Source organism: Notechis scutatus, chromosome 14, assembly GCF_049901735.1.
Source record: "Notechis scutatus isolate UNSWTSFEM ecotype Mainland chromosome 14, rNotScu1.2, whole genome shotgun sequence".
Lineage (NCBI taxonomy): Eukaryota > Metazoa > Chordata > Lepidosauria > Squamata > Elapidae > Notechis > Notechis scutatus.
Window position 1 is genome coordinate 6,703,905 of NC_142022.1, and position 135,638 is coordinate 6,839,542.

General features: G+C 47.1%; 10 protein-coding genes and 1 long non-coding RNA gene across 29 annotated transcripts in view; 6 read left to right on the forward strand and 5 right to left on the reverse strand.

The window, feature by feature from the left end:
• Positions 1-13,206, forward strand: part of STIP1 (stress induced phosphoprotein 1) — a 19,944-nt gene extending 6,738 nt beyond the window's left edge. The window contains exons 4-14 of the mRNA XM_087943181.1: positions 503-644; positions 2,218-2,386; positions 2,933-3,059; positions 4,725-4,827; positions 6,949-7,069; positions 7,484-7,580; positions 8,154-8,278; positions 9,543-9,579; positions 9,812-9,915; positions 11,565-11,737; positions 12,630-13,206. Of these exons, the coding sequence (XP_087799307.1) occupies positions 503-644; positions 2,218-2,386; positions 2,933-3,059; positions 4,725-4,827; positions 6,949-7,069; positions 7,484-7,580; positions 8,154-8,278; positions 9,543-9,579; positions 9,812-9,915; positions 11,565-11,737; positions 12,630-12,702 (1,271 nt within the window). The 3' untranslated portion in view covers positions 12,703-13,206. The remainder of the gene's footprint in view (positions 1-502; positions 645-2,217; positions 2,387-2,932; positions 3,060-4,724; positions 4,828-6,948; positions 7,070-7,483; positions 7,581-8,153; positions 8,279-9,542; positions 9,580-9,811; positions 9,916-11,564; positions 11,738-12,629) is intronic.
• Positions 13,207-20,405: 7,199 nt separating this feature from the next.
• LOC148129510 (uncharacterized) lies at positions 20,406-28,059 on the reverse strand. The gene is made up of 2 exons (XR_015745312.1): positions 27,985-28,059; positions 20,406-20,574 (listed from the first exon to the last, which is right to left on the reverse strand). It is a non-coding gene; the product is annotated as an uncharacterized LOC148129510 (long non-coding RNA).
• On the forward strand, positions 20,458-39,396 carry FERMT3 (FERM domain containing kindlin 3). The gene is made up of 14 exons (XM_087943179.1): positions 20,458-20,617; positions 22,751-22,984; positions 24,277-24,402; positions 25,999-26,167; positions 28,033-28,135; positions 30,829-30,936; positions 31,264-31,398; positions 31,786-31,835; positions 32,968-33,092; positions 33,974-34,080; positions 34,340-34,549; positions 35,558-35,682; positions 37,521-37,662; positions 38,649-39,396. Exons 1-14 carry the CDS (start codon positions 20,458-20,460, stop codon positions 38,826-38,828), a joined length of 1,974 nt encoding a protein of 657 aa, XP_087799305.1. The 3' UTR covers positions 38,829-39,396.
• TRPT1 (tRNA phosphotransferase 1) lies at positions 39,157-49,097 on the reverse strand. The gene is made up of 7 exons (XM_087943214.1): positions 48,853-49,097; positions 47,596-47,677; positions 45,917-46,086; positions 44,964-45,138; positions 43,312-43,368; positions 41,247-41,357; positions 39,157-40,131 (listed from the first exon to the last, which is right to left on the reverse strand). The coding sequence occupies exons 1-7, from the start codon at positions 48,946-48,948 to the stop codon at positions 40,109-40,111; spliced, it is 714 nt and encodes a 237-aa protein (XP_087799340.1). The 5' UTR covers positions 48,949-49,097; the 3' UTR covers positions 39,157-40,108.
• A 3,567-nt stretch (positions 49,098-52,664) lies between these two features.
• NUDT22 (nudix hydrolase 22) lies at positions 52,665-66,050 on the reverse strand. Of its 8 annotated transcripts, XM_087943197.1 has the most exons (8): positions 65,776-66,010; positions 64,210-64,264; positions 62,650-62,752; positions 56,657-57,144; positions 55,552-55,665; positions 55,373-55,470; positions 54,281-54,374; positions 52,665-53,426 (listed from the first exon to the last, which is right to left on the reverse strand). In XM_087943197.1, exons 3-8 carry the CDS (start codon positions 62,663-62,665, stop codon positions 53,322-53,324), a joined length of 915 nt encoding a protein of 304 aa, XP_087799323.1. In that variant the 5' UTR covers positions 62,666-62,752; positions 64,210-64,264; positions 65,776-66,010; the 3' UTR covers positions 52,665-53,321. The 8 variants fall into 8 exon arrangements, with proteins under 8 accessions (XP_087799323.1, XP_087799328.1, XP_087799324.1 ...); XM_087943202.1 differs by lacking the exon at positions 64,210-64,264 and having other exon boundaries at positions 54,281-54,368; positions 65,855-66,050; XM_087943198.1 differs by lacking the exon at positions 64,210-64,264 and having other exon boundaries at positions 65,855-66,050.
• Positions 65,730-83,477, forward strand: DNAJC4 (DnaJ heat shock protein family (Hsp40) member C4). 3 transcript variants are annotated; one of them, XM_087943207.1, is made up of 7 exons: positions 65,730-65,781; positions 66,841-66,961; positions 69,610-69,709; positions 74,139-78,143; positions 79,059-79,229; positions 81,866-81,952; positions 83,216-83,477. In XM_087943207.1, the coding sequence occupies exons 4-7, from the start codon at positions 77,833-77,835 to the stop codon at positions 83,352-83,354; spliced, it is 708 nt and encodes a 235-aa protein (XP_087799333.1). In that variant the 5' UTR covers positions 65,730-65,781; positions 66,841-66,961; positions 69,610-69,709; positions 74,139-77,832; the 3' UTR covers positions 83,355-83,477. The 3 variants fall into 3 exon arrangements, with proteins under 3 accessions (XP_087799333.1, XP_087799331.1, XP_087799332.1); XM_087943205.1 differs by having other exon boundaries at positions 77,887-78,143; XM_087943206.1 differs by lacking the exon at positions 81,866-81,952 and having other exon boundaries at positions 77,887-78,143.
• Positions 83,478-84,634: 1,157 nt separating this feature from the next.
• Positions 84,635-94,814, forward strand: VEGFB (vascular endothelial growth factor B). 2 transcript variants are annotated; one of them, XM_087943212.1, is made up of 7 exons: positions 84,635-84,927; positions 89,555-89,615; positions 90,782-90,978; positions 91,359-91,432; positions 92,663-92,698; positions 93,371-93,496; positions 94,196-94,814. In XM_087943212.1, the coding sequence occupies exons 1-7, from the start codon at positions 84,754-84,756 to the stop codon at positions 94,272-94,274; spliced, it is 747 nt and encodes a 248-aa protein (XP_087799338.1). In that variant the 5' UTR covers positions 84,635-84,753; the 3' UTR covers positions 94,275-94,814. The 2 variants fall into 2 exon arrangements, with proteins under 2 accessions (XP_087799338.1, XP_087799339.1); XM_087943213.1 differs by lacking the exon at positions 84,635-84,927 and adding an exon at positions 85,918-86,171.
• Positions 84,908-87,930, reverse strand: LOC113431970 (uncharacterized). 7 transcript variants are annotated; one of them, XM_087943218.1, is made up of 4 exons: positions 87,803-87,924; positions 87,386-87,494; positions 85,757-85,819; positions 84,908-85,564 (listed from the first exon to the last, which is right to left on the reverse strand). In XM_087943218.1, the coding sequence occupies exons 1-4, from the start codon at positions 87,918-87,920 to the stop codon at positions 85,540-85,542; spliced, it is 315 nt and encodes a 104-aa protein (XP_087799344.1). In that variant the 5' UTR covers positions 87,921-87,924; the 3' UTR covers positions 84,908-85,539. The 7 variants fall into 7 exon arrangements, 2 of the variants coding, with proteins under 2 accessions (XP_087799344.1, XP_087799345.1); XM_087943219.1 differs by having other exon boundaries at positions 85,100-85,564; positions 87,386-87,491; XR_015745309.1 differs by having other exon boundaries at positions 85,429-85,564; positions 85,757-85,808; positions 87,386-87,491; positions 87,803-87,930.
• A 2,542-nt stretch (positions 94,815-97,356) lies between the features above and the next one.
• FKBP2 (FKBP prolyl isomerase 2) lies at positions 97,357-106,223 on the forward strand. Of its 3 annotated transcripts, none has more exons than XM_087943216.1 (6): positions 97,357-97,408; positions 100,932-101,110; positions 103,681-103,793; positions 104,606-104,652; positions 104,849-104,884; positions 106,091-106,223. In XM_087943216.1, exons 2-6 carry the CDS (start codon positions 100,943-100,945, stop codon positions 106,150-106,152), a joined length of 426 nt encoding a protein of 141 aa, XP_087799342.1. In that variant the 5' UTR covers positions 97,357-97,408; positions 100,932-100,942; the 3' UTR covers positions 106,153-106,223. The 3 variants fall into 3 exon arrangements, with proteins under 3 accessions (XP_087799342.1, XP_087799341.1, XP_087799343.1); XM_087943215.1 differs by lacking the exon at positions 97,357-97,408 and adding an exon at positions 98,463-99,321; XM_087943217.1 differs by lacking the exon at positions 97,357-97,408 and adding an exon at positions 98,502-98,602.
• A 3,625-nt stretch (positions 106,224-109,848) lies between these two features.
• PPP1R14B (protein phosphatase 1 regulatory inhibitor subunit 14B) lies at positions 109,849-118,975 on the reverse strand. Its single transcript, XM_026691420.2, has 4 exons — positions 118,374-118,975; positions 112,409-112,492; positions 111,867-111,899; positions 109,849-110,393 (listed from the first exon to the last, which is right to left on the reverse strand). Exons 1-4 carry the CDS (start codon positions 118,602-118,604, stop codon positions 110,325-110,327), a joined length of 417 nt encoding a protein of 138 aa, XP_026547205.1. The 5' UTR covers positions 118,605-118,975; the 3' UTR covers positions 109,849-110,324.
• A 13,622-nt stretch (positions 118,976-132,597) lies between these two features.
• PLCB3 (phospholipase C beta 3) overlaps positions 132,598-135,638 on the forward strand; it is a 57,845-nt gene continuing 54,804 nt past the window's right edge. The window contains exon 1 of the mRNA XM_087943177.1: positions 132,598-132,832. Coding sequence (XP_087799303.1) covers positions 132,734-132,832 — 99 coding nt within the window. The 5' untranslated portion in view covers positions 132,598-132,733. The remainder of the gene's footprint in view (positions 132,833-135,638) is intronic.

The following is a 135,638-nucleotide window of genomic DNA, read 5'->3' on the forward strand; positions in this document are numbered from 1 at the left end:
CGTCGTTAAGAGGATCCCCGCCAGTTGTTAAGTTAGCAACACGGTTAAAATGAACCTGGCTTCTTCTTGACTTGTCGGAAAGTTCCCCAAATGGGATCCCACGACTCTGGGGACACTGCAGCCCGTCGTGAATGTGAGCCGGTTGCCGGGCGTCTGAATTTGGATCGCGGGATTACAGGGATCCTGCGTTGGAGTTGTCGATGCGAAAAACGGTCACACATCCACTTCGGTTGCTGTTGTAACTTCGAAGGGCTGCTAAAGGAGCCGTTGGAAGTCGAATACTACCTGCCACGCGGTTGTTGAAAGTGGCTCCCTTGTTCACTTTGCTTGTCAGAAGGTCACCAAAGGAGACCCCTGCGACCGTCATAAATAGGAGTCGGATGAGATGGGTGAGAAGTTAAGGCTGAAAATGGCAGCACACGCACACACACACACACACTCAAAGTAAGGGGCCCTGACTCCTTCCTCTCTCCTCCTCTTCCCCTTGGGGATCCTCTTCCAGAACGGAACCTCATGAACCCCTTCAACATGCCCAACCTCTACCAGAAGCTGGAGAGCGACCCTCGCACCCGGAACCTGCTCAGCGATCCCAGTTACAGAGAGCTGATTGAGCAGCTCCGCAACAAGCCGTCGGAGCTGGGAACGTGAGTGTCCTCAGCGGGGGCTTTGCTTGCGGGAGAGGGCAGGGAAGGGGGGGCTGATCCCTCCCCAGCCAGGGTTGCACCTTCCTCCGTCGGAGCCAGAGTCCCTTCGTGCGGGAATCCGTCTGCTGCTGCTGTTCGGGATCTTCCTTGAGAAGGAAGATTCTGGGACTTCCCTGGAGTTCCATCAAGGAGCTTCAGGGTAGTAACAGAATAACAGGGTTGGAAGGGGGGCCTCGGAGGTCTTCTAGTCCAACCCCCTGCTCAAGCAGGACACCTTGTCCTGTTTCAGACAAATGGCTGTCCAATCTCTTCTTGAAAACTGAGGGAGGGAGGAGGGAAGGAAAGGGAGGGAAGGAAAGAAGGGAAGGGAGGGAGGAAAGAAGGGAGGGAAGGAAAAGGGAAGGGAAGGGAAGGGAGGGAAGAAAGGAAGGAAGGGAAAGGGAAGGAAGGAAAGAAGGGAGGGAAGGAAGGAAGAAAGGAAGGAAGGAAGGAAGGAAGGAAGGAAGGAAAGAAGAAGGGAGGAAAGAAAGGGAAGGAAGCAAGGAAGGAAAGGGAAGGAAGGAAAGAAGGGAAGGGAGGGAGGAAAGGAAGGAAGGAAAGGGAAGGAAGGAAAGAAGGAAGGAAGGAAGGAAAGGGAAAGGAGGGAGGAAGGAAAGAAGAAAGGGAAGGAAGGAAAGAAGGGAAGGGAGGAAGAAGAAAGGGAAGGAAGGAAGAAAGGAGGGAAGGAAGGAAGGAAAGGGAAGGAAGGAAAGAAGGGAAGGAAGAAAGGAAAGGGAAGAGAGGGAGGAAAGAAAGGAGGGAAGGAAAGAAGAAAGGGAAGGAAGGAAGGAAAGAAGGGAAGGGAGGAAGGAAGGAAGAAAGGGAAGGAAGAAAGGAAAGCTAGTAGAATAAGGATAAGTTATTCTACTGGGGATAACTTATCCCTAGCAGGAAGGGACCTCGGAGGTCTTCTAGTCCAACCCCCTGCTCAAGCAGGAAACCCTATCCCGTTCCAGACAAATGGTTCTTCAATCTCTTGTTGAAAACCTCCAGTGGGAGGGAGGGAGGGAGGGAGGAATAAAGGAATAAGGGACTTGGAAGGGACCTTGGAGGACTTCTAGTCGAGCCTCCTGCAGGACACCCTGTATTCAGAGAAATGGCTGTCCAGTCTCTTCTTAAAAGCCTCCAATAATGAACCACCCACAATGCCTGGAGGCATTCTACTGATCAAGCGATAATTTAATTTGAATTAATTATTTTAATACTAATTCTAATTCATCTTCATGCTTTCACACGGCCACTCCGGCTGCTCAGAGGCATAGCTTTGAGGATTATAGTTCCCTAACTCACCTGGTTATAAAAGAGAGAGAGAGAGAGAGAGAGAGAGAAGGCAGCAAAATCAGATTGGGAAGATTGTGTGTGTGCGTGTGTGTCTAAATAAAAGTAGCCCTTGCAGGAATCCAGGCAGGTTTTGCCTGTTCTTCAAACCATGTTAAAGCCTGGCTTCCTGCACTGGGGCAGCCTCCCAAGGGCACGTCCTGAACGGCTCAGGCTGGGCTTCTCGAACCCTCCTTGTCTCCCTGCTGGGTAACAGAAAACTGAAGGACCCCCGGGTGATGACGACGCTCGGAGTGCTGCTTGGCGTGGACTTGGCCAGCGCCGACGATGAAGACGAAGCCATGTCTCCCCCGCCTCCTCCACCCCCCAAGAAAGAGCCCAAAGCAGAACCCATGGAGGAGGATCTGCCGGAAAACAAGAAGCAGGTACTGCTCTCCGGCGATTTGGTGGCAGAAGGAAAGGAAAGGAAAGGAAGAAAATTAGAAAGGAAGGGAAAGGAAAGGAAAGGAAGGAAAGGAAAGGAAAGGAAAGGAAAGGAAAGGAAAGAAAGGAGGGAAAGGAAAGGAAAGGAAGAAAATTAGAAGGAGGGAGGAGGGAAGCAAGGAGGAAAATGGAAGGATAGGAAAGAAATGAAAGAAAAGGGAGGGGGAGAAGGGAAGAAGGAAGAAAACTAGAGGGGAAGGAAAGGAAGAAAATTAGAAAGGGAGGGAGGAAGGAAGCAATGAGGAAAATGGAAGGACAGGAAAGAGAAATGAAAGAAAAGGGAGGGAGAGAAGGGAAGAAGGAAGAAAACTAGAGGGGAAGGGGAAGGAAAGAAGGAAGGCTTTCAGGTATCTCTATTCTGATTCTCAGGTAGTGGGTAGCCAGCAGGGAAAGCTGATAACTCCTTACTAGGACCAATGATTTGTGTTGAATTTTCTGCCAAACCAGTCTAAAATCTCCTTAATCAGGATGCATCTGCTGATTTTCAGGCCCTGAAGGAAAAGGAATTGGGCAACGAGGCCTATAAGAAGAAAGACTTCGAAAAAGCCTTGGAACATTACAACAAAGCAAAAGATTTGGATCCAACCAACATGACTTACATTACTAACCAAGCAGGTGAGGTGGGTGGAAGAACGGGGACAAGCTTGCAGGTTTAAAAAGAGAGCAGACCCCCCTCTCCCTTCTAGCACTGATGACGTTCCCTAGTTGGGTCATGAAATGTCTGCAAGAAAACAGCCAAGTTCAGAGAGCACTGAGGACTCCACAGTTCAGCCCTGAGCTACAAATATTCCGTTCTACGGGTTTAAAACAGCACAACAGGTTGACGCTAGAAAATTCTGCTAAGTCCCTTGAGGAATAACTGCACAATTAAGTAGCTGTTCTTGTTTCCATTACATGTTTTAAACTATTGAAAATCTAGGAAATAAAAAGAGGAGGTGAACCCAGGAATTTTATTAAAATAGAAACAATCTGGGTTTTCTTGTTTCCGGGTAGGTGATTTATTTGCAGAATACTCTGGACAAAACGCTCCCTGGGCACCAAGTTTTTAGGCATCAGGCAGGCCTGTGGGTGGTGGGCATGATGGAGTTCAGGTAGTCCTCGACTTACAACCACGATTGAGCCCAAGATTTCTGCTGCTAAGCAAGACGTTCAGTCAGTTTTGCCCCGTTTGTACGACTTGTCTTGCCACTTTTGCTAAGCAAATCGCCACAAGTTGTTAAATTGGTCACCTGGTTGTGAAGGGAATCTGGTCTCAATCTGGTCAGAAGGCCTCGAGGGGATCACGTGACCCCGGGACGCTGTGACCGTCATAAATGTGAATCAGTTGGCAAGCATCCAGATTTTGATCACTTGACCCTGGGGAAGCTGCAGCGGTCGTACGTGTGAAAAACGGTCGTAAAGTCAGTTTTTTTTCACTGCCATTGTAACTTCAGTCACTAAGCTAATGGCTGTAAGTCGAGGACTGCCCGTACCATCACTGACCAGGCCTTATCTCCCCCCCCGCACCCAGAAGAAGCATCCCAAAGATAAGCGTACGTGGAGGTGTTAGTTTTGTTATACGGGATTGCTATTGCGTGGCCATTCAGGGGTCGGATCCCAAAACCCATCAGCCTCACCCAGCTAGTGGATAGAAAGCAAGACTTTTGTTCTGACCAAGGCTTCCTGAGACCTTAATTAAGCACATGCTTAGTCCAAACAACTCTTGTTTTATTTCAACGCTGGGAATTATGTTCATTTCCAGCCTGTAATGAGTCCCAAACAGTTGCTCGAGATAAGCACCCACCTTTCTCTCCTTTGAATGGCTGCCAACAACTAAAGTGCCAAATGAACAGTAAAAAGCCAACTGAAGTACAAAGTCCACACAGAGCTTCGAGGTTTTAATCGGACCAGAGTGAACAACATTGCTTCCTGCAAAGATTCCTGTCCCTTTGCCTGTCCTTTATACCTTATGGGAGGGGCAATCACTTCCCAGCCTTACTACTTAGTCACCCCTTTCGTCTTAGCTGCTCTTGCCTTCTGGCAGCTCTGCGCACTTGCGCACTGGGAACAGGCTGCCTTTGTTCCTCTGCCTCGCCGCTGTCAGATTCTGGAAGCTCCAGAGTCAGCCCATAACTCCCTGATGGTCCTGGCCCCATCTCTGCCTCGGATGCAGGACCCAACGTCCGAGTCCTCCCCCGACTCCCGGACTGGTCCCTTTTCCTCCCCACTGTCCACCTCTGCTGTAGTTCTCCCGCCTGTTTTCACACCTGTCTGTTTTGTCATTCTCTCCTCGGCTTTCAGCGGTATATTTTGAAAAAGCGGATTACAACCAGTGCCGAGAACTGTGTGAACAAGCCATCGAGGTGGGGCGTGAGAACCGGGAAGATTATCGACAGATTTCCAAGTAGGTGGCCAGCATTCCCGGGATGGTTTTCTCAGAGCGATCCCCGTTTTAATTTGTTGTTATTTTTTAAGTTGCCTCTCGAACATTCCGGTTGCTTGTCAAGCTTTGCTGGAACCTCCCTTGGTTTGGATTGGCACCAGAATTGGCTTAGCTCCCATTTCGGGATGAAAAGATAGACGCGCTTAAATTTTACATCACAATCTGCCTCCATTTACGACCTGGAATTGAGCCTGGAATTACAATCCTAAATTGTGCCAGTCATTAAATGGATGACTCCCACCTGGCTTCATGGTCTTTTATTTTTGCTTTTTTGTTAAGCAAATCAGCTTGGTTCTGAACTGAACGTCATTAAGTGAATCCTTTGCAGTGGGATGTGTTTCCCCCCCCCTCCAAAATCTGGAAATAAATGCTGGTTTCCAATCTAAATCATAGTTGTGTGACCACTGGATGCTGCAAATGGTCTTCAATGCGAGACAATTGCAAGGCACCCGCCCACCCCAAAAAACCCCGATCACGTAACCACAGGGGATCCCAACTCCAAATCCAGGTTGTACATAAGTTTTGTGTGAGTTAGTTGCAACTTGACGCTGTGGCTAAGTGACCGGTCGTAAATCGAGGACTTCCTTAATGAGTTGCAGCCGGGTCTGGACAGGGCATTTCCTCTGCTCAGGCGGATAATAAACACAGCTAGTCCTTGATTTACAACAGTCCATTTAGTGACCGTTTGAGGTTACAACGGCACTGATAAAAGGGACTTAGGACCGTTTTTCACACTTGTGACCATTGCAGCTTCCCCCACGGTCACATGGGCAAAATTGAGACACTTGGCTAATGGACTCGTCTTTATGACCGTTGCAGAGCCCCTGGGTCACGTGATGCCCCTTAAGCCAAGTCAACGGGGAAGCCAGACTCACTTAACGACCGTCTCACTAACTTGACAACATACGGTGGGTCCTCATTTTACCCACCTCGGAAGGATGGAAAGCTGAGTCAGCCTTGAGCCATCAGGATTGAACTGGCAAGAAAGGTCGTAAAAAGGGTGGGAGGGGGAGGAAATTCACTTATTCACTTAGAAGTGAAGGCCTCACCTTAGCCACGGAAATTTGGGGCGCAATTGTGGCTGCAGTTCGCCAGGCTTTCAAACCATGGGAGATCTCTTCCTACTTCAGATCGGATGAAACGCCTCCGAATTAATTGAACTGTCCGTTGAAAGCTGGCAGCCTCCCCGAAGCGCTAGATTGCAGTCCTGCGGCAGCTACTTCTGCTGACTTCCGGCTGCCTGCAATTCGGCACTTTGAATCTCATCAGGCTCAAGGTCGGCTCAGCCTTCCGTCCTTCCGAGGTGGGTCAAATGAGGACCCAGATTATTGGGGGCAAGAGGCTGACTCTGTAAACCGCTTAGAGAGGGTTGTAAAAGCACCGTGAAGCGGTATATAAGTCTTAAGTGCTATTGCTGTTCCTCTTCCTTGTCCTTTCCTTCCTTTCTACCTACCTACGCTGACTCTGTAAACCACTTAGAGAGGGCTGTAAAGGCCTATAAAGCGGTTTATAAGTCTAAGTGCTATTGCTATTTTCCTTCCTTCCTTCCTTCCTCCCTCCCTCCCTCCCCCTTCCAGTGGTTAGAATTGTAGCATTGCTGGCTAACTCTGCTGACTGCCAGCAGTTCGATCCTGACTGGCTCCAGGTTGACTCAGCCTTCCATCCTTCCGAAGTCTGTAAAATGAGGACCCAGATTGTTGGGGGCAAGAGGCTGACTCTGTAAACCGCTTAGAGAGGGCTGTAAAAGCACTGTAAAGCAGGATATAAGTCTTAAGTGCTATTGTTATTCCTTTTCCCTCCCTCCCTTCCTTCTTACCTACCTACCTACACTGACTCTGTAAACCACTTAGAGAGGGCGATAAAGCCCTATAAAGCGACATGTACGTCTAAGGGCTATTGCAATCACCGCCCTGTGATTTAAGCTTCCAAGGACGGAATCGGTCACCCCCGTCCTGCTGCCTTCCAGGCCTGTCCCTCAACAGGTGGGACGAGCGTTTTCGCTGGCCTGAGGACTCTCTCCGCTCTCCGTTCCAGATAGGTGGGTGATGACTATGGTTGTTGTGATTGTCTTTGTGTGTCTAGAGCTTACGCCCGAATTGGGAACTCCTACTTCAAGGAAGAAAAGTACAAGGAAGCCACCCAGTTTTACAACAAGTCTCTGGCTGAACACCGGACTCCAGAGGTTCTGAAGAAATGTCAGCAGGCAAGCAGTTCCCACAGTCAAGTCTGTAACTCTGGCGGTTTCGATAAGGGTTTTACTCGTTATTTTTACTCCCCAGCAGCACCCGCCTCTTCCAGCTCCTCTTTTTAGCTATTTGCAGTATATCCCACCGTTATTATTTCTTAGAAAGGCAGCAAACGGGCCTAGTACTCCTCCCTTCTCTCTTTTCTCCACAATAACAACGACGCTGTGAGGTGAGTTGGGCTGAGAGAGAAAGGAACTGGGCCAGAATGGGCCAAAGTTGGAGCTAGAACTCACTGTTTCCTGGTGATTGGCCCAAAGTCACGCAATTGTCTTTCATGTCTAAGGTGGGACTAGAACTCGCCACCCCGTTGGCTCCTTCCTACCGGATTTTGTTCCTGGGTGGAAAAACATTTCAACTTCTTTTCTCCCCAGGCTGAGAAAATCTTAAAAGAACAAGCAAGGGAGGCATACATCAATCCCGAGCTGGCTTTGGAAGAAAAGAACAAAGGCAACGAATGTTTCCAGAGAGGTGACGAAGTTGCATTGGGTCTCTTTTTGGTCGTTTGCAAGTTGCCCCCGTGTTAAAACCTTCCTGGACTTAATCCACTTCTCCCCCACTGGAGTTAAAATTGCTCCTAACACATCACTAGACCAACCGCAGCAACTTCTAATCTGTGCGGGTGGCAACTCCCACGCCAGCTGGGGAATTCTGGGAGTTGAAGTCCAAACAGCTCCGAAATTTGGTACGCTGGAGAAGCCCTGCGTTAGGCCACGTGTTTTCTTGCCAGCCGCTTAAAACCGCGGCCTAATGCAGAAATGGGCAGAATTTGGCAAGATTGGACTTCCCTCCATGCTGTAGGAAGGTGCAGTTCCTACCAGCGGAATGATGGGATGAATTGCTGGAGAAAAATATATATATGTATTGCTGAATTATGCCCTGAATCCAGTTCATTTCTCCACCTTTAATCCACCTGCTTCCTTTAGGGAAGCCTGCAGGTGCAGCCAGAATTATTTTTCCCCAAAGACTCATTATTCAAAGATATACTGCCTTGGAATCTGGAGGCTCCGTCCACCCAGTGACGGAGTTTTTTTTCTCCTGCAGGCGATTATCCACAAGCCATGAAGCACTACACGGAAGCGATCAAACGTAACCCCAGCGATGCCAAACTGTACAGCAACAGAGCAGCCTGCTACACCAAACTCTTGGAGTTCCAGCTAGCGCTCAAGGTGAGCATCTTGGCCCCACGTGGTTCGGGAGAAGCCGCAATGACCTCTTTTTGGTGTCTTCTGTCAACTCTGCACGCAGAAAGCTAGCATGCCAAAAAGACCCAGGGAGATGTAGAATAGAGCTGGAAGGGACCTTGGAGGTCGTCTATAGCATCTCAGACAATGGACTGTCCAGTCTCTTAAAAGCCTCCAGTGATGGATCACCCACAACTTCTGGTAGCCAGCTGTTCCACTGGTTAATTGTCCTCCCTGATAGAAAGTTTCTCCATAATTCCAGGTCGCTTCTCTCCTGGATTAGTTTCCATCCATTCTTTCTTGTCCTGCCTTCTGGGTGCTTTGGAGAATAATTTGACCCCCCTCCTCTTCTTTGTGGCAGCCCCTCAAATCCTGGAATACTGCCATCCTGTCGCCCCCTAATTCTTCTTTTCTGTAGACTAGCCAGACCCAAATCCTGCAGCCGTTCTTCGTATGTTTTAGTCTCCAGGCCTTTGATCGTCTTAGTTGCGCTTCTCTGAACTTTTTCCAAAGTCTCAACGCCCTTTTTTTTTTTTTTGTAGTGTGACCAAAATTGGCTGACCGAATGTGGTCTTGTTAAAAGAGATTAAAAGACTTAACATGTTAAAAGACTTTTTTCTTTTCAAATCTGAAGCTGAGCGCTAGCCATGTTTCCCGTTTATAATCTGAACGCTGTTTTACCAGATCCGTCCGATTCCAGGTAGTTCTCAATGTGCAACCATTCGTTTAATGACCGCTCAAAAGTTACAACAATGCTCCAAAAAAAAAAGTGACTTTATGACTAGTTCTTCTGCTTACGACCGTCGCAGTGTCTCCACCGTCGTTTGGCAACTGGCATATACAGTATTTATGGCACCTGAATTTTGATCACATGACTCTCGGGGGGAATGACGCTGCAACGGTCGTGGTTAAAAACGGTCCTAAAGACCCTTTTTTCCAGTGCTGTTGTAACTTTGAACGTTCACTAAATGAACTGTTGTAAGTGGAGGGCTACGTGTAAATTCCCCGGGATGCGGAATCACAGGAGTTGGAGTCTGAAATCTGGGAGAAATCAGGTTGCCCATCTCGAATTTAAAATCCTGGAGGCACACACCTGAACTCCCCTCCCTACAAATGCAGAAAAACCATCCAAACGTGCTCTTCTCAAGAGCTGGCTAGCAAGGTCCTATTAGGATGGACAAGAGGAAGGGAAATATATATATATATTTTTCTGAGAAAGTGTCCTTAAAACGCCTTCTTCGTTCCGCAGGATTGCGAGGAGTGCATCCGTTTAGAACCCGCGTTCAGTAAGTAGATGAATTTGAAACTCTGGACTCTCCGGGTATCTGTAGGGGTGTTAGGTGTGGCAGGGGAATTCTGGGAGTTGGAGTCTCCATCTCCAGCCAAGGTTGAGAAGCATTGACTTCATTCTTTTGAGAAAGGCTCTTGAGTGAAGGTGGGGGAGGGGGAAGCGAAATCTGGAGCAAATGGCCGCCCCGCCTTTTCTGAAGCTGACGGCGTTCCTCTTTGCTTTCGCAGTCAAAGGCTACACGCGCAAAGCGGCGGCTTTGGAAGCCATGAAGGATTACACCAAAGCGATGGATGTCTATCAGAAAGCGCTGGAGCTGGACTCAAATTGCAAGGTGAGGACACACTTGTTCTGACCCGGCTCAACAAACTCGACAAATCCTCTTGACGTGAACTCTATAAATAGATTCCTTTATTAGGAGTGCCGGCAGCCCCAGCAAAAAAACTTTCTCTCTCACCACAGGCTAACAAGGCCATCCATCTGGGCGATGAATAGTTGTCTACCACATTTATTCATCTCTTCCCCCTGCCTTTTATCCCCAGAGCCAGGCTGGGGCTTTGCTAGCAGCGGTGCTCTTTTGTCCAGGGGACCGACCCATAGATTTCCACTGCTCTCCTCTCCTCTGCCTTCTGTGCATCTATGCATCAGGCACTGGACCCGGCTGTTCCTCCTCTTCCTCATCAGCCACCTCCAGACCTGGCTCTTCCGTCCCAAGGACCGGCCCATAGATTTCCACTGCTCTCCTCTCTCTCTCTCTGCGTCAGGCACTGGACCCGGCTGTTCCTCCTCTTCCTCATCAGCCACCTCCAGACCTGGGGTCTGTTGACTCTCCATCTGAGGGCTGACGGACGGCTCAGGCTCCGCCTCCATCTCTCTCTCTCTCCCTCTCTCTCTCTCTCTCTCACCACAGGTTAACAAGTCCGTTAACTTATTCATCTCCGCCCCCTGCCTTTTATCCCCAGAGCTAGGGTGGGGCTTTGCTAGCGGCGGCTCTTCCATCTCAAGGACCAGCTCATAGATTTCCACTGCTCTCCTCTCCTCTGCTTTCTGCGCAGCCGTGCGTCAGGCACTGGACCCAGCTGTTCCTCCTCTTCCTCATCAGCCACCTCCAGACCTGGCTCTTCTGTCCCAAGGACCGGCCCATAGATTTCCACTGCTCTCCTCTCCTCTCTCTTTCTGTGCGTCAGGCACTGGACCCGGCTGTTCCTCCTTTTCCTCAGCCACCTCCAGACCTGGGGTCTGTTGACTCTCCATCTGAGGGCTGACGGACAGCCCTGGCTCCGCCTCTGCATCTCTCTCTCTGACAGCTCTATTTCCTCTTCCCCCTCGGAGCTCTCAGGTTGCCCTGACGCTGACTCCCACGCCTCCTCCTCTGATTCGTCTGCTGGAGGAGCTGGAGGCCGAAAGGCCACAACAACACCCCTAGCAGGAAGAAGGGCAGAGGGTGCAGAGGGGTGGCCCGTTTATCCTCTGTAGTCCCAAAGGATAAGCATTTACAGATAGTCCTCGACTTACAGCAGTTCATTTGGTGACCGTTCAAAGTTACCACTGCACTGAAAAAAAGGTGACTTAGGACCGTTTTTCACACTTACAACTGTTTGCAGCATCCCCGTGGTCTAGATTCGGAGGCTTGGCCACTGATTCGTATTTATGACGGTTGCAGCATCCCCGGGGTCACGTGACTCTGGTTTTGCGACCTTCTGACAAGCAAAGTCGCTGGGGGAATCCGGATTTGCTTAACGGCCGTTACTAATTTTAACAACCGCCGTGATTCACCGAACCAACTGGTGGTAAGATAGGTCATAAAACGGGGCAAAATTCCACAAGGCTCTCCCTCAGCCCCAGAAATGTGGTGGTCGTAAGTCGAGGACGACCTGTATGTGCCCTGACATGCAGAAACGGGGAACGTTGCGCGTTGATATGAGCCTTTTACAACGATTGTCCTCATTTTTTTCCCCCTTTATCCCGGATGCAATTCTACAGGAAGCGGCCGAAGGTTACCAGCGCTGCCTGATGTCCCAGTACAATCGCAACGACAACCCCGAGGACGTGAAACGCCGGGCCATGGCCGATCCCGAGGTGCAGCAGATCATGAGCGATCCAGCCATGCGGCTGATCCTGGAACAGATGCAGAAGGATCCCCAGGCGCTAAGCGAGTGAGTCAGAGCTGGGGAAATCCGTAAGAGAAAAGTTCAGTTAGATGATCCTGAGCCTTGGTCTTCACCAAGTGGCTTTGCTAAGGGATGTAGATAGGATTTTTCCTCAGCCGCTGTTAGAATAGGAAGGGAGTAGAGTATAGAGAATAGAATAGAATAGAATAGAATAAGAAATAGAATAGAATAGAATAGAATAGAATAGAATAGAATAGAATAGAATAGAATAGAATAGAATAGGAAAATGGAATGGAGAATAGAATAGAATAAGAATAGAATAAGAATGAATAGAATAGAATAATGGAATGGAAAATAGAATAGAATAAGAATGAATAGAATAGAATAGAATAGAATAGAATAGAATAGAATAATGGAATGGAGAATAGAATAAGAATGAATAGAATAAGAATGAATAGAATAAGAATGAATAGAATAGAATAATGGAATGGAAAATAGAATAGAATAGAATAAGAATGAATAGAGTAGAGTAGAATGGAATAATGGAATGGAGAATAGAATAAGAATAGGAATAGGAATGAATAGAATAGAATAAGAATAAATAGAATAAGGAATAGAATAGAGTAGAATGGAATAATGGAATGGAGAATAGAATAGAATAAGAATAGGAATGAATAGAATAGAATAAGAATGAATAGAATAAGGAATAGAATAGAATAAGGAATAGAATAGAATAGAAGAGTTGGAAGGGACCTTGGAGGTCTTCTAGTCCAACCCCCTGCTTAGGCAGGAAACCCTAGAACATTTCAGACAAATAGTTATCTAATCTCTTCTTTAAAACTTCCAGTGTTGGAAGCGTTCACACCTTCTGGAGGCAGGCAGTTCCACTGATTAATTGTTCTAACTGTCTCTCCTCCCCCCCCCCCCTTCCCCGCAGACACTTGAAAAACCCCGTCATCGCTCAGAAGATCCAGAAGCTCATGGATGTTGGCTTGATCGCCATCCGGTGATGATTCTGACCATCCTTCATCACTTCCCCTCCCCGGTTGGAAAAGAAAAAAGAAAAAAGGGCAGCCTTGATGGACTTCCTCCATGAAATGGGTCCAAGTCTCGGGACCATCGCCTCGGCAAAAGGCAGAGAGACTCACCCATCGGAGACCCACGTGTCCGGCCTTTTGCCTCCCCCACATGCGTGCTCGTACCAACCATCCACCCTATTCGGCACCCGGGGGCGCGGGGAAACCGGCTTTCGTCCATCGTCTCGGCCTGTTGCTCTGTCTCAGTTATACCTCCCTGTTGTGAGCTGCCATTTTCTTTTCTTTTGGGGGGGTTTCCCCCCTCTTCCCCCCCTCTTCCACCACCCCCCCTTTGCAGTTTTCGATTCTCTCGGCCAGCAGCTGTGGCCCCGGCGAGCTTCGTCACTCGTTTTCCCAAGTTTTTCGTTCGGCTGTGAGGCTACGGTTTTATTTTGGTCTCCTGCACATCCAATAAAATAAAATTAAAAAACAGCAAAATGCAGGTCTTTGAGAGTCCCCTCTTTTCCTCCCTTCAATTCGGAATAAAACGCAGATAGCGGAGATAAAGTGGGTCTGTTACAGGTAGTCCTTGACTTACGACTGTAGTTGAGCCCCAACATTTTCTATCACTAAGTGAGACGTTTGAGTTTTTTACGGCTTTTTCCTGCCACAATCGTTCAGGGAGTCCCTTGCGGTTGTTAAGTGAATCACACCGGTTGTTAAGTGAATCAGGCTTCTCCATTGACTTTTTGCAGACGGTTGCAAAAGGGGATCATTGACCCCAGGGTGCTGCGACCGTCGTAAATATGAGCCAGTTGCTAAGCTGTCTGAATTTTAATCACATGGCCACGGGGAGACTGCAACAGTCATAAGTCTGAAAAATGTAAGGTCAGTTTTTTCCCCATGCCATTGAAACTTGGAACAGTTACTAAGCAAGTTGTAAGTCGAGGACTACCTGAGTAGCATCTTGAGAAAGGAAAAGTTTTGGGTGTAATCTAAATGATCCAAATCCTGCTTTGATGGGGTGAAAAATCTCCGTGTTCAGGGAAAAAAAAAGGGTTTATCTCTTCAGAATTGGGCAATCAAGAAACTTTAGAGAGAGACCCATTTTGTTTCCAGCTGTTGCTCATCTCCTATTTGGCACTAAAACTTTATGTTCTGCAATCAGACCTTTTTTCACAGGATTCCTTAATTAGTTTTTTAAAAAATTATTTTCCCCCTTTTTTTTTTTTTCCTAATCTGCTTTCCGTGAGAATAACTGCAGTTACTCCAAAGTATTTCTGTCCTGCTGGACTCCTGGAAGATTGTAATCATCTTTTAAAGTTCCTAAGACTTCCTAAGTCAAGAGGGTGATTAAAAGCGTTTGGGGGCAGAGTTGTGCAATCTGGAAACGTTGCGTCAGCTTTCCGAATTTCTGTGGAATTGCAGCCAGCGAAACGTCTGTGTGGCAAGACGTCACATATTACATTCCTCTCTGCGTTTCTCGACATTTTTAGATATAGGTTGTAGATGCAAATGGCGGCTTGGTTTTCAGGCTACTTAAATCAGATTCTGGGGCCGTGTTTATTTTTATTCCCACTCCCCCCCGTTTGTTTCTCTCACATCCTTTCCTGGAAAAGCTTGATTCAGACTGTTGGAAAATCAATACGTTGGAGATTCGCTTGTTTCTGACAAGGGCTGATAACAGCCACTGGTTTCATTTGCACTGGTCGGAGAGTGAAATAACAGTCCTTGAGTTAGGACCACCATCGAGGCCAACACTTCTGTGGCTAAGTGAAACATGGGTTAAGCGAGGCAGGATTGGAACTCACTGTCACCTGGTGATTGGCCCAAAGTCACCCAGTATAGCTAAGACGGGACTAGAACTCACCATCTCCTGGTGATTGGCTCAAAGTCTCCCAGCGGGCTTTCATGCCTAAGACAGAACTCGAACTCACCGTCACCTGGTAATTGTCCCAAAGTTCCCCACCCAGGGTTTCATGTCTAAGATGGGACTAGAACTCACTGTGACCTGGTGACTGGCCCAAAGTCACCCAGCCGGATTTCATGACTAATGCGGAACTAGAACTCGCCGTCACCCAGTTTCCAACCTGGTGCCTTTTTAACCCCTAGACCAAAACTGGCTGATTTTGCTATCACCTGCCCTCCTCCCCCTTCTTAAAAATTGGTTTTCCTCATACTAGACGCGTGAGGAGGGGGCGTCTCTTGACAGGCACAACCCAAATGCGGCAATCTCGACCCACAAAAGTTCACGCGGTCCACGTCTGCCCACGCTTCCGTCAGCAGCACTTACGGATCCTTTTTTCTTCCCCTTTTTTTGCACCACTTTCTGCGCCCACCCCTTCTATTCAGCTAAAGAAATCCCAGTTGCGACACAGGGTGAAGGCAGGGGCCAGATCCACCCGTCCTGTGAGAGCGAGCACGCAGTAACTGTGTGACCCCTTTCCTTCCCCCCCCTCCAAAAAAAAGAGGAAACGGAAGAAAAACGATCCTGCTTACTACTCACATTATAAACCGGCAGCTTGGCGACCGCGGCTTTAAAAAGTTAATTTCACCAAAATGTTTTAAACCACAATTAGCACAAACCCTTAGAGCCCCCCCCCATTGGGAAAGAGCAAAGAAACGTGTCCAAAATTCGACGGGTGATCTTCATAAAGAGAAGTTTGCTTAACTTAAACCATCTTTGCCCGTGTTTGGTGGGGTGACTAACAATGCTGGCTAAGTTCAAAAGAGATCAGTCGAAAGGCTAAAAGTATCAAGGATAGAGGGCCCAAGGTGCAGGTTTTGGTTTAATTTAAGGAAAAAGACTAGGGCGCTAGAGATAGAAGTAAAATTGGGGTTGGTTTTTTTTGCTTATCCGGCGTCTCAAGGAACGAACTAAGCTTGTAAACAGGCAAATGTTTTTGTGTTTGTAAAGAAGGAAGTCGAGCAAGGGAACACAACCCACACAAAGAACCACGGTGCCAATTCCTACAAGACAGCTTGCTTGCAAAACAATCGCAATTTGCATGAATCTGTCACACACAAGAACCCCATTTTTATATGTGACTTGTTTAGCCTAGGGTGGTTATTTCTCAACCTTGGCCGCTTTAAGAAGGGTGGATTTCAACTCCCAGAATCCCCCAGGCCAGCATGTTTGAAAGAGGGGGTGATGTTCAACTCCATGATAGCTGGGGAATTCTGGGAGTTGAAGTCCACCCTTCTTTAAAGCAGCCAAGTTTGAGGGGGGGAAAAAAGCTGCTCCTTTAAATCTCCATCGACTTGATTCAACTGGAGTTGTATAAAGTCGATGGAAGTTTAAAGCAGGGGTCCCCAACCTTGGCAACTTTCAGACTTGTGGACTTCAACTCCCAGAATTGCTCAGCTAACATGATTGGAGGAAGAAATCTTGGAATTGAAGTCCACCAAGTCTGAAAGTTGTCAAGGTTGGAGACTCCTGGTTTAAAGGACTTTTTAATTGCAAGTTGTCTTTATCTCCAAGAAGCAGTTTTTCTAATATTTTACCACCATTTTTCTCCTGGCCTTTTCGAGCCGATCTTTGTGACGTTGTGTTTTTTTTTCTTTTCGTTTTTTTCCCCAAACCTCGGCATCCTATCAGATGCCCAAAGCTAAACTGGGTTGTGTTTCGCTATTGCTACGTGCAAAAAAGTAGATGAAAAGTTATCTAGATGAAAAAGTCTCGAGAAAGGCTGAGGACGGCTTGCAGAAGGAAAGGCAAGACTACATGTCAGCAGATGTGAAAATCATGAGCTGTTTTGTTTTTTCCTTCTCTCAAACGTGTGAACAAGTTGATATGTTTCTGAAGATCTGGCATCCTGAAAAACTTCCTTCCTTTTCTTTTTAACCTGGTTTCTAGATTGTACATGATACAAAGCAGCACAACTCCTCGACTTGCGACCACAATCGAGCCCAAAATTTACGTGGCTAAGCGAGACATTGGTTAAGTGAGCCCTGCCCCATGTTATGACCTTTCTCGCCACTGTTTGTTAAGTGAATCACTGCCGTTAGCCACGTGGTTAAGTGAATCTGGCTTCCTTGTTGACTCGGCTTGTCAGAAGGTCGCAAAAGGGGATTATGTGCCCCCCAGGGATGCTGCGACCGTCATAAACACGAGTCAGTTGCCAAGGGGCTGAATCTTGATCACGTGACCATGGGGGGATGCAACGGTCGTTAAGTGTGAAAAACTATCATAAGTCACTTGTTTTGCAACGGTCGTTAAGTGTGAAAAGCTATCATGTCACTTTTTTTTGCAACGGCCGTTAACTGTGAAAAACTATCATAAGTCACTTTTTTCCAGTGCCGTTATAACTTTGAACGAAATGAACTGTTGGCCAAGCGCCTGGATTTTGATTGCCTGTGACGGTTGTAAGTGCGAGAACTGGTCATAAGCCCCTTTTTTTTCCCCAGTGCCATTGCAACTTCAAATTGTTACTCCGCAAATGGTTGTAAGTGGAGAACTACCTGTATCCCGGAAGGATAAGCAGGGAAGGAGAACATGGGGGGAAAAAACCATATTCAAAAGCAGAATTTCCTTTCCTAATATTGGAATTCGCACAACCTGGTCCCACGTCATTATAGTTGTGCTTTTAAAGTTGTAGCAACGTTTCGGCAGAATCTCATCTGCCATCATCAGGCTTCTGTATTGTGTTCGTTTATCACATACTTTTATTTCATTATTCAGATGAACACAATACAGAAGCCTGATGGTGGCAGATGAGATTCTGCCGAAATGTTGCTACAACTTTAAAAGCACAACTACAATGACGTGGGAAAATACCCGAACAAAGCTGAATACCATACATGTAAAATAATATATATATTAAAAAGCATTTCTTTGTAACTCGGGCATTTCCCAGGAAATAGCAAGCATAAATCTATCCTTTCGCCTGTGTAAATAGGGCTGGACGGGGGCTTTGCAAGATTTTTACTCATAGCCTCCAGGCGCTGCAAATGTTCTCTGTCACCCTTTCGGGGAGGAAGTTGCAAGGGGGTGGGGTGCGATGAAGACGCCCTTAATTGGGGAAAGACCTACAGGGAGAGGCGGGCTAAGAACAAAAAGCCAGCGGTGGCTCCCCAGGGACGTGTTTTCGAATCCAGCTGGGGATCTGGAAAAACTTCAAGGGGAGACCGAAGCCAAAAAGGTACGTTCTACTTTTTGTTTCCTTTCCAAAAGTTTCTTTCTCTTTTGAAAACAAGGAAGGTGTGTTTTTGTTTTCTTCTCCCGCCAACAAAGCTTCCTTTGTTGTGCCGCTGGCGGTGCTCCTTGCAAACTCAAAAAGAAAAGCCGAGGAAAATTTACCATGCTACATTTCTGGGTTTTTTAATCGGTTCCTTGCTGCTTTACGCACCATCCTTGCCCGTTTGTCCGAAGGTCCTTGGAGGGCGCTGCCAGTGGACCAACTCTTTTTATTTCCAGCCATCTCTGCTGCTGTTGCCTTGTGCAGAGCCTTCAGGAACACGTTACCTTCCAGATGCCCAGTCTTGGAAGGGGGAAAGTGGTCTGGCCAAAAGGAAAGGGGGCTGCTCTCCAAACTTCAGAAGCCTTTGGGAGGGTGGCTGAGCAAGGAAGATGCTCAAAACGCAAGATATTTTTAGACTCTTAGCAAATCGTATTTGGTGTGGCAGCCATCTTGCAAGTTCAATGAACATTTTCTCCGATGTGCGAGGCGGTCCTGTTCAGTGGGCAGTGGTTGCACCTAATCTCAGGGAGTAGAAAGTCTTTCTGGAAGTGGATGAGGTGAGAAGGTATGTAGAAGGTACATAAAGCGAAGTGGGTGTATTTAGTCAGGGGCACACCTAAGCCACATTCAAGTGACTAATACAGAAGACAGACCTCTGAGTCATTTCCCGCAGACGTTTTTTCCTGCATTTTAACTCCTTTATGGGAGAAACGTGGGTCCCATTGGTTAACAGATAACAGATAATCAGAGTTGGAAGGGACCTTGTAGGTCATCTAGTCCAACCCCCCGCCCAAGCGGGAGACCCTACACCATTTCTGACAGATGACAGTCCAGTGTCTTCTTGAAAGCCTCCAGGGATGAAGCTCCCACAACTTCTGAAGGCAACTTCTGTTCCATGGGTTGATTGTTCTCACTGTCAGAAAATTTATCTTTACTTCCAGGTTGAATCTCTCCTTGATCAGTTTCCATCCATTCTTCCTTGTCTGGCCTTCGGGTGCTTTAGAAAATAGCTTGACCCCCTTCCTCCTCTCTGTGGCAGCCCCTCAAATATTGGAAGACTGCTATCAAGAATTTCATTTTGTTAGATACGTGGTGACAAGTTGGTGGTATAGTACGGGGGGGGGGGGGGGGGTTTGTTTTTTTTTTTTTTTTTTTTTTTTTTTTTTGGTTTTTTTTTTTTTTTTTTTTTTTTTTTTTTTTTTTTTTTTTGTTTTTTTTTTTGTTTTTTTTTTTTTTTTTTTTTTTTTTTTTTTTTTTTTTTTTTTTTTTTTCTTTTTTTTTTTTTTTTTTTTTTTTTTTTTTTTTTTTTTGTTTGGTTGGGGATTTTTTTTTATTTATTTTTTTTTTTTTTTTATGTGGGTGAAAGCCAACAGCCCCTAATCGCCAATTTTTAATGGTCCGCGGGAGGAAATCTCCAGGCCAGTTTGACAGAAAGGTTTGGCATTATTTTCAGGGCATCTGAGAGGTAGGTGAGGGCTGGCGGGGTAGCGGTCTGGATGTGCCAACCTGTGGCGAACAGGATTAGCCGCTGGTTGGCTTTTAGACCAGGGATATTTGAGTGAAGCCCCACCTGGAGTGGTTGGGTTGGGAAGCTAAACAAATAATTCCCTCAACACTGTTCAACTATTACAAAGTCGGCACTACTATTACTGTTAATCTTCTCATCACTCCTTATCACCCATCCCCTCCCACTTGTGACTGTAGGACTGTAACTTTGTCCCTTGTATCCTTACGGTTTATATTGACTGTTTCCTAGTATGATTTGATATCTTATTGTATCCTATGACTATTATCAAGTGTTGTACCTGATGATTCTTGACTCATAGGGCCTCCTGCTTGTGCAGGGGGTTGGACTAGAAGACCTCCAAGTTCCCTTCTCATTCTGTTATTCTGAAACGTGGGGTCCTTGGTGCTCTCTGAGCTTCGTGGTTTTATTGAAGATGTTTCATTGCCAAACTAGGTAACATCATCAGTGCTAGAAGGGCAGAGGGGGTTCGCTGATGATTTTACCTCGTTTGGTTCATCCATTTCCTTTAAGTCGGCCACAGCCCATTCTGGCTTGTGCAATGGGGGGAATTTAGCAGAGGAAGGAGGTTATGGACTCTCTTCCTCCTGGAGCTGAAACTTGGGCCACCATGCTAGTGTTTCTCAACCTCTGCAGCTTTAAGATGGGTGGACTTCACCTCCCAGAATCCCCCAGCCAGCATGCTTTAAGATAGGTGGGTTTCAACTCCCAGAATCCCCCAGCCAGCATGCTTTAAGATGGGTGGACTTCAACTCACAGAATCCTCCAGCCAGCATGCTTTAAGATAGGTGGACTTCATCTCCCAGAATCCCCCAGCCAGCATGCTTTAAGATGGGTGGACTTCAACTCCCAGAATCCTCCAGCCAGCATGCTTTAAGATGGGTGGACCAACTCCCAGAATCCCTCAGCCAGCATGCTTGAATTCTGGGAGTTGAAGTCCACCCATCTTAAAGCAGCCAAGATTGGGAAAGACGGCTGCATCAGAGATCTAATTTCCCCCCATTACCTCTTCATCCTTCATTTTCCTCTCCATGAAGGACCACCATGGCTGGCATAAAAACAGCGAGCGGAGAGTATATAGATGACTCCTGGGAACTTAGGGTCTTCGTGGAGGACCTGGGACCTGAAGCGGACCCCATCACGCTCCGAGTCACCGGGAACCTGCATATAGGAGGCATCATGTTACAGATTGCGGACAAATTAAGTAAGTAGCAATAATGGAGAATATTGGTAGTTTAAATAAGGGGTGCTTGGAGGGTCTCTGAGCTTGGTGGTTTTCTTGCAGACGTTTCTTGAGCCAACTAGGTAACATCATCAGTCCTAGAAGGGTGATTTGTAGCAAACCCCTGCTCCCTTCTAGCACTGATGATGTTCTCTAGTTGGGTCAAGGAACATCTGCAAGAAAGCCACCTAGTTCAGAGAGCACTAAGGACCCCTCAAAATTAAGTAAGCCTCTCAGTGTACATACAGATAGTCCTCAACGTACCCACCATCCGTTTAATGACCCTTTGGAGTTACAACAGCACTAACTACTTCCAACGACTGCATCATCCCCGCGGTTACGTGAACAAAATTTTATTTATTATTATTTATTTATTTGTTCGTTTTATTAATTTTATTTATTTGTCAAAAGCTTACACTACAACAGAAACAAGACTAAACATAAATTTAAATACAAGAAATAGGAACTAATAATTGGGGACAATAGAAGAGGGAGGGTAGGCACGGTTGTGCTTGGGCATTTGGCAACTGGATCCTAAGCCCCTTGGGGGATGGCGGGGGTCTGTCGTAACTTTGAACGGCTGTAAGTCGAGGTTTGCCTGTATTACACCATAGGGGTTTTTTCCCATTGACTGAAATCACGCTCCAGTTAGAAGTAGGAATCCAGTTAGAATTCTCAAATTTTCCTTCTGTCAGCCTGAAGGAAAGGAAAATGGCGGACGGCGCTGGAGAAGGGCTGTGACTCAGCCGGAGAGTTGTGGTCTCTTCCTTTCCTCCTTGAGGGACCCCTGCATTATCCAGATAAGCCGTGGAAAATAGTCTCCTGAAACCACAGAGGCAGATCCTATTCGTTTACACCCTGAGAAATGATAACCAGGCCCGGAAGTAAATTATTTCCAGCAGTTCCTTAAATTTTTTTGGCATCTATTTTAACAGTCTTTGAACGGAAAGGGGGGGAAAAAAACCCAACAGGACAACTCTTACAAGTTATTTCTTCCTCTCTCGTGAAGAGGAAAAAAAAAATATTTCTCTCTCATTGTCTTCAGCTAATAAGTGGGTGAACGAACAATCTTGGGAGTTATAGTTCTCGCCCATTGGGAAGGCACATAGCTGAGAAAGGGGGTTAGAAATCACTATGCATTATGTACATGTACAGTGTGTGCATGTTTGTGTGTATGCATGTGTATATATATATATATATATATATATTTGTTTTCTGAGGTTCTCGCGGGTATTTGTATGTGGATCTTTGGTTATTCGGGTTTTCTCCGCGTAAGATTGGAAGTATCTAGGCAACGTTTGATGAAGTCTCATTCATCATCTTCAGGCTTCTGTCTTCAGCTCTGTGCTTCTCAGAGTGAATGAGAAGCACAGAGCTGAAGACAGAAGCCTGAAGATGATGAATGAGACTTCATGTTTGGGTCTTTTCCCGTGTAAGATTGAGAGTAAAAGACCCAAACACGCCAAGACCGCATATGTATATGTATATATGTATGGTATTCAGCTTTGTTCGGGTTTTTCCACGTCATTGTAGTTGTGCTTTTAAAGTGGTAGCAGCGCTTCGGCAGAATCTCATCTGCCATCATCAGGCTTCTGGCAGATGAGATTCTGCCGAAACGTTGCTACAACTTTAAAAGCACAACTATAATGACGGGAAAATACCCGAACAAAGCTGAATGCCATACATGTAAGTACCTGTGAAAACTTAAGAAAACAAATATGTATATATGTATATATATATAAATCAATCTATCACGTGGCCCATTTTGGATCCCAGGTAAGTACAGGGCCCACGAGCAGAGGCTCGGGGAGGGTGAAAAACAGACCTCCAGAAAGTTCCGGAAGGCCAGAAATGGGCCTGTTTCCAACCTCCAGAGCCCATGGAGGCAATTTTCACCCTCCCGGAGTCTCAAGGAAAACCTCGGGAGCCCGGGGGGCGTGGTGCAGGAGGCTGACTAGGTCACGCCCCCACCATGGCCACGCCCACCCAGCAACGGGCCAGAGAACCCGGTGGCTAATATTTTTGGAGCCCGACCCTGATCCAAACGCCTCCTTGACTTGCTCCCTGTTGTTTTCCCAACCCGATGGGTTTTCTCTTTCTGCCTCCTTTCTCCAGAACTTCAGAAGGACTGGTCGGATCACGCCTTGTGGTGGGAGCAGAAGAAACTTTGGCTACTGAAGTCGAACTGGAGCCTGGATAAATACGGGATCCTGGCCGACGCCAAACTCCACTTTACTCCCCAGCACAAACCGGTGATCCTTTTCCTGCCCAACCATTGCACCGTCCGGGTCAGAGCTAATTTCGCCCAGCCCGTCTTCCGCACCGTGTGTGATCTCTGCAGGCTACTCGGTGAGTAGGAACATCGTTTAGAGCTCCAGAATTGGCACTGAAAGGACAGCATGGGGTAGAGACGGGAATCGCACTCCCTGTCAGCAGGTGGCCAGGTAGTCCTCAACTTAAGACCAATTGCTTAACAGCGGTTCGAAGCTATCCCAGATCATAAAAAGGGACTTGATGTTATTACTCACTAGCTGGATGCTACAAAACTATGTGGTCGGGCTTAGTTATTGAGGAGGAAAATAAGGAGAAAAAAAATCCTGCCTCTGCCTCCCAGCATCCATCGGTATTCATCTGGCTAGCATCCTGTCAGTGTGTCAGAGAGTTGTTGAGGGCTGTTTGGAAACTGATGCAGCATTTGCTGTGTGAGCAAGGAGACAGCAAGGAGCCTGGGCGTGGCTTAGCTCAACTGTTCTGTACTAAAGCTGCTTGCTGCTCTGAAACTAAAACTGAAACTCCTCTGCTTGTGTTTTGCATTTGGAGCAGATTTCTTTTCAGGTGGGGAGGGGGAGTAGAACTCCTTAGCATCAGAGCTTGTTAATAATAATAATATAGTAATAATAATAATAATAAAATCTGGCTAGCATCCTGTCAGTGTGTGAGAGAGTTGAGGCTGTTTGGAAACTGAAACAGTATTTGCAGTGTGAGCAAGAAGGAGACAGCAAGGAACTTGGGCGTGGCTTAGCTCAATAGTTCTGTACTAAAGCTGCTTGGTGTTCTGAAACTCCTCTGCTTGTGTTTTGTATTTGGAAGAGGTTTCTTTTCAGGTGAGGACTAGAACTCCTTAGCATCAGAGCATGTTAATAATAATAATAATATAGGAAATACTCTAAATGCTCTGAGGGTCATTTGGAAAAATCCTTTCTTAGTGAGCCCCTAGGAGCCAAGAGGAACATAGGGGCCAAATTTCAAGTTTGTAGGCTTGACGGTTCTAGAGATTTTGCCATGATGCAAGCGAGAGGTCACCCGGAAGAGGCCCACTGCACATGCATGCACACCCACTCCAGCCAGCTTGTTGCAGATTTGCAGTGCACACACAGAGGGTCAAATGTGCATGCGCAGGGGGCGGGGGAGTCACGCATGCACATTGCACTATGGGTGCAGGCATGCGCACGCCCTTTTGGCACGCAAATGTGGAATAGTTTTGCCATCACGGGTCTAGGAAATAGACGAAGCAGCCATTTCCCTTCAGATTCCAACCCTGCCTGTCTCCAACCAGGATTAGTTTGGGGTCTGGGAACAGACCTGAGGGGGTTTTTTGGCGGGGCGGGGTGAGCTAACTTCTCGCTAACTTCCCGTTGTAGCCATCCGTCACCCAGAAGAGCTGTCCCTGCTGCGGGCGCCGGAAGAGAAGGACAAACGGAAGCAGAAGGAGAAAGAGGAGACCACGGCTCGGAGTTATGACCTCACCAGCGTCCGGCTGCCAGCAAGTGAGGCCGTCACAACTTTCGTGTGCACACATATAGAGTTACAACAGTTCGTTTAGTGACCTAAGTTGTAACAGCACTGAAAAAAAAGGGGGGGACATGACCGTTTTTCACACTTACAACTGTTGCGGCCTTCCCCCGTGGTCACAATTCCGACGCTTGGCCACTGGCTCGTACTTAGGATGGTCACCGTATCCCAAGGTCAAGTGATCCCCTTTTGTGACCTTCCGATGAGCAAAGTCAATGGGGAAGCAGGATTCACTTAACGACTGTATTACAGGTAGTCCTCGGCTTACAACAACTCATTTGGTGACCATTTGGGGTTACAACGGCACTGAAAAAAAGGGATTTAGGACCATGTTTCATACTGACTCATATTTATGACAGTCGCCATGTCCCGGGGTCACATGATCCCCCTTTTATGACCTTCTGAAGCAGTGGGGATGCCAGATTCACTTAACAGCCGTGTGACTGATTGAAGGACTGCAGGGATTCCCTTAACAAACGTGGTGAGAAAAGTCGTAAAACGGGACAAAGCTCACTTAATGAATTTCTCACTTAACTACATAAACGTTGGGCTCAATTGTGGTCGTAGGTTGAGGACTACCTGTACTAACTTAACACCTGAAGTGCATCCAAACCATCCAAATGTTGATCACGTGACAATGGGGATACTCCAACAGTCATAAATGTGAAAAAGGATTGTGATGGGGCGTGGCACAAAGGCAACACAGTCAGATAATCATGAAGAGTCCCTTTATTGGCTCCAACTTTGCCCCCAATGTCCTGGTTGCCTTCTGGGCTAGAGAGAAACTCTCCCAGGAACAACCTTTGGCTGCAGGGAATCAAGTCCAAAACATGGTCAACACAAACTATAAGTGCAATCAAGGCGAAATGAGGTAATTAATCTGGCAGGGCAGGAGCAAGAATTACAGACATGAAGGAACAGCAATAACTCACACCGTTGGGAGGATGCCAGGAACACAGATAAGCAAAATCAACACAAGATAAAGTCACGTTTGCTCCCAGCAGCTGCCGTATTCAGCATGCATTTCTTTTAAACTCTCTTCCCAGATGTGGCTAATGAAGGGAATCAGGGCTCTTTCCTCCCCCGTAAGCCACGCAACCCACGTTGCTCCATTCTTCCCTGTGTGCCCTAGGAGGAAGAGGGGATGGGCTTGGCTCTTCCTCTGAACTCCCTCTCCCTTGTTCTACCTCTCCCCTGCTCTGCCCAGTCGGACTTTGCCCTTCCCCGGTTTCCTCCACAGCCAATGGAGCCACACTCGCACTCCCTGTCCGCTGTTCGCCTTCCTCCTCAGATTCAGACTCCGAAGGGGTCATGACAGGATCATAAGCAGGGGTGGGATTCAGCTGGTTTGGGCAAAGTGCGCACTCAACAAACTGATTGAATCCCACCTCTGATCGTAAGTCCCCCTTTTCAGTGCTGTTGTAACTTGGAACGGTCACGAAATGAACTGTTGTAAATCGAGTTAGCTCACCTGTATTCACCTGAACCAAGGATTACCTGGGGCTGGACACTGACCCCTGATCCTTTCTCTCTCTCTCTCTCTCTTTCTCTCTCTCCTCTTGTAATCCCAGGTGCAGAGCAACAGACTTTCCGTGGGATGCCTGCTCACTTTTCGGACAGCGCCGAAACCGAGACTTGCTACCGGATGCTGTCGGTCAGCCAGACTAGCCTGACTCCCGAGCAGATCGTCCGAATGCACCGGCCGGGATCCCTTGTGGAAAAAACCAAGATCAACGGCAGGTAAGCAAGGGCCTTTGTGGAGGAGTTTCTTGGCAAAGGCGATTTAGGAAAAAGCTGTTTTGTTTTTTTTTGCTTTCGCGCTAAATCCCCGATTCCTGGCATTGCAATTCTCGTCGCATCTTGAGGAGCGTGGAATGGATTTTGCTTCGCAGTCCATCTCCCGGCCCCCCCTGAGTTGCCATTTGTTCCCCCTGGCTGACGGTAAGGAAAGCTACCTTGCTCTGAAGGTGGAGGTTCTGTTGTTTTAAAAAGGTTCCTTTTCATAACCTGATAGGGTCTGCCTTACTCCATGCTGGAATTACAGCAAAATGTTTGCAGGAGGACAGTTGAATTAAATCCAAAAGGATTCACCTCTAAACACATCCCAATTTAGCCAAATCTCCCCCCTCCCCCTTGATAATTTTCTAACAATAGTGTCTAAGAGATTCTTAAATCACATCCTGGACATAAACTGTTTCAACTCCCACCCTCAAAACGACACTATAGGGCACTGCACACCAGAACAACTAGACACAAGGACAGTTTTTTCCCCAAACGCCATCACTCTGCTAAACAAGTAATTCCCTCAACACTGTAAACTTCTTTATTAAGACTGTATTACTATTATTCCTCTACTACTAGATTATAATAACACTTCCTAGTTTCTATCTCTTCCCACTTATGACTGTAACCGTATTGTATCTTTACAATTTATATTGTTTTATTTGTTCTCTAGCATGATTTGATTGCTTATTAGTAACCTATGAGTATTATTAAGTATTGTATCTTTTGAGTCTTGATGAATATATTTTATTTTCCTTATGTACACTGAGAGCATATGCACCAAAGACAAATTCCTTGTGTGTCCAATCACACTTGGCCAATAAAGAATTCTATTCTATTCCCTATTTTATTCTATTCTATTCTTTTTTTATCCTATTCTATTCCTTATTCTATTCTGTTCTATTCCTTATTCTATTCTATTCTATTCTATTCTATTCCCTATTCTATTCTATTCCTTATTCTATTCTACTCTACTCTACTCTACTCTACTCTACTCTACTCTACTCTACTCTACTCTACTCTACTCTATTCCTTGTTCTATTCTCTTTTCTATTCCTATTCTATTCTATTCTATTCTATTCTATTCTATTCTATTCTATTCTATTCTATTCTATTCTATTCTACTCTACTCTACTCTACTCTACTCTACTCTACTCTACTCTACTCTACTCTACCCTACCCTACCCTACCCTACTCTAGTCTATTCTTAAAATATAAGTAGGGAAAATGAGAAAAAAAATCTGGTAATTATTTCAGCACTGGACCTGTCCGTGTATTTACACCTAACTGTATTTTCATGATTATCTTATAAAGCCTTAGATCATACATGGGGCTAGGTATAAATTTATGAATCTAGAAATTGAATAAATACAGATAGATCATGACTTAAAACCATTCGTTCAGAGACTGCCTGAAGTTACAACAGTACTGAAAAAAAGTAACTTGTGACAGCTTTTCAGGCTTACCACCATTGCAAGATTCCCTAAGGTCACGTGATCTAAATTTGGACATTTGGCAACGGGCCCCTATTTATGACGGTTGCAGTGTCCTGGGGGTCACGCGATCCCCTCTTGCGACCTTCTGACAAGCGATGGGGAAGCCAGATTCGCTTAACGACCGTGTTACTAACTTAACAACTGCAGGGATTCCCCTCAGCAATTGTGGGGGGGAAAGGTCGTAAAACGGGGTGAAGCGCTCAGCATACAATGGCCTTGCTTAGCGACAGAAATGTTGAGCTCAATTGTAGTTGTAAGTCAAGAAGTGTCTGTACTTACAGTACTTAACAGTAGCCAATTCTTGATTTTTCCTCCTCCTTTTTTTAGGTGGCTGGATTCGTCCCGCACTTTGCTACAACAAGAAGTAAAGGAACACGAGTGTTTATGGCTGCGCTTCAAGTATTACAGCTTTTTTGATCTGGAGCCAAAGGTGAACATACATACATACATACATACATACATACATACATACATACATACATAGTACTTATTTTAGGGAACATCAAATGTATATTTCTCCACTTGTTCCTTTTATTTAAGGCAGAGGTGGGCATCTGTGGCTCCTTTATGACTTGTGGACTTCCAACTCCCAGATTTTCTTTAGCCAGCATGGTCGTAAAGGGGCCATAACTGCCCACCCTTTATCTAAGGTATAATTGTTGTTGCAACAATCCAGGATCAATCAATCCCCGCTCAAGTCAACGATCAGATGACCCAACAAGGGGATATTTTGCAAGCCAAAGCTTCTAGTCCTCATGGCCAGGCGGGAAAGCATTCAAATATATTCATACATTTTGTTCTGGATTTCAGCATTGACGATAGGGAAAAGGCCCACCTGTGTGGCAATTTGGTGGGGGTTTTGTGTGTGTGTTTGTGTACTTTGAAAACAGCACTTTCAAAATTTCCTTCCCATTTCTAAGATTATTTCCCACAGTCAACTTAAGATGTGATTTGTCAACATTTCTCTCGGTTGCCAGGGAAGGGCGTGAGGCATATCTGAAAGGGGGAATATATATATATATATATACACAGTATATTTAGCACATAGCATCCTTTTGAAAGGGAACAGAAAGCACGTGGTTTCAACAGCGTTGGGTAATACAAGCTGGTTTTTTTACAGAACTGCAAATCTTTTTATTTCCTGCCCATGTGGGAAGTGTGTTTCTTCTCCTTTTGTGCGAGAGAAAAAAAGGACAATCTTCCCCGTTCACAACGAGGCTGTGTTTGGAAAAGAAGATTTGGGGTCTTGACTTCATAGTTGTCATATTTTAAAGGGTGGGGGAATCTCTGAACTTGGTGTTTTCCTTGCAGGCGTTTTGTGACCCAACTAGATAACATCATCAGGGCAAGAAAAGAGTGGGACTTGCTCTCTGTTTTTATATATGTGGCCTGTCCTGTCAGTCTTGGTGGGAATGGACTTTGTGATTCCTTGATTGGGCTGCTGTTTACTGTTAGTTCCTTTGTCTGAGTTGGTAGTTGCTTGATTGGGGTATTGTTTGATTCTTGATTGTGAGAGCAAACCCCACTGCCTAGTAGCACTGATATTGTTATTTAGTTTGATAATGAAATATTTGTAAGAAATCAGCCAAAGTCAGAGACCACCAGGCACCCTACAGTCCTCCTCCTCCTCTTCCACCTTCCCCCACTGCGCTCCCTACTAGCACTGATGACGTTAATTAGCTTGGTAATGCAAAGTCTTCAAGAAAAGAACCGAGCTCAGAGAGCACCTGGGTCCTACAGTCCTCCTCCTTCTCTTTCTCTTCCACTCCACAATCCCCACTCCCTTCTAGCACTGATGAGGTTACCTAGTTGGTTCCTAAAACCTCGAAAGTCATCAAGCTCAGAGGACTCCACCTTCTTCTTCTTCTTCTTCTTCTTCTTCTTCTTCTTCTTCTTCTTCTTCTTCTTCTTCTTCTTCTTCTTCTCCTCCTCCTCCTCCTCCTCCTCCTCCTCCTCCTCCTCCTCCTTCTTCCTGCTCCTCCTCCTCCTCCTCCTTTTCTTCTTCTTCTTCTTCCTCCTCCTCCTCCTTCTTCTCCTCCTCCTCCTCCTCCTCCTCCTCCTCCTCCTCCTCCTCCTCCTCCTCCTCCCCTCCTCCTCCTCCTCTCTTCTTCTTCTTCTTCTTCTTCTTCTTCTTCTCCTCCTCCTCCTCCTCCTCCTCCTTCTTCCTGCTCCTGCTTCTCCTCCTCCTCCTCTTCTTCTTCTTCTTCTTCTTCTTCTTCTTCTTCTTCTTCTTCTTCCTCTTCTTCCTCTTCTCCTCCTGGCCTAGAGATGGAGCTCTCACCTCACAATCAGGAGGCGATCCTAGGTAAAGGCTAATATTTGGAACAGACTCTCCTGCTCAAGCAGGGGGTTAGACTAGATGACCTCCAATGTCCCTTCCAACTCTGTTATTCTATGACAACCCCATGTCTTTAATGTTTCCTCCTCCTCCTCCTCGCCACAATCCCCATTCCCTTCTAGGACTGATGAGGTTACCTAGTTTGGTAACGAAACGTCTCCAAGAAAGCCACCCAGCTCAGAGACCACCAAGGACCCCACAGTTCAACCCTGAGCTATTTATTTATTTATTTATTTATTTTTGTCAATCGCTTGCAAGATAATAGGTATAAGTATATACATAGTTATGAATACATGAAATGACTACATATAAGAAAAATAAAAAGAAACAATAGGACAGGGACGGTAGGCACATCGGTGCGCTTATGCACAGCCCCTACAGACCTCTTAGGAAAGGGGTGAGGTCAATAGTAGACAGTCTAAGGTTAAAGTTTTTGGGGTTTGGGGAAGAAACTACAGAGTCAGGTAGAGTATTCCAGACCTTGACCACTCTGTTGCTGAAGTCGTATTTCCTGCAATCAAGTTTGGTGCGGTTAACCTTGAGTTTGTATCTATTGTGTGCTCTTGTGTTGTTATGGTTGAAGCTGAAGTATTCATTGACAGGTAGGACATTGCAAAGTCCAAAGCTACAAATACGCTCTTCTATCCCTCCCGTATTTTTTAATACGTACTTCATTCTGCCCTAGCGTTCAGGGTGCTCCCTTGAGAGAAAGCCTTCGCCAACGAGGCGAATCTTAAAACCTGACACCGCTGCTTGGCCTCACCTCTCTCTTCCCTGCCTTGCAGTACGACGCGGTCAGAATCAACCAGCTGTACGAACAGGCCCGCTGGTCGGTGCTGCTGGAGGAGACCGACTGCACGGAGGAAGAAATGGTCGTCTTCGCCGCCTTACAAGTAAGGCGGCCCTTGCACCCCCCAAAAAAGTGCCCTTTAACCAGGGGTGGGCTTCAAAAAATTTAGCAAAGGGCTCTGTGCCTGGTTGCTGGGTGGGCGTGGCCTAGTCGGCCTCCTGCACCACTGCAGTGGGGGGGGGTGTTTTTGCTCTCCCCGGACTCCGGAGGCTTTTGGGAATCCAGAACCGCGCAGAATCTTAGCTTAGGGGGCTCTCCCGGACCCTCGCAAGCCCCCAGCAGCCTCCCCCTGCCTTTAACCACCGTTATCCCGTGCCTTAGGGCTGGAAAACCTACAACGGGCCTAAGTATCATCTGTGCTCTGTCTTAGTATCGCATCAACCAGCTCTCCTTGAACGCCACCCCTGTGGAGCAGTCCAGCGAATCTGGCCTGGATGACTTAGACAAAGCTTTGGCTAACTTGGAGGTCAAACTGGAAGGCTCAACCCCAGCTCCGAGTCTTTTGGTAAGGACCGTCTTCTTCACAGGACAGTGCACAAGCTTATATAAAAACACAAAAAATATATGTACATTTTATATAACGTATATATGTAAATATTAACAATACATATAACATGTAAATATATATATATATAAATAAAATATAAATTCTGGGAGTTCAAGTCCCCAGGTCATAAAGGGGCCATAGTTGTCCACTCCTAAGATATAATTGCTGCAACAACCCAGGATTAGTCCATTCCCCATTCTATCATAGCTTATTGGGGGATTCTGAGAGTTGAAGTCCACACTTCTTAAAATTGCTTAAGGTTGCGGAAACACTGTTTTGAGGTAATCCAGAAATACAATAATCCCCTCCTTTTTTTTGTCTGTTTCCCTCTGGCCTCCTCTTTAGGACAGTCTCACAGCCATCCCAGAGCTGAGGGATCACCTCCGAATCTTCAGGTTAGTCCTTTTAAACACACCTGGCTAGTTTCTTTTTAATGCCACCCTGGTTTGCCACAGCAGATCTTTAGAACTCACCAAAAGCAGAGGTTCTCCCAAGCTCGTGTCATTGTGAGGTGTTGGATTAACACACACCCATCGTCCTCACCCAACGTAAGACTGGGAATGTAGACCAACACTCTGAACACTTACAGGGTTGTGGATCAAGCTAGGATAGAGGAAGATGATGGCGGTTTTTCTAAATTTCTGTGGAGATATGTTCACCACTTTTTAGGAATATGGGGTCTTCAGTTGGGGAGCATGAGTATTCACTCATAATATTTGAGTTTTCACACACACAAAGGGATACCCAGGGAAGATGATGGAGAACTTCATCTGGATTTTACCGGGTTTGCCCCAAAGAAGAGGGGGTCAAGCGGTTCTCCAAAGCCTCAGAAGGCAGGACAAGACGCAACGGATGGAAACTAATCAAGGAGAGAAGCAAGCTGGAATGAAGTAGAAATTTCCTGACAGAACAATTGATCAGTGGAATGACTTGCCTTCAAGAGTTGTGGGTGCTCCATCCCTGGAGGTTATGAAGAAGAGATGGGATAACACCAATAGTTTTTATTTATTTATTTATTTTAAATAAAAAAAATAAAAAATAAAAACTATTGGTGTGAGATAGTATAGGATTTCTTGTTTGAGTGGGGAGTTGGATTAGATAAGAAGACATCCTGCCTCCCTTCCAACTCTTGTTATTCTGGGTTGTTTTCAAAGATACTTCCAACTCATGGGGTGCTAGATTAGAAAACCTCTAAAGACCCTTTCAACCCTGTGATTCTATGATTCTGTAAACTATAGACCATAGGAGTTAGGATCTGAAACAATATGTCTATGTTGAAGCTACCTAGAATAGTGTTTCTTAACCTTGGCAACTTTAAGAGAAGTCCACACCTCTTAAAGTTGCCAAGGTTAAGAAACACTAGTAGTTTTGGAATGTCTAATCTCCCAAGATTGTAAAAAAAGTTTGGACATCCACCTCTTGGGGATGGTTAAACTGGTTTTCCTGAGTTGGAATAGATGATCCTTGGAGCTGCCTTCAACCTCACAACAATCTGTGATTCTCCAGCCATTTTGTTTGTCCTCCCAGGCCCCGCAAGCTGACCCTGAAAGGTTATAAGCAGTACTGGGTGACTTTCAAAGAAACCACCATCTCGTATTTCAAGAGCCCAGAAGACGCGTTGGGAGAACCTGTCCAACAGCTCAACCTGAAAGGTGAGACGATCATCCTGCCAAGGAAAAGATGGCGCAGTCCAGTGGCTACTCCCTTCTCGGTGGTCTTGGTTGCGACTGCTAGTTCTTTGGCTGAAAGCAGCGGTGGGATCCTCGCTTAGTCGCTGCCGCCCCTAACGCGCACGCACCTAACAAGCCAATCAACTGAGAGGATGAAGAAATGAAAAGTTAGGCGTGACCCCCACCGCCCAACACCCTCTCATGTAGTCGAGTTGCTTGATCATGATCAACTGAATCATGATGAACTTTATTGGAGTCTAGTCTTGCCTTTATACACATTTTTAGTAATCCTCCAACATTGGTTAACTTTGGTTACTGCTTAACTTTCTTTACTGTTTAGCATAATAGTAATTAACACAATTAATTATCTCTAGTTAAAGTCCAACATACGTTTACTTCCTCTCTCTAATCCTCCTTTAGATTAGTGACTTCGTTTGCCTGAATTGTATTTGCTTGGAAACATTCTTTATCTGAGGTTTGCCATCCAAGATTAGAACATTCCTGCAATTACAACTCTACACGGGGGTTCGGAGGAACCTGGTAGTGATTTTGACTACCGGTTTGTGTGAACCAGCCCGAACCAGTAGCATACCACCACTGGCTGAAACGATCTGGAAAAGAACCTGCTGGTCCTCAGCCAGGGTAGACCCATGTTGACAAGGTGACCATTTCTAAACGAAAGTGCCCAAATATGCTTCTCACTTCCAGCCAGGACGCCAAAGGTTGACAACTATGGAAGAATGAGAGACCCAAGATCACTTGAAACTGTGGGGCCGGTGGAACCACAGGCCACGTTGTGTTCAAGACAGTTTTATTGGGGCCTGAAGCGTTCTACCCTCTCTCTCTCTCTCTCTTTCCCCCAGGCTGCGAAGTGGTGCCAGATGTCAACATCTCTGGCCAGAAATTCTGCATCAAGTTGCTGGTCCCTTCTCCTGATGGAATGAGCGAAGTACACCTGAGATGTGCGGATGTGAGTTGAGACGAAGACGGGAGGAAAGGAAGGAACCCGAGTTTGGGATGAGAGTTGGGCAGAACTCTGGATGCTAGGCCCAACCATGATTCCATGTTGGACCTAAAAACATATCACTATAAAGGATCTCACACGCTGGAGCTTCGGGACTTCAAATATGGAAGAACCGCCACGGTGTGGAAACCACCCAGCTGGAGGGCTTGTATTATAAAGCCGTAGGAATGGTTGAAGCCTCTTTCTCTCCTTTGTTCTTAACCAGGAGCATCAATACGCCAGTTGGATGGCCGGCTGCCGTTTGGCAGCGAAAGGGAAGACCATGGCGGACGCGTCCTACCAAGCCGAAAAGGAGAACATTCTCTCCTTCCTGAAGTTGCAGAAGACCAACCCAGAAATGTCCCTCACGGCAGAGACGGAGGGGACCCAATGGCTGGTGTCTCCCCGCTACCAGAAGAAGTTCAAACCTAAGCAGGTATTGTCCTTCCTCCTGGCAGCCGTTGTAATTTCCCACAATGCCCGAGAAGGAGACGGCCTTAGGATCATGGGAAATGAACAGGGTTGTTGGATCCAACTGGATCTGGTTGCTCGGAGTGGTGAATAGAATTTAAGAGAAATCTGGGGGGAAAGTCGAAGTCATCCTTATAGTGACCATTGCCACTTCTTCCTCTTCCGTCTCGCTTTATATCCCACTAGCTCGATACCCGTGTGCTTCACTATGAAACGATGTGGTCGGGCTTAGTTTTTGGGGAGGAAAATAAGGTGTGGGGGGGAATTGTGCCTCTGCCTACCAGCATCCATCAGTATTCGTCTGGCTAGCGTCCTGTCAGTGTGTGAGAGAGTTAAGGGCTGTTTGGAAACTGAAACAATATTTGCTGTGTGAGCAAGGAGACGACAACAAGGAGCCTGGGCGTGGCTTAGCTCAACCGTTCTGTACTAAAGCTGCTTGGTTGCTGTGAAACTGAAACTGAAACTCCTCTGCTTGTGTTTCGCATTTGCATTTCTTTCCAGGTGGGGAGGGGGAGTAGAACTCCTTAGCACCAGAGCATGTTAATAATAATAATAATATAGGAAATACTAATGCTCTCATGGTCACTTGGAAAAATCCTTTCTTAGTGAGCACCTAGAAGCCAAGAGGAACTTACGTACCAGATTTCAAGTTTGTAGGCTTTACAGTTCAGGAGATTTTTGTGATGATGCCTGAGTGGCATTTCGCTTTTATATATATAAATTAATCAATGATATCAGATAAGTCAGAACGTGGCCAACTGTCCATTGGAGGCTTGCAATAGCAATGGAAATTCTGGTCACAAGTTGAGGGCTGCCAGCAAAGTAATAGAGACCACACAATACATTTCCATATAAGTGTATATTTTTTCCTCTTCTTTATTCGAGTGCATTTTTTTTTCCTGTTGTTCTGGAAGATTCCATATCGTGCAGGTGGGCTTCCCTTTGATCGTTCTTTGTTTGCAAATGTTTGCAGTTAACCCCTCGCATCCTTGAGGCCTACCAGAACGTCTCTCAGCACTCCCTGGCTGAAGCCAAGATGAGATTCATCCAGGCCTGGCAATCCCTCCCCGATTTCGGCATCTCGTACTTCGTGGTCAAGTAAGGGCCCATTTTTTCCCCCTGCATTCTATTCCTGAGAAGGTGGGTGGGCTTCCTGGAGGGGTGTCAGAGTTTGGGGTAGGAATGGGGCGACAGGCCATCAGCCGAGGGAATGTGAGGTGTGTGTTGTGTTCCCTGATACTTCAAGGGCAACAACAAAGGCCAGGGGCCAAGAAACCTGGGAGGAAAACAGTTCAAATCAATGTACGCACTGACAAATGAAGGTTGGGGATTTTTTCATAGTTTTCAAATTTTGATTGATTGGTTTGAAAAATATCACTCAAAGAACTTTCCTGCAATTTATATACTTCTTGGAAATCCTTCCTTTCTTCCTTCCTTTCTTCCTTCCTTTCTTGCAATTGACATACTTCTTAGAGTTGTCCTTCCTTCCTTCCTTCCCTTCCTTCCTGAACTTTCTTGCAATTGACATACTTTAGAAAGCTCCTTCGTTCTTGAACCTCCTTGCAATTGACATACTTCTTAGAGATGTCCTTCCTTCCTTTCTTCCTAAACTTTCTTGCAATTGACATACTTCTTAGAGTTGTCCTTCTTTCCTTCCTTCCTGAATTTTCTTGCAATTGACATACTTCTTAGAGATGTCTTTCCTTCCTTCCTTCCTTCCTTCCTTCCTTCCTTCCTTCCTTCCTGAACTTTCTTGCAATTGACATACTTTAGAAAGCTCCTTCGTTCTTGAACCTCCTTGCAATTGACATACTTCTTAGAGATGTCCTTCCTTCCTTCCTTCCTTCCTTCCTTCCTTCCTTCCTTCCTTCCTTCCTTCCTTCCTTCCTTCCTTCCTTCCTTCCCTTCCCTTCCCTTCCCTTCCATTCCATTCCATTCCATTCCATTCCATTCCATTCCATTCCATTCCATTCCATTCCCTTCCCAAGGAACCTTCCTGAAACCTACATGCTTCTTACCTATCTTGCTGAGCTGGGGGCGGGATGGAACTTTTGATCAAGAGGGGATCTAGGATGATTTCCAAATTAAGGAAGGGAAAAGAGATCCAGAAGTCTTCAACTCCCATCCTAGGCCTAGAACAGGAATCCAAATTTCAGAATCCCCACGGATGTCCAGCCCCTGAACACATCTTCTCTTGGCGATGTCTTAGACCACTCACAACTGTACTTCTTTCCTTTTTTGTTCTTCTAATTTCCTAATTTCTCTTTCTGTAACTGAGTGTTTTCCATCCTGAATTCCGAAAACAGCATAGTATCACATCCCCTTTCGTACACCCTTTCCCCCGTTCACCCACAAGTCTTCTCTTCTTGGGGTTAAATAGACTCACTTCCTTCAATAGCGTGTTCTGTTGCTTCGTTTCATTTTTGCAAACTGCTTTGTTATTTTCCACTCCAACAGAAAGCAGGAGTGGAGAAATCAACGTCACAATAATCTAGATCAGGGATCTTCAAACTTGACCGCTTTAAGACTTGTTGGAGTTTAACTCCCAGAATTCCTCCTCCTCCTCCAGTCACGTTAGCTCAGGAATTCTGGGAGTTGAAGTCCACAAGTCTTAAACTTGCCAAGTTTGGAGACCCTTGATCTAGATAAAATAGCACCTCACTCACCTTGGGGCAGCCATTTTTCTTGGAAAATCCATCCCTTCCTGGGTGCCGTTTGCCTGTTTGACCGAGGCTCCCGGCGGCTTAGTCTGAGCATCGATTTTATCCTTAAAGATGACACGGCCCAGATGTTTGGCGCCTTGTCGCTTAAGAAAGGCCAGATATTTGGCTCTTTGTGACAACCAGAAGGAAGGCCGGTTTTAGGTTTTGAACCAGGAAGCGTCTCCTGACGGGGAGGATGGGAAACCTTCACGGGCTCCCGCGTTTCGCACGCAGGTTCAAAGGCAGCAGGAAAGACGAAATCTTGGGGATCGCCAACAACCGCTTGATCCGGATCGACATGGCCGTCGGGGATGTGGTGAAGACGTGGCGGTACAGCAACATGCGTCAGTGGAACGTCAACTGGGACATCCGCCAGGTGAGCCCACGGCCGAAGGAGGGGAGGATTCGTACTCTTGAAAGTGGATTTGGACGCTGTTCGTTTGGCCCGTCCCAGAAACAATGGCCGATATGCGGGGACTACGGTAGCCCTTGACTTAGTCACCATTTGACGTCGCAAGGGCACTGAACAAGGGGACTTAAGGCCATTTTTTCCCCCACTTAATGACCGTTGTGGCATCCGCGTGGTCATGTGATCAAAATTCCCAACATTGGGTAACTGGCTCGTATTTATGACGGTCGCGGTGTCCCTGGGGTCACATGATCTCCTTTTGCGACCTTCTGAGCAGCCGTGGGGAAGCCGGGTTCACTTAACAACCGTGTGACTCACTTAACATCTGCAGTTGATTCACTTAACGAATGCGGTAAGAAAGGTCATAAAACGGGGCAAAACTCACTGAACTGCTTCACTCAGCGGCAGAAATTTGGGGCCCAATTTGTGGTCGTAAGTCAAGGACTACCTGTACTCATTGTCAGCCCCATCGCAAGGGACTCGAGTCCCCCCCCACCCCCCGTATAGCTAATCCTTGACTTAAGACAGGCTACTTACAACCTGTTCAAAGTTACAACAGGTCTCCCCAAGAGCTACTTGCAACCCAATTTAAACGTTCCAACGCTCTGCAAACGCTCTGACAAATCTCTCCTTTCCACATGGGTGGCTTAAAAAGAAAACCAACCACCAGCATCTCAAGATGCCCACAGCAACTGTAGGAAAAAAGGAATGGAACAACTGGGGGCGGAGTCAAAAGAGACATCAGCTTAGCATCCCTACGTAGCCACAAGCAAACTAAGTCCAACCTCCCTTGAGTTCAGTTGAGCCTTAACTCCAAGCAGGGACCGATTGTTAAATGGAAAAGGTTCCTGCGCAGAGGCTCTCAGCAATAAAGCGATTCGGTCGCAACTCCAGGGGTGAACCTGGTCTTCTACCCCTGACACCAACTGTCTTTCTCTGGTGCTTTTCTTCAGGTGGCCATCGAATTCGATGAGCACATCAACGTGGCTTTCAGCTGCATCTCGGCCGGCTGCAAGACGGTCCACGAATACATCGGGGGTTATATCTTCCTGTCCACCCGGACAGCTGACCGGAGCCAGACGCTGAACGAAGAGCTGTTCCACAAGTTGACGGGGGGCCACGAAGCCCTCTGATGTCTCTCCGACCACGGCCTTCCCTTCTCCAAGGAGCAGCTGATCTCCAGAACGGGCTGTCTATGTTCTACAGGAGACGTGGAAGGTCCTTGTTGGAGTCCAGGCATCCATAAAGACTTGGAGAAGAATTATGAAAAGGATGGAGGGAGGAGAGAGTACAGTATGGTAACAGAGTGGGAAGGGACATTTGAGGTCTTCTAGTCCAACCCCCTGCCCAAGCAGGAGACCATAAGGACGAATTAAGTGTGGTTGTGTTGGTTTTTGTTTGTTTGTTTGTTTTAGTATTTCAGAGCAGGCTATTTGAGACTTCACAACCAGGACTACACAGCAGAGTTAAGATAATTTTACTATTTTAAATGTCTTGCCAAGGACAATATTTACTCCTTCCTCCTCCGAGTAACTCAGGGATTTTACCCAATGCAAGTTGGGGAGACCAGTACTTCTTTCGTTATTTTTGTACGGTTTGCCAAAAAGGGAGTGTGTGTGTGTGTGTGTTTATGTGGATTGTGTTGAGTGCTTTTGTGTTAACCGTCTTCGAGAGGCTATAAAGAGGATTTTTTCACGAAAATGCTTCCTTCCCAACATGAATATTCTTCCTCAGAGTTTGCCTAGATTGGAAGGAGGCTGTTTCATGTCCTCCCCCCTTCCCCCCATTTACAGGTAGTCCTCGACTTACGACCACAATTGAGACCAAAATTTCCACCCTCAGTCGTTGCAGTTGGAAGCCAAGCCAGACCTGTTTTTTAGGGCTGTTTTTATGGTGGCCAATAAGCGAACTCCATCGTCAAAAGTGCGGACCGATTGTTCCATTTTTTTATTTTATTTTTTGCCGAAAACTGTTATTATAAAAGGGCCACGTATTGTGGCCACGGGATTGTAGGACACACATCAACTGTTTGCAAATGCAAGCCAGTGGCCAAAGCGCCTAATTGAGATCATGTGGGGGTTATGTGCATTGCGATGGTCGTAAATGCGAGGTTGTCATGATTCACTGAGCCACTGTAGCAAGGCAGGTCATAAAATGGGGGCAAAACTCACTTAACCGCCTCGCTTAGCAACAGGAATTTTAGGCTCCGTTGGGGTCCAAGGTCGAAGGCGACCTGAATGAGACTGGAGATATATTTCCCACGGGGAGGAGAAAAAGAGAAAGTCGACGTCCGTTCTAATTCAAATAGTGAGGCTCCTGGTTTAGTGACGTGTTCGAAGAGACACACGTATGCGATCCACAGGTGTCTCTGGGACGACATGAAGGAAGGGAAGAGATCCATTATCGGGAACGGTCACTCAAGAGGCAGGAGGACGCCTGGGAAGAGAAAAAGAGCAGGTGGCCCAGATAGGGGAGTTATTCCCTGCATAATACAAGTAGTCCTCCACTTACAACAGTTCATTTAGTAACCATTTGAAGTTACAACAGCACTGGAGGGGAGAAAAGCGACCGATGGCTGTTTTTTTCACACTTAACGACCATTGCTCCAGAGTCACCTGATCAAAATTCCGACGCTTGGCAAAACTGACCGGTACTTATGACCATTATACTGTCCCGGGGTTATAGGGTCCACTTTTGGGCCACCTTCTGACGAGCAGGGTCCACGGGGAAGCCAGATTCGCTGAACGACCGTTGTCACTAATTTCACAACTGCAGTTGAGTCCCTTGACGGATGAGGTCATACATTCGCTTCCCAAAGGTCTTACTTAAGCAACAGGCATTCTGGGCCCGGTTGCGGTCGTAAGTCGTAAGGACAAACTGTAATGGCGAGCTGGCCTGGAAAGTCCAGATAAGACCAGCGGTTTCCAGGTGGCCTCTGTTAAACCCCTCTACGGCCCACACCCGTCATGGTGAACCTATGGCAGGCGTGCCACAGGTGGCACACAGAGCCCTTGGTGTGGGCAAGCAAGCCCCCCCAGCCAAACTTACCTGCACTGCGGATGTGTGTGCCTCTCTGCTGATTTCTGGCCCGTTTGAGGCTGTTTTCGCCTTCCTGGAGGCTCGTGGGAAGCCTCTGCAGCCTCGGGAGGCCGAAAAACGGGCCTTCTGGAAATAGTGGAAGTGCTGAAGAAACAGGCCCGTTTTTCGGCCTCCTGAGGCTGCAGAGGCTTCCCACGAGCCTCCAGGAAGGGAAAAACAGCCTCAAACGGGGCAAAAATCAGCGGAGAGGCACACACATCCGCAGTGCAGGTAAGGGGGATAAAGCAGGGGTGTTATGTACACATGTGCAGGGGGCAGGGCGCATTGCATTAGGGGTGCCGGCACCCACAAGCTTTCATAACAAAAAGGTTTGCCATCACTGGCCTACACTGAAGACACACACACACACACACACACACACACGACTTCAAACTGCTGGTTTTATCCACGAGCGTCTTGAACCTGCAGAGCCCCGAACTGGGCCTAAGACCTAGAAGAAGCTTCAGACTTACGCCGAGGTCGGAGCTGCAGTGCTCTGCTGAAGTAGCGGGGAAGCAGCAGCCCGTCTGCGTCGCCTGGGCTCAGGATGACTCCGTTAGCCGAGCGGAAGAAAGAGATCCCGTCTGTGTGGGGAAAGCAGAATTTCTCTGAGTCAAAGAAACCCGCCTGGTTTCTTCCCCTGCCTCTAAAAGACGGGCAGACAAGTTGAGGCCTCCCTCCCAGGATTTCAGACTGGTTCCCACCACCCGCCCGCCTGCACATTCCACCTTCAGCATCAGAAAAGAACGCAGGATGGTAACAGAGCTGGAAGGGACCTTGGAGGTTGTCTAGTCCAACCCCCTGCTCCAGCAGGAAACCCTACATCATTTCGGACAAATGGTTGTCAAATCTCTTCTTAAAAGCCTCCAGTGATGAAGCATCCATAACTTTTGGCGACAAGCAGTTCCACTGGCTTTCTCCTTAGTTCCAGGTTGCTTCTCTCCTTGGTTAGTTTCCATCCGTTGCTTCTTGTCCTGCCTTCAGGGGCTTTGGACCAGGAGCTGCCCACCTTTTGGACCTCAGGGACCAACAAACTCATCATTTTAAATCCTGCGAACCAGAGACCCTGGGAAAATCCCCCCCCAAAAAAAGTTTGCAGGAAAATTCCCCCACCCCATTTTCCTACCGATCGATCGTTCTTTATTTGGGATCGCAGGATACCGTCTCCAGCTCCGTTCTCAGGGGAGAGAGAGAGAGGAGAGACTTTTGGCTTCATGCAAGGAAAGCAGCAGAAGCCGCAGAAGTCTTTCTTTCTCTCCCCCAAACTCCGCCGGAAATGAGTCTTTGCCGGAGCAGCCTCTCGGAGCAGGAGGCCTCTTGCAAGGTCCGAAAGACTCACATCTGGCGGAGTTTGAGGGAGAGAAAGACAGACTTTTGCTGCTTTCCTTGCGTGCAGCCAAAAGCAGAAGCGGAAAGAAGCAGCTGGGTGGCCAAGCCAGGTGTGTGGGGTGAGTGGGGCAAGTTCCCCTCCCTCCGCCCTTTCCCCCCTCCCCTCACTACCTCATGTTGTTCACTATGCAAGTGATGCAAGCCTTGTGTTCCCGCGGGCCATGTGGGCGGCGGAGCCTTGTGTTCCCACACAGCCTGGATTAGTTGCTTTGGGGGGGGGGGGACATTTCTCTGCGGACCACCAACATTTTCTCGCAGACTGTTGATGTAATTCCCGTTAGGAGAATGAGCGCATACAGGGAGATGTATTTGAGAGGAGTGTTTGAATAATACACACAGAGCACACAGATACACTGTACGGTAAATGTAGGTTTTTACTTCCAGAAACGTTAAGCAAAGTCCAAAATAGGCAGTCCAAAATCATTCACAGGTAAATCAAGTCAGTTTTTCAATCCAGGGATAATCCAAATATCAAAAGTCCAGTGTCAAAAAAAACGGTTCAGTATCAGACTTACATTAAATCCAGTAATATCAGTCAATTAGAAGAAATGGGGCAATACTTTCCAACAGAAGGAAACAGAGATACACTTAAACTCTCTTCTGAGACTCAGACAAAACAAACCAGGTTTCTGGCTCCATCTTATGGCCGTTTGAGAAACCACACCTAATTACAGTTTTGCATTTTCTTAAAGTTACAGTTTTAAAATGTTTATCCTGGTTTATATATTTCTAACCCAAATAGCTGTTAGGTGACTCATATTCCTAACACGGACCACCAGTGGTCCCCGGCCCACTGGTTGGCGACTACTGCTTTGGGGAATAGGCTGACCCCCCTCTTCTTGGGGGCAGCCCCTCCAATATTGGCAGGCTTCTATCACGTCACTAGACTTAGACAAACCCAGTTCCTGCAACCCCCATTCTGCTCAGAGAAGTAAGCAACGGAAAGGTGATTGAGAGGGCAGTCACAGAGTTGGAATGGCTCTTGGCATACAACCCACCGCTCCGACAGGAGACCCTACCTCATTTCACACAAATGGCTGTCCAATCTCTCCTTAAAAGCTTAAAAAGATGGAGCACCCGCTGTAGGCCAAGCTGTTAAATCAAAGGTTTACTCCTCTCTTCTGCTCTGCAAGGTTGGTCTTCACTCACCTGCCAGCGCCTTGGGAATATCAAGGATTATGGCCACTTCAGAACTGCTTCTCATCCCTGGGAAGAGAAGGACGAGGCAAGACTTGAATGCATGAAGGGTTTGTCCAAGTTAGGACTGTACACACCGGGTTGATTATTCAGTTATTTTGGTGGAGGTTCAAACATCACACTAATCCCTATCAGACCTACGAGGTGAACCAGACTAAGAAACGCAGGCCATTTAAATCTGGATTATTTTTATGGTAACAGGTATAGTAACAGGATCTTGCAAGTCTTGTCTGAGATGTTTTCTCCAGTTATTTTCTTGGCCGGGGCTCAAATCCCCATTTATCTGACCATTGCATTGGTCGCATCCCCCTTCCTGTACTAATAAAGGAGAATGTTTGTAGCTCAGGGTTGAAATGAAGGGTCCTTGGTGCTCTCTGAGCTGGGTGGTTTTCTTGCAGACGTTTCATGACCCAACTAGGGAACTTCATCAGTGCTAGAAGGGGGTGGGGGATTGCTCATTCTAGCACTGACGATGTGACCTAGTTTGGTTATGAAACGTCTGGAAGGAAGAGAGAACGCCTCACTGAAAACCCCTCCCTTCCTTCTGTCTGCCAAGGTCCTTCCCTGTTCCCTCTGCTGGGTGTGTCTAAGCCCTTTGATGTGTAAACCTGGGGTATATGAGGTTTTCCAACCTTTAATAGCTATAAAAATAGCACTTCGGTTTATATACCACTTTACAACCCTCTCTGAGTGGTTTGCAAAGGTCAGCAGCCTCTTGCCCCCAACAATCTGGCTCCTCGTTTTACCAACCTCGGAAGGACGGAAGGCTGAGTCAACCTTGAGCCTGTCAGGATTGAACCCCTGACTGTGGGCAGAGTTACCCTGAAATGCTGTATTCTAACAGGAAGGAAGGAAGGAAGGAAGGAAGGAAGGAAGGAAGGAAGGGAGGAAGGAAGGAAGGAAGGAAGGAAGGAAGGAAGGAAGGAAGGAAGAAGGAAGGAAGGAAGAAGGAAGGAAGGAAGGAACAGAAGGACAGGAAGGAAGGGACTTGAAGAAGGAAGGAAGGAAGGACTTTGGAAGGAAGGAAGGAAGGAAGGAAGGAAGGAAGGAAGGAAGGAAGGAAGGAAGGGATAACAGAATAACAGAATTGGAAGGGACTTTGGAAGGAAGGAAGGAAGGAAGGAAGGAAGGAAGGAAGGAAGGAAGGAAGGAAGGAAGGAAGGAAGGAAGGAAGGAAGGAAGAGCAATAGCACTTAGACTTATATACCTCTTCACAGTGCTTTTCTAGCCCTCTCTAAGCTGTTTAGAGTCAGCCTCTTGCCCCCAACCATCTGGCTCCTCGTTTTACCAACCTCGGAAGGACGGAAGGCTGAGTCAACCTTGAGCCCATCAGATCAAACTCTTGGCTGCAGGCAGAATTAGCCAGCAATACTGCATTCTACCTACTACACAGCCTTTTGAGCGTCTTTACAATCAATCCAAAATCCAGGATGGTCTCCCGAAGGAAACCACTGCTAACAGGGATTAAAGCCGAGTGGGAGTGAGAGGCTATTTGAAACTCCCAGCAGAGAAGGATTCCGAGGCCACTGAACAGAAGGCAACCTGCCCTCTTACACACACACACACACACACACACACGCCCTTTCTCAAAGTGCAGCACTCACCACTTAGGACGGCCCCCTCCCCTGGCAATCCTGGGGCTAAATGGATGTGTGTCCTCCCCATGCGAGACAGGCCACGCTGACGAATGGCTGGCCAGTGGCGCAGAAGTGTGCCGTGAGCCACGGTCTCTGGGAAATCCCGTAGGTCCTGCAGCGGAGTTAATTCCAGTTCAGGAACCTGGAAGGGACAAGAATGACCATCAAGAACTTGCTGGGATGAAATAGCGACCCTCGGAAGGCAGATCTGAGCAGTTTGGGTTTGAATTGATTTCAAGCAACCAAGTGGGGATAAACCAGTTAGCAAGAGAGAAAAGCCACCGCTCTACTTTATGGTAAAGCTTATGCTGGCCAGAATCTTGGAAGTCTGGAAAACGAGGCAGAAAAAAAAGGGGATACAGGAGAAATGAAAGACCCAGTTTGGTGTAAGGGGTTTAAGATAGGCTTATCGCCAGGAGGCTGTGAATTCGAGTTCCACTTTAGGCAGGAAGGCCAGCTGAGTGACTTTGAGCCTATGACCAGGAGATGGTGAGTTCTAGTCCTGCCTTAGGCATGAAAGGCAGCCGCATAACGTTTGGGCCGGTCCCTTCTCTCAGCCCAGCCCACCTCACAGGGTTGTTGTTGTGGGGGGAAAAATAAGAGAAGGGGTATTAGGTACCTTCACACACACACACACACCATAAATATATAAAAGCAGTGTAAAAAAAAAACCTAAGAAAATCAATTACCTACTTAGGATGTCTACCGTTGCAAAGAGCAACAGAAAATAGCCATTTGCAGGCACTTTTTTGCTCTGGATTCCTCAAAGCTAAAACTTGTCCCTGACCCTGATTCCTGTGGCGAATGCTTCACTATTCATTTTTACTGAGGACATGGTTACAGGACCTCTAGGTATCTTATTTTCTGCTCCTGAAATAAAAGCTCCAAGTGTACACCTGAATTATCTCTGACCTCCTTACCTGTAGCGAGTGCCCTTGGTTCGCACGGATCTGGAGGTGTCCACCGGATGGATGTCGGCACAGAGCAAAACGCTGTTTTTCGTTCGTCTCCACGACACGTTTCACGTCCTCCTCGGACCAGGCCTTAAATTGGGGCAAACGAAGAATCTCCCCCAGGTCGACAAAGCCGTCTAAAGATTCAGGAACAAAAAGAAGAAAGGCTAAGTTTAAGCCTTGTGCTAAAAATCACATCCGGCTTAAGCCACAATCGCTCAGCACCTAAATCAAGAATTCTGAATGTACAAATTACAATGTCTAGATCTGCGCACAACACACTGTTAACACTGAGGATGTTCCCTAGCTGGGTAATGAAACGTCTGCAAGAAAACAACCAGACTCAGAGAGCAGCAAGGACTACACACACACACACACACACACACACACAAAACACACCAAACAAGCCATGTTACAACACGGCTTGAATCACAAACCCAATTTTTCCTTCTTCCTTGGGGGAGAGAACCAGCCAAGCTTTGATGGTTTCTGAACTTGGTTGTTTTCTTGCAGATATTTCATAAACAAACAAGACAACCTCATTGGTGTTAGAAGAGAGTGGGCTTTGCAGAGGGGGGGAGGAGGAGGAGGAGGAAAGGAGGAAGACGAGAAGAAGAAAAGAAGAGGAAAAGGAGAAGGAGGAGGAAGAAGAAGAAGAGGAGGAGGAAGAAGAAGGAAGAGGAGGAGGAGGAAAGGAGGAAGAGAGAGAAGAAAGAGAGGAGAAGAGGAGGAGGAAGAAGAAGAAGGAGGAGGACGAGGAGGAGGAGAGAAAGGAGGAGGAGGAGGAAGAGAAAGAGGAGGAGGAAGAAGAAAGAGGAGGAGGAGGAGGAGGAGGAGGAGGAAAGGAGGAAGACGAGAAGAAGAAAAGAAGAGGAGGAGAAGGAGGAGGAGGAGGAGAAGAAAGGAGGAGGAGGAGGAGGAGGAGGAGGAAGAAGAAGGAAGAGGAGGAGGAGGAGGAGGAAAGGAGGAAGACGAGTAGAAGAAAAGAAGAGAAGGAGGAGGAGGAAGAGGAGGAGGAGGAGGAAGAGAAGAAAGGAGGAGGAGGAAGAGGAGGAGGAAGAAGAAGGAAGAAGAGGAGGAGGAGGAGGAGGAGGAGGAGGAGGAGGAGGAGGACGACGACTGTGGGGTCCTTGATGTTCCCTGAGCTTAGTGGTTTTCTTGTAGACCTTTCATGATCCACATCAATGCTACAAACGAGTGAGATTCACTTTCTTCAAGCAAACTACTTGCATATAAACAGAGAGCAACCCCTACTCCCTTCTGGCACTGATAATGTTATCTAGCTGGGTAATGAAACATCTGCAAGAAGCAACCGAGTTCCAGAGACAGCCCAGGACCCCCCCCCCCCCCCCCATTGAAATGAAATTCTTGGTGGGCTCCCTCTTTCAAAACCCTCGCTTTCTGCTGAGGAGGTGCAAGTTAAAAGCCGGGTTTGCCCAGGCTGGAAACGTGGCCGGCACCGGGCTCAGCTGACCTTTTCCTTCAGCCTGGCTTTATTGATCATTTTCTGCCTTTCTCGGTTCACGGTAAAAATAACGTCCCTTTCAGAGCTGGACGTTCTGCGAGGCTCCCACGACTGTAAGCCTCGGGTGTCACTGTTTGACGTGCCGGCCACTAAGCGGGGAAAGTGTCATAAAATCACTCACCAGAGGACATGTGGAGGCTGAGGGTTTCTGCCCCGTGGCGCAAAGCATACGAGAGCGCTTTGGACAGACGGACATCTGGATCCTGGAAGGAAAGTTTGGAGAGAAACTCAGGAGGGCGAGAAGAAAAGGAAAAATAGCAAAAGATCCTGGAGAAGGGCAAAAGGAGAAGACCTGACCTGCAAGACGGTGCTTGGTTTACGACCGTTCCCTTAGGGACGGTTCCAAATTACAACGGCCGTGTGAAAGAAGGGACTTACGACCGGTCCTCTAACTTACAACCGTTGCGGTATTCCCCACCTTCCCATGATCAAAATACCGGCGTGTACAGGTAGTCCTTGACTTACAAGAGTTTGTTTAGGGACCGTTCAGAGTTACAACGGCGCTGAAAAAAAGGGACGGTTTTCACACTTACGACGTGTGATCAGGATTTGGCTGCTTGGCAACCGGCTCATGCTTATGACCGTTGCCGTGTGTCCCAAAGTCACCTGATCCCCTTTTGCAAACTTCTGACCAGCAAAGTCAACGGGGGGAGCTGGATTCGCTTAACGACCGTGTGACTAACGTAAGAACTTCTGTGGCAAAGAACGGTCGTAAAATGGGGGCAAAGTTGCTTAATCAACGTCCCGCTTAAGAACTGAAACGTTGGGCTCCATTGCGGCCATAAGGTCGAGGACTGGAAGAAAGAATGATAGAATAGCGGAGTTGGAAGGGACCATAGAGGTCTTCTAGTCCAACCCCCTCTGCTTAGGCAGGAGGAAACCCAACACCAAAATAAAAACTTGTGAGCAGGGCGTTTTGTGGCACAAAGGGAAATCTTTCATGGAGATTCTTCTTTATATGAGGAAGGAAGGAAAGGAAGGAAGGAAGGAAGGAAGGAAGGAAGGAAAGGAAAGGAAAGGAAAGGAAAGGAAGGAAGGAAGGAAGGAAGGAAGGAAGGAAGGAAGGAAGGAAGGAAGGAAGGAAGGAAGGAAGGAAGGAAGGAAGTTAAGGAAGGAAGGAAGGAAGGAAGGAAGGAAGGAAGGAAGGAAGGAAGGAAGGAAGGAAGAAGAAGGAAGGAAGAAGGAAGGAAGGAAGAGAAGGAAGGAAGGAAGGAAGGAAGGAAGGAAGGAAGGAAGGAAGGAAGGAAGGAAGGAAGGTAAGGAAGGAAGGAAGAGAAGGAAGGAAGAAAGGAAGGAAGGAAAGGAAGGAAGAAAGGGAAGGGAAGGGAAGGAAGGAAGGAAGGAAGGAAGGTGGACTCAGAGAGGGAATCTCTCTGACCTGATCTCTGGATCTTCTGCCGCTTCTTCGCTTCCGCTCTCTTCTTGCAGAGTTTTGCAAAACTTCCTCGCCACCGCTTGATCCTGCTGCAGCCATGTGTTTTACCCCTACAAAATCTCCCTGGGTAGTAGATACTGCAGTGATTATTATGATTATTATTTTTCTCTCCCTGACGATCCAAGGGAGTTTTAATTTCTAGAACGTGCCCTTTGTGACTTCGTCCTGGTCTTGCTGGCTGGGAGAAGGGGGGAAGGGGTTGTTGCTCTTCTGGTGCCAACAACCTGAAACCTCTCCAATGCACCCTGTGTAAAAAAACAAAAACTGGGAGTCAGCTGATCTGCCGGAGCTGCATGGGCTTCTGGGAGTTGTAGTTTTTATTTTATTTTCTCCGTAGCATCTTGCGCTCCTCTCACTAAGTCTGCAGTCTGGATGTTCTCCAGCTAGGTTGGCTTGTTGTTCCCAGGGGGCTTCAGGGGAGGGGTATTCCGGCCAGCAGGCTTGGAAAGGCTGCATGAAACGGAGCTTAATTCAGAGATACGGGCGGTCCTTGACTTAAAACTGTTCATTGAGCAAACAAACGATGAACGGTTGCAGGAACTGGGCCTGGCTAGTCTAGGGAAGAGAAGGACCAGGGGATGACAGGATAGCAGCCTTCCAATATTTGAGGGGCTGCCCCAGAGAGGAGGAAGGGGTCAAACTATTTTCCAAAGCCCCTGAAGGCCAGACAAGGAATAATGGATGGAAACTGAACAAGGAGAGATTCAACCTGGAAATAAGGATAATTTTTCTCACAGGGAGAACAATACAGAAGTTGTCCTCGGAAGTTGTGGCAGCTTCATCACTGGAGGCTTCCAAGAAGAGACTGGACTGCCCTCTGTCAGGAATGGTGTAGGGTCTCCTGTTTGGGTGGGGTGGGTGGGGGTTGGACTAGATGACCCCCAAGGTCCCTTCCAACTCTGTTAATCTGTTGGAAGATGTAACATTGCCACTGGTCCTCGCCTGTAAAGCAGGCAAGGCAGCCCCCACACAAAATGGGGGCCCTTGGCAGGTTATTTATGCCAGTTGTGACATCCTGGGGGAGTCTCGTGTGACCTCCATTTTGTGACCTTCCCAGTCGGCTTCCAACCAACAGAGCCAATGCGGGGATTTGGATTCGTTTAGCGACTGTATGGTTCACTTTAAGAACTGCAGTGAAAAAGGAAGGCGTAAAACGAGGCTTAACAAGTCACTTAAGCGTCTTGCTCAGCCATGGATATTTTGGTCCCAATTGTGGTCGTTAAGCCGAGGACTTAAGTCATTTGAGGGTCTCCTGCTTGAGCAGGGGGTTGGACTAGAAGACCTCTAAAGGTCTCTTTCAACCTTGTTCTCAAACCTTGGCGGCCGGACTGTCCAATCTCGTCTTGAAAAACCTCCCAGGATTTACAGGCAGTCCTCGACATAGGAGAACAACATTTCTGTTGCTACCCTTTATTTTGTTTGTGAGTTTTGCCCCGTTTTTACGATCTTCCTTGCCAGAGTTCTTAAGGGAATCCCCACCGTTGTTAAGTTAATCGCGCGGTTGTTAAGTGAATCCGGCTTCCCCCATGGACTTGGCTTGCCAGAAGGTTGCCAAAGGGAAATCACGTGACCCGAGGAACGCTGCCACCGTCATAAGGGTGAGCCAGGTGCCAAGCGCCTGGATTTTGATCACGTGACACGGAGATGCTGCAAAAACGGTCCTAAGGCACTTTTTTTCCGGGGCTGCCGCCGTAACTTCGGTCACTAAGTGAACCGTTGTAAGCCAAGGACCACCTGTGTTTTATGATACTGTTTTTTTTAAATGCAGTCTTTATGCCCAGATAGCCACTGGATGTCACTCTTGCCTTTCTTTGCTCCTTCTTGGTATGGTTAAAACTGCACCTCCTGCCTCCCAAATCAACAGGAAAGTCACTTCAAGGACAAAAACAGCCGAATATAAGAGGGATTTTTAAAAAATAAACAACCCCCCACTATCCAAACTCCTGCAGACCATCCAAAGGACAATACATACACACCCAAGCCGGCAGATGAAATGGAACAATGAATGAAAACTGCCATTTCTGTCTTCTTTTTTTTGCTTCTTCAAATGTCTGTCTTTTTATTTCATCTCACCAGCCTGTTCGGTGGCGAGATAGTTTTCCTCCCACCAAGGAAAGTTTTCTTTTTAAATTATTATTTTTTTCCCCCCTGGGATTTCTCCTTCTTTGCATTCTGTCTTCAGCGCCGGGACAAGACTTTGGAAGGCCAAAACAGTTCACCGGTATTTAAAGCAGACAATGACGAAGCCATGCAAAGGGTGACTTTCAAAATAATCACTCGGCGGAAGAACATTTCGGATAGACCAAAAGTGTGATATATAGAGGTTTAAGGGGGCCATTTTTTAAAAAAAAATGGGGGGTTCATGTCAGTCCCTTGGGAGGAGGCCATGTGGTTTGCAGGCTGCCCTGGGCAATCTAAGGGGACCCTCCCACCAATGTGACATTCCACGCAGAAGGTGCTGTGAAGCACACGGGACCTGTGTGAGTCACACTAGTCAACAATGGTGCGTGGAATAAAAACGTGCCCTTCCCAAAAGAAGCGGAGCACATCAGCCAACTGTGTGGTTTTTTTTTTTTTTTCCCTGTGGGTCATGTAGCCACGGGGTTCCTCAACCGTGGCAGCTTTAAAGTGGGTGGACTTCAGTTCCCAGAATTCCCTAGTCAGCATGCTTTAAGATGGGTGGGCTTCAACCCCCAGAATCCCCCCACCCAGCAGGGTTCAAGAGGGGTGGGCTTCAACCCCCAGAATCCCCCCACCCAGCATGCTTTATGATGGGTGGACTTCAACTCCCAGAATTCCTCAAGAAGCATGCTTTAAGGTAGGTGAATGGTTTATAAGTTGAGAACTACCTGCATTGGGTATAGGGAGAATTTAGTTGAAATCTAGGCAGGACTCCGTGTCTCTTTTCAGCCAAAACGTAACTCGAGATTATACGAGTAAATTGAAGCCACTGACCCAGTTGAGCAAGATGTAAAGCCCAGTAGAGGATCTTCCTTGCCTCTCTAACCTAGGAAAGTAGAAATCATTAAACAAATACGTCAGCCGAGCAACATGGGTCACAGCTCAGACGCTAAGCTGCTCAGGCCGGGGATAAGATGTTGACGGATTTGGGGGCTGGGGGGGCACCCAGATTGTAGTTCATTAATTGCCTCCAAGCTGCCAATAATCCAGATCATCAGGACTTGGCGAGGGGATCTGCTAAATCCCCCGAACTGCTGATGTTCTCACCAACTCAGTTCTTCCGTTCCTCTGAAACAGAATATTTGGAACTCCTTAAGTCGGCCAACGGACAGAGGAAGCATTTCGTGCCATTCTTCTTAATCTTGAAAACGGTCGCAATTCGCACGTGCAACAAGCAGCCAGGCGTTTTCCTAAGACGTTGTTTTGTCAGCCTCCAGACATTGCTGCCTGTCCATCGTGGCTGGAAGTTTTGCAAACTCAACCAAATGTGGCTTTATTCCATCAGCTGCAGCCCGAACCCAGCGTAAGTTTATTTTTAAAATTAAAAAAAAAAAAAAGCAGAATGCAATCAGCTGTGTTCACACAACATAGTCCCAAATCACGATTTACGAATCACAACCGATCCCATAACGCATTAAACCCCAAACGAACACATTAAGGTTTACGTAACGGCTCATTCCTTATAAAAGCTTCTATCCTAGGGCAGTAATTGAATTAAATTGAATTCTACTGTATAGTGCCATATTAATGCAATATCAGGGGTGTTCAATTCAATGTATGGAATGTGAAGGATGTGTGTTTGTGTTTTATTTTTATAGTCATAAATTGTACACTGAATATCGTATTTAATTTTGTTGTACAAGGGGCAATGGCAATAAACTAAACTAAATATGAACCACATTATTGGACTCAGAACTCTGTTTTGTTTAAGGTTTTTGCTTAAAATACAAGGCACATTCTTCATTTCTTTCCCCCTCCAACGCTATATTAAAAAGTGTTCACAGGGCAAAGCTTATAAGCCCACCAAACACTGTTCAGAATTCAGGGCTGTATATCCACCAAAGCACAATTTAATTTTGGGACAAAAAAACCAACCTAGCTAACAGTGTAGATTCTAGCTTAGCTATTTCCCAAGGATGGGATGTAGGAATAGAAAGCGGCCAGATGAGTAGAGAGGAGGACAGGAAATGCAGGCTCAGAAGCCTAGCCCAAACTATCCTATGAAATTGTACCTAAAATGAGTATTATTATTGTTGTTGTTGTTGTTGTTGTGAAAAAAAGCTCTTTATTGAAAAATGGAGCCCCAAAGGCCCAGTTCTAGGAGCTGGAAGTCCTTACCAGTTTGTTTTCTCGAGAGAGGGGTGAAAAGCAGGAACCGGTGAATTTGTGTTGATATTTGACATTTTGGTAAAGAGCAGTCCTTGAGAGAGAGAGAGTCTATCAGCGGGCTTTTACGGATGCGCTCCCAGCACCTCTGTGTAAAGTGTCACTGCCCCTTTGGCCGACGGGCACAGTTCATTCCACCACTCGCCCTTCTGCTCCATCGACAGGACGTCCTGCACAGACAGAGAAAGAGAGACAAGAGAGAGAGACATGAGAGAGATGCCGAAACGGGAGGAAGTCCAACAGGACGTGCAAGGATGGCTGCCATGGGCAGAGGTTTTGATGGGGTTGAGGGTGATTTTCGAGGTGGGCTAAAGTTTACACTCTAGCTGGGTCCACCTCTTTTCTAGCAAACTTCAAGGCAGAATAATGACACCCAATTAACTCTAGTGCATCCCCAAGAGGGTGAGAGGCTCAGAATAGAATAGAATAGAATAGAATAGAATAGAATAGAATAGAATAGAATAGAATAGAATAGAATAGAATAGAATAGAATAGAATAGAACAGAACAGAATTCTTTATTGGCCAAGTGTGATTGGACACACAAGGAATTTGTCTTTGGTGCAAATGCTCTCAGTGTACATAAAAGATACATTGGTCCAGAGTTAAGTTAAGAATAGAATAGAATTAGAATTAGAATTAGAATTAGAATTAGAATTAGAATTAGAATTAGAATTAGAATAGAATAGAATAGAATAGAATAGAATAGAACGATGGAACAGAATTCTTTATTGGCCAAGTGTGATTGGACACACAAGGAATTTGTCTTTGGTGCAAATGCTCTCAGTGTACATAAAAGAAAAGAGACATTCGTCAAGGGTCAAGAATCATCAGGTGCAACACTTAATAAGTCATAGGGTGCAATAAGCAATCGAATCAAGTTAGCTATCAAAGTGCTATCAAGTTAGCAGGCTTGGTCTAGTGATTCGAGGCAGCAGGAGACGGTGAGTTCCAGGCCTGCCCTTTGGGCACGGAAGCCGGCTGGGTGACTTGGGCCAGTCCCTCCTCCAGAGGTTTAAAACATACCTCTCGGCTGACAAAAATGATGCTGACGGATTCTTGAGCTTCTGGTCCCCCCAGAGCATAACGCTGCTTCACTTCCTCCGATGACAGGCTGCACCTGAAGGGCAAAACGGAGAGGAGAACCATCAGCAGAGGAGGAGAACTCAAGTCATGATGGAGGTGGCCTCCCTGGGTTTGAAAATGGGCTGGATTGAACAAGCAGCCGACTCACTTTTAGGACGGCTGCCGCGTCATGACAGACGCGTTTCTCTCGCCATGTACATGCGTACATCCAAAAATAGACTGTGTTGTTTCTCCGTGTCATATTAATATATGTGGGCGAGTGGTGCGGTGGCCTAGAGGTGGAGCTCTTGCTTCACAATCAGGAGGCTGTGAGTTTGATCCTAGGTAGAGGCAGATATTTCTCTCTCTGGGCACTGTAAGAATATATCTGCTGCAAACTCTGCATTGGTGACAGGAAGGGGCATCCGGACAGTAAATACTCAGCTCCATTCAGATAGATAGATAGATAGATAGATAGATAGATAGATAGATAGATAGATAGATGCAAGGGAGGGAGGAAGAAAGGAAGGAGAGAGAAGGGAAAGAAGAAGAGAGGAGAGAAAGGATAGATAGATAGATAGATAGATAGATAGATAGATAGATAGATAGATAGATAGATAGACAGACAGACAGACAGACAGATAGATATGCATAAATAAATATATGTTGGTGTACTGTATGCAAAATTTTGTATTTGTTTATTTCATGTTTATGTAGTGTATATTGGAGGTGGTGACCCTTTGAGAGCTGCATGCAACGAAATTTCATTTTAATGTATGCAGATACATTCAAAGTGACAATAAAGTTATTCTAAGTCTCTAAGTCGCAGGGTTTTAAGTTTTATGACCTTCTGACAAGCAGTGTCAGCGAGGAAGCCAGGGTCGCGTTACTAACTCAACAACTGCAATGATTCCCTTAACAACAGCGGCGAGAAAGATCGTAAAATGGGGCAAAGCCTGCTTAGCAAATGTCTCGTTTAGTGACAGAAATCTGGGGGCCCAATCGCGGTTGTAAGTCGAGGACTGCCTGCCTCCCTGCTTCCTCGAGCATTACCTGACATAGAATTCGGCGCTGCACCGGCCCGCCGTGGTTTCATTCCGAACGATGCCAAGCAAAAGGGGCCTGCTGAGCGTGTCCGGCTGAAGGTTCATCTGGAAACAGGTAAAAAGGCGGTTCAGGTGAAGGAGACCCGGCTCAGCGCCAGGCCTCCTTCTTGTCCTCCAGCCTCTCACCTCATCCTGGATCTCACGAAGCACGGAAGAGAAGAGTTCCCCGACCACCAGATCCCCTGGGAGATCCTGGTGTCGAATCAAGGACCCCACCGAAGCATCCTTGCCCAACACAGCCTGCAAAGGGAAGGCAAATAGCAGCAAGTTGGCCTGTTCAAACAGGATCCATCAGCGACGTCAATAAATTGGGAGAGAATTATCATGCAGAGCTGTAATTTTCCAAAAGAATTACACCCCAGTGTAGCTTAACAGGGGTGAGGAGGGACAGGGAGTCCTTACCTTACAACAGTTAATTTAGCAGCCGTTCAAAGTTACAATGGCGCTGAAAAAAAGGGACTGAGGACTGTTTTTCTCAGTTAACGACCTTTGCAGCATCCCCGTCATCTGAGGCTTGGCAACTGGCTCATACTTATGACCGTATGAGTCCTGAGATCCACTTTTGCGACCTTCTGACAAGCAAAGTCAACAGGGGAGCCGGTCTCGCTTAACAACTGGGTTACTCATTTATCAACTGCAGTGATTCGCTTAACAACTGGAGCAAGAAAGGCCGTCAAACGGGGCAAACTTGGCTTAATAAATGCTTCACTGAACCATGGAAATTTTGGGCTCCATTGTGGTAGTAAGTGGAGGACTCCCTGTATAATACAGGGAGTCCTTGACGTACGAAGGGTCACTTATCAACCATTCAGAGTTATGGTGGACTTAAAAAAAAAAGTTATTTATCACCCGTCGTCAAAGTTATGATTCCTGGGCACGCACAACACCCCGCAGTCATGTGCTCACACACTTGGCCACTGGTGCACATTCATGGCATCCCCGTGACTTTTACGCTGTTTTCCAGCAGGAAACAAGTCCATGGGGTATGCTGGACTCATTTAATGACCGGGCGCTTTGCTGAACAATGACGTGATCCTCTCAACAACCTTGGTGACTTGCTTTGATATCATAAAAAGGGCTGCAAAATTTAATCTGGCTCAATTGCAACAACGGACAACCAAAATTCTGTGCTCCATGCTGGTCGTAATTCAAGGACTACCCGTCTGTATTTATAAGATTGGGGGGAGGGGGGATTCCCTCCACTGCCCCAAAAGCGGATAAAGACACCCACCTGAGGCTCCGGGTGCCCGCCGGGAACGTCGATCTTTCCTGGGGCTTCCCCCACACACAGGCTGCGTCTCAAGAAGGCCAAGTTGTCGTCCGCGGTGTGCAACACGGCGCCCACACCCAGGGGGTCGGCGAGGTAGGCTTGGCTGTCCCCAAAGTCCCTGTGCCCCTGTTCCTGCAGCTGCCCGGCTGTCTCTGCCAAGTTGGTGCCCACGAAGTCCTTATAGCTGGTGAGCCCCAGGTGGAAAGTCAAAATGATCCCATCCAGCTCGACAGAGTGGAGGCGAAATTTGGCCCCGTCGAAAAGCCACGGGTTCTGCCGGCAACGGGCTGCCCAGACGCTGTCGATTTGGGCCTGATCCGCGGGCAGCGAGTTCCGGTCGTAGAGGGGGGAAAGTTCTACTCGGACTTGAGATTCGGGGATACCCCCCAAATCCGGGCATTTGAACAGTAAGGAGATATCTGGGTCCATCCCCTGCCTGCTTGGTTCACCTGAAAAGAGAGAAAGGCGAAACGTCCAGCATTTGCCTCTGGTTTTGGGGGTTCCCAGTATGTACCTACTACAGCGACGTTTTTCAACCTTAGCAACTTTAGGCCCTCTGGACTTCAACTCCCAGAATTCCCCAGCCAGCCACGTCAGCTCCTCACTCTTCAGTGTCCTGAAACTACCAATTTGTGATGGAATTACTACCGGAGGTGGTCTTCAGCCAGTTCTGACCGGTTCTGGAGAACCGGTAGTGGAAATTTTGAATAGTTTGGACAACTGACAAATACCACTTCTGGTTGGCCCCGCCCCCATATCTATTATCCGCCTCCCATTGAGTCCCAGCTGACTGGCTGGGTCTTCTTTGGTTGCCCTGCACAGGAGAACAGAGCTGGAAAGCAGGTCAGTGGGGTGGGGAGGGAATGGGATTTTGCAGTATCCTTCCCCTGCCACGCCCACCAAGCCACGCCGACAGAACTGGTAGTAAAAAATCTGAATCCCACCACTGATTACTATGTATAGTATCGGAGGTCCCATCATCCTATTGCCAGCCTCTCTTGAACAAGCACTAAGGATGCTCAGGACTGAGGGATCAAGAATGAAAATGCCATTTGCAAAAGAAGAAATTCCAGTTTCTTTTTTCCTTGCCTTTCTTTTGTAGATAGTCCTCAGCTTACGACCACAACTTATTGGTGGCTAAGCAAGACAGTTCTGCCCCATTTTACGACCTTTCTTGACACAGTTGTGAATCGCTGCAGCTGTGAAGTTAGTAATCCAGTTGTTAAGTGAATCTGACTTCCCCATTGGCTTTGCTTGTCAGAAGGTCACAAAACCATCGTCAGTTACCAATATCCGAATTTTGACCATGTGACCATGGAAGATGTTGCAATGGTCATAAGTGTGAAAGACTTGTCATAAGTCATCTTCTTCAGTGCTGTTGTAACTAATCTTAAACGGTCAACGAATGAACTCTTGTTAAGTCAAGTATGATTAATTTTTTTTCCTGGATCTGCCTAGCAGCCGTGGGTGTGCAAATAGAATAGAATAGAATAACAGAGTTAGAAAGGGACCTTGGAGGTCTTCTAGTCCAACCCCCGGCCTAGGCAGGAAACCGTACACCACTTCAGACAAATGGGTATCCAACATCTTTTTAAAAAACTTCCAGTGTTGGAGCATTCACAACTTCTGGAGGCAGGTTGTTCCACTGATTAATTGTTCTGACTGTCGGGAAATTTCTCCTTAGTTCTAAGTTGCTTCTCTCCTTGATTCCTCCCTACTCAAACAAGCGTGAATTTAGCCTCCTTGGTTGACGCTCACAGGCTCCATCTTTTGCACATGAGGATACCCAACCTGTCAAACTATCCATGGTTAAATTGCAATGATCGTCACGGCTGGACAAGAGCGCATTGTGTTCCAGATGTCAGACTTGATATGAAGCTGGAGCGATGCATATATTTTGCAGATTTTGCTGCTTTTTCATGCATCCCAAAGGGCCACATGGTTGATATGAAGAAGGGAAACCCCAGGAGGTTAAGAGAAGGAGAAATTTAAATCAGGGCTGCCAACTGTTCGGAAAATTAAATCTTGATCCGCTTCCCTCCAATTGGGCTGGAGAGGGCTACAAGAAGGCAGGACTTCTAGATCTGTCGCAGTTGTGTTTAGAAGCAAAGTCTTCAGGATCAAGGATTTGAAAATGTGGCAGCTTAACTGCGACAGAATCATCTTATTTTTACAAGTTAGAAACAAAGGTTAGGGCTGGGAATATCTGCAGTTATAGGATGAGCTGCAGAGGCTGGAAAGAAGTTGGCAACGCTTTTCTGGAACGTGAAAAAATAAAACAATTTTGGGGAGGATGGGAATAGCAGGGACATTTGACAGGGAGGACAAAGAAATAAAAAGATTGAGGCTACATGCTACTTCTCCATTCTGTCTACCACCTCCGCTCACCATGTCTGATATTAAAGCTTTTGGGGACTTGATTGCAGAGGCTATAAATCCAAACAGGACATCAAGCCCTCAAGCGGAGATGGATGAGATTATAAGGCTTCAATTTAATTACGGAGCGAATTTGCTGCTCCTTCAACCCAGAATGCCATCATTGCAGTTTAATTGACATAATTTTCTGCAGAGGGAGCAGCCGCCTCACTGCAGCTTTGTTCATTCAATAACTCATCATTTTTTAATATTTTCGCCCCCTAGATTTTTAAAAAAGGTTTAAATATTTTTTCTAATAAATGCTCATTGCCCCAAAAATAAAAACAGGGCAGCATCTTCGTAGCTGTAGTCCTCGACTTACAACAGTTTATTTAATGACCGTTGGAAGTTACAACAGCACTGAAAAAAATGGGAATTATGACCGTTTTTTGCACTTTAAATTGTCACAAAACCCCACAGTCACATGATCAACATTTAGATGCTTGGCAACTGACTCATATTTATGACGGTTGCAGTGTCCCCTTTTGCGACCTTCTGATAAAGGCAGTGCAGAAGCCAGATTTGCTTAACAACCGTGTGACTAACTTAACACCTGCAGTTGTTCCCTTAACAACTGTAATAAGAAAAATCGTGAAATGGAGCAAAATTGACTTAATAAATGTCTCAATTAGCAACAGAGTGAAGTCGCAAAAGGGGTTCAAAGGACCCAGGGACACTGCAACCATCATAGATGTGAGTCGGTTGCCAAAAGTGTGGATTTTGATGTGACCATGGGGTTTTACGATGGTTTAAAGTCCGAAAAACGGTCATAATTCCCTTTTTTCAGTGCCATCGTGACCTTGAACCAGGGGTGGGATTCAAATATTAACAACCAGTTCTGTGGGCGTGGTCTAATTTGTGGGTGTGGCTTGGTGGTCATATGACTGGCTGAGTGTGGCTTGTATGTAAATACTATAAATATTTATGTAAATATTGAATTTTTTATTAAAAAAAGAGCAACTTTTACCCAAAAGCAGGCAGGCAGATTGAATTGCTCACAGAAGCACAGATTCACTCAGAGATCTACCTTTCTGCCATCTGCTACCTGAGTCTGCACTGAAAAATAGAAGCTTCAGTCCTAAGGAAGGTTCAGCTCTGCTTTTAGATTAGCAAGAAAGCAAGAATTCCAACGATTTCCTGTTTTCTAGCTAATCTAAATCCCCCAGCACAGCGGCACAGGAAAAATAGCAACTTACGCAGGCGAGTTTGATGGCGCGCATGCCAGGTAAGGAGTGAGTGGGCAGGGCAGGTCCAGCTAGTGGCGTGATTTGCCAGTTCTCTGAATTGCGCAGAATTGTAACAACTAGTTCTATAGAACTGTCCGACCAGGTAGAATCCCACCCCTGCTTTGAACGATCACTAAATGAAGTGTTGTGAGTCAAGGACTAGCTGCGGTTGGAAGCCAGACAGCGGGGGGAAGACACTGTTATGTCACAGTTTAAAGTGAGCGTAGAAGACGTGCTGAAAACATTTATTTGGGTTTTCAACCGGGAAGACACAGACCACTGAATCTGGTTAGGCTCATGCCAGTGCTAAAAAGAAGACAGATGAAAATGTCAAAAGCAATTAAGGAAGGGATTTCTTTGCAAGCAAATCCCCAGAGGAATTTTCTCGCTGCTTTATTAGTTTGAACATATATGAAATAATTCCCCACCCCTCCGGTTCGCAATGCTCCGTATGGTACTGTAAATATGCCTCTCCTATTTTTTTTTCTTTTGTTAACCCTCGACTGACGACCTCAAGGGAGCCCAACATTTTTGTTGCTAAACAAGACATTTGTTAAAGTGAGGTCGGCCTCATTTTACAACTTTCCTTGCCACAGTTGCTAAGTGAATCGGTGTGGTGGTTCAATTAGTAACCAACCCAGTTGTTTAAGTGAATCTTGGCTTCCCTGTTGACTTCGCTGGTTAGAAGGTCGCAAAAGGGGATCCAGTGCAACCGTCATAAATACAAACCAAGCGTCTGAATTTTGATCAACGTGACCCGTGGGGAATGCCACGACGGTCCTAAGCATGGAAAACGGGTCGTAAGTCACTTTTTTTTCTCCTTGCCTCAGTTGTGAAGTGAATCATTAAAGTCAGTAACACAGTTTTGAACGGTCACTAAAGGACCTGTTGTAAGTCGAGGAACACCTGTACTGCAGACCGGGAAGAATGGAGAGGACAAGCTAGGCTCTTTTGGAAGAAACGGAGAGAATTCAACTCCCAGAATTGCAAGATCCTTTCTCTAAATATCACTTTTCTTAAACTCCCTCTTGCATGACTGATTCAAGAGGACGACTTCCAAGGTTAAGAGGTCTTAAAACTGAGGCGGCACAGCAACAAGTGCCAGGAATCCTAAAATTCAGGAGTTAAGAGAGGATTTATGAGTTAAGAGAGGATTTATGATTTAGGTGTGAAAATGCATGTGGTTGTTTTTTTCTTTTTTCTTCAGGGGTACCAAACACCTGATATGCCTCTCTGGCAATAGCTCCATTCAGGAGAGATTTGCACACGTGTGAACACGGGATGCCGTATAATCTGATTTGTAATGGGCACTAATGAATGTTAATCTCAGTGGGAAGATTTGGGGGTGGGGGCTTAATACAAACTGGAGGAATGAAAAAGGCTCTTGCTGGACTGAAGTCCAAACCAGGGTGACCAACTTCTATCGTCTCTTGTTTCTCCTGCTTATTTATTTATTTTTAAATAGAATTGAAACCAGCAATTCTGATTTAGCATCTCTGGAGATTGCTAATTAATTTCTATGCCAAAACTGTTGTTAACCAGACACAGACAGTCCTCGACTTACAACACCTCGCTTAGTGACTGTTCAAAGTTACAATGGCACTGAAAAAAAAGGGACTTAGGACCCTTTTTCATAGTTACAACATTTCCAAGCATCTCCATGGTCACTTGAGCAAAATTCGGACACTTGGTAACTGACTCATATTTATGACGGTTGCAGTGTCCCAGGGTTACGGGATTCCCTTTCGAGACGTTCTGAAAAGCAACCGCCACGGGGAAGCCAGATTCACCTAACAACCGGGTTACGGAGTTAATAACTGGAGCGATTCACATCAACTGTGGCAAGGAAGGCCGTAAAATGGGGCAAAACTCACTTAACAACGGTCTCGCTTAACAACAGGAACGTTGGGCCCAATTGTGGTTGTAAGTCGAGATGTACCTCCTGCACTGCCATAAAGTTGGTTTGCTTTTCCTAAAAGTCAGGCAGCTTTCGAATTGGCTAGGTTAGGTTACCATGGTTGTGTTTTGGCTGGCATAGACGTTATTATTTAGCACAAGGGTCTTTCAAACTTGGCAAGTTTAAGACTTGTGGACTTCAACTCTCAGAATTCCTGAGCTAACATAATTGTAGGAGGAATTCTGGGAGTTGAAGTCCACAAGTCTTAAAGCTGTCAAGTTTGAAAGACCCCTGATTTAGCACATGTTCAAACAATACAGGATAGACTAAAATAAGATTGGGGATTTTGGCTTACTCTCTATGCTTAACTCAGATATTATGTATAATGAATTATTAAGTATTAGGAAAAGCCTCACGTTGTGGCATATCCATCTTGCAACGGCAATCGGACAAAGGATGGGTCCACGATGAATCGGCTCCAAAGGATGGCACGACTGGGCATTCACCAGGGTCCTATAACTAACAAAAACACCCCAGATTTTAAGAGTGCGACTTTTCATACAAGATGTCAAAATCAGATGCTAATGGAAGAAGGATTGTCAGACAAACAGGCAGACGTAAAGGGCAACTTGGAGAGGGGTTGTAATTTGAGGGGTCCTTGGTGCTCTCTAAGCTTGGTTGTTTTCTTGCAGATGTTTATGACCCAGTTAGATTACATCATCAGTGCTAGAAGGGAGAGGGGTTTGCTGCAGGTGCCCCTTCCAGCACTTAGGATGTTACCTAGATGAAACGTCTTCAAGAAAATATCCAAAATCAGAGAACACCATGGAACTCCTCATTTCAACCCTGAGCTACAAATATTGTCCGTTATTGGGTTACATTTTTTTTAGAAAAAAAAAAAACTTGAATTGGGTTTGCACAGGCAAAGGGCGAGAGCCGGTAAAAACACATTCTATTTTTGCTCTCTGTTTTATCTTTTTAAACCAGCTGCGAAGTCAGACAGATAAACAGGAGCAAGATTTAATTCTGCTTTAAAAATTGGCAGGCTTTTAAAGTTTATTCTTCCACAAAGCCACCACGGAACACAGGAGGACCAAAGCATTTTGAGAACTGCTTTGTTATACAGATTAAAATTGAATCCTTAAAAGTTGATAGCCCAGTTATTTCTTGCCCAGCCCTGATACCAATAAAATAACTTTGTTTGTTTGCTTTTTAACAAACTGATTTCTCATTTCCAGGGATTCAAAATCCTGCAAAATTGAGCAACCCCTGACGTAAGGTCAGCTTGGAGCCTGGAGCATTCATTTCCGCTGCAGTTTTTTTATCTTTGCACGGAAAAAATTTGGCATTTCTCTTTGGCAACAACATACTTCCCTTTTGACACTGGTTTTCCTAAGTTGTCCTGACTGGGCCCTTTGTGGGAGGAACACCCACCACCCCATTCAAAAATAAAATAAAATAAAATAGAAGGTCCATTCTCTCTTCTTCCCAGCGAAAGGGAGACGTCAGTGCCGCACCTTTGACAAAAGTGTGTGTTGTTGGTTGGGCTTCCTGGCTGGTTTTCACTGGGAAGCTGCTGGCACCCTTCCCGTATATTTCACGGCTGATCGAATATGAGCCCTTTTGCCTGGCAACTCTGGAAAAGCATCTGTAATCTCTTTCTCAAATCAAGACCCACGGGCCTGGCAAGTGATCCTACGGACAGCTGTTCCTTCGCCTTTCAACCTTTGGAGTTGGCATCTTTCAATTTAATTTTTTTTGGGGGGGGGGGGAAATCCTTTTGCATAAAGCGAAGATTCATTCACTGGGGCTCGATTCAGCCGTTGAGATTTGGCTCTGGGCATCTTTGGCTTTTGGCAAAAAGGGAGACCCCCTCGGTGTCTGGAGGAGGGGGGGACGACAATTGTGCATTTGATAGACCCCAGCTGCCCATTGTTGCTTGTCTCCCAATCTTCTGCTTTAAAAGTTTGACCTACAATCGTGACGTCAGGACTATCTGGGGGCGTAGAAAATCACTCAGCCTTCTCAGATCTGCAAATAGGCAAGAAAAGGAGCTAAGCACATGCACACATCCCTTTGAATTAGCATTCACACACACACAAATATATACCCCTCCATAAACAAACATATAAAATACCTGACAATCCAAATTTAAGGTATGTTGTGTGTGTGTAAACTTGATATTTTGTCTAAAATATGTTTGCGTGCATCTATAAAATCTCATCATTTAGAATTTCAGTGTGTGTGTACTGTGCATAAATGAGACATTCTTTAGTTTTTTTTACCTATTACATCTAAATATATATAATATGTGTGAGAATGTGGCTGTATATAAAACTGGACTTGGTCTACCTTTCACCTGAAATACAATTTATATGCATGTGTGTGCATATATAGGCATCTATAAAACTTGATGTGGTCTAATGCAATTGTTCTCAAGCTGACCAGCACCCCAAATTCCTTTCATGAAGGGTTTCATGAAGTAAAAAAAATATTTAAATGTCTCGGCAAAACCTTATAAATTGAACTTATGTTTATTTATAAATATAGGGTCTTTGGGGATCCTCCATCATTTTTAAGAATGTAAAGAGGTCCTGAGACCAGCAAGTTTGACATGCTTGAAGTGTTTCTCAACCTTTCAGATGTGTCGACTTCTAGCCAGGGAATTCTGGGAGTTGTAGTCCACATTTTAAACCATGCTGGTTGGGAAGTTCTGGGACTTGTAGTCCACCCCTTAAGGCAAACACTAGCTGGGGAATTCTGGGACTTGTAGTCCACACCACTTAAGGCACCCTAGCTGGGGAATTCTGGGACTTGTAGTCCACACCTCTTAAAGCACACTAGCTGAGGAATTCTGGGACTTGTAGTCCACACCGCTTAAGGCACACTAGCTGAGGAATTCTGGGACTTGTAGTCCACACCTCTTAAAGCACACTAGCTGAGGAATTCTGGGACTTGTAGTCCACACCTCTTAAAGCACACTAGCTGAGGAATTCTGGGACTTGTAGTCCACATTTTAAACCATGCTGGTTGGGAAGTTCTGGGACTTGTAGTCCACCCCTTAAGGCACCCTAGCTGGGGAATTCTGGGACTTGTAGTCCACACCCCTTAAGGCACACTAGCTGGGGAATTCTGGGAGTTGCTAAGGGCGAGAAGAGAAACACCAGTCTAGCTTTTCATTTAACACACTGTATGACGTGTTTGCGTGCATAACACTTGACTCACTCCAACTTTTCACCAAACCATGAGGGAAAGATATACCTGTTTGGTATCTACGTCCTAATTAGAACTTTAGAAAAAAAAAACAGAAGATAACAAACCGGCCCTCCATCCCAACGTGCCTACATCTACGCTCTCAAAAAATGCCCCCACAACATCTTCGGCAAGGAATTCTGGGACTTGTAGGACTGGCCCCTTTGGAGGCAAGGACTGGAATCCTTCGAGAATACCCGGATGTCGCTCTTTTCCCTCCCTCCCCCCCTCCCTCCTCCCCTTCGGGGATCGCGGCAAGGAGAACAAAATGGCGGCCGAAGTAGACGCACCCGTTGGTGAGTTTCTATGGTAACCGCCGTGTCCCCCGTCATTGCCCGTCCCTCTTTTTTTGCGCCTCACCGCGGTCACCTTCCCGCGTTTGCTCCGGCAGTTGGGAGTAGCTGCGGTTTGGGTTTGTTTTGTTTTGTTTTTTTTAAAAAGGACGAGCCGTTTCAAAACGCCCCTTGACCCGTTTCTCCGGTTTTCTCTTCGGATTGTTTTGGATTTTCCTTCCGCTGCACTTCCGGGTTCCCAAGGTGGCTTGGGTCCTTCCTATATTTCTTCCGCCGGAAATAGCAGGCAGGCTTCTTAAAGTTCCGTCCCTCCGATGGTTAACCCCTTTGCTTCTTCCCACCAAGGCGGATTCTTGGCTCGGCTGCTTCAGGGGAGCGATGGGAGTTGTAGTCACCTAGCTTACTGTCATCACAATTATTTATTGGCTCTATCTCGGTTTATTGCGGTCAAAGGCCACTCAATTCATCAACTAATAACCCATCCATCTTTAATGCACGACAAATTGCAAAGGAGACATTGTTGTGCCCTTGATTTTGCTTGGATGGCTGGGGAAATTTGCTCTGAGCCCTTAGTCGGGGTCTTTGTTTGTATCCTCTTAGAGGTAGTCCATTACAACCATTCGTTTAGTCACAACACTGAGAAAAGTGACCTATGGCCGTTTTTGCGACCGCTGCAGTGTCCCTATGGTCAGTTGATCAAAATTTTGGACACTGACTCATACATATGACAGTTGCAGTGTCTGGCCACGACCGCCAGAGTGCCAAACCCAGGCATGCTCCCCTTTCGCGACCTTCTGACAAGCAAAATGAACCAGATTCCCTTAACAACTTCATCATTGCAATGATTTGCTTTTTAACAGCTGCAGCAAGAGAAACTGTAAAATGGGGCAAAACGTAACAATTGTCTCACTTAGTAACATAAATTTGGGGCCCCATTGCAATTATGAGGACTACCTGTACTATACTGAACCCTTCAAAAACCACCAGCACTGTAAATAAATACTGTATATAAACTTTGACCTTACATTGTAATGACTCTCTCTGTCTTCTTCCATTGGTCAGGATGAAATCAGGAGAAGAGATTTCAAGAAATGGCCTTGGCTAATCTTTATTTCCTTTGCCGTTGTTGCCAACTTTGCCAAAATTCCCGGCATCTGCCTTTTACTTCCACAATCTACGGTTGGTGAGTCTCTTTCTCGCAAAAGAGTTGAAACTTAAACCCTTGCAAGACCGAGTGGCTCTGGGTTTGGGGTTCGTTGGCTCAGGGAGAATGACCACCTTTTGTCTTAGATGGGGTGTCACTACCCCAAACAGACCCTGTGTGTAATCTAGGGGTTTTCCTGGACTCACAACTCCTCGAAGAGCAGGTGGCGGTCGTGGCCAGGAGGGCCTTTGCGCAACTGTGGGTTGTGCACCAGTTACGCCCTTTCCTGAACCCACAGTCCCTACTCACAGTCACTCATGCCCTGGTTTTGATTATTGCAACATGCTCTACATGGGGCTGACCTTGAAGAGCATCCAGAAGCTCCAGCTGGTGCAAAATGCAGCGGCCCGCATGGTTTTGTGCAGACCCCGGTGTGCACATGTTTCACTTCTCCTGCACGAGCTGCATTGGTTGCCGATTTGCTTCCGGGTGCAATTCAAGGTGCTGGTTGTCACCTTTAAAGCCCTTCATGGCTTGGGACCAGCTTATCTTAGGGATAACCGTCTCTTGCCGGTTACATCTACCCGACCCATCAGAATGGGAAGGCAGGGAATGCCGCAGGTCCCATCCCTGAAGGAGATACCCCTGGTGGGACCCAGAAGAAGGGCCTTTTCCGTGGTGGCCCCCTCTCTCTGGAATATCATCCCCCCAGAGATTAAATTAATTGGCCCCATCTCTAATTCTCTTCTGGAAGGCACTGAAAACCTGGTTCTGCCAGCGGGCCTGGGGAACCCAGAGCGGGATGGAGCCCATTGAATGGCTTGTGTGTTCTGCTGTGGCTGGGGTGGGAGGTGGTGAGGTGATTTTTTTTTATTATATTAATTGATTTGATTCTTCTTACTAGTTTTACTGTTTTAAATGTGGTTTTATACCTTGTAAGCCGCCTTGAGTCGCCATGGGCGAATAGGTGGCAATATAAATCCAATAAATAAATAAAATTAGTTAATTATTTCAGGCACTTGAACTGATAAGACTCTGGAGGGGGAGCACCTTTTCTGACACACAAATTAAGAGGTATAAGCTTTGGTATAAGCCACATCTCACTTCATCAGAGGTAGTGGAATTGCTCAACTGATGTGGGAGTTTAAATTGAAGGGAGGTGGGGAAAAGGGAGTGGAGAAGAGGTTGGTTAAATAAATGCCAGATACACGTGAGACCGATTATAAGTGGAGATTACAAAAAGAGATTTACAGATCAGCACTTACACTTATTAAAAGTACACATTGTTTTATTACTAGATTTTTATTTTATCATGTAGATATACTTATGATAAAAATGAAGTTATAAAAATAATGTGTACTTGTAATAGGTGTAAGTACTGATCTGTAAATCTTTCCTATACAGGTAGTTCTCGACTTACAAACCAAACTTACAAGTCAACTTTGAGCTGATCAGGATTGAACTCCTGGCTGTGGGCAGAATTAGCCTGCAATTACTACATTCTAACCACCAGGGTTACATCCTAACTGTGCCACCAGGGCTTAATGACTGTTTGAAGGTATTGGAAAAAAAAGCGACTTACAATCAGTTCTCACATTTAAAACCATTACAGCATCCCCACAGTTTTACATGCTCAAAATTCAGGCAATTGGCATGTACTTATGACAGTTTCGCTATCCCGGGGTCATAGGATCATTTGTGACCTTCCTAGTCAGCATCTGACAAGCAAAGTCAATGGGAAAAGCCTTGATCTGCTTAAGGGCTACATGATTCATGTTAAGTATTTCACTTAACAACTGCCCAAAAAATATTGTAAAATGGGGCATGGCTCACACTTAACCACTGCCTTGCTTAGAGTGGCAACCTTAGACTCAATTGTGATCATAAGCCTAGGGCTGTCTATATGTTCAAATCAGAGGGACTAGCAACAGCAAGAGCATTTAAACTTATATACCGCTTTACAGTGCTTTACAGCCCTCTCTAAGCAATTTACAGAGTTAGTGTCTTGCCCCCAAAAAATCCGGGTCCTCATTTTACAGACCTTGGAAGGATGGAAGGCTGAGTCAACCTTGAGCTGATCAGGATCAAACTGCTGGCAATGGGCAGAGTTAGCCTGCAATACTGCATTCTAACCATTGAGAAGGAAGGGAAGGAAGGAAGGAAGGAAGGAAGGAAGGAAGGAAGGAAGGAAGGAAGGAAGGAAGGAAGGAAGGAAGGAAGGACTAGCAATAGCACTTAGACTTATATACCACTTCATAGTGCTTCACAGCCCTCTCTAAGCGGTTTACAGAGTCAGCCTTTTGCCCCCAACAATCTGGCTCCTCATTTTACCGACCTCGGATGGACGGAAGGCTGAGTCAACCTTGAGCTTGGTGAGATTCGAACTGCCCAAGACCTGCAAGGAATTAGGCTCCGGTACAGAGGCTCTCAGTGTGCATGTCAAGTAGCAAGTAGTAATCATCATCATAATAATACCAATAAGAGAGGGTAGTAAAAAAGACAAGAGGGATAATAATTATAACACCACAGCCATACGACATGGTTCAAGGCCTCACCGTCCTAGACTTTTCAACATCACCGTTGATTTTGGTTTAATAATAAAACCCTCTTTGAAATAAGCCCAGTTTCACCTTCTCTAATGTTTCCACGCTGTCATCTTCCGCAGAGTAACTGTATTGTCTTTCTAGGTCTTCAGCTAGGAATATTAGCCACTATGATGTTCTGGGGATCAAACAAGATGCTACTTCAAAGGAGATCAAACAAGCCTTTTTTAGGAAATCAAAACAGGTGAGCTTCCATTTTGGGGTGGGGAGGGGGAAGGAAGGGGAGAGCCCTTCTTTGGAATAGGGGTCTCCAACCTCGGCAAGTTTAAGCCTGGTGGACTTCAACTCCCAGAGTTCCCCTGCCAGCTTAGTTGGCTAGGGAATTCTGGGAGTTGAAGTCCCCTTGGCTTAAAAGTTGCCAAGGTTGGAGACCCCTGTTTTGGAAGACTGGGATAAGTTTGGTGGTGAGCAGCTGCCCATTTTAAGGCAGACTTTACACAATGCGCAAAGTACATTTGTTGGTCTCTCCGATTGCTTTCAAAGGAAAGTTGAGCCACCTTTTAAAAGGACTCTTTCTATTATTTATGCATGATGCCTGTGGGATAAGGTTCTATATGGTTTTATTGTTATGCATTGGTTGTCTTGATTGGTTTAAATTGGGGACGGTATTGATCGAATTGGTGTTTTAAAAATACCCCGGGCCTATTTGATGAGAGTTGGCGGAGCCAAATGTCATTAATAAATGAATTAATAAATACAAGATAGTTTTGAAGCCAGTTTAAAGACCAAAGGACCAGATTAACAGAAGCTGGTATAAGGTAGTCCTTGACTTATGACTGTAATGGTGTCAAAATAAACCGGGCACAGCAGTGCAAAAGCTGGTGGGCGTTTTCCCCGCTTTCTGCTTTCCTTCTCCTGTGCTGAAAATGTCAGATGAAACTACAAAGCTTACCATGCAGAGTGAAATGAGTCCCTCAAACCTTCTCGTGTTCCTTGAAAAGCTCAGATTTGACAGCGATGGCTAAAACAGAGGCCGGTGGCTAGAACTCGAATCGTAGTTTAACTAGCTAAAACCTAGTAAAGCTCTGTTGAAAGCCGGTTTGCAAATTTTGGCTTTTTTCCTGAAGAGGGCAGCCTTGAACCACGAACACCCGTGAATTTCCCCCAAGGAAGATCTATATGGGCTTGCAGGCATTGGTTGGTTTGAACAGACAGCACAGCTGGAAAGGACCTCAAAGATCTTCTAGTCCAACCCCCTGGTCAAGCAGGAGCCCTTACTGTGTATAATTTGAGTCAAATGTCCAGTCTCTTCTTGAAAACCTCCAGTGATGGAACACACACAATTTCTGGAGGCAAGCTGTTCCACTGATGAATTATTCTCACTGTTCTCTCTCAGAATTTCTTATCTCATTCTATGGTTTACTAGTTTAATATTTTGTTTGATATAGTTGTTGTCTTTTACCTTTTTGTTGTTCTGACCCAGCAGCACAAAGTTGAGTCCTCCTCCCGATAAATCCCTTTTATTTGATTTACAATGAATTTCCTCTCCAACAACGTCCTGGCCAACAGTCTTCCAAGATAGTTCCCAATTACAAACCTTTATCAGGCTTAGAAAGGGGCCAGGCCTATATCTTTCAGGCACCGTAATACTTGGCAAGCATGCCAGAGTGAACTAATTGTTTCCTGCAAAGTCCTACTCCCCTCTCGCTCCTCCTTTTTACTCTAGAGTAGGGGCCATTCACCGTCCCCCTGTGGCTTTACTCCCAAGTTGGCCCTTGTTCTGTAGCTGTTCCCTTCATCAGGCAGCTCTGTGCATGAGCACACTGGGAACGGGCTCCAGCTGTTTTTCTGCCCCACTGATCTCCGACTCCGAAGGCAGCTGGTAACTGTCAGAAGGCCCTGGCCCCATCCCTGCCTCCGATGCAGAGTCCTCGTCAGAACCTTCCCCCGATTCTAGGACTGGCCCACATTTCTACCCAACCTCCTCACTGTCTGAATCTGTTGCCAGCTCCACTGGCCGCTGGCGAGCCACAACAGTTGTAAGCTACCTAGAGACTCCTGAAGGCGAGATGGTTTTCTTATTAGTTTAATAATTAAAAATATGCTGACCTCTGCACCAGTGGGTGTTAACTGGGTGGAATAAACCACTTTTAGTCTTCGTGGCCTTTTGTTGAATCTCTTCTAGCAAAACCTTTGCCACCATTCCTTGCTGCTATTCGCTGGTCTCTAAGGGCCACCCAGAGAAGAGTTGACAGCCTGCCCATTCAAATCTCTCTTTTGGCCCTTTGTAGAAAGATTTTGAGTTAATCAAGGATCATTTCTTAGGCAATAAACTGGATCAGATGGTTGGTGATGAAACTTCTCCAGCCAATTTTTAAATATGTCTTGTTTTTCCTTCCCTTCTTCTTCCCCTTCTCTCCTCCTCCTCTCCTTTTTCTGTTCTCTCTTTCTTCTCTCCTCATCTTCCTCTTCTTTTCTCCCTCTTCTTCTCCATCTTCTCACCTCCTCCTCCCATCCTCTTTTTCTTCCTCTTCTTCCTCTCCTCCTCCTCTTCTTCTCCATCTTCTCTTCTCGCCTCTTCCTCCCATCCTCCTCCTCTTCTCCATCTTCTCTTCTTGCCTCCTCCTCCTCTCCTCCTCCTCTCCTCCTCCTCCTCTTCTTCTCCATCTTCTCTTTTCACCTTCTCCTCCCATCCTCCTCCTCTTCTCCATCTTCTCCCCTCCTCCTCCTCCTCTTCTTCTTCTCTTCCCTTCCTCCTCTTCCACCTCTCTTTTTGGCCCACCCTCTCCAACTTGGATTTTTAACTCTGGGCTCTCAAGGAGAGGCACAAAGTTCCTCTCTTGCCCGAATTCCGAATTATTTCTCTCTTGGGTCAGGCACAACGTTGGCAATCGGGGAAGGACGAGCTAAATATTGCACAATCGATGGGGCTGTTCCGTGAGTTTCACACTGCCTCGATGCAAGGCACAGCTCGGGAAACAAGCTCCCAGTGTTAGTGTCTGCATAAGACACAAAGGCCAGTTTGTCCATTTGCCATTTTTTCTAAGCCTCCCACAATACACCGAATCGCAAACTCGCCGCAGCTGCCGGGTTCACAAAACACGCTTGGCACAGTAGACGGAATTACAAACTCAGCGGAACGGCTACGTTCGCACAATGCTCTTTGCACAATGGACTGAATCATAAACTCACCATGTTGCTGGGTTCATAACAGCGCATTGAGTTGATGCCGTTTTCACTTGTTTTAGTTTAGCAGGTTCTGCGGAATGCACCTCTATAGCTCATTTACTTGATCCGGTGTATTATTTCTTCAAGGCGGCAAAAATATCAAGCACACCTGTCTCCCTCCTCTTTTCCCCACAACAACAACCGTGTGAGGTGGGTTGGGCTGAGAGAGAGAGGAACTGAGTCAATGTCACCCATCCGGCTTTCGTGCCTAAAGTGGGACTAGAACTCCTCGTCTCCTGGTCATTGGCCCAAAGTCACCCAGTTGGTTTTCATGCTTAAGGCGGGACTAGAACTCCCCATTTCCTGGTGATTGGTGCAAATTCCCCCAATCGGCTTTCATGCGTAAGGCGTGCTAGAACTCACAGTCTCCTGGTGATTGGTCCAAAGTCACCCAATTGGCTTTCCTGCCTAAGGAGGGACTAGAACTCCCCATTTCCTGGTGATTGACACAAATTCCCCCAATCGGCTTTCATGCGTAAGGCATGCTAGAACTCACTGTCTCCTGGTGATTGGTGTAAATTCCCCCAATCGGCTTTCATGCATAAGGCAGGTAGAACTCCCCGTTTCCTGGTGATTAATGTAAATTTGCCCAATCCGTTTTCATGTGTAAGGCAAGACTAGAACTCACAGTCGCCTGGTGATTGGTGTAAATTCCCCCCATCAGCTTTCATGCGTAAGGCATGCTAGAACTCCCCGTTTCCTAGTGATTGGCCCAAAGTCACCCATCCGGCTTTTGTATCTCTGGCGGGACTAGAACTCCCAGTCTCCCACTTTCTAGCTTGGTGCCTTACCTTAAAAACTACAGAAATATAGAAGAAACAGCAAAAGAGAAAAACGATAAAAGGGTTTAAAAAAAGAGTAGAGAATAAGAAAAATAAAATAAAAAAATATATCTAAAAAGCAACTTCCAATCATCTCCACAGCAACAACGCACAGCAATTGCTATCTCTACCCTCCCGTACTGCATATCCGCATTCCTTTCTTCCTATCAACAGGCCCCTTTCATCAATAAATCCCTAAATCAGCAGTTCGCTTTTATCGATTCTCAGCAAAACCTCTACAAAGCGTTCCAGTCTTTTTATAAAGTAAATATTGTTCCCTCCAGAATCGAACAAGTCAATTCAGCCATTTACTGGAAACTCAGCCAAGCTTCGCAATCTGTTCGTCCGAAAAGAAGCATGTTTAACGTATAAGATAAAGGTTTTTTTTTTAAAAAATCCCAAAATAGGATAAGAATAAATCCTTTTTCCCCCCCCTAGTGCATGTTGAATCATTGCTAAAAGAACAGTTGTAAGTCAAGGACTACCACAGACACAGGGCCTGCATACAACAATTCTGTTTATTTTGCCTTAACTCAAAACTTGGGTTGGGAGGGGGGGGCGTAACCCAAACCAAGCCCCCCGTTTTGAAGCTCACATTCTTGATAGCACAATCTCTCTTTTCAGGTAGTCCTCGACTTACAACAGTCCATTTAGTGGCCGTTTTTCATGCTGATGAATTATCACGGCACCAAAAAAGGGACTTAGGATCGTTTTTCACACTTACGACTGGTCGTTGCAGCATCCCCATCATGGTGACGTGATCAAAATTCAGACGCTTGGCAGTTGATTCATATTTATGACGGTCGCAGCCCCGTTTCAGGTCACGTGATCCCACTTTTCCAACCTTCGGACAAACCACGGATAAGCCAGATTTACTTAACAACCACGCTACAAACTTAACTGCAGCGATTCCCTTAACAACTGTGGCAAGGAAGGTCATAAAATGGGGCCAAACTCCCTTCACAAATGTCTCACTGTCAGGATTCTGGCACTCAACCCCATTTAAATCATGAGTCTCGAGCCAAATTTCCAAAACTTAAAGATATATTGGGCACATGTCTGGCACTGCCTGGATGTAGCCGACTCTAAGACACATCATTCATTGTCACCCTTGACCCTGGTTTCCCCACCACCACCCTGGGTGTATTGTAATTCATATTCTCCAATGGGACACATCCATAGCCCAGAGTCATCAATCATGCTCTCCAGTTAGAATTTTGCAAGTCAGAAACTTCAGTCACCTAGTTACTATCTTTGAAAACATTGATGGAATGCAGTTTTGGTTTTGCAAGCTGCCACACCTCTCTCCCCTCCCTTTTTTGGCAACTCTAAAAGACCAGAGAAATATTTTATGAGTTGACACTCGCTTAGCAACAGAAATTTCAGGCTCCTTTGTGGTCATAAGTTGAGGACTCCCCATTAACAAGATTTCTTCACCCAGCAAAGAAAGCATCGCTCCACAAAAGCAGGAACTGCAGACCAGCAAGAAAGCATAGACTAGAGAAATAAAGGAAGTTTAAAATTGGCGTGCCAATGTTTCACTTAAAATAGAAGGATGTTAATTTCCTGTTGCTCTGCCGAGCAGTTTAATACAGGCAGTCCTCAACTTACAACCGCGATCGAGCCCAGCACTTAACCTGGTGTCAGGGCTCCAACAAATCCATCCTCATTCAAATCAAATGTCTCTAGCCGCATCTCAGAGAAAAGTACATTGATTTATTAGGAGTGGCCATGTTGGCGTAAGCTGGGTGCAGCCGATACTAAATTACATCATACATTTCCCCCTTGACCCTGGTCTTCCACCTCACCCCAGATGTGACTTCTCCAATGGGACACCTCCATCTCCAAGAGTTATCCATCATGCTCTCCAATAACCTTCTTATGACAACTTTGGGCTGCTGAGTTGATATCTAGGCATTTAAGGAATGACTTGTTTTTCCCCACTCCCTTTTCTGGCAGCTAAAAAGACCAAAGGAGTATTTTTTTTTTAGTTGACATTCATCTCCCCTCACTTCCTGACGGTGACCTGCACAACCCAAAAAGAAAACAAATTTATTACAGGTAATAGAACTTAGGGTTGCAAAACCCCTCCCCCCCACCAGGTTTGGTTGGGTTTTCTGCATGGAACCTCACCACAAGGCGATCAGCTTCATTGCTAGGCCGCCAGCTCAGGAGTATCTTTTCGTTGACACCTGGCTTAGTGAGTTTTGTCCCATTTTGACAATTCCTCGTGCCACATTTGTTCGGCGAAGAAGCCGCTGCAGTTTGTTTAAATCAGTCCCGCAGTCATTAAGTGAACACGGCTTCCCCATGGACTCTGCTGGTCGGAAGGTCGCCATAAGGGTGGGGGAGGAAATCACGTGAGCCCCAGGATGCTGCGACCGTCGTGAATATGAATCAACTGCCCAGTGTCTGAATTTTGAGACGGGGGACGACGATGACGGGAGAAATGCTGCAACGGTCATAAGTGTGAAAAATGATCGTAAATCCCCCTTTTTTTAGTGCTTGTTATATAATTTGTCATAAGTGTGAGTCAGGGGCCAAGTGTCCCAATGTAAATCACTGATGACCCTGTGGGGAGGCCCCAATGGTCACCAGTGTGTGAAAAATGCTTCCTTTTTTTCCGTGCCGTTGTAACTTCGGTCAGTCACTAAACGAACTGTCCTAAGTCGAGGACTTCCTGTAGACGGTGGGAGGATTCGGAAGCCGAGGTGGTTTGCATTTTCCCTTGCTGGTGCACGCAGCTTCCCCGCAACGTGAAATTAAACATCCCTGTTTAACTATAACGTTTCCCCGCTGGGTTGAGGCGCTAATAAATCCTCCCTACGGTTAATTAAATGATGATTTGGACGCAAAGCTGGAGGGGAGCGGAACAGTTTTTTTGAGATCAAGGAGAATGCCTTTCTCTGCCTTTTCGGAAATGAGCGGGATCCAGGCAGTCCTTGATGTACGACCAAAATCGAGCCCGAAATTGAAACTGACCAAGGAGAGATTCAACCTGGAAATAAGGAGATATTTACTGACAGGGAGAGCAATCCACCAAAGGAACAGAAGTTGCCCTTCGGAAGGTGTGGGAGCTTCACCCCTGGAGGCTTCCTGGGAGAGCCTGGGCTGCCATGTGTCAGAAACAGTGTAGTGTCTCCTGCTTGGGTGGGGGTGGGGGGGGTTGGACTAGATGACCTACAAGGTCCCTTCCAAAATCTGTTCATCTAATCTAATCTAACCCGTGGGAACCAAGGTCATTCTGACAGGTGGCTGAGGAGAGGAGGAGCGAAGTAACTAAGCCACCAGCCAGCACCTCGATTGGACAATGCGATGTCCAATCAGACGACTTTGGGGGGAACGGGTGAAAACGTCCACTTTTCAAGCCAGGTGAAAACCGTGGGAACTTTCAGAGTTCGGTTTTCCCTGCTGGTGCCAATGTTTATTTAGCCAATCAATTGTCCTTTTGAAGAATCTGCCTGCCTCGGAGTTCTCCTTTCCGTGGGTGCATTAATTGGAACACTGTCCTTAGGTCCAGTTCTATTCTGATCGATCGATCGATCAATCAAAATGGTACAGGGCCTCCTGCTGGAGCAGGGGGTTGGACTAGAAGACCTCCAAGATCCCTTCCAACTCTTATTCGGCGAGGTTATTCTGCAAAGGTTGAGACTTACTGGTTTTGTGATGACCTGGGGCATGGCACAAAGGCAACACAGTCAGTTAATCAATAGGAGTCCCTTTATTAACTCCAACTTTGCCCCCAATGTCCTGGTTACCTTCTGGGCTAGAGAAAAACTCTCCCAGGAACAGCCTTTGGCTGCAGAGAATCAAGTCCAAAAGGTGGTCAACAAAAACTGTAACTATAAGTTCAATCAAGGCAAAATGAGGTAATTATTCTGGCAGGGCAGGAGAAGGAATTCCAGATGTGAAGAAACGGCAATAACTCAACACGGTTGGGAGGATGCCAGGAACACAGATAACTAAAGTCAAAACAAGTTAAACTCACGTTTGTTTCCAGCCGACACCACACTCAGCTTGCCTGTCTTTTAAACTCTCTTCCCAGCTGTGGCTAATGAAGGGAATCAGGGCCCTTTCCTCCCCCATAAGCCATGCAAACCACGTTGCTCCCTTCTCCATTCCTCCCTGCATGCCCTAGGATGAAGAGGGGGTGGTGGGCCTGGGTCTTCCTCTGAACTCCCTCTCCCTTGTTCTACCTCCCCCCTGCTCTGCCCAGTCGGACTTTGCCCTTCCCCAGTTTCCTCGGCAGCCAACGGAGCCACACTCCCACTCCCTGTCAGCTGTTCATCTTCCTCCTGGGATTCAGACTCCGACGGGCATGACAGGTTTTAACATTCCCCCACCCGCCCACTTTCCCCCCCCCCATGTGCAGCTCCATCCTGACAGCAACCCCACCAACCCAGAGCTGCACGGCCAGTTTGTGAAGCTGAACGAGGCCTACAACATCTTGAGCAAAGAGCAAAGCCGCCGCGATTACGATGCCCAGCAAACCATCCAGAAAACCCACCGAGGCTCGGCCCGAGACCCCTTCAGTGATCCTCACATCCGTCGCCAGCCAAGGAACCAGAAGGCCCGCCAACGTCCGGCTGAAGACCCTTTTAATTCCAAGGGCTTCCAGGCAACCGGAGAGTAAGTCAAAGCAGGAAGTCAATGCAGGGCAGGGAGACCTGGACTTACAACTGTTCGTTTAGTGGCCATTCGAAGTTGCAACAGCCCTGGAAAAAAAGCAGGGGGGACTTGATAGTGGATAGGGGGTTGAAGGCTCATTCATATGTAAAATGAATAGGAGAGGAGAGAATAAAGAATAAGTAAAGAATAGAGTAGAGTAGAGTAGAGTAGAGTGAGTAGTAGAAGAATAGAATGGAATAGTAGAAGTAGAATAGAATAGAATAGAATAGAAGAATGGAATGAATGGAATGGAATGGAATGGAATAGAATAGAATAGAATAGAATAGAATAGAATAGAATAGAATAGAAGAATGGAAGAATAGAATAGAATAGAATAGAATAGAATAGAATAGAATAGAATAGAATAGAATAGAATAGAATAGAATAGAATGAATGGAATAGAACAGAATAATAATAGAATAGAATAGAATAGAATAGAATAGAATAGAATAGAATAGAATAGAATAGAATGAATGGAATGGAAGAAAATAACAATACAATACAATAGAATAGAATAGAATACAATACAATAGAATAGAATAGAATAGAATAGAATAGAATAGAATAGAATAGAACTAAGAAAGAACAAACGAAGAAAATACAATACAATACAATACAAAAAGAATAGAATAGAATAGAAAACTAAGAATAAAAGAATAGAATAGAATGAAGAAAATGAAAGAATAGAATAGAATGAAGAATGAAAAAAAATAGAATAGAATAAAACTAAGCTTTGCTGGCTGAGGAATTCTGGGAGCTGAAGTCCACAAGTCTTCAAGTGGCCAAGATTGGAGACCCTTCCTCTGTATGACCTCCAGGTCCTCTTTCCCTCCCCTTCTCATCCATGATGTTCTCTTCCCTCTTCCTCCCCCCCAGAAATTCAGGCTCCTATGGGGACGAGGCCTACTGGCAGGAATTCCACCAAATGCCTCCGGAGTGGTATTCAGACCAGGAGTTCAAGAGGAGGCACCAACGCAACCTGAGGATCGCAATGTACTGTTTGCTGATCATGTCTGGAAGCCTCTTGGTTCACTTCGTATCATACAGGTATGGTTCCTTGCAGGCTAACTGCTCACTGCCAGCAGTTCGATCCTGATTGGCTCAAGGTTGTCTCAGCCTTCCGTCCTTCCGAGGTGGGTAAAATGAGGACCCAGATTGTTGAGGACAATCAGCTGACCTTAATCAGCTTAGAGAGGGCTGTAAAGCACTGTGAAGTGGGATATAAATCTATTGTCCTTCCTTCCTTCCTTCCTTCCTTCCTTCCTTCCTTCCTTCCTTCCTTCCTTCCTTCCTTCCTTCCTTCCTTCCTGTTCATTTCATTTCCTTCCTTCCTTCCTTCCTTCATTTCATTTCCTTCCTTCCTTCCTTCCTTCCTTCCTTCCTGTTCATTTCATTTCCTTCCTTCCTGTTCATTTCATTTCCTTCCTTCCTGTTTGTTTCATTTTCCTTCCTTCCTTCCTTCCTTCCTTCCTTCCTTCCTTCCTTCCTTCCTTCCTTCCTGTTCATTTCATTTCCTTCCTTCCTGTTTGTTTCATTTCCTTCCTTCCTTCCTTCCTTCCTTCCTTCCTTCCTTCCTTCCTTCCTTCCTTCTTTCCTTCCTTCCTTCCTGTTCATTTCATTTCCTTCCTTCCTTCCTTCCTTCCTTCCTTCCTTCCTTCCTTCCTTCCTTCCTTCCTTCCTGTTCATTTCATTTTCCTTCCTTCCTTCCTTCCTTCCTTCCTTCCTTCCTTCCTTCCTTCCTTCCTTCCTTCCTTCCTTCCTTCCTTCCTGTTTGTTTCATATCCTTCCTTCTTTCCTTCCATCTTAAAGCTTCCAAAATTGGACACCCCTGCCCTGAATTATTAAGGCGACGTGTGACTTGTTGTCTGGAGAATTCTGGGAGTTGAAGTCCACAGGTCTTCAAGCTGCCAAGGTTGAACAGTTCCTGGTCTAGGATGAAGAATGAAAGTGGCCTTTGAGGGACACAGATCAGCTTTTTTTAAAGGTCCACGAAGCTCTCACAGGCTCCGTCAGCATTTGTTCCAGCCAGCATCTTCCCCAGCCTTCCCCTCCTCCTTTGCTGAGTTTCTCCTCCCCGGGCACTGCAGCTTGCCAACCGTCACTACCCATCGTCTGGTTCTTTATTCTAATCCTCTGCCTCATTAGCCAGCTGTGACCGGGGAAAGATTAATCAGGAACGGCCTTTAATCAAATCTCGGGCAATTAAACACTCCACTTAAGCCCGAAGTAAGCGATGAGTGCTTAAAAGGCAGCTGGGAGGAAACATATGGAATCAAATCTTGCACGCTGGTGAGCCACACGATCGGGAAACCGGCCCGCTGACACGCCCGCCCCTGGATAAAAAAAACCATTGCAAATGATCCTAATTGTCACCCCCAACAGCTGGGTGAGTGTGTGCTTGACACCAGCAATCGGTGCTCGCTCAAGCCAGCTTTTTCCATCTGCCAAGCACGCAGCACTCTTGGTTGGCGTAACGTGTGCGAATGACCTTGGGAGACGGAGGAAGGAAGATTCGCAGCCTGGGCAGGCATCTGATAAGAGAACAGAGCAGCTCAGAGGAGGAGAAAGGAGGGTGGAGAAAGCCTCTCCTTCCCTCCTTCTCTGGAAAGTAAACAAAAACAAAAACCAGAATAACAGAGTGGGAAGGGACCTTGGAGGTCTTCTAGCCCAACCCCTCTTCTCAAGCTGGAGACTGTATACCACTTCAGACAAATGGTTGTCCAATCCCTTCTTTATAAAAGCTTCTTTTCTGGGAGGAGGAAGGAAAGAAAGGAAGAAGGAAGAGGAAGGAAGGAAGGAAGGAAAAGAAAGGAAAGAAGAAGGAAGAAGAAAGAGGAAGGAAGGAAAGAAGAAGAAGAAAGGAAGGAAGGAAAGGAAGGAAGAAGAAAGAGAAAGGAAGGAAGGAAAGGAAGAAGAAAGAGGAAGAAGGAAGGAAGAGGAAGAAGAAAGAGGAAGGAAGGGAAGGAAGAAAAGAAAGGAAGAAGGAAAAGGAAAGGAAAATGAAGGAAGGAAAGAAAGAAAGAAAGGAAGGAAGGAAGAAGAAAGAGAAAGGAAGAAGGAAAGGAAGAAGGAAGGAAGGAAGAAAGAAAGGAAGAAGGAAGGAAGGAAAAGAAAGAGAAAGGAAGGAAGGAAAGGAAGAAAGAAGAAGGAAGAAAAGAAAGAAGAAGGAAGGAAGGAAGGAAAAAGAAAGAGAAAGGAAGAAAGAGAAAGGAAGGAAGGAAGGAAAGGAAGGAAGGAAAGGAAGAAAGAAAGAGAAAGGAAGGAAGAAAAGGAAGAAGGAAGGAAGGAAAAGAAAGAAAGAAGAAAGAGGAAGGAAGGAAGGAAAAAGGAAGGAAGGAAGGAAGAAGAAGGAAAGGAAGGAAGAAAAGGAAGGAAGAAGAAGGAAGGAAGGAAAAGAAAGAAAGAGAAAGGAAGAAAGAGAAAGGAGGAAGGAAGGAAGGAAGGAAAGAATTGGAAGGGACCTTGGAGGTCTTCTATCTAGCCCAACCCCCTGCTGAAGCTGGAGACCCTATACCACTTCAGACAAGTGGCTGTCCAATGGGTGATGGAGGGAAGACAGGGGATCTCTCTCTCTCTCTCTCAAATCCCCAAATGTGGGAATTCTGCCTTTCTCCATGCTGCATAATATCCCCGTCTCTCCAGTTTCGTCTTGGCCTCTGAACAATCTTCCATTTTCCGTGCAGGCAGGTCGCAAAACTTCACACAAGCTTCATGGATGAGAGGGACCGCATGATCAACCAGGCCCTTGTGAAGGCAAAGGAGCAAGCCAGGTATACATGCATTTTTTTTCCCAATTTTTATTTTATAGGAAAGATTAAAATAAAATAAAAAAGGGAAAAAAATTAACCTAGACAAAGATGGATTTCATGAGCATCGAGCTGAGAAAATAGTTGCAGTGGCAAAAGATGGCACTTCAATTCCATTTCCTTTTTCCTTTATCTTTTCCTTTCTTTTCCATATTATTTCCTTACTTCCATCCTTCTGCTTCCCCTTTCCCTTCTCCTTCCTTTCCCCCCTTCTGCTCTTTCCTTTTTCCTTCTTTCCTTTCCTTCTTTTCTTCTTTCCTTCTTGCCTTCCTTTCTTCCCTCCCCTCTCCTCTTCCCCACTCCCCTTCTGCTCCTTCCTTCCTTTCTTCTTTCCTTCCTTCCTTCCTTCCTTCCTTCTTCCCTTCCCTTTTTCTCTTCTTCCTTCCTTCCTTCCCTTCCTTCCTTCCTTCCTTCTCCTTCCTTCCTTCCTTCCTTCCTTCCTTCCTTCCTTCCTTCCTTCCTTCTTCTTCCTCCTCCTTCCTTCCTTCCTTTCTTCTTTCCTTCCTTCCTTCCTCTCCTCCCCTCTCCTTCTGCTCCTTTCCTTCCTTCTCTTTCCTTCCTCCTCCTTCCTTCTTCTCCTCCTTCCTCTCTCTCCTCCCCTCCTGCTCCTTTCCTTCCTTTCTTCTGTCCTTCCTCCCTCTCCCCTCCTCCCCTCTCCTTCTGCTCCTTTCCTTCCTTCTCTTTCCTTCCCTCCCTTTCCCTTCCCTTCTTCTCCTTCCTTCCTCTCCTCCCCTCCCCTCCTGCTCCTTCCTTCCTTTCTTCTGTCCTTCCTCCCTCTCCCCTCCTCCCCTCTCCTTCTGCTCCTTTCCTTCCTTCTCTTTCCTTCCTTCCCTCCCTTTCCCTTCCCTTCTTCTCCTTCCTCCCTCCCTCCCCTCCCCTCCCCTCCCCTTCCCCAGCCCTCTGCATTGGTTACAAACCCATATCAGCATTTGCACCCCGATCAGATTGTAATCAACAAGACACTTTCTTACTACACCCTCATGGGGGGGCACCTCTGACTGAGGTCCTGCAGGGGAAGGGGCCTCTCTAGGAGTCCTGATAACCCCACTCATCCCTCCACAGTCAGCCCTGCTGGCAGAGGATTCTGGGAGTTGTAGGCCAGCCCTGCCAGAAGGCATCAGGTAAAGGCAGTTGCTTAACCTGGTGATGGAGGTGGGGGGGGGGCTCTTCAAGTGGTAGCGCTGGAGGAATGTTTTTTTGACCCTCCTTTCCCCCCGTACCCCACAGAGCCAGGAATGAAGAGCGTCTACGGCAGAAGCACCCCCCAATTCCAGAGGAAGACCCCACCTCCTCTAAAGTTAAACCACCCTCGGACATCTTAGACTCCACAAAGGAACCGGTTCCTCCCGTCTCGACTGCCAAGTAATCCGGTTGCAGCCGGCCCTCTTCCAGCCTGCTGGGCCGAGACCCTCGGCGTCCCCCCTGCCCCTTCGGACCCCCCCTCTTCCCCTGCGCCCCCAATTCTTGTCAATAGAAACCCTTCGATACACTTCCTCTCTTTGATCCTCCTTTCCCCAGGAAGTCCTCGGTCTGCTCAGGATTTGGATCAAAAGCGAGGAAGGGGATTTCGGGGGGTGGGAGGGGCAGAATCTCCACCCCACAGGCCCAAACGGGACCCCACCCACCCCCTGGTTCAGCCACTCTTCCAGCTTCAAAGCTGAGGAAGACGTGGAAGAGGATCCCGTGCCAATGTTCCTTCTTAGCTCTAAAAGAAATACAACCCTGGGTTGCATCAACAAAAGCACAGAATCAAGATGACGTGAAGTATTTAGTACCGCTTGGTAAATCCTTTAGTAAGGCCACACCTGGAATACTGCAGCCAGTTTTGGGGGCCCCCTCCTACAAAAAAGACCTTGGAAAAAGTGCAGAGAAGAGCAACTAAGGTGATCAAAGGCCTGGAGACCAAAACATACGAAGAACGGCTGCAGGATTTGGGTTTGGATACTCTAAAGAAAAGAAGAATTAGGGGGCGACAGGATAGCAGTTTCTCAGTATTTGAGGGGCTTCCACAAAGAAGAAGAGGGGGGTCAAATTATTCTCCAAAGCATCTGAAGGAAAGACAAGAAAGCAAAAGGTTGGAAATTAATCCAGGAGAGAAGCCATTTGGAATTAAGGAGAAACTTCCTAACGGGGAGGACAATTAGCCAGTGGAACTTCTTGCCACCAGAAATCGTGGGTGCTCTTAACACTGGAGTTTTTTAAGGGGAGACTAGATCGCCATTTATCTGAAATAATATAGATTCTCCTGCCTGAAGAGGGGGCTGGACTAGACGACCTCCGGGTCTCCCTTCCAGCTCTAGCCTAGTCTATTCTGCATCAGGCCCCCAATTCTGCCCAGCGGAGCTCGGCTGAGCCAAGGAAGATCTCCATGGCTGGGTGCCCCCCCAAAATCCCTGGAATTGTGTGATCAGTTCGCTCATCGAGCCAAAGTCCCATCGGTCGAATGTCCAAGGGTTGTTTGAGCATTATTGGCTTGTTTTCCCCAAGACCCCCGGCCGTATATCGGGCAAGGGGGGGTGCTGCGTGCCATGGCCCTGGCAACTTTTAAGACTTTTGGACTTCAACTCCCAGAATTCCCCAGCCAGCATCCCGTGGTTTGCCGTTTGTGATGGGGGGGGGGGGCAAGTTTCCAACAAGCAAAGCTAGTACAGGAAGGAGCCAGATTCGCTGAACGTCTGCTTGGTTCGCTTAATGACTGCCAGATTCGCTTTAGCCACCGTCGCGCCAAAACAGTGGTTAAATCGGCAGGGCTCATTTAACGGCCGATGGAAGTTTCAATCCCAATGGTGGCCGTAAACCACGGACTACCTGTGGGAGAAACACACACACACACGCACAGACAAACACAGAGACACAAAAAAAAAGCTCTTTTTTTTTTTACAGATGCACAATTTGTCCTTCCAGCTTTTTTTCTGCCAGCACCACAACTGCGGCGAGAAGTAGGTGTGAAATACTGTTTTAATCTCAAGTGTGCAAAAAAAAAAATTACAATAAAATGGGGACGGGGAAGGGAATCTTTTCAGCTGCTTGGGGGAGGGAGGGTTTGTCAGCGTGGGTCAAGGTGGGAACACAAAAGCAGGTCAACAGAAACACTCCCACAAAACACACAGCTGCCAAATCGAGGTGGAGGCGGCACCTTTTATTTCCCCATCGTGGAGAAGCAACCAAACGATGAATGCCACAGCCTTGATGTGGGGGTCCCTAGCACAGCTCCCACACACACACACACACTGCCCAAGACTGGGGGAACCCCCCCTGGTTCCCCCCAATAGGCTTTTCCTCCCCAAATCCAGCTCTTCCTGTTCCAAAATCCCATCAGAAGGAGCGGTTGCATCTACGTCCAGTGGCGGTGAGTTCCCCTGGCGAACTCTGCACCAAGGCTTCTTTTGCTGAAGAGCACTAAGGAGTTTCATCAAGATGGGGCAGATGGGGAAAAGGTGTGCAGGGAAGCCAGGAGCGTGGGGGAAGAACAAACGTTGCTGGGGACAGATTCGAATTCGATGCCACGGCTACGAGGGTTCTGTCAGCATGCGCCTTGATTCGTTCTGGTTTCAAGCGTTTGAATGCCGACATCGCCTATGTAAAACAGCCAGCGGATGTTAAAACAGCCCTCCTCAAAAATCTGGTCCCTGGGTTCACTTCACCGCCTCCCGCGCATCTTAGAAAGCTAGCCCCACAAGGAAACTCGAACCCTGCGCTGCTAGCTTTCTTGGTGCGGGCATCCCTGAAATGTTCGGCTTGAGGGACACAAACATAGACTGTCTTTACCTGATAAGAGCCATGCCCAACGAAGAGCTGGCAAGTTGGTTTGCTTGGTCTCCTGTGCTGGAGCTAAAAAAGAGTTGTTTTTCCAGATTTTATTTATGTATTTATCAAATGTGTATGCCATCCATGTCACCCAAGGCGACTCTAATTGGCTTACCTTACAGACATGGAATAAAACGCCACATGAAAGTGATGAATAAGGATCTTGAATTTAAAAATTCAGTTAAAATAAAATGTTGCTCCGTTTTAATGGAACAAACCCATTATTAAATCAGTAGCTGAAGTGGGGTCACTGCTGGATCGGAAAGAAATCACTTTTTTTTTAGAGCAGCGGGCCAGCCGATGAGGAGAATCTCAGTGGGATGGAAAAAGCACTCTGTACATGCCTAAGGACACTGCCCGCTCACAAATCCAGATGGTGAGTCCTATTTCCACCTTAGCCGTGAGAGCCAGTTGGATGACTGGGCCAATCACCAGGTGACAGAGAGTTCTAGTTCCACCTCAGTCACCAAAGCCAGCTGGGTGAGTTTAGGCCGATCACCAGGTGATGGTGAGTTCTAGTTCCACCTCAGTCACCAAAGCCGGCTGGGTGAGTTTGGACTACTCACCAGGTGACAGTGAGTTCTAGTTGTGATGGTGAATTCTAGTGCTGCCTTAGGCCTCAGAGCCAGTTGGGTGACTGGGCTGATCACCAGGTGAGAGTGAGTTCTAGTTCCACCTCAGGCACCAAAGCCGGCTGGATGAATTTGGACCACTCACCAGGTGACAGTGAGTTCTAGTTCTACCTCAGGCATCAAAGCTGACTGAGTTTGGACCACTCACCAGGTGACAGTGAGTTCTAGTTCCACCTCAGGCACCAAAGCCGGCTGGGTGAATTTGGACCACTCACCAGGTGACAGTGAGTTCTAGTTCCACCTCAGGCACCAAAGCTGACTGAGTTTGGACCACTCACCAGGTGACAGTGAGTTCTAGTTCCACCTCAGGCACCAAAGCCGGCTGGGTGAATTTAGGCCAATCACCAGGTGATGGTGAATTCTAGTTCCACCTCAGAAACCAAAGCCGGCTGGGTGAATTTGGACCACTCACCAGGTGACAGTGAGTTCTAGTTCCACCTCAGGCACCAAAGCCGGCTGGGTGAGTTTAGGCCGATCACCAGGTGACAGTGAGTTCTAGTTCCACCTCAGTCACCAAAGCCAGCTGGGTGACTGCACCAGTTCCTTTCTCCCTCTCAAACCATCCCACTTCGCAGGGTTGTTGTGGTGAGGAAGCGGACGATACGTTAGATACGTTCCCTTCCTGGAGTTATTTGCCCCAAAATAACAAGGGAAGGCTACTACCACTAACTAAAGAAAGAGCCAATCCACACCCACCCCTCTGAATTCCTGGCCGGCTGCCCGTCTCCTCTCCCTCCCCACCTCGCTGGGCTCCCTTCCCCTCCCCAGCCTGGCACTCTGCAGTCACATGAACCGCTGCGCTCTCTCGGGCCACCCTGCCCGCCTCTGGCCAGCAGGCTTCCAACCTCCTCCTTTTCTGGCGGTGGCCAGCATCCCAGCCGCCCCGTCTGGACAGTGGAGGTCAGCCACCGGGCGCACCTGCGGCTTCTGCCTTCGCCTGGCACCTGTGGCGTCTCACCTGGAGCAGGGCATGGCTTTGAGAAAGGGGGAGGACAACGAAGAAGAAACGGCGGCGGCAGCTCCTTCGTCCCTCCCGTGCCCTTGAAATCTCAGCTTCCTGGGCACTGCTTTAAAAGAAAGGAAAAGGAAAAGAGAAAGAAAGGAAAGAAAGAAAGAGAAAGAAAGAAAAAGAAAGAAGAAAGAAAGAAAGAAAGAAAGAAAGAAAGAAAGAAAAAGAAAGAAAGAAAGAAAGAAAGAAAGAAAGAAAGAAAAAAGAAAGAAAAGAATCTGCATTATTGCTGGCTGCCTCTCTTTCGGGCTGCCTGGCAGCAGCTGGCAGAAAGCTTCGCCTTGGATTGAAGCCAGCTTCTCCCTCCCACGGCGAGGGGGGGGGGCAACTTTTCAAAGCCCCCCCCTACCCTTGCCCTTGGCCCACCTTGACCATGAAAACGCCCTGTGGGTTCCTCTGCCTTCTCTCCATGGCAGCTTGGCAGCTGCCAAGATACTCGCCGAAAGTAGGTGGCGGTGAGAAATGCCCTGGGTGGGGTGGGCATCGGGGATCTGGGCAGGGGGGCAGCAAGAGCAGGGCATGGCTTTGAGAAAGGGGGAGGAGAGCCGAGGGTTTTGCCCAGTTTAAGGGCAGCTTCCCCGTCTTTCACTTTTTTTTCCAAATTGCGTGCCCAGACGGAGAGAGGTTTGGGCAAAGAGGCCAAGCCCTGGCACAGCTGCCAAATAGCTGGATCAGCTCCTTGGGGTTGGGGCAAAACTTGGTTGGGGGTGCGATGGCCATAATTCCTCTTCTTTGGCAGAGGGGCCAGTTAGGATGTTCCGTGCAGCTTCGTCCGATGCCAAAGACCTCTTGCTCTTGAATCGGTGCCCCTGGTATCCGTCACCCTCAGGCCATCCTGGAGAAAAAGTGCCAGGGTGAGGAGGAAGGAAGGTCTTGGTCTGGTTGGTTTTATTTAACCTGCCTCCAGAGGTTGTAAATGCTCCAACGCTGGAAGTTTTTAAGAAGAGACTGGACTTTTTGTCTGAAATGTTATAGGGTTTCCTGCCTGAGCAGCGGGGGTTGGACTAGAAGACCTTCAAGTATCCCTTCCAATTCCTTCCTTCCTTCCTTCCTTCCTTCCTTCCTTCCTTCCTTCCTTCCTCTTTCTTTCTTTCTTTCCTTCCTTCCTTCCTCTTCCTTCCTTCCTTCCTTCCTTCCTTCCTTTCTCTTTCTTCTTTCTTTCCTTCCTTCCTTTCTTTCTTTCTTTCTTTCTTTCTTTCTTTCTTTCTTTCTTTCTTTCTTTCTTTCTTTCTTTCTTTCTTTCTTTCTTTCTTCCTTCCTTCCTTCCTTCCTTCCTTCCTTCCTTCCTCTTCCTTCCTTCCTTCCTTCCTTCCTTCCTTCCTTCCTTCCTTCCTTCCTTCCTTTCTCTTTCTTCTTCTTTTCATTCCTTCCTTCCTTCCTTCTTTCTTCCTTTCTTTCTTCTTTCTTCTTTCTTCTTTCTTTCTTTCTTTCTTCCTTCCTTCCTTCCTTCCTTCCTTCCCTTTCTTTCTTTCTTTCTTCTTTTCTTTCTCTTTCTTTCTTTCTTTCTTTCTTTCTTTCTTTCTTTCTTTCTTTCTTTCTTTCTTTCTTTCTTTCCTTCTTCCTTCCTTCCTTCCTTCCTTCCTTCCTTCCTTCCTTCCTTCCTTCCTTCCTTCTCCCAGAAAAGAAGGTTTTTAAGAAGAGATAGGACAGTCATTTGTCTGAAATGGTATAGGGTTTCCTGCCTGAGCAGGGGGGTTGGACTAGAAGACCTTCAAGGGTCCCTTCCAATTCTGTTCTTCCTTTCTCTTTCTTCTTTCTTTCCTTCCTTCCTTCCTCTTCTTTCTTTCCTTCCTGACCTCCAAGGTCCCTTCCCACTCTATTCTTGTATTCTATTCCCTGTGGCAGCAGAAGAATACTGCAAAATCCCCATTCCTTCCCCACCCCACTAACCTGCTTTCCAGCTCCGTTCTCCTGTGCAGGGCAACCAAAGAAGACCCAGCCGATCAGCTGGGACTCAATGGGAGGTGGAGAATAGATGGGGTTGGCGGGGCCAGTCAGAGGCGGCATTGGCCGGTTCTCCAAACTATTCAAAATTTCTGCTACTGGTTCTCCAGAACCAGTCAGAAATGGCTGAATCCCACCTCTGTTCCTGATTCTCCTGTGTGTTTCCATTGACAGACAATGGCCCCCTCTGAGAAGGAAGGGGTTGAACCTGAGAAGATGCTGCCCCCTGTGGAAGGTAAGGATGGGGTTGGCAGGGGGTAGTGAAGAAGAGGTGCCCCCCTCCCACCCATTAAACCTGCCTTCCCTCCACCCCAGTCTTTCAATGACTCTTTCAGTCCCACTTCCACCGTCTTCAACCCCACAGGCAGAAAGTGTAGCAAACCCCCCTCTTAAGAGACGCTGAAAATGGGGAGTGTTTTGTGTGAGGAGTGGGAGGGGGGTGAGTGCCCCGCATTTATGCCTGCTCTAACGTGGGATGGGGAAAATAAACGGGGTGGAGGTTTATGGGGTTCTGTCTGTAGTGTGGATTTTTAATGGTGTAAGCTGTCCCGAGTCACCTATGGGTGAATTGGGCAGCCCATAGAAACTTGAATGAATGAATGAATGAATGAATGAATGAATGATAGATAGATAGATAGATAGATAGATAGATAGATAGATAGATAGATAGATAGATGAGAGAGACAGGTAGGTAGGTAGGTAGAGCGATAGAGAGAAAAGAGAGAGAGAGGTAGGTAGGTAGAGAGAGAGATAAGACAGATAATAGGTAGGTAGGTAGAGATAATAGAGAAGAGAAGAGAGAGAGAGAGAGTGGAGAGAGAGAAGACAGATAATAGGCAGGTAGATAGATAGATAGATAGATAGATAGAGAGAAGAGATAGATAGAGAAGAAGACAGATAATAGGTAGAAGAGATAAAGAGAGAGAGAGAGAGAGAGAAGTAGGTAGGTGGATAGAGAGAGATGTCAGATAATAAGGAGGTAGGTAGAGAGATGATAGATAGATAGATAGATAGATAGATAGATAGATAGATAGATAGATAGATAGATAGATTGATAGAAGAGAGAGAGAAGTAGGTAGGTAGGTAGAGAGAAGAGAGATAATAGGTAGATAGATATAGATAGGCAAACAAATAGAAAGAGATGATAGAGACAGACAGACAAGAGAGAGAGATAATAGCTAGCTAGCTCGGTAGATAGATGATAATGGATAGAGAGAAAGAGAGATAAGACAGATAATAGGTAGACAGACAGAATGGAATGAAAGAAGGAAGGAGGGAGGGAGGGAGGAAGGAAAGAAGAAAGAAAGAAAGAAGGAAGGGAGAATTGGAACCTAACCGTAGGGCCAGCCCTCTCTGATGACAGGTGAGCCAGCTAAAAGCCCAGGTGTGTCTCCCCACCAGTGATCCGTTTTTTGGAGGTCTACAACCGAAGCGCCTGCCAGCCCAGGGAGACGATGGTGTCGGTCACGGCGGACCATCCGTCGTTGAGAAACCACATCATGATCCCATCCTGCGTGGCCCTCAGGCGCTGTACCGGCTGCTGTTCCGACGACTCCTTGGATTGCGTGCCCAGCCGTTCCCGGGAAGCCATCTTGGAGGTAAGAGGGGGAGGGGAGCAGATTCCTCCTTATTTCTAGGTTGAATCTCTCCTTGTCCAGTTTCCATCCATTCTTCCTTGTCTGACCTTCAGGTGCTTTAGAAAATAGCTTGACTCCCTTCCTCCTCTCTGGGGCAGCCCCTTAAATATTGGAAGACTGCTCTCCTGTCTCCCCTGGTCCTTCTCTTCCCTGGACTAGCCAGGCCCAGTTCCTGCAACCGTTCTTCATAATGTTTTAGCCTCCAGTCTAGGGATGTTAAAAAACAGCCAGAAATAAAAGCTGAATTTCTACTTCTATTTCCTACCGGAGATAACAATATTTGTATTTAGCACTGAATCTTGGACGTTTAGAATGAAGATCTTCATCTTCCTGTTTTCTAGGTGATGGCTAGCCTCTTTCCAAACAGATATATAACCCAGTTGACTTTTGAAGAGCACCTGGAATGCAGCTGCAGGTAAGGATTCATTAGAGGCGACATACTGGCACAGCCCTGTATGAAGCCAACTCTGGCATACGTAGAGTCCCCTGTGACCCTGTTTCCCCCTCTCCCCCCTGGGGGTCTCATAAACCAGATTCTCCAATTGAGCCCATTCACCAGCTGGGTGTCATCAATCATATCCTCCAATTAAATATATTCCCGGGCAAAAATCTCTGGTAGTTTAGTTACAACCTTTTGAAGAGAAGAGTTGGAATGTACTTTCGCTTTCCCCCCTTTTGTATGGCAACTACTAAAACAGGCATAGGAATGTTTTATGAGTTGACACGTGTATCTGACTTAACAACTGCAGGGATTCACTTCACAACTTTAGCAAAAAAAAAAAAAAACAGGGCACAATTCACTTAACAAACATCTCACAGAGCAACAGAAGTTTTGGGCTTGATTGAGGTCATAAATCAGGGACTATCTGTATGTGACAAATAAACTATTTTTGGAGGGGAGAAAGGTTTAAATTTAGGGGAACCGTTTTTCAGTCACCGTCCAGTTCTGAGCAATCAAAGGGGGATTATTATTAATTCTTGCGGAATTAATGGGCAGAAGCCTGCTTGAATTCTCTCCTATTATATGGTGCCTTAATAAAAGAAACCGTTTAAAGAGTTGTGTCCACTGGTGACAGCAAGGAACGGCTTCTGATGTAAGTAGGCCAGGCCATCCGTGAAAAATGTCAAAAGACTTGCTTTCAAATCCTCAACAATGTTGGATTTACATGATAAAAGAAGCGATTGCTGTGGGCATTAAAAGGAAAGGGATTAACTTCAGGATGTGTGCTTAGGAATTCAGGACAATTTAGCTGTTGTTCCAGGAGGGTTGTTATAAATGCAGGCACTCTGCTCGGGGTTTATTATTATTCTGCTCAAACTATAAGATTTAGTCAGGTCCTCTTGTCTATTACACACATATCCTGATTTCAGGTGGGCTCAGCTGCTGTCATAATTTCTGCCCAGCAAAAACTTGGGGGTTGTAGTTTATTTTGAAACGGTCCGTTGCAAATCTGGGTGGAGGAGGCTGCAGGTTTAACCTCCTTTGGAAGGAGTGTTTTCTTAGAGAGGAAATGGTGCACAAATGTTTTAAATCAATAGCGATGATGAATGTTTATGCACAGACCGTTAAATCTAAGTATATATATATATATTTCCTTCGACAATCAAGTTGCTAAATCTGTTGTTTTTCTCTTGTGTTTTTCAGATCGAGAACGATGCTTTTCAGATCTAATTCAATTAGGTAAAAGATTCCTTCCTTCCATCCCTCCTTCTTTCCTTCCTTTCCCTTTTTCTTTCCTTTCTCCCTCCCTCCAATTTTCCTCCCTCCCTTTCTTCTCCCATTCTCTCTCTCCAATTTTCCTTCCTTCCTTCCTTCCTCCCTCCCTCCCTCCCTCCCTCCCTCCCTCCCTTTCTTCCTTCTCCCTTCCATTTCTCTCTCCAATTTTCCTTCCTTCCTTTCTTCTCTCCAATTTTCCTTCCTTCCATCTTTCCTTCCTTGCTTCCTTTCCTTCTCTCTTTCCCCTCCTTTCTCCCTCCTCCTTCTAATTTTTCTTCCTTCCCTCTCTTTTCTGCCTTCCTTTCTCTCTCCAATTTTCCTTCCTTTCCTTCTCTCTTCTCCTTCCCTTTCTCCCTCCCTCCTGCCAGTCAATCTTCCTTCCTTCCTTCCTTCCCTCCCTCCCTTCCTCCTCTTCCTTTCCCTTCCCTTCCCACAGATCCCATAAACCTGATTTACACACGTACAGAATTAGTCCTGGTGGGTAGACCCTGGAGGTGGTTCCAGAAAGAGCAGGTTTTGCCAATTTCTTTGCAAAAACACACAATCCTTCTTAGGGCAAAATGACAGCAAGTTGTGATCCTATTTGTACCTGAATAAGTTTGAGGGCCTTAATCTGTTGTTTCCTTCTCTTTCTAGTCGGTCCTGTGCACCTTGTCGGGACAGGAAAAAGCAGCCAGATCCACAGACGTGCAAATGTGTGTGTCGCCACCAATCCGGACATTGTGAGAGGCGTGGGATGAAATTCAGTGAGAGTACATGCAGGTAAATTCAACTTCCCTTTTATATATCTCTTGCCCTCTCTCTGTAGGGGCTTCCTCTGACTCTGTAATGGCTTGCTCTTTCGTTTCACTTGTAAGTGACTTTGTAAAGAAAGCCAATTAGCAAACCATTACAGAATGAGCAAAAGCCACTAGTAATTAATGATTAGGGACACTTCTTTTACCAACGTTAGTGTCCTAAAGGATTCTGGGATACGTAGTGTGGCACCTAGCTGACACAAGGTGCAAGCCCCCCCCCAAAGGGATCCAAATAGATAAAAAGAAACATTTTTTTGAAAAAAAAATAACAAATTCAAAACTGGGTTAAGAATGCTGCACAAATTCACCCTGGAGCCTCTTTGGAATGGGGGGAGTACCAAAAAGTTGTTTTATTTTCATGATTTGAGACTCAGAGGGGGAAAAAACCCACTTCCTTTTTCAGGAAAAAACTTTATCTAGATCTTTTAAGCAGAAATATGTCCGGACCGGAAGATTGTAAAAAAAAAAAAAATGTTTTCATTGCAAACACGATTTGTTTTTGGATGCTGTTTGGTTTGAATGCACCTCTTTGGGGGAGTGGGGCAGAGGGGGCTCTTAAACAGCATCCCTGAACCCCCTCTTTCTTCCTGCAAACCCCTTGAAGCAAAACGGGTCTCAGTTCAGTCTATCAAAACAAGCTTGGTATCTTTTTTTCTCCTTTTAGATGTGCGAAGCACCGGAGAAGAGTAAAACCAGCAATCCAGGCTAGAACTAGGCGAGAACCGAGCCCAATGGAGCATTGACTATCATCGGCCAGTGAAGACCGTTCTCTGCCGGGCGTGAATCTTCACGTGCTCAGAGGCAACCCACTGTTTTGGCTGGGGTGGGCGGGGAAGAAAAGTGGGTACAGGTTTAACTTCAGGACGTGTTGGCCCAATTGCACATCAGAATTTCCTACTTGCTACTTTATTCAGTGGCCTTTTCGTCACGGTGCTTGAGGGAGTCGTTAAGTGGATCACAAGGTCGTTAAACGAATCCGGCTCCCCGCCCCCTGGTTGACTTCGCTTGTTGGGGAGGTCGCAAAATGGCCACCAGCTGTACCCCAGGATGCTTACAACCATTGTAAATATACGGCGGTTATCAAGCCTTTGAATTTTGATCACATGACCATGGGGATATTGTGACGGTCATAATGCGAGGACCGGTGACCCTAAGTCATTTTTTTTTCCCCAGTGCCGTTGTAACTCTGAATGGTTAGTGAATGAATGGTTGTCAGGTCGAAGACTTCACATGTATAAGCCCATGCCTTCTTGGACAAACCATGGCTTGATGCCCTACGTCAATTCAGTGTGTGTCATTATTTGTGGCTTTTCATTGTATGATTCTTATACAACGGCCCGTTTTCCTTCTCTCGTGTTTTTTCCAAAAGTGTGTGATTCTGCTTTACGACACATCTGTGGGGGACAACAGATTTTTTTGGGACTGGGTGACATACAAAACACACACACACACACACACACACAAATGGATTTACTAGCCCCTTATTATCTGCCTGCCTCCCACTCCTTTTCCCTTTTTGCTTTGGAAAACACTCAGAAATAACTACAGATGGTCCCCGACTTATGCCCCAAATTTCTGTAGTTAAGCGAGACGTTGGTTCAGTGGCTTTTGCCCCATGTTATGAGGTACTAATCCCACTCTATAAAGCCTCAGTAAGGCCACACCTAGAGTCCTGCATCCAGTTTTGGTCACCACACTATAAAAAAGGATATTGAGACTCTAGAAAGAGTGCAGAGAAGAGCAACCAGGATGATGAGGGGACTGGAGGATAAAACATACGATGAATGGTTGCAGGAACTGGGCTTGGCTAGTCTAGGGAAGAGAAGGACCAGGGGAGACAGGAGAGCATCTTCCAATATTTGAGGGGCTGCCCCAGAGAGGAGGAAGGGGGTCAAGCTATTTTCTAAAGCGCCTGTAGGCCAGACAAGAAATAATGGATAGAAACTGAACAAGGAGAGATTCAACCTGCAAATAAGGAGATTTTTTTTATGACAGTGAGAGCAATCAACTGGGCTGACCTCTGTCAGTAATGGCATAGGGTCTCCTAATTGGGCGGGGGTTGGACTAGATGACCTACAAGGTCCCTTCCAACTCTGTTCATCTCTTATTGTTAATTTGGAGGGAGTTACTGGAATTATGGGCTAGATTGGATTATTTCCCAGACCAGGAAGCTCAAGGACACAGCAGAGTATCCCCCTTGGCTTTTCCAGGGGGGAAAAAAACCTGCTTTAACCTTTAATAAGTCAATATTTAGAAAGGCCTGGCATCTTTCAGGCATGTGGAATAGAAGGGAGAGAGGCCTATTGCCCCTCTCTCTCTACAAAGCCCTTTTGAAGGTGGGGGTAAATTTACCAGAGGGCCAGGTTTGCCTCATTCATATTCTGCCGGATTAAGCTGGGGAACTCCCTCCCACTGGATGTGTTTTCTGCTTCAGCTGTCTTTAAAGAGGCATTTGAGATAGAGCCTCATTATTTTTTTTCCAGTTGCTGAAATCTGGAGGCTTACAACACATGAAGAACAGGAATTGGGTATGGCTAGTCTAGTGAAACTACTAGCGGATGCGGTGGCTAAGACACCGAGCTGGTTGATCAGAAAGGCCAGCAGGTCGGCGGTTCGAAACCCTAGAGCCGCCTAACGGAGTGAGCTCCCGTTCCTCGTCCCAGCTTCTGCCAACCTAGCAGTTCGAAAGCATGGAAAATAAATGCAAGTAGAAAAACGGGCCACCTTTGGTGGGAAGGGAACAGCGTTCTGTGCGCCTTCGGTGTTCAGTCACGCTGGCCACATGACTATGGAGACGTCTTTGGACAGCGTTGGCTCTTCGGCTTTGTAACAGAGAGAAGAACCACCCCCTAGAGCCGGGAACGACTAGCACGGATGACTGGGATGATAGAAGGGTTCTAATATATAAGGGGCTGCCACAAAGGGGGTCAGTCTATTCTCCAAAGCCCCAGAAGGCAGGACAAGAAGCAACGGATGGAAACTAATCAAGGAGAGAAGCAACCTAGAACTCAGGAGGAATTTCCTAACAGGGAGGACGATTAACCGGTGGAACTGCTTGACACCAGAAGTTGTGGGTGCTCCAACGCTGGTTTTTAAGAAGAGACTGGACTCATCTGGAGTGTATAGGGTCACCTGCTTGAGCAGGGGGATGGACTAGAAGACCTCCAAGGTCCCTTCCTATTCTGATTCTTGTTACTTGCACCATATACGTTGCACGGGGGCCTGCTCTTTATTGATGGCTGTATTTCTATTTATTGCATCTTTCTTTTGGCTCAAAAAGGGTTTTCTTCCCCCCCCTAAGGTCGAATTCCTCTCCAATTAGAGATCTGATTTTTAATTGCGAATAACTTTATCCTACCACCCCCAAATGAAGATTCTTACTAAGTTTGTTTATTACAAAAATATTTACAGGAAATTACACCAGCCCCTTTTATAGTTAGCAAATACTCGGCTGACACATAGAATGAGAGGAAGGAGGGATTCCTTCAACCCCTCCCACTCAACCCCGCCCCCCGAGCCACGCCCACTCGAGATCGCCCCGCCTATACCCCGAGAGGAAGTGACGGAACGTCACCCTCGTCACGTGATATCAAACGTTTTAAGCTAATTTTTTTTTTATTAGCTCCCCCCCAGATTTAAAAACCTCAACCCCGACTCTCATTGGAGGACCACGAATTTAATTCAAATACGGTGGTTGGGAGGGGAAGAGGAGGAGGAGGAGGAGGCCGTTGAGGTCACGTGACGCGGGCGCCAGAAGGAGAAGAGGCGGAGAAAAAAACATGGCTGCGCCCACGTCGGCTTCTTCCGCTGCGGAAGCGCCGGGCCGAGGAAAGCGCATGCGCAGAGGGGTGGGTGGTATCCGTTGAGGCAAGGAGAGGTGAGAGGGGTGGGGAGAAATGGGGGTCCTGAGGAAAGGGGGGACCCGGGCGCGGGGCGCCGAAGAGCCTGGAGCCGGGCGGGGAGCAGCGGCCTCGGGGGCAGGCAATGGGGGAGGGAAGGGAGAAGTGGGGGACCCCCAGCGGGAAGACCCCGGGAGGCCCCTGGAGCCGAAGAGGTCGGAGCTGAGGGACGTGGGGACCCAGGTCTCTTGGGCCCCTGGGAGTGGGGCCCCTGGGAGCGGGGAGGGCCACTCTAGGACGGCCCTGGAGGACCCCCAGGCCAAGGCAGGGGACGCCAGGGGGCCCCTGGGAGGTGGGGGCTCCCTCAGCCAGGGGGGACCTTTGGGGGAGGCCTCGGGGCCCCTGGCAGCCAGAGCAAGGCAGGGCAGGACAAAGGGCCTCCTGGCCGGGGGGCCTTTGCGAAGGGTGCGGGGCCCCCAAGGAGGGCCAGCCCAGGAAAGGGGGACCCCCCACCTGCATAGCCACCGGGCTTGGGACTTGGGGCCAAGGCCCCCGGGAGCGCTTGGAGGACAGCATGGGGCTCCTGGCCCTGGGGGTCAGCCGCAGCCTCTCGGGGGTCTCCCCGGCCACGCGGGGCCAAGCGGGACTCGGGGGCTGGCTCCAGAAGGAGTGGCCCCGGGGCTCCACGGAGGCTTCGGGGCAAGTCTGGGTCCCCCGCAAGCCGGGCCGGGCTCCCGAGAGGATGGCGGGGCTGCCTTGGCTGAAGGAGGGGGCCGTTCCCGGAAGAGCGGGCGGAGCTCAACCAAGTGTGGATCCCCGGGAGAAGCCCACCCAAGCCGGAGGAGGCGGGTCGGGGGACGTCTGGGTCCACAAAGTGAGGAACCCCTCGGGCACCGGCATCATGTGGGTTTGGGCCAAGGTGACCAACTGTAGCGAGGAGGAAGCCGCGGTGAATGAAGCCAGGGTTTGGACCTTCCAGAAGGAGGAGCCGAGGAAGGGCGGGGAAGGCGAGGGAGGGTACGGGGTCTCTTAAGAAGCATGCGGGGAAGCTGAACTGGGGGAAACGGGGCAGGGTTGGGTGGGTGGGTGGGAGGGAGGGAGGTACAGCTTAGTCCTCGACGTACGACCTCAGCCGAGCCCCCAATTTATGTTGCTAAGTGAGACATTCGTGAAGTGAGTTTTCGCTCCCATTTCACCGCCTTCCTTGTTAAGTGAATCACTGCACTTGTCAAGTTAGTATCACGGTCGTTCAGTGAATCCTGGCTTCCCCATTTGACTTTGCTTGTCAGAAGGTCGCAAAAGGGGATCGTGTGACACCCTGCCCCCCCCTCCCCCGGGAGCATTGTAACTGTCATCAATATGAGTCAGTTGTCAAGTGTCTGAATTTTGATCAATTTTGACCCTGGGGGATGCTGCAAATGGTTGTGTGAAAAACGGTCATAAGTCATTATTTCCCAGTGCCGTGGTAACTTTGGTCGCTAAACGGACTGTTGTAAGTTGAGGACTACCTGTACCGCAGACCGGGAGGGACGGGGAGCACAAGCTAAGCTCCTTCGTAATAAACGGAGCAGTGTTTTGTTTTTTTCCACTCTTGACAGGTTTAAGATGCAGGGATGACTTCAACTCCCAGAATTCCCCGGCCATCCACCTATCCATCCGTGCTGAAGGATTATGGGAATTGAAGTCCACCCGTCTTTTAAAAATTGCCAAGTTTGAGAAACAAGGAATTCTGGGAGTTGAAGTCCCCTCTTCCTAAAGCAGCCAAGGTTGAAAAAACCCTGGGTTAGAGAGAAGTAGGTGGGTTAGAGAGCCGTTCAGGAAAGGTGGGGTGGCCAGAGCCAAGAAACAACTATGCCAACTCCTGGGGTGGCGATTCCTTGAACGATTCTTGACGGTGGTGGTGGCGCCGCCAGGGGAGGGAGTAGAGCCCGACTCCCCACTAGCCGTATGGGTAAGTCCGGAGGCTCTTGAGAAGTGGGGGGAGGGGCTGCTTGCTGGTGCATGCCCGGTTAGAAGTCGGGGTGAGCATGCAATTCCAAACACATCTCGAGCGCAAAAAAAAAAAAAAAACCCTGCATGAATGACTCTGAGGCAGTGATGGATATGGTGGAGAAAAAAACTTCAGCTGCCAATATGAATCCCATATCTGTTTTCCAATCTTAGCAACTTTAACTGTAGGACTTCAACTATCTAGTGTTTCTGGCTGGGGAATTCTGGGAGTTGAAGCCCACCTAGAGAAGTTGCTAAGATTGAGGAAAACTGGCCTGAGACTAAGCTCTCATCAATATGTCCAGTCTGGGTCAAACTCTGTCCCGCTATCTATGAATCCTCCAACTTAGTCCATCCAGAATCTTAGGTATCTTTAGTGACCAGCATGAAACAGATTTAACATAGCAAAGAGAGAGAGGTTAGATGAGTTCTGGGAAATGTGAATATCAACATAAAGAGAATATATGTAGGGTTGAAATGAAGGGTCTTTGGTGCTCTCTTGAGTTTGGTGGTTTTCTTGCAGACTTTTCATGACTCAACTCGGGAATATCATCAGTGCTGAAACAGAGTGGATTGTTTTCTATCTATTGTTTTCTATGAGTAGATAGACTATTTGTAGCTCAGGGTTTTACTATGGGTCCTTGGAGCTCTCTGTACTTGGTGATTATTTTCTTTCCAGGTGTTTCATGACTCAGCTAGGCAACATCATCAGTTTATATATGACTTATGTTTATATAATAGTGGCTTGGGCTGCTAGCATTAGTGGGGATGTTCTTGATCACGCTGTTGTTTACCTTGACTGAGTTGGTAGTTCCTTGTGTACTGCTTCAAAGTTCAACGTTGATAAGGCAATCACTGTATATAAACAGAGAGCAAACCTTCCTCCCTTCTAGCACTGATGATGTTACCTAGAAATATTTAGAAAACAACCAAACTCATAGAACACCAAGGACCTGCCAGTCTCCTCCTCCCCTCCCCTGAAAACTCTTCATCCCTGTAGCAATGATGATATTCCCTAGTTGGGCATTGAAATGTCTACAAGAATTTTATTATATAAGGTGCAATCACCATAAAGTAAACTAAACCTAACCAAAACCTAACCTAACCTAACCTAAACTAAACTAAACTAAACTAAACTAAACTAAACTAAACTAAACTAAACTAAAGAAAACAGGACCCCACTTCCTCCTCCTCCTCCTCCTCCTCCATTTTCTCCTTCATCCCTCCTCCTCCTCCTCTTTCACACCCACTCTATTCCAGCACCTACGATGTTACCCAGTTGGGTCACAAAATGTCTGCGAGAAAACTGCCAAACTCAGGAGCATCAAGGACACACACCCCTGTTACAATTACCCCCAGTTGAGACCACCATGTTCCAAGGCTGTGGATTCTTTCCACCTGGAACAAGCCCCTCCCCCCACAATTCCCAGGACGGTTTCCCAGACGGCTCGGTTTCACCCTCTCCCGGCCCTACCAAGGCACCTCTCGCTGCATGCCGTTCCAGCCATCTCGCATCGTGTTGTGATTTCCAAGCGCGCGGCTCCACTAATCCGTGTTGGGTCTCCTCCGCAGGGTCTCCAGCGATGCAGACGAACCGGGGCGTGGCGCTGCTCACCTTAGCTCTGTGGGCTCTTTGCTCACCTGGGCTGAGCACGGAAGGCAAACGGAAACTGCAGATTGGAGTCAAAAAACGAGTGGACAACTGTCCCATCAAGTCCCGCAAAGGCGACGTGCTCCACATGCATTACACGGTGAGTGTGGCAAACAAAATGTGGAACAGAGTTAATATAGGCAGAGCTTTCCAAAAGGGCGGTGGAAGGAGGCAAAACCGCGTTGGAGGGAGTATTAGAAACCAAAGCAAAGTCGCCAGCCAGGCTGGCTAAGATGTATAAAAATCAATCCTCAAAATGTTTAATGGAATGGGGCACATACTATCATGCATGGTGGAGCTGTAAAAAAGCACAAGAGTTTTGGTACGGGATTGAGAAGTGGCTGGAAGAAACGATGGGATTTAAAACACCATAGACCAGAATGCTTTTTATTGGGAATTATATAAAAAAAGAACATAACATAACGTAAGAGTTATACTTGATAATACATGTCATCACTGCAACAAGAAGGGTATTTGCCCAGAAGTGGAAGGAGAAAGAAATCCCTAGTGAAGATGAAGTAATAAATAAAATTCTGATATACGCTGAAATGGATAGGCTAACTCTAGAGATGAAAAATAAGGATGAATCGGAAAATTACATAATTTGGAATAGATTTTATCATTGGTGGGGAGAGAAAGGAAGGACCTCAAATGGAAAGGAGCTGTTGAGAGGATATCCGAGACTTTGAGACTAAAATAACACTAAGGATGTTGGAAGATGTAATTAAGGATGAATAAATGTATATATGTGTATATATATATATGTACAAACATATATAAGATCTATATTACACTAGAATGATGGTCAAAAGTTATGTCAAAACGACTCCACCACGTTCAATGTTTTTAAATGTTATGTTTCATAAAAATTTATGAAAAGAAGAAAGAAAGCAAAGCAAAGTTTAAAAACCCTTGTAAACAATATCTAAAAATAGACATCCAGGTATGTGCGTACAACGCATCGCCTTTCACTGTAATGTGATGGGTTTTGTTTAGTGTTTTTCAAAACAAGAAGTTGTGGGAGCTTCATCCCCTGGAGGCTTTCAAGAAGAGATTGGACTGCCATTTGTCGGAAATGGTGTGGGGTCTCTTGCTTGGACAGAGGGTTGGACTAGATGATCTACAAGGTCCCTTCCAACCCTGTAACCAAACTTGGCAACTTTGAAAAGATGTGGACTTCAACTCAACCAACATGCTGGCTGGGGAATTTTGGGAGTTGAAGCCCAGCCATCTTAAAATTCATCAAGTTTTCTCCCGGGGGTGAAACGTTAAAAACTCTCAACGGTCTCAATTAGCAACAGAAATGGTGGGCTCACTTGTGGTCGTAAGTCAAGGACTGCCTGTATTGTTGGTAGTCCTGATCAGGACCAAGGACTTCACATTCCTCATCCTTCTCCTCCTCTTCCCCCCTCGAAAACCAAATACCATAGTGGCTTATTTATATATATTAATATATTAATATATTAATATATTAATATATTAATATATATATATATATATATATATATATATATATATATAGTATGTATGTATGTATGTATGTATGTATGTATGTATGTATGTATCTATCTATCTATCTATCTATCTATCTATCTATCTTTGTTATTAATATAATATAATAAATTAATAGGCGACGTTGATGAAGTCTCATTCATCATCTTCAGGCTTGTGTCTTCAGCTTTGTACTTCTCAGAGTAAGCTTCAGCACAAAGCTGAAGACACAAGCCTGAAGGTGATGAATGAGACTTCATCGAAACCGCCTAGATACTTCCAATTTTACGAAAAACCTGAATAAATAAAGATCCACATACAAATAGAGAACCTCAAAAATTTATATATATATATATATATATATAAATATATATGTATGTATGTATGTATGTTTTCTTAAGTTTTATGGTACTTGTATGGCATTCAGCTTTTTTAATTCTGGATGCACTTTGTGTAGGGCTTTTAAAGTTGTAGCCTTGATAAAGTAAAGCTACAACTTTAAAAGCACAACTACAATGACGTGAGAAATGGTCTGGCTGTAGAGAGTTTGATAGGAATTTCCCTAAGAGGCTGAAGCAACTTGCAAAGTGGCTTTTATTGCAAACCTGATTCTGAGTCAGCCTCCCAGAGCGTGCACACCTCAGCTGTCTTTCAGCTACACACCCTCGCTGACTCACACAAGCGCCTGTTTCAGGGCTCGGTGATGGCAGCTTTAGGCAGAGGGTGAATAATAGCTGACCACGGAAAACTCCTGGGTAATTGGTGGACTCCCTTGCCAAGTTAGAAAGAATGACGATCACGAGTGAAGGATTGCCTGTCATTTAAACCTTAGTTGTTTGCTCTCTAGTTCTGAGCTGTCTGATTTACTTTCTTAGAATATTTTTATGCCAGCTTGCTACAAGCTAGTTTCCCACCCCCAAACACACACACAAACACACACACACACACAGAGCACATAAAACTCTGGATTCAGCTTTAAGTTTGCTGGTAGAGGACAGGAAGGCCTGGGGGAACTTTGTCCATGGGGTCGCGATGGGTCGGACACAACTTTGCAACTAACAACAGCAACGGGTTTGAAGCAAAGTCTCCGTGCCAATATTCATTTTCGGATGAAAAGAAACCAGCTGTCAGTCAAGTTCACTCACCTTCCATTTAATTTTCCTTTCTGTGCCTTCCCAGGGAAAACTGGAAGACGGGACGGAGTTTGACAGCAGCTTAACCCGCGACCAGCCCTTCATCTTCTCCCTGGGCACCGGACAAGTCATCAAAGGCTGGGAACAAGGCTTGCTCGGGTAAAAGCCAGCTTCCGAGGAGCAGGGGTTCGAATGGGTTTGGGGCACCCACGGTGGTCGAGCAGAATCAAATTTTTTATTAATAAAAGGGAATTATTTGTAGCTCGGGGTTGACCTGAGGGGTCCTCGGGACTCTCTGAGCAGGGTGGTTTCCTTGCAGACGTTTCGCCACCCAAACTAGGTAATGTCATCAGTGCTAGAAGGGAGCGGGGTTGAGGAGGAGGAAGAGGAAGAAGGCGACGACTGTGGGCTCCTTGGTGCTCTCTGAGTTCAGTGGTTTCCTTGCAGACTTTTCATGACCCAGCTAGGCAGTGTCCTCAGCGCTAGAAGGGAGTGGGGTTAATGGAGAGAAGGAGGAGAACAAAAAGGAATGGATACTCCTTGAACTCGGTGGTTTTCTTGAAGACATTTTGTGACCCAACTAGGTAGTGTCATCAGTGTAAGAGAGGAGTGGGATTTGTGGAGAGGAGGAGGAGGAAGAGCAGGAGCACGGTAGGATCCTTGGTGCTCTCTGCATTTAGTGGTTTTCTTGCAGACGCCGCATGACCCAACTAAGTAACATCATCCGTGCTAGAAGGGATGTGGGAACAATATGGGTCTGTGTCGTTTCGCCCAGGTGATTTATCTTTAATGAGGTCATTTGTGGCCTTCAGGTTTTTTTTTTTTTTAATAGTTTATAGTTTGGACCGCCTGGGTTTGGAAGGGTCAGGATGGAAGGGCAGAGTTTAAAGGAGCTGGAGACTAAAATTCTAGTCCTCAAGGTTTGTAACGCCAACAACGCCTTTTTTTTGTCGTTTCTTTTGCCGTTCCAGGATGTGCGAAGGCGAGAAAAGAAAGTTAGTCATCCCTTCAGAGCTCGGTAAGGAATGAGAGCGAAACCAGTACAGGAAGGACACTGGGTGGGCACCGGGCTCCTAAAGTCGGGTGGCACCTATGCCCTGACATTGGTTGGTTGCCCCTTGGCATATTGTAACGTTTAACTTTTCCGGAACGTAGTGTTTTCCTTGTATCATTTGATATCCGGCTGATTTGGCTTCTATGGTCTTATCTCACAGGTTATGGAGATCGGGGAGCACCGCCCAAAATCCCAGGTATTTTATTTCTTTGTTTTATTTATTTATTTATTTGCCATCTCGCCTTCGTTATTTTTACAAAATCAGGCAGAACTTTTCCAACGCTTCTTCCTCCTCCTTCTCCCCTCCCCCAAAACAACCCTGTAAGGTGGGTTGGACTGAGAGTGACTAGCCCAAAGTCACCCAGCCAACTTTCATGCCTAAGGCGGGACTAGAACTCACTGTCTCCTGGTGATTGGCTTAAAGTCACCCAGCTAATTTCCATGCCTAAAGTGGGACTAGAACTCACTGTCTCCTGGTGATTGGCTTAAAGTCACCCGGCTAATTTCCATGCCTAAGGCGGGACTAGAAGTCACTGTCTCCTGGTGATTGGCTTAAAGTCACTCAGCAGGCTTTCATGCTGAGGCGGGACTAGAACTCCCAGTCTCCTGGTGATTGGCTTAAAGTCACCCAGCAGGCTTCTATGCCTAAGACAGGACTAGAACTCCCAGTCTCCTGGTGATTGACCCAAAGTCATCCAGCCATAGAATTGGACATCTTACTCTGTTAACCAAGTTCTGTAACATCCTTATCTTAATTTCTCCCATTGGATTTTTATCCTGTTTGGATTGACTTCGTTGACGCGGTGACAAACGTTTATTAGTTCATCAAAATAGAAAAATGCAGAAAGACAAAGGAAAATGGGAATAATCGGAACATAGGGGACGTGAAGAGGGAGAGGAAAATGTAGGATGAGAAGGGAAAGGAAAAGAAATGTATTGACTTCCGACTTTCTTTGGCTCAGTGGAATAAGCTAATAAGACACACCTCAACCTTTTACTTGTACATAATAACATGTACTAGCCCTTTCGATACCAACGAACTCATCCAATCATCAAAACCCGAAATCAAGGTTTCATGGTTTTTTTTTTTTCCACCTCGAGCACAAAGTCCAGAAACGGTTTCCAAGTAGAAGCAAAACGAACCGTATCCTATCATCGACGCAGTCAATTTAGCCCTGTCTGCTAACTCCCATCAACTTTTGCAGCCATTCGTCCCTTGTGGGAATCTTAAAATCTCCTTCCATTTTTATGGATGGGCTTCGTTCATACCCAGCCGCGAGGATTTTTTTTTTTTTAAAAAAAGGACCACGTTTCGGTCCTCGTCCAGGGACCCTTTCCACCCACCCCACCCTTCAATCTCTTGCCTTCTTCTTTCTCTCTTTTTTCCCACCCCTGTTCCCAGGCGGCGCCACGCTCATCTTTGAAGTGGAACTGCTGAAGATTGAGCGCCGCCAAGAACTATAGCTGCCAGGAAGAGGGGTTCGTGGGGAGGGGGTGCGCACGGACGGACAGGCCGGAGAAGGAACGGGAAACGGGTTTGTCGCTCCTAGAGGGGCCAAATAAATAAATAAAAAAAGAGCACAGACCAGATTTTGTGCCATGAAAGCGAAGCCCGGGGGGAGGAAGACTTCGTCTGGCGGACCAACCAAGGACGGGATGAGGAGACCTTGAAAGCTGGTCAAAGGCCCAGCTTGGGATAAACTGTCCAGGAGGCAGCATTGCCTTGTGTTCAAAAGGTTGCCCAGCATCCTGGGGCTTTTAACCACAAGGAGAAGGGGAAAAGGGGGGCAGCAGGAGGAGGGAGGGGGTAGAGAGGCCTGAATGGCTTTGAGTCAAGGTTCTGAATTGAGCAGGAATGGCTGCCTGTTCTAACAGTCGGGACAACCGGTATTTTTCAACCTTAGCAAATTTGAGGTTGGCTGGGCTTCAACTCCCAGAATCCCCCAACCAGCATGCGTTAAAATGGGTGGGCTTCACCTCCCAGAATTCCTTAGCCATCATGTTTTAATACCGCTGGAGCTCAACTCCCAGAATCCTCCAGCCAGCATGATTTAACACTGGTGGAACTTCATCTCCCAGAATCCCCCAGCCGAGATGGGTGGACTTTGATTCCCAGAATTCTGGCTGGGGAATTCTGGGAGTTGGAAGTCCACCCCTCTTGAAGTTGGCTAAAGTTGAGAAAGCCTGGCCAAGACTCGCTCTGGCCCTCTAGTTGGCTGTGAATAAAACTTACACATACAACACACTCACAATCACACCATAAACCCATAGTGTGGCAGCTGCGGAATTCTGGGAGTTGAAGTCCTTCCATTTTCAAGCTGCCAAGACAGAGAAACAATGCTTTAGACCCGGGGTCAGCAACCTTAAACACTCAAAGATCCACAAAGGTCCTAAGAGCCGACCGGAAGTCCGGTTCCCCTACCATAGAGTCTCCTCCTCGCGCGGCATCCTTTTTCCTCTACCTGTCCTAACCGAAATCCCTATCCATTGTGGAGCCGACCGGAAGTCCGGTTCCCCTACCATAGAGTCTCCTCCTAGCGCAGCGTCCTTTTTCCTCTACCTGTCCTAACCGAAAGCCCTATCCATTGTGGAGCTGACCGGAAGTCCAGTTCCCCTACCATAGAGTCTTCTCCTAGTGCGGCGTCCTTTTTCCTCTACCTGTCCTAACCGAAAGCCCTATCCATTGTGGAGCCGACAGATGACAAGGAGCCGCAGCAGGGGGATGAAAGAGCCACATGTGGCTCCAGAGCCGCGGGCTGCCTACCCCTGCTTTAGACCTTATGTATCCTACCTAGATGGAGAAGAGACCTCTTAGAATTCTCTGCCCCAATGGAGTTCTGGGACTCTGTCCAGAGAATACCCCAGCGATCTCCTAACAACCACCTGCTGAGCATCTTCAAAAAGAAACGAAAAGCAAAAAAGACCATTTCTCCCGTCCCGACTTCTTAGGAGGAAAAAAAAAACTAGGTTTGTTTAAGGACAGCAGGGACTCCGCAAATAAAAGGAACAGAAATTTCCTGCCGCAAGGAACTGGTGAGAAAGCGAGATAACAAGATGAGTTTGCGCTGCCGAGCAACGAGCGGGCGGGCCTGGCTGAAGTGTGAGTGCGAAAAGGCTGGGGTTTTTTTTTTGCCAGCATTGTCTAGCTGTGCAGCAAACAGTGCCGTCCCAGACCTTCGTGGTTAACAAGCCCGTATGTTTTTGCGTTTGGGAGGGCGGTGGTGGGTCCTTCCAGAAGGTTCCGTATGAGTTGGACTGCGCCATGGCGGTTTTCTCCACCCTACAATGTAAATGGGAACGGTTCGCATCGTGGCTTACACTTACGCCTTTTTTTTTTTTAAATAAAAACGTGGGGAAGAATGATATATGGGCCTGATTGTGGCTTAAGCCAGAGGTCTCCAAACTTAGCCAACTTTAAGACTTGTGGACTTCAGCTCCTAGAATTCTCCAGCCAGAATTGAAGTCCACAAGTCTTAAAATATGCCAAGTTTGGAGACCTGCTCTTGAAAAGCTTTTTGCAATTTCCACAGGATTTGATTCGCATTAAAAAAAATACATCCTGGCTTTGAACTTTGCAGTGTTTCTAAGCAAACTATTATCGTAGGGATGGGGAAAATGCAAAAAAAAAAAAAAAAAAACATGTCAAAGTGGTGGATATATGTGTACAGTACATACCGCAGGAAATAACTTTACAGCGTCTTGAAGCAGTTAGGCCTCTGTTTCCCAACCGTAGCCATTTTAAAATGCATGGACTTCAATTCCCAGAATTCTCTCATCAATGGCTGGGGGATTCTGGGAGTTGAAGTTCACCCAGTTGGGAATTGGTGAATTGCACAATGGCCGAATTTTGGGAGTTGAAGTCCATAAGTCTTAAGCCAATGGTTTTGTGTGTGTGAGGGAGAGAGAGGAGGGAGGGAGGGGGAGGAGAGAGAGAGAGAGAGAGAGAGAGAGAGAGAGAGAGATCCTAGTTGCTCTCATCTGCACTCTTTCCAGAGTCCCAGCATCTTCTCTCTAATGTGATGACCCAACCTGGATGCAATATTCCAGGGGTGGCCTTTCCCCCAAAATCGGCTTGCTTCCTCCCAAGCTGGCCTTCTTGAGAGGTGCCAGACTTTGCATAAAGGAACCTCCAAGCCACGTGGACGAGGAGAGGAGAGGAGAGAGGGAGGGAGGAGAGAGAGAGAGAGAGATTAAGCTTTTGCTCAGCGGTGACTTAAGGCCGGAAACACGAGGATGCTGGGATTAGCTCCAGGCCTTGCCAAGCATTCCTTCCTTGATGAGTTACCACCAACGGGGTGGGGGAGGCTGCTCTGACTACAGCTCCATTGGGACAATTGAGGCAAAGGCGTTGCTCTCGCTAGGGGCCTGGCCGCTGCCTTCTGTCTCTGTTTTTTCACCTCTAATTAGAAGCAGCTTGAAGCCCTTTTTTTTTTTTAGCAGGGGGAGAAGAGGGGGCTAACCAGAGTTCCTCTTCTCCTCCCCCCACACCTCCCTAGCTGAGATTTTAAAGAAGAGATTGGACAGTCATTTTTGTCCTGAATGGTGCCAGGGTCTCCTGCTTAGGCAGCGGGTTGGACTAGACGACCTCCAAGGTCCCTTCCAACTCTTAATTCTGCAAGGCAAAACAGCCAGCCAGGCTTGATTCCCCAGCCAGAATAGCTTAAAGACGAGAGAGACGTGTGGCCAAACCACGATTCCTGGAATAGCTAGCTAGCTATCCATCCTGGGGTCCCCCCCCACCCACCCAATAATTTCCAGTGAGCAAAAATATATTTTGCTGCAGGAAAGCTGCACCGTCCTGAACTTCATGTGTTTCTACGGCAGGATTCTGCCAGATATGTCCTTAACCAAACACCCGCCGGCCTTTTGAGTCTTCTCATCGTGTCTGGGAAAGACAGGCCACAAGCGACAATTGTGCAAAACCAGTGTTGTCCAACCGTAGTAACTTTTTTTTTTTTTTAAAGACTTGTGGACTTCTAACTTGACACGGGTCACTAAACAAAGAGGATTAAAAATGCTTTTTTTTTTTTTTAAATTAAAAAAGAAATTTAACATGTTTCGGTGAAGTTGAGGGAGACCTCAGTGTGATTCAACCCCCAAAAAAAAACTTTCTCATCCACACCCTTCTCTCCCTGCCCCCATTGCAAAAACCAGGCTGCCTTCTTCTCAAAGCGTCTTTATTAAATTTATATAAAAACACAATAATTAAAAACAAAAACAAAACGGCCCTCCCCCAAATCCAGAGACTTTCCCCTCCCTGCCCAGTCCGAATCTCATTTTAAGATCCTACTCTCTTTCTCCCCTCCCTCCTCTTTGAGAACAAATGCCCCCCTACCCTTTGCACACACAAACACACTGGCACGGAGCCAGGACAGATTTTTTTTGGGGGGAACAGGGAGGGGGAGGCAGCTGCAGAGAGATATTGCTAAAAGGCGATCGAATTATTCTGATTATCAGAGCATCCCCCCAAAATCTTCCTCTTTTGTGATGGTTCCGGAGGGAGGGGAAACCAACCGATTCCCCCCTCAGCCCTGTGAAAGCGCCCTCCCCTTCCTGACCCCACTGCCAACATTTCAGCGACACACGGGGCCCCGAATGGCTGGGGCCACGCAGCACGGCCGCCCGCACTCCGGAGGTCACTTCTTCTGCGGGGTGCTTAGTTTCTGCATCCCTCGGATCTTGTCTAGCAAGTCAGCCACGAAAACCTGGGAGGAAAGAAAGGAGGGGGGGGGAAAAAGCTCAAAGTTTACTCCCCTGCGTAGTGTCCGTAGCAAGGATTCTCAACCTTTTGGCAACTTTAAGAGGGGTGGACTTACAACTCCCAGAATTGCCCAGCCAGCATGCTTGGACTTCAACTCCCAGAATTGCTCAGCCAGCATGCTTGGACTTCAACTCCCAGAATTGCTCAGCCAGCATGCTTGGACTTCAACTCCCAGCATTGCCCAGCCAGCATGCTTGGACTTCAACTCCCAGCATTGCCCAGCCAGGATGCTTTAAGATGGCTGGACTTTGACTCCCAGAATTCCCCAGCTGGCATGATTTAAGATGGCTAGACTCCAGGTCCCAGAATTCCTCATGCTTTAAGATGGGTGGACTTCAACTCCCAGAAATCCTCAGTTAGAATGGCTTAAGGTGGATGGACTTCAGCTCCCAGAATTCCCTAGGTAGCACGCTTTAAGACAGACTCTTGACTTCCCAAATTCTCTAACCAGCAGGCTTTAAGATGGGAGGACTTCAACTCCCAGAATTCCCCAGCTAGCACGCTTTAAGAGGGGTAGACTTTGACTTCCCAAATTCCCTAACCAGCAGGCTTTTTACAACTCCCAGATTTCCCCCAGGCAATATGTTTTAAGATGTCTAGACTTCAAATCCCAGAATTCCTCATGCTTTAATTTGAATGGACTTCAACTCCCAGAACTCCCCAGCCGGCAGGCTTTTAAGAGGGGTGGGCTTGCATTCCCACTGCTGGCTGGGGAATTCTGGGAGTTGAAGTCCACCCCTCTTAAAAGTGGCCAAGACTGAGAAACACACCTCCTAGCTTAAAAGGCCTTAAACAAAAGCCTTTAGCACTGCTTGAGCTGGGATTGTAAAGCCAAACCTCTTTGAACAGACGCAGTCTATCCCCAAATTGGGTGGGTGGGTGGGTGGGTGGGAAACAGCCCACGATACCTAGCTGGGTAGTGTCTAGAGAGAGGGGGGGAAAAGGCTGGCTCAGGTAAAGCAACCTTCATTTTGGCACATCTGCTCAGTCTGGAAAACTGCGCCGGAAAACCCACCTCTGGGATCAGCCAGATTACTTCTCACAGTGTTGTGTTTGTGTGTGTGTGTGTGTGTGTCTTTTTTTGCACCACAGTGAAGCTGCCCCTGCTTTGCCTGCAACCTGTTCCACCCTCTCCCCTGCTGTTTCAGGAGGCCAGGCTTGGGGAAAGGCGCCAGAAAAGGAAGTGGGGGGAGAACCAGTCCTCCTCCCCTAACAGGTGTTGGGGGGGGGGGGCGCAAACCCCACAGAGAGGGAGGCAGCAGCTGTTTTGCAGCTGCTGGGAAAGAGATAGGAAGGACTAGCATCCTCTTTGGGGAGTTTAAGGGGAGGGGCAACAGGGAAGAAAAACTGGCCACTGCCAATAAGCCGGCTGCAGAAAAATATATATATATATATATATATTGAAATAAAGACCTACCTCTGTGGGCTTGTAGCAATCGACCAGAAGTTCCTGCAACGGGGTGAAAAAAAACAACAACAGAAAAATTCAGAGAAACTCCTGTGCTTATTTTAAACTTAAAGCTTGTCATCTTAGATCTCCAGCCAAGCCTTAGGGGTGGAGAGCTGTGATTTCTTAAAAACCCCTCTTTATTTGAATTACGATTCTTTTGGTTAAGCTGGTTAAGTATCGCAGCTGGGGCTTACACGTCTCGCTTTTGGGCCGTTGCTTGGAGGGTCTTGTTACGGCCCTGGGGTTAGTGGCAATGAAACCCACACGCGCACGTCCCTTCTCAAGCCCTTCTTGTAACTTTTGGGTAGAGGCAATGAGACACACACGCACAACCTTCCAGTAACTTTTGAGTAGAGACAGCGGGACAGGCACACCTTTCAAGGTCTTTTTGTAACTCTTTTGTGTAGAGACGACGAGAACACACACGCACACCCCGTTTCAAGCCCCTCTTGTAACTTGTGTGTCCCTGTGTGCGCAAAAGAGACGCTTCTCTTCTCGTCCTTTTTTACCTTCACCCTGGCGCTCCGCGATTCGTCGCTCTCCATGTCCAACAGTTCATCCACATCTATTTCTAATTCAGGGATTTCTTCTTCCTGCAAGAAAAAAAGGACGGGGAAAGCCAAGTTTTACGCCTTGCTAGGATCAGTAAATTGGGAGAAATTGCTTAGGGAGGGGAGCAAAGGGTGGGAACACATCGCCTTGCCAATCCAAGCCATCCGATCAAAAACCAGATTCCTACCCCTTGTGCTGAGCTAGGAAGACTTCAGTTGCTCTTTGTACTCAAGTCTGGCACCTTGGGGGAACCTCCCCCCCAACCCTGCAATTTAAATCTCTCCCTTGTTGAGGAAGGGGTTCAGGGCCGACCCTCCCCACCTCCCCCCCAAAAAACAGAGTATTTTGCAGATAGGATCATTCTGTGCATCTTCCTGTTTGTGGCATAAATGCCCAGCCATTATTTCAGCCCCATTGGGATGTCCTGCAAAGACATCCAAGGGAGGGAGGAAAGGAAAGAGAAAAGGGAGGAGAGGAGAGGAGAGGAAAGATAGAAAAGATGAAGGAAAGGGTGAACAAAAGAAAATTGGGAAGGAGGCAGAATGGAAACAAGGAAAGGAAGAATTGGAAGGAGGGAAGGAAAGACAGAAAAGAAAAAGGAAAGTTGGAGAGAGAGGGGAGAGAGGGAGGAAGATTGGAGGAAGGGAAGAATAGAAACAAGGAAAGGAAGATTGGAAAGAGGGAAGGAAAAGAGAAAGGAAGGAAAATTGGTGAGGAAGGAAGGAAAGAAAATGGTAGAGGGAAGGAAAGACAAAAAAGAAAAAGGAATGTTGGAGAGAGAGAGGAGGGAGGAAGATTGGAGGAAGGGAAGAATAGAAACAAGGAAAGGAAGAATTGGGGAGGAAAAGAGAAAGGAAGGAAGGAAAATTGGGGAGGAAGGAAGGAAGGAAAGAAAATGGGAGAGGGAAGGAAAGACAAAAAGAAAAAGAAAAGTTGGAGAGAGGAGGGAGGAAGATTGGAGGAAGGGAAGAATAGAAACAAGGAAAGGAGGGGAAAAGAATTGGAAGGAAGGAAGGAAAAGAGAAGGAAGACAAATTGGTGGGAGGGAGAAGAAAGAAAATTGGAGAGGGAGGGAAAGTCGGATAAGAGAAAGGAAAGTTGGAGACAGGAGGGAAGGATGGGAAAGAAGTGAAGGAAGGAAGGAAGGATGGGAAAGAAGTGAAGGAAGGAAGGATGGGAAAGAAGTGAAGGAAGGAAGGTACCTTTCATTCTGGCCCCCCACAATCAGAAGGAGACCCGTTTTGGGGGTTGCACCCCAGTTTCCTGGACCTGAACTCCCATGTTCTTCTCTGTAAATCTCTGCCAACTTGCTGGCCTCCCTCCCTCCCCTCTCTCAGATATAGGATCCGTCGAGGGTGCCAAATGGAATCGTTCTGTGCTCATTTCTAAACCTTCCCCGCAAGTTCACGGAAAGGATGGCTCTTCGGTTTAATTTTTTATTGCCAAGCTAGCTCTCTCCTCTTTGCACACAGAGCAAAACCCTATTTTTAAACCCAGCCTTCACGCTGCTCCAAGTCCTGTCCAGCAACCAAGCATTCCTTAACTTTTAAGCTGGGTGGGCTTCAACTCCCAGAATTCCCCCAGCCATCACGGTGCTGGAAGGCCACCCTCTCTCTCTCTCTCTCTTAAAAGTAGGCTGGCTGGGGGGATTCTGGGAGTTGAAGTCCACCCGGCTTAAAAGTTGCTCCCCTTGAGAAGCCCCGCTCCTAAGAGGAAGGAAGGTGACTTAGGTGATGCGGGAGAACATTTCCCATCATCCTCAGTTAAAAGGATAATGGAAACTGTCCTCTCAACCCCTATAGAAGACATCAATCCTGCACTTAAGACCTTCACCTTCACCTGCCCAGCACCAGCCCTATAAATTAATCAGGCCAATTTGATAAAAAATTGATCTTTAAAAGGACATCGTCCTTCCAGCAGGCCGTTACTGTCTTTTGATGGTTACTTAAATTGCTTTTTAATGCCTGTCCTCATGCACATCAGCTATTTAGGAAAAGAAGCGTTCACCTTCATATTGGGTTTTATTTTTTTTCCCCACCCTCTTTTAAATCCTTCCCAAAAGGTCACCCATTTGCCCGCAAACATAGGCAGCCCCTCCTTCCCCGTCTTTAAAATTGGCACAGCTAGTACTCGACTTAACGACCGACACTCAGCCCCAAATTTCTTGTGGCCGGCTGGAAAAACAAAAACAAAAAACACCCGCGAAGTGAGTTTTGCCCCGTTTTACGATCTTTCTTGCCGCCGTTGTTAAGGGAATCGCCGTAGTCACCGTGGTTGTTAAGTGAAACCGGCTTCCCCATTTGCTGTCGAGCAGGTCGCAAAAAGGGGACGTGACCTGGGACACTGCCACCATCATAAATGTGAGTCAGTTGTCAAACGGTCAAATTTTGATCATGGGAGCGTGGGGACGCTGCAAAGATTGTAATTATGGGGGGGGGGGGAACCCCCGCTGTAAGTCCCGTTTTGTAACTTCCAATGATCCCTAAATGAACTGTTGTAAGTTAAGGACTACCTTAAAACACTTGCTCTCTCATGCCCCTGTTGGAGTCTGATTCAGAGGGGGAGGTGGAACACCTGACAGGGAGTGGGGGTGTGGCTCAGGTGGCTGTGGAGGAAACTGGGGAAGGGCACAATCCGGCTGGGCATTCAGAGGAAGACCCAGGCCCACCCCTCTTCATCCTAGAGCACGCAGGGAGGAACGGAGAAGGGAGCAACATGGGTTACGGGGGAGAAAAAGGCCCTGATTCCCTTCATTAGCTGCAGCTAATGGGAAAACAGGATAAAGAGGGTGTTAGTGCACAGAACCTTGCTGGAAGCAAAGCGTGCATTATCTTTGTTTGTCGTGTCCTATCTGGGTCCTGGCGTCCTCGCAACTGTATGTGTTTCATTATCTTTTGTGTTCTGCAATTCCTTATCCTGCCCTGTCTTGTTAATTGCTGCAGCGTGGTTTGTGTTGGTTTTTATTTATAATTTATATGTACTTTGAGTTCGGACTAAATTTCTTCCCTTTAAAAACTGTTCTTGGGAGATTATTTTCTCCAGCCAACGATAACTGGACATTGTGGGTCAAGTTGGAGGAATTAAAGGGACTTTACCTACTTTTGTGACTTGGTTGCTTTTGTGCCACGTCCCTTTGGGTCATCACATGCTCTCTATTATATGTCTTGGGAAATGGCCCTTAACCCATCAACCCCACCCACCACACCGCTTCGTTTTTTGTTTTGTTTTTTGGCCCCATTCACACATGCAACCTTCGTAAACAAAGGAAAAAAGTGAGATTTCACTCGGGCACGGGTGGAAAAAGGAGCAAAGTTTCTTTTTTCCAAACTGGGTTTGGCCTCCCTTTTTCAAGGCTTCTTTATGGCTCCCTTTATGGCTTCTTTTAGCTAATGGTTGACTAGAGTTTGCAGCTGCTCAAAAAAAGCCAAATGCAGGAGGCTGCCTTAACAGAGAGATAAGAATCAAGATCACGTGAAGCGTTAATACCGCTTTATAATGCCTTGGTAATAATGCCACGCTTGGAATATCACATCCAGTTTCGGTCGCCATGATATGGAAAAAGAGATGTTGACACTCTAAGAAAAAGTCCAGAGAAGAACAACAAAGAGGATTAGAGGACCGGAGGGTAAAACATACGAAGTTGCAAGAATCGGGGATGTCTAGTTTAATGAAAAGAAGGACTGGGGGGGACACGATTTTGGTCTTCCAATATTTGAGGGCTGCCCCAAAGAAGAGGGGGGTCAACCTATTTTCCAAAGCCCCTAAAGGCAGGACCAGAAGCAACGGATGGAAACTAATCAAGGAGAGAAGCAAGCTGGAATTAAGGAGAAATTTCCTAACAATTGAGAATAATTTACCAGTGGAACAGCTTGCCACCAGAAATTGCAAAACTGGAAAATCGAGCATACAAGGGCCCGTTTCCAGCTCTCTCAGTCCTTTCCCCCCACCCGCCCCCTCCCCCAAAAAACTACACTGGTTAGCAGGTGCCTTTTAGCGTTTGCCAAAGTGCTCACCCAACACGAGAGAGAGAGAGAGAGAGAGAGAGAGAGAGAGAGAAGAGAGACAGAGACAGAGAGAGAGAGAGAGAGAGAGAGAGACGGGAGGCCCTGAAAGCCGATCCTGCTATTGTGACCCACATTTAGAAAGCCGGTTTCGAAGGCTGCCAGGTGGGGAGAGCCAAATTGCCAAGATGGAGAAAAATCAACTCCTGCCCAATCTTGTCACACACACACACACACACACACACACACACACACACACACACACACGGAAGAGAGAGGCCGCAGGATTTCTGAGGGCGCGTGCCAGCTGCTAGGACGGGCAACGTTAGGGGCATCCCTCCCCCCGCCAACCCAACCCAACCCAACCCAACCCATGACACTTTATACAATTGGAGTTTTTTCTTTCTTTCTAAAAATGGCCCTACTCTGATTCACATGGGCACGTGAGACCCCGGCAAAAGTTTTCCCCACCTGTTTGAGACCCCATACAAAGTTTTCCCTGCACGTTTGAGACCCCACGCAAAAGTTTTTCCCCACCCCGTTTGAGACCCGTGCAAAGTTTTTCTCACCTATTTGAGACCCCATGCAAAAGTTTTTCTCACCTATTTGAGACCCGATACAGTTTTCCCTGCCCGTGCAAAGTTTTCCCCACCTGTTTGAGACCCCCGCGCAAAAGTTTTTTCCATGCCACCCAAAAGGGCTGGGATGCCAGTGACCTCCAATGACCTTCCCTCTGATCCACCTCTTCAGGAATGGGGAGATCCCTGCCCCACCCAGGGCGATCGGCTGTGGGAATTGGCGAGTGGGAGGGTTGCCTTATAAACCCGGTTTGGCAACCGGAGAAAGGCTCCGCAATGTGCCAGGACTGCGCCCCCCCAAATTCCCAGCTTCATTCAGCGGGGTTGCAAGCTGCCCCCTCCCCATCAGATCTGAGGTCACCGGGTTTCTGGGTCAGGGAAGGCGGGGGGGGGTGAGGTGACCACAACGGGGAAGAGATCCCTGGCTTAAAACAGGCCAAATTGCAAAGGCGAGGAAGGGGGTTTCCTGGTTCTCCTTTTGGGGAGCGATGCCAACCCCAGGAAGCCACCCTCAAGACTCCAAGTTGGGTTTGGGACATTGCTCCCTAATTGCTCCCTTGCAGCAGCTCCTCCGATCGCTGGCGGGGGTGTCCACCCCGCAGGTAGCCAGACATAGGTGCCTCCTTGCTGGCTCTGGGTGAAGAGGGCGCCCACTGGTCCCGCCTTATGGGGTGGTGGGGGACGCTTAAAGGAGGAAGTTTAAGGGAGGGAAAGTTGGGATGGCACAGGGGCTGCCTTAGGATCTGGACTGTGTTCAAAGGGGGCTAGGATGAGGGGAGGGTCCGGAAGGCAGGAAGAAGCGATGGGGGCTTCACCTCGGGGAAAACTGGGCGGAGTTCAACCGGACAGCCCTTCTTCCTCTGACTAGCCAGCCTTGAGTCACCCCCTTTGCTGGGCAAACCCTAGATTGATCCTCCCTCCCCCCTCTTTCTCTGTTCCTCCCTTCCTTCCCTCTCTTTCCCTGTTCCTCTTTTCCTCCCTTCCCTCTCTTTTCCTTCCCTCTCTTTCCCTTTCCCTCCCTTCTCTCTTTTCCTCCCTTCCCTCTATCTCTTTCCTCCCTTCTCTCTTTTCCTCTCTTTTCTTTCTCTTTTCCTTCCTTCCCCCTTTTTCCTTCCTTCCCTCTTTTCTTTCCTTCCCTCTCTTTCCCTTTCCCTCCCTCCCTCCCTCCCTGCCCCCTTTTCCTTCCCTCCTATCTCTTTTCTTTTCCTTTCTTCCCCCTTTGCCTTCCTCTCTCTCTCTCTCTTTTCCTTCCATCCCTCTTTCCCTTTTCCTTTCTTCTCCCTCTTTGCCTTCCTTCTCTCTCTCTCTCTCTCTCTCTCTCTCTTCCTTTCTTCCGCGCCCACCTGGCAGTCGTAGAGGACGGTCAGCTGTTCCAGGATCCACTCCTCCAAGTGCAGCCGCTTCCGCAGCTCCTTGCGGTCGTATTTCACCGTCACCCGTCCCTGGCGCCGCACCGGGCCCTCGTCGTCGTCGGGGCCCGCTTCCCCTCCGGACCCCGCCGGGGGGCTCTGGAAGTAGACGCGGGGCCGATCCCCCGGCGGCGCGCCGCTCTCCGGGCTGCAGGGAGCCGCCATCCGCCAGCGGAGGAGCAGCAGCGGCGGCAGTAGCGGCGCAGCCCCCGAGACGGCCGGCCAGGCGCGCCTCTTTTGTTCCCGGCCGGAGTCCGCGCAGCACGTGGGGCGAGCGGGGATCGGGGGAAGCCCAGCCGGCTGGCGGAGCGGAGGGCGCGGCTCGGTCTCCCCGGCCGCTTCCCCACGTGCAAGGCGAACGGGAAGCCCCCGACTCCTTCCTTCCTTCCTTTTTTTTCCTCCTCTCTTTCTCTCTCTCTCTCTTGGGAAGAGGGATGGGCGGCGCTCCGGGTCTCGGCTGATCGCGATCCCGGTGCTCTTTGTCCCGATGCTGCCGCCGCCGCCGCCGCCGGTGTCTCTGGCTCCGTCTCCCTGCCTCTCCGCACCCCCACCCCCACCCGCCCCCTTAAAGGGCCCGCTCTCGCTTTCCCCTCCCAGCTTTGTCCCGTCGCGACGGCGGCCTCCCTTGCGCAGGAAATCGCGCCCCTCCCCGTCCCAGGGAAGGGAAGGGCGTGACCGTTGCCCCCCCCCGCCGCCGCCGCCGCCGCCGCCGCCGCACGCTCGTGCCTTCCACAAGCCCGATTGTTCTTCGCACCTTACGCCCCCGCCTCCTCTGAGGAGGTGGCTTCCTTTTCTCGCGGAATTCGGAGGATGAGGAGGAGGATGTTCTTCCTCCTTTTCTTCCTCTTCCTCCTCCTCCTCTTCTTCCTCTTCCTCCCTCCTCCTCTTCCTCCTCCCCTCTTCCTCTCCTTCTTCCTCCTCTTCTTCCTCTTCCTCTTCTTCTTCTTTCTCTTCCTCTTCCTCCTCCTCTTCTTCTTCCCCTCAGTCGTCTTCTTCCTCTCTTTCTCCTCTTCTTCTTCCTCCTCTTCTTCCTTTTCCTCCTCTTCCTCCTCCTCCTCTTCCTCTTCTTCTTCCTCTTCCTCCTCCCCTCTTCCTCTCCTTCTTCCTCTTCTTCTTCCTCCTCCTCCTTTCTTCTTCCTCTTCTTCCTCTTCTTCTTCTTTCTCTTCCTCTTCTTCCCTCTTCCTCCTCTTCCTCTTCTTCTTCCCCTCAGTCGTCTTCTTCCTCTCTTTCTCCTCTTCTTCTTCCTCCTCTTCTTCCTTTTCCTCCTCTTCCTCCTCCTCCTCTTCCTCTTCTTCTTCCTCTTCCTCCTCCCCTCTTCCTCTCCTTCTTCCTCTTCTTCTTCCTCCTCCTCCCTTTCTTCTTCCTCTTCTTCCTCTTCTTCTTCTTTCTCTTCCTCTTCTTCCTCTTCTTCCTCTTCCTCCTCTTCCTCTTCTTCTTCCCCTCAGTCTTCTTCTTCCTCTCTTTCTCCCATTTTCCTTCCTTTTCCCCTTCCCCTTCCTCCTCCTCTCCTCCGTCTACTTCTTCATTTCCTATTCTTTCTTTCCCCTCCCCCTCCTTCTCTTCCTCTCCTTCTTCCCCTCTGTCTTCTTCTTCTCTTTCTCCCATTCCCCTTCCTTTTCCCCTCTCCTTCCTCCTCCTCTTCCTTCCCCTCTTCCTTCCTCTCTTTCTTCTTATCTTCCTTTTCCTCCTCCTTTCTCTTCCTCCTCTTTCTCTTTATTCTTTTCTTCCTCCTCCTTCCTCTTCTTTCTTCCTTCTCTTCCTCTCATTCTTCTTCCTCCTCCTCTTCCCCTTCTCCCCTTCCTCTTCCTTCTCCCTTCCTCCTTTCTTTTCTTCTCTTCCCCCTTCTTCCTCCTCTTTCCTCCCCCTCCTGAAATGTTTCCAAACGTTTCCCAAAACTCCCCTAACCTAAGAGATCGGTTGAGTAGTGGCAGGTTTGAATATCCCCCTACCCTGATATTTTAAAAAGCAGGCCTCTCACGAGCCCTGCCAGCCTGCGTGAATTTTATTTATAAATTCACATTTATATCAGACGGGGGACTGAGCAGAGCTGTGATCAAGCCGTATCCTATAAAACAGTAGATTCTTCAGGTGAGTTAAGCTCCTGTACGAATCTGCTGTCCAGCAGCGACCTGAGCATCTCATACCTTACATTCTTATAAAGCAGCCTGACCTTAATTATACATGCAACCTATATCTGCACCAAAATGTAGATAGTGCTACAGATACTCCTCGACTTACGACCACAGTTGGGAGCAGAATTTCCGTTGCTAAGCAAGGCCATTGTCCAGCGAGGTGAGACAGAACCCAAAGTTTTAACGGCAAAAAACGCAACAAGGAAAATAGCCTCAGCCTGTGACGTCCCTCACCGGAATTCATTAACTGATCACGATTAAAAGGCGGCTTCTACTTCGCGTCTTGTCTTTAGACAAGTCCCTTCTACTTTGCCATCGCTTTGCGTTTACCCGGTTCCGTTAATGTTATTTAATAAATATCTCTGACGGCCATCTCACCTCAGTGACTCTAAATCAAAAGGAAAAGTAAACAAAAAGCGAGAGTGAATTGACTTACCTAAATTAAAAGCAAATTTAAGGTTTGAGTTGCTTCGATTGCCTCTGAGGTTGATGATGATGGGATCAGTAGGGAGAAAACGGCCAGGAAGTGGAGGGGGGGAAAGAGAAATCCCAGCATTTACTCCTTGGAAATAATTGTATTTATTCCTTAGAAATAAATTTACCCTTGCTTTTTATTTCCATAATAAAAAGTCCTCCCCTTCCCCTTCTGCTAACACCTTTCTGTTTTGCAAAAGATTTTTGCAGCAGGAGCAGAAAGGGCAAGAAAAAAAAAATATGCTATTTTTTAGGGTTTATCTGGCTTTATCCCTTAAAAAATAGAGAATTCAGCCCCCCCCAATAAGAAAAAAATTTAAGCAGGTATTAAGAAAAGTAGAATCTGTGGTCAATTGTTTACGAAGTCACAACATGCAAACAGGACACTTTTTTCCCCGGGAACATAATAATAATAATAATAATAATAATAATAATAATAATAATAATAATAATAATAAGCCAGTGCTGACCAGGGATGTGCTTGCAGAAAAATGGCCTATTGTGTGACAGTCCCAAAGAGAGATTTCTATGGCTTTAAGATACAGGATCCTTGCAAGGGAAGGGGGCGTGGAAGAAGAGAGGGGGTCACGTGGCTGGGCCCCAATAGAAGCTCAATTCAGCCACTTCCTGCCAAGGAGAAGAAAAGTCGGAGCAGCTGCGCTGAGTCAGACTTTCGGCTGCTCTGCTCCAGAACCAGTCCTGCTGTGAAATGAGAAGGGGGTTTTTGGGGTGGGGGTGGGTGGGGGCTTGGAGAAATCCTAGGAAAAGGGGAAGGTCTCCCCCTTTGGAAACAGATGCAAAAAAAGCAAGATGTTTCTTGCTTAAACTTAGCAGAAAAGTTTCCTTTCCTTTCCTTCTTCCTTCTTTCTGTCTCTCCTCCCTCCCTCCCCTTCCTTCTTTCCTTCCTTCCTTCCTCCTCTCTCTTCCCATCCGTTCCTCCCTCCCTCCCTCTTTCATTCCATGTCTCCTCCCTCCCATTCCTTACTTCCTCTTTTCTTTCCCTTCCTTTCCTTCTTCCTTTCCTCTCTCCTTCCTTCTCTCTCTGCACCCTCCTTTCCTTCCCTCTGTTCTCCCTCCCTCCTTTTTCCTCCCTTCTTTTCTTCTCTTCCCACCCATCCCTTCCTCCCTTTTCCTTCCTTCCTTCCTTCCCTCCTGGCTTTTCTCCCTCCCTCCTTCCTTCCTTCCCCTTTTCTATTTGAATTCTTCGACCAATATCCGCATTTAGAGGCTAGAGATTGTGGATAGATTATCCCCCAGCTGTATCATAGCCAAACATCTGTAGCCCAGATCTGGTCACCTACCCAAACTGACAAATTGCCTTCCTAATTCCCCCCCCCCAAACCCCCACCGTCCTAATAACCATGTGCTCTGTGATTATTTTTCTTTAATCAGGATCTCAGATCTACAGGGGGAAGATTCTTGTTATGAGCCTGAGTAAAATTCCACAGTAATTGCCAGCATTCTCTTGTCTGGAATTTTCCAACCTCCCAAGATTTTGATTCTGGGACGGCCTTCTAGAAAAGGACGCTTCTCCCTAGAGTTGATGCCTCACTTCTAGAAACTTGATTTCGTAAATCGGGACAAATGTCCCCTCTCCAGTTTATCCTTGCAATATTCGTGTGGAGGAAATTTGTATAAAGCACTGGTCTCCAAACGTGGCAACTTTTAAGACTTGTGGACTTCAACTCCCAGAGTTCTTTGTGCTGGCTGGGGAATTCTGGGAAACAAAGTCCCCAATTCTTAAATCTGCCACGTTTGGAGACGCCCTGATATGAAGGGTAAGGCAAGGGACCTTGGAGATCTTCTAGTCCAACCCAGGTGTCCTTATTCCATCCCAGACAAATGGTTTGTCCACCCTTGTCCAATAAACAGAATGAAACAAACCACAATGTAGACAATACATGCATATGTGTCCTCTGTGTATACATTGTATATGTGTGTATCTCTTTGTCAACTCTCTCAACTTGGTTATTACAGAGCTTAAGTTTTTATCAGAAAGAAAAACAATTGTTCTTGGAAAGCAACAATTTTATTCTAGCACATCTTTTCCTTGAATGACCCATTCATTCATTCATTCATTCATTCATTCACTCCCCAAATCAGTTGGTTTGCCTTGAAAGCAGCCCCTGCCAGCCTCTGCCTCTTCGAACAGTCATTAAACAAAAAAGAGAGAGAGAGAGAGAAAGAAGGAAGGAAGAGAGAGAGAGAGAAAGAGGAAGGAAGGAAAAAGGAAAAGAGGAATGAAAGAAAAAGAAAATACAAGAGGAGGGAGGGAGGAAGAAGGAAGGAAGGGAAAGAAGGAAAGAGAAAGGAAGGAAGAAGGAAGGAAGGAAGAAAGGAAGGAGGGAAGGAAGGAAAGAGAGAGGGAGGAAGAAGGAAGGAAAAGAAAGGAAAGAAGGAAGGAAGGAAGGGACAAAAGAAAAAAAGAACATCAGAAAATAGTCTGATTAAAGGCACTAATAGGAGTGCAAACACAAGCTCAGCTCACGTCTTCCCTCTTCTGGCTCCACTGAGAAATCACATAGGGGAGATTTGTTGGAAAGGACAAAGGAGATCCACCCATGAAATCCAGAGACTGTAATTTGCTGGTTTTTGAAAAAGAGGATTAAATCCATGAGCCCCTCAATAAAGCCAGACTTCCTACTCTCTTGTCCCAAGGGAGAATTCTGGGGAAAGCCTTGGGCATCGCTATGCACGGATCTTCAAATCCTATTATCTGATTTGGATTTTCTTGTTCGTTAGGGGCCATTAGACGCTTTTGTTGATTAAGAGGCATAGCTTTAGTTAAGACAAAGATGAAGGTATTTTTGAGCATGCAGAACCTTCCTTCCTTCCTTCCTTTTTTCTTCTTTCTTTTCCTTCCTTCCTTCCTTCTCCTTCCTTCCCCATCCTCCTTCCCCCCTCTGTTCGTTCCCCATCCTTCCTCCCTTCTCCTTCCTCCCTTCCATCCTTCCTTTCCCATCCTCCCTCCTCCCTCCCTCCCTCCGTTCCTTCCCCATCCTCCCTCCCTCCTCTTCCATTCCGTCCCCATCCTCCCTCCTCCTCCTTCCTTCCTCCTCCTCCTCCCTCCCTCCTCCTCCCTTCCTTCCCCATCCTCCCTCCCCTCTCTTCTCCTTCCTTCCTTCTTCTCTTTTTTTCTTCTTTCTTTTCCTACCTTCTCCTCCCTCCCTCTATTTCCTTCCTTCCTTCCTTCCCTCCCTTTCTCTCTTCTCCTTCCTTTCTTTTTCCGTCTTTTCATTTAATGACTGTTCAAAGATATAATGGCAATGAAAAAAGTGACTTATGGCCAGTCCTCACACTTACAACCGTTGCAGCATCCCCAGTCCCCAGCCCCATGAAATTTGGCGCTTGGCAGTTGGCATAATTTAAGACGGTTGCAGCATCACAGAGTCAAGCAGAGTTAATGGAGGAAGCCCGATTTGCTTATGGACCATGTGATCGACTTAACAACTGCAGTGGAACCCTTCACGTTGCCCCCAAAATGTCACAAAATTGGGTGTCACCCACTCAACGGGGTTACTTGACAGTGCAAGTTCTGGTTCTGATTGTGGTCGGAAGTCGAGGACTTGCTGTAGAGACCCAGGCAGCAAATAGATAAACCTGCAGTTGGCTGATAGTCAGATTCCAAAGCCAGCGACGAAACTTAAGCGTGGTTGCCTTTTGCAGGTTCAGCGTCTGCTGGCGAAAGACGTTGTGAACATCTTATCAAAAGAGAATTCGATCTAGAAGGATCCTTCGCCCTTTTGAGTAGCTCTCTCTGTTCCTTGTGGAAAGGAGGAGCGCTTCTTTCTTCGAAGTTTGGAAAAAAGGAGATAGGATGACTTTGATAAGATGGTGGTGGGGGTCCTTGGTGGTCTCTGAGCTTGGTGGGTTTTCTTGTAGACGTTTCATGACCCAACTAGGGAACAGCATCAGCGGTAGAAGGGAGTGGGGTTGGAGGAGAAGGAGAATGACCATGGTTCTCAGTGTTATCTGAGCTTGGTGGTTTTCTTGCAGACGTTTCATAACCCAACTAAGAAACATTATCAGTGCCAGGAGGAAATGGGGTTGCAGGGAGGAGGAGGAGGAGGAGGAGGAGGAGGAGGAGGAGGAACTGTGGGGTCCTGGTGGAGCTTGGTGTTTTCTTGCAGACATTTCATAACCCAACTAGGGATCAGTGGAAGGAATGGGGAGGAGGAGGAGGAGGAAGAGGAGGAACTGTGGAGGGTCCTTGGTGCTCTCTAAGCTTGGGAGCTTTTCCTGCAGACATTTCATGACCCAACTAGGTAACAGCATCAGTGCTAGAAGTGGGTGGGGTTTGCAGAAAGAAGGAGAAGAGGAAGAAGAGAAGAGTAAAGAGGAGGAGGAGGAGAGAGAAGGAGGAAGGAAGGAGATAAAGAATGATAGGAGGAAAAGAGGAGGAAGAGGAGGACCATTTAGGTTGATTATATAACTCCTTGGTTTTCTTTTCCTTCACCAACAATGGCTCTTGATTCATAGCTTTTAATTTTTTTAAAAAAAAAATTGTTCTTGATTTTTATTCCTCTGTCCGGCTGTGGTTAAAATAATAACCTGGATCCAAGTTTCTTAGTCCGAGTGTAGTTCTGCACACCCTCCACAAGATGGCACGATCTTCCCAGGACAAATGACATCCACAGGTGTCCAAAACGGAAAAAAAAAAAAAAAAAGAACCTCACAACCCAAAGAGGGAAACACAGGTGTATTCACACACAACCCTCTTGACCCGGGTTACTGAATTCACCCCTTTTTCCAGGTTGGCGAGGACATCAGAGCATTCCCCCCAGCAGGCTGGGTTGCTTGCACACACGGAGCCACAAACAAGCGAGTTTTGCAACAAACCCAACTTTCTATATTTGCATTACGGGGAGTCCTCGTTTAGTGACTTCCAAGGGGACCGGCAACTCGGTCACTAAGTGATACATCGCCATTTTATGATCTGGCTTCAGCTTGCCTGTTTCGCTTAGCAAGAGAAACTCTGGGCTCAACTGAGGTCGTAATGCAAGGACTACCTGTAATTCCTTTGTACCCGTGTCCTTTTTCTGGGAGGAAACAAACCTGCCATACAAGCTCGTCACAACTTGCAGCATCCCGTTGGCTTTTCACCTCCCAACTTTCACACGGCGTTTCCTTTTGTCCGTTTTATAATACCAACCCACCTGACAAATAGTATCACTTGCGTTCAACGTCGCCACCCAGTTTTGTAGGAAACAAAAGTGAACCAAGCCACGGCAGGCGTTCGATTTTGGGATAATTTGTGGGGTTTTTCCTCCCCACCAATATGCTTCTTTTAAACTTGGCAGAGTTTGGGGATCTATTCCTGGATGATATGCAGAGCCTCCAATTCCAGCCTCCTGTTTATTTCAATTCTGGTTTCCCCTGGGAATTGGGTGGTGGGGATGCAGGGATTTTGGAAGGGAGGGAGGGAAGGAAAGAGGAAGGAAGAAGGAAGGAAATGAAGAGGAGGGAGAGAGGCAGGGAAGGGAAGGAAGGGGGAAGGAGGAAAACATTAAGAAGATAGGGAAGGAAGGAAGGAAGGAAAAGATAGAGAAAGAAGGAAGAAAGTAGGGAGGGAGGGAGGGAATGAAGGAAGGGAAAAACAGAAGGAAGGAAGGAGGGAAAGAAGGAAAGGAGGGAGGGAAAGATAGGGAAGGGAGGGAAGGAGAGAAGGGAAAGAAAAGGTAGGGAATGTAGGACAAAGATGAGGAAGGAAAAAAGGAAGGAAAAGATTGAGAAGAAAAGATTGGAAGGAAGGAAAGGAAAGGAAAGGAAAGGAAAGGAAAGGAAAGGAAAGGAAAGGAAAGGAAGACTGGGAGTTGTGGGCGCAAACATTGCCATCTTAAAATAAACTCCCCCGTTTATAAAACTTGGATTTCGGGACCTACTGCAAAGTTTTTCACCATAAAAGGAGTCAAATTCTGAAATATTGCCCAAGCACTATTGTGGGAGTTAAAGAACCCTTGTTTATATTTAAAAAAAATATATTAAGGAATGTGGTGTCTCTTTGTGGGAGAAACATCCAAGAGGTCATTTACAGGGTCCCCAGCCACCCAGCCACCCATCACCCCATCTCAAAAACATTTTTGGGGGGATTGACATTCCAGGGTTTGTCTGAAAATCCAAAATTGCAAAACAGAAAGCGAACGGGCGTTTTCGAGGAAAGTTTTGGGGTAGAGTTGAAATAAAGGGGCATGTCTAAATCAGATTTAACAGATAACAGATAATCAGAGTGGGAAGGGACCTTGTAGGTCATCTAGTCCAACCCCCTGCCCAAGTGGGAGACCCTACACCATTTCTGACAGATGGCAGTCCAGTCTCTTCCTGAAAACCTCCAGGGATGAAGCTCCCACCACTTCCGAGGGCAACTTCTGTTCCATGGGTTGATTGTTCTCACTGTCAGAAAGTTTCTCCTTATTTCCAGGTTGAATCTCTCCTTGTTCAGTTTCCATCCATTATTCCTTGTATGGCCTACAGGCGCAACAAGCATCTAAACGAAAACGTCCATAATTGAAACAAGATTTATGTGCAAAATCTTATGCAATAAACCGGAATGGGCAGGGCCAAGACAAGCTACCGAGTGAGCCAAAATTCCATTTAATTTTAAGGCAATTTAATTTTAAAATGTTTAGTCTTGTTTGATTTGAGCTGGCGACTTATGGGTGCATCCGGGTGATATTCTTGGCAATGATTCCGAAATGCTTCCCCGGCCCTGCAATTTCTGTTACTTCGGTCTCTATTCAATAGTCACATGATCTCCTTGTGGTCTCTTGTCCAAGTTCTAATCACACTCCAGCCAGGGGTGTGTGTGTGTGTGTACACACACACACACACACACACATTCACACACACATGCATACATACATACATACATACAGGGGTTGGGGCTGTGTGTTTAGTGCATCGATCTCTTTCCAGGATATTTTTGAAGCTTTTCTTGTGTTTTCTGCAACTTCACAGCCTGTAGCCCCGTGAAATGGCAGGTTCCATCATCCCCTGCCACAAGCAGAAGACAGGAAATTGAGGGAAGGAAGACCTTTCACTTTCTTCACCCAGAATCTGGCTCACTCTGTCTCCCAGTGTCAGCTCCAAAGTTGTAAGTTGTTATTTTAAAAAGAGTGGGGTCAGTGATACAAAATGCCCACCCACAGCGGGTATGCGACGGATGGACGCTTTGCTCAAAAGCAGGCAGGTTTTAAAAAAATATTTGTTTCCTATCCTTTTCCAACTCGACATCTGGTGTTACCTGCAAAACATCACAGGCACCTTCTCGAAGAGAGAGAGGGAGGGAGGGGGAGAGAGAAAGAAAAAGAAAGAAAGAAAGAAAGAAAGAGAGAGAGAGAGAGAGAGAGGAGGGAGGGAGGGAGGGAGGAGAGGAGAGGAGAGAGAGAGAGAGAGAGAAGAAAGAAAGAGAAAGAAAGAAAGAAAGAAAGAAAGAAAGAAAGAAAGAAAGAAAGAAAGAAAGAAAGAAAGAAAGAAAGAAAGAAAGAAAGAAAGAAAGAAAAGAAGGGAGGGAAAGAAGGAAGGTGGGAAAAGGAAGGAGGAGAAAAAAATAAAGTAAGAAGATGAAGAAAGAAAGAAAAAGAAAAGAGAAAGAAGGAAGGGGAAGGGAAAAAGGAAGATGAAAGAAAAGATAAAGTAAGAAGATGAAGAAAAAAGAAGGGAAAGAAGGAAGGAAGGGGGAGTGGGAACAGGAAGATGAAAGGAAAGGGAAAGTGAGAAGATGAAGAAAGAAAAGAAAGAAGGAAGAAGAAAAGGGGAAGAAAAGAAGACAAAGAAAGGACAGGGAGAAGGAAGGGATGAAGGAAGGAAGGAAAGAAAAGGAGTGGGGAAAGGAAGGAGAAAGAAAAAGAAAGAAAGAAAGAAAGAAAGAAAGAAAGAAAGAAAGAAAGAAAGAAAGAAAGAAAGAAAGAAAGAAAGAAAGAAAGAAAGAAAGAAGGAAACTTCCTGTTCTTTTCCCCTTTTTTAAAAAAGCAACCCTTTAGGAATTGACAATAAAACCATCTACACACTATTTGCAAGACCTCATTGAAATAAAAATGGCCTCTGCCCCGAAGGATTTGTGGGGGGGAGAGTGAGCCTTTGTTTCCCCAGAGACAAGGAGCCTTTTACTCCTTGTTGTAAAGAAATCCACCCTGAATTGCTGTATTATGTGTGTTCTATTCCCTCGGGGAAACTGCCGGGAGCAGTTTCAGCTTCAAATCAGCTTCTTCAGACCCACTTTTTCACCAGTAGAGGGCGCTGTCGTGGCTTTCCCATCATCCCCCGCTTGGGCACCCCAAGTGGTTCAAAGGCGGTATTGCAAGCTTAACAAACCTTGCACCCCAGTGAGCTGGTGCAAGGGAGTCCCTTGACTTAACGACCAACAGTTTAGCGACCAAAGTTACAACATATTTAAAAAAAAAAAAAAAGAATTTACAGCCCCATCCTTCCCGTTAATGACCACGTAATTTGCTTAATGGCCACAGTGATTCGTTTAACGACCCACGACGAAAAAGGTCCTGAGATCGGGCGCAACTCGGCGAACAGCTGCCTCACTTATCCACAAGAAATTCTGTTCCCAATTGTTGTCGTAAGTCGAGGACTACCTGTGAAATAGGTCTGTTTTGGTTCCTGACAATTCTGCCAGAGGCTTTGATTCATTCCGCCAAATGAAGGGAAACCCTCCAAGGTTGACACCTCTCCAGGCCCTGCAGGGGGTAGTTTTGTGCGTAGTAGCGAGTCACAAAAAAATGGGGGGTGGGGTGGAGGAGGGGAATCCTTTTTGGGGGTGCCAGAAAAGCGAGGCAAACCCAACTCCAGAATCCCAGCTCGCAGCTCTTTCAGAAGCCTCAGCCGGCCTTTGTGGCTTTCATCTTCTCAATCTGTTGCAAGGTTTGAGCGATTGAGCAAGCTGCTAGCCCTCATTAGTCACCTTCAAACCAAGAGTTTCGCCGATGGATGGAGAAATAAGTAGCCGCCGTTGGAAGAAAAGAGCCTTCGGGGTTCAGTTCCAAGTGGGGAAGAAAGACGCTGGAAACATGGAGGCTGCTTGGAAAGATGGTTTAATGGTGGGCAGGATCCCATGCCTTGGGTGAAGAAAGAAGGAAAAAGGCAGAGATGCTGAGAGTCCCTGGGTTTTATACCCTCTGTTGGGATTTGAATTTGGGCTTGTATTCTGATTGGTTGTCAGACTCCCATGGGGCCATGCAGGGGCAACTCTGTAGGTTGTCTTTTGAGTCCCAGGCTTGGTTGAGCCTTTGCTGGATGATGATGATGATGATGTCATGAAAGGGGGTTTAGGCAATTGCTATTATGGCTCTACCTGGAGTTGATCTTTGTTATGTAAAATAGACTGGCCTAGGCCAGAGTAATAGTCCATTAGCAAAGGTGGGTGGGGTGGGCTGAGTTTCTGCCTCTTTTGAGTTTCTACTTTTCTTTTTAGGGGAAATATTCTGCCTTTTTTAGTATATCCCCCCAAAATTTCATTTTTCCTAGGGGAGGGGTGAGTTTTTAACTTCCAACGCCACCGGTACCGCTCGTCCTTGACTTACAACGGAGCCCAGCCTTTCTGTTGCTAAGAGAGATAGTCAAGTGGATCGTGCCCCGCGTGACGACTTTTCCTTGCCACGGTTTTGTGAAGCGAATCCCCCGCGGTCGTTCAAGCGAGTAACCCGGTTGTTAAGCAAATCTGCCTTTTTCTCCCCCCACACCCTCCCTTGATTTGGCTTGTCAGAAGGTTGCAATCACGTCACCCTGGGGGGGCCCTGCCCCCCGTCATAAATACGAGTCAGTGGCCAGGCTTCTGAAGTTTGATCGCATGACCTGCAAACGATCGTAAGCATGAAAAGTGGCCCCGAGTTATTTCCCCCCACAATCCCGTTGTAACTTCGAACGGTCACTCAACTGTAAGTCTGTATTTATGAGAGCTCTTCGGGCGAAGTTTAAAAACTTAAAATTATTAGAAACTAGCTCGATCCCCGTGCTTCACTACAAAACCATGTGGTCAGGCTTAGTTTTTGGGGAGGAAAATAAGGAAATAAAAATTGTGCCCTCTGCCTACCAACATCCATCGGTATTCATCTGGCTAGCGTCCTGTCAGTGTGTGAGAGAGTTGAGGGCTGCTTGGAAACTGAAAGAGTATTTGCTGTGTGAGTAAGGAGGAGACAGCAAGGAGCCTGGGCGTGGCTTAGCTCAACCGTTCTATACTAAAGCTGTTCGGTGCTCTGAAACTGCAACTCCTCTCCTCTGCTTGTGTTTTGTATTTGGAAGAGATTTATTTTCAGGTGAGGACTAGAACTCCTTAGCATCAAAGCGTGTTAATAATAATAATATAGGAAATACTCTAAATGCTCTGAGGGTCATTTGGAAAAATCCTTTCTTAGTGAGCCCCTAGAAGCCAAGAGGAACGTAGGTCCCAAATGTCAAGTTTGTAGGCTTTACGGTTCTGGAGATTTTGTGATGATGCGTGAGTGGCGTTTCGCTTTTATATATATATATGTGTATATGAAACAATCTCTTGAGAGGTTTCCTTGGGTTTTTCCTGGGAACTCCTAACTTTCCAAGCAACCACACGGCTTGACATCTTTCATAGTTGGCTTAATGCTCACAGGCTGTTAAATAAGTGTGGCGAAAGCCAAAACAATCTCTTGAGAGGTTTTCCAATATATATATATATATATATATATATAAAAGATGTCAAGCCGTGTGGTTGCTTGGAAAGTTAGGAGTTCCCAGGAAAAACCCAAGGAAAACCTCTCAAGAGATTGTTTTGGCTTTCGCCAAACGTATTTAACAGCCTGTGGAGCATTAAGCCAACTTGGCTTGGATTCAGGGAGGAAGAAGCTAAACTTCACTTTCGAACTTCCAGAGGATTGGCGGAGAATGTCATCAGGAACCAAAGGAAGTAAACAAGACCTTGCAAAAAAAAAAAAAATTAATAATAATAACCAGACGCAGAGTGTGCAAAAAAATTCAAAAAAGCAGACACGTGCAAAGTTGCAGAAGTAGGAATGAAATTTTGAAAAAAGGTGCTCCAGTGGTTTGCCGGAATCCCAGTGGAAATTCCACGTGACCAATCAACTCTATAGCAAAAAAAAATAAAAATGCTGTAAAATCAGACGTGACTCACTTAACTGCCTCGCTCTGCAACGGGACCTTCCAGAACAAATTCTGGTCATAAGTCGAAGAGTAGCTGTACGTTTCTGCCTTTTTGACGCGGTGTAAGCCCTGGGCTCTCTTTGGATCTGGAGGAGTCTTTGCGCATCTCCAGAATTTAGTTTGTAAACTTTTCTGCCCCCTCCCTCGGCTTTTATCCGTCTCTCCCCCACCCCCCCCCCCCATACCCGGCTGCGAGGTCCTTCCTCCAAGCCCCCTCCCCCTAGAGCCCATGGGGAGGTGGCTTCTAGCTCCTCCCGGCGGGGAACGATGGGCCCTGCAGTCCTGCCACCCCGTGGGAAAGCGGGCGCGGCGCGCTCCGAAGTTGGCCAACTTTCTCTCCGCTTGGATTCTTCCGCTCCACTCCGGCAAGGCGGGGTGGGGGTGGAACGGAACCGGGCCGGCCTCTTGAAGCTTCTCCTCCCCTGGCCCGGACCCACCCCCGCTCAGTCTCCGCCTCGCTGCCTCCAGAGGCTCCGGCCCTGGGAAAGAGACAGGCAAGAAGCGGCGAGAGGCGAGGGGAGGCGGCGGCGGTCCCGGGCCAGCAGCGCGCAGCCATGGCCGGGGCGCGCCCGGGGGTGCACGCGCTCCAGCTGGAGCCCCTCCGCGTGCCGGAGACCCTCCTCAAGGGCAGCAAGTTCATGAAATGGGACGAGGTGAGCCGAGCTCTTCCCCCTGCCCGCAACCCGGGGCAGGAGTCCCCTTGTTTCCCTTCCCTTTCTCCCTTCCCTCTCTATCCCCCTCCCTTCCTCTCTCCTCCCTCCCTCCCTTCCCTTCTTTCTTCTGCTCTCTCCTTCACTTTTCCTTCCTTCCCTCTCAACTCCTCTCTCCCTTCTCTTTTTCCCTTCCTTCCTTCCCTCTCTTCTTTCCTTCTTTCTTTAGCTCCCCTTCTTTCCTTCCTTCTCTCCCTCTCTCCCTCCTTCCTTCTCTTTTTCCTTCCTTCCTTCCCTCCCTCTCTTCTTTCCTTCCTTCCCTCCCTCTCTTCTTTCCTTCTTTCTTTAGCTCCCCCTTCTTTCCTTCCTTCTCTCCCTCTCTCCCTCCTTCCTTCTCCTTCCTTCCCTCCTTCCCTCCTTTTCCTTCCTTCCCTCTCTATCCCTTCCTTCCTCTCTCCTCCCTCCCTCCTTTCCCTTCCTTCTTCTGCTCTCTCCTTCACTTTTCCTTCCTTTCCTCTCAACTCTCTCTCCCTTCTCCTTTCCCTTCCTTCCTTCCCTCTCTCTTTCCTTCTTTCTTTAGCTCCTCTTCTTTCCTTCCTTCTCTTCCTCCCTCCTTCCTTCTCCTTCCTGCCCTCCTTCCCTCCTTTCCTTCCTTCCTCTATCCCTTCCTTCCTCTCTCCTCCCTCCCTCCTTTCCCTTCCTTCTTCTGCTCTCTCCTTCTCTTTTCCTTCCTTTCCCTCTCAACTCCTCTCTCCCTCCTTCCTCCTCTTTTTCCTTCCTTCCTTCCTTCCTCTCTATCCCTTCCTTCCTCTCTTCTCCCTCCCTCCCTTCCCTTCTTTCTTCTGCTTCTCCTTCTTTCCTTCCTTCCCTCACAACTCCTCTCCCTCCTTCCTTCTCTCTTTCCCCTTCCTTCCTTCCCTCTCTTTTCTTCTTTCTTTCCCTTCTTTCCTTCCTCCCTCCCTCTCTCCCTCCTTCCTTCTCTTTTTCCTTCCTTCCTTCCTTCTCTCCCTCTCTTCTTTCCTTCTTTCTTTAGCTCCCTCCTTCCCCTTTCCTTCCTTCCTTCCCTCCTTTTCCTTCCTTCCCTCTCTATCCCTCCCTTCCTTCCTCTCTCCTCCCTCCCTCCCTTCCCTTCCTTCTGCTGCCCTTCTTCTCTTTTCCTTCCTTTCCTCTCAACTCCTCTCTCCCTCCTTCCTTCTCTTTTTCCTTCCTTTCCCTCTCTTCTTTCCTTCTTTCTTTAGCTCCTCTTCCTTCCTCCTTCCTTCCTTCCTTCCTTCTTCCTTCCTTCCTTCCTTCCTTCCTTCCTTCCTTCCTTCCTTCCCTCCCCTCTCTTCTTTCCTTCTTTCTTTAGCTCCTCCTCCTTTCCTTCCTTCCTTCCTTCCCCCCTCTCCTCGCGGAGACGCGGAGTTTTCTTGCCTTTCCCCGCCTCCCTTTCCTTGCAGGTCCTTTCAGAGACAACCCCCCCCCTGCCCCACCCTCGCCCACTTTCCCTTTCTTTGCACCCCGCGGCTTTACATGGGGGGTGGGGGGAGTGGGCTTTCTTAAGAACGCGGCGCGGGGTGGGGGTGGGGTGGGAGAAAGTGACAAAATGCTTTTCTGGATTGTTATTTTTTCTTTTCTTCCTGGAACTTTGCGGGGAGGGGAGAGAGCGTCCTCCCTAAAAGCCCTTTCGTTTTTCAATGAGTTATGCCCCCCCCTTGTCTGCTGTTGTAAGAGGAGGGGGGGCAAAGGATGCCACCCCAGCCGGAATGGCTGCTGCTTCCCTCCCCTCTCTCTTTCTCTCTCTCTTTCTCTCTCTCTCCCTCCGCGCCTCCATCCTTTTTATTTCGTAAGACGCTCTTAAATTCCTTTCCCTTCCAAACTCCCCGTTTCTTCGTAGCTGCAGGAGGGTGGAATTTTTAAAAGGGGGGGGGGAGGCCGCGAGAGAGAAAAAAAACTCCTTATGCAAATTTCTCCCGCAATCTGTTCTCCCTCTCTCCCGTCGGCATCTCGCCCCTCCCTCTCTAGAAGGCCCCCTCCCTCTTTTTCAAGATGGGGGTTTGTCCCCATCGCTCATCCTTTGCTCCTTCCCTGCCTGTCAATTTACCAGGTTGCAAGTTTTGCTTTAGTTGCTGTGATGCCTTTAGGGGAGGGGGGAGTTGCAAAAAACGACCCTTCCCCATGAATTGGCTTTCAGCCCCTGGGTCTCCTTGGCCCCCCTCTAATTCCCACCCCTTTTCCAAGAGCCCCTCCCCTTGCAGAGACCCTAACCCTCACCCTTTCTCCAAGAGCCCCTCCCCTTGCAGAGACCCTAACCCTCACTCTTTCTCCAAGAGCCCCCTCCCCTTGCAGAGACCCTAACCCCCACCCTTTCTCCAAGAGCCCCTCCCCTTGCAAAGACCCTTCCTCTTGTTTGAGGTTGGCGGAGTCCTTTTAGAAAGTGGCCCCTTCCCCTCCTCTTCTCCCCTTCCCCCACTCCAAAAAGTTTTCCAGGCTGCAAGAAGTCTCAAACAACAACAACAACAACAACAACAACAACAACCCTAACAAAACACACACAGCAGAGGTGGGGTGAAAACTTGCAGAAATGGGTCTGCAATCCCACACCCCCAACCCATGCTGGAGTTTCTCCATTCTCTCTGGGCCTTTTTAAACGGATTTCCCTGGCCCCAGCAAACCAAAAATCTTGATCCTGTACACTTTCCCATGGCCCATCCACACTAGCTTCGTAGGCACCTTCCCCTGTCCTGAAGCCGGAGACCTGGGCAGGTGGGAATCGGAGCCCAGAACAAAGACAACCTTGTTGGCCACTTTGTGACGGGTGGGCTTCAAC

Excerpts from the sequence above, each read along its gene's own strand:
- FERMT3 (XM_087943179.1), top strand. The coding sequence starts at position 20,458 with ATGGCTGGCATAAAAACAGCGAGCGGAGAGTATATAGATGACTCCTGG. Across the intron at positions 20,618-22,750 it reads ACAGATTGCGGACAAATTAA|AACTTCAGAAGGACTGGTCG; the intron begins GTAAGTAGCAAT and ends TCCTTTCTCCAG. Across the intron at positions 24,403-25,998 it reads CAGCGTCCGGCTGCCAGCAA|GTGCAGAGCAACAGACTTTC; the intron begins GTGAGGCCGTCA and ends TTGTAATCCCAG.
- TRPT1 (XM_087943214.1), bottom strand. The coding sequence starts at position 48,948 with ATGGCTGCAGCAGGATCAAGCGGTGGCGAGGAAGTTTTGCAAAACTCT. Across the intron at positions 45,139-45,916 it reads ACCAAGGGCACTCGCTACAG|GTTCCTGAACTGGAATTAAC; the intron begins GTAAGGAGGTCA and ends TGTCCCTTCCAG. Across the intron at positions 41,358-43,311 it reads TATTCCCAAGGCGCTGGCAG|ACGGGATCTCTTTCTTCCGC; the intron begins GTGAGTGAAGAC and ends TTCCCCACACAG.
- NUDT22 (XM_087943198.1), bottom strand. Across the intron at positions 55,666-56,656 it reads GCGGGCACCCGGAGCCTCAG|GCTGTGTTGGGCAAGGATGC; the intron begins GTGGGTGTCTTT and ends TTCCCTTTGCAG. Across the intron at positions 54,375-55,372 it reads AGCGCCGAATTCTATGTCAG|GTGCAGCCTGTCATCGGAGG; the intron begins GTAATGCTCGAG and ends TTTGCCCTTCAG.
- DNAJC4 (XM_087943205.1), top strand. The coding sequence starts at position 66,870 with ATGGCCTTGGCTAATCTTTATTTCCTTTGCCGTTGTTGCCAACTTTGC. Across the intron at positions 66,962-69,609 it reads ACTTCCACAATCTACGGTTG|GTCTTCAGCTAGGAATATTA; the intron begins GTGAGTCTCTTT and ends TTGTCTTTCTAG. Across the intron at positions 81,953-83,215 it reads AAGGCAAAGGAGCAAGCCAG|AGCCAGGAATGAAGAGCGTC; the intron begins GTATACATGCAT and ends CGTACCCCACAG.
- VEGFB (XM_087943212.1), top strand. The coding sequence starts at position 84,754 with ATGGAAGTTTCAATCCCAATGGTGGCCGTAAACCACGGACTACCTGTG. Across the intron at positions 90,979-91,358 it reads CCCGGGAAGCCATCTTGGAG|GTGATGGCTAGCCTCTTTCC; the intron begins GTAAGAGGGGGA and ends CCTGTTTTCTAG. Across the intron at positions 91,433-92,662 it reads CACCTGGAATGCAGCTGCAG|ATCGAGAACGATGCTTTTCA; the intron begins GTAAGGATTCAT and ends TGTGTTTTTCAG.
- LOC113431970 (XM_087943218.1), bottom strand. The coding sequence starts at position 87,920 with ATGCCCACCCCACCCAGGGCATTTCTCACCGCCACCTACTTTCGGCGA. Across the intron at positions 87,495-87,802 it reads AGGGCGTTTTCATGGTCAAG|CAGTGCCCAGGAAGCTGAGA; the intron begins GTGGGCCAAGGG and ends TTTCTTTTAAAG. Across the intron at positions 85,565-85,756 it reads TTGGGCATGGCTCTTATCAG|GCGATGTCGGCATTCAAACG; the intron begins GTAAAGACAGTC and ends TGTTTTACATAG.
- FKBP2 (XM_087943215.1), top strand. Across the intron at positions 104,653-104,848 it reads AGTCATCCCTTCAGAGCTCG|GTTATGGAGATCGGGGAGCA; the intron begins GTAAGGAATGAG and ends CTTATCTCACAG. Across the intron at positions 104,885-106,090 it reads AGCACCGCCCAAAATCCCAG|GCGGCGCCACGCTCATCTTT; the intron begins GTATTTTATTTC and ends CCCTGTTCCCAG.
- PPP1R14B (XM_026691420.2), bottom strand. The coding sequence starts at position 118,604 with ATGGCGGCTCCCTGCAGCCCGGAGAGCGGCGCGCCGCCGGGGGATCGG. Across the intron at positions 112,493-118,373 it reads CCGTCCTCTACGACTGCCAG|GAAGAAGAAATCCCTGAATT; the intron begins GTGGGCGCGGAA and ends TTTTTCTTGCAG. Across the intron at positions 110,394-111,866 it reads ATTGCTACAAGCCCACAGAG|GTTTTCGTGGCTGACTTGCT; the intron begins GTAGGTCTTTAT and ends CTTTCCTCCCAG.